General features: G+C 32.5%; 6 protein-coding genes across 11 annotated transcripts; 1 reads left to right on the top strand and 5 right to left on the bottom strand.

Moving 5' to 3' along the window:
• Positions 1 to 8136: 8136 nt before the first annotated feature.
• On the bottom strand, positions 8137 to 8948 carry LOC128158272 (uncharacterized). The gene is made up of 2 exons (XM_052821031.1): positions 8378 to 8948; positions 8137 to 8267 (listed from the first exon to the last, which is right to left on the bottom strand). The coding sequence occupies exons 1-2, from the start codon at positions 8830 to 8832 to the stop codon at positions 8243 to 8245; spliced, it is 480 nt and encodes a 159-aa protein (XP_052676991.1). The 5' UTR covers positions 8833 to 8948; the 3' UTR covers positions 8137 to 8242.
• A 13539-nt stretch (positions 8949 to 22487) lies between these two features.
• LOC128161475 (heat shock 70 kDa protein 12A-like) lies at positions 22488 to 43580 on the bottom strand. 5 transcript variants are annotated; one of them, XM_052824753.1, is made up of 7 exons: positions 43129 to 43572; positions 38286 to 38345; positions 37615 to 37652; positions 34830 to 35159; positions 34514 to 34732; positions 34207 to 34354; positions 22488 to 25090 (listed from the first exon to the last, which is right to left on the bottom strand). In XM_052824753.1, the coding sequence occupies exons 4-7, from the start codon at positions 35151 to 35153 to the stop codon at positions 24030 to 24032; spliced, it is 1752 nt and encodes a 583-aa protein (XP_052680713.1). In that variant the 5' UTR covers positions 35154 to 35159; positions 37615 to 37652; positions 38286 to 38345; positions 43129 to 43572; the 3' UTR covers positions 22488 to 24029. The 5 variants fall into 5 exon arrangements, with proteins under 5 accessions (XP_052680713.1, XP_052680711.1, XP_052680714.1 ...); XM_052824751.1 differs by lacking the exon at positions 37615 to 37652; XM_052824756.1 differs by lacking the exon at positions 37615 to 37652 and having other exon boundaries at positions 24939 to 25090; positions 34202 to 34354; positions 43129 to 43573.
• Positions 43581 to 45564: 1984 nt separating this feature from the next.
• LOC128159986 (heat shock 70 kDa protein 12A-like) lies at positions 45565 to 55216 on the bottom strand. 2 transcript variants are annotated; one of them, XM_052823224.1, is made up of 5 exons: positions 54968 to 55216; positions 52324 to 52645; positions 51979 to 52197; positions 50834 to 50993; positions 45565 to 46697 (listed from the first exon to the last, which is right to left on the bottom strand). In XM_052823224.1, the coding sequence occupies exons 2-5, from the start codon at positions 52636 to 52638 to the stop codon at positions 45637 to 45639; spliced, it is 1755 nt and encodes a 584-aa protein (XP_052679184.1). In that variant the 5' UTR covers positions 52639 to 52645; positions 54968 to 55216; the 3' UTR covers positions 45565 to 45636. The 2 variants fall into 2 exon arrangements, with proteins under 2 accessions (XP_052679184.1, XP_052679185.1); XM_052823225.1 differs by having other exon boundaries at positions 52036 to 52197.
• A 5376-nt stretch (positions 55217 to 60592) lies between these two features.
• On the top strand, positions 60593 to 63595 carry LOC128158719 (uncharacterized). Its single transcript, XM_052821667.1, has 4 exons — positions 60593 to 60755; positions 61338 to 61401; positions 62235 to 62380; positions 62724 to 63595. Exons 1-4 carry the CDS (start codon positions 60695 to 60697, stop codon positions 62966 to 62968), a joined length of 516 nt encoding a protein of 171 aa, XP_052677627.1. The 5' UTR covers positions 60593 to 60694; the 3' UTR covers positions 62969 to 63595.
• Positions 63596 to 64552: 957 nt separating this feature from the next.
• On the bottom strand, positions 64553 to 93348 carry LOC128159175 (receptor-type tyrosine-protein phosphatase alpha-like). Its single transcript, XM_052822235.1, has 29 exons — positions 93259 to 93348; positions 86302 to 86520; positions 84346 to 84597; positions 78005 to 78139; positions 77298 to 77435; positions 76944 to 77081; positions 74787 to 74924; positions 73953 to 74093; positions 73594 to 73731; positions 73176 to 73319; positions 72940 to 73076; positions 72760 to 72857; positions 72560 to 72606; positions 72226 to 72446; positions 71948 to 72035; positions 71746 to 71819; positions 71514 to 71550; positions 71291 to 71388; positions 70684 to 70812; positions 67745 to 67893; positions 67382 to 67517; positions 67062 to 67208; positions 66672 to 66765; positions 66447 to 66520; positions 66162 to 66290; positions 65909 to 66028; positions 65662 to 65804; positions 64762 to 64897; positions 64553 to 64639 (listed from the first exon to the last, which is right to left on the bottom strand). Exons 1-29 carry the CDS (start codon positions 93338 to 93340, stop codon positions 64562 to 64564), a joined length of 3660 nt encoding a protein of 1219 aa, XP_052678195.1. The 5' UTR covers positions 93341 to 93348; the 3' UTR covers positions 64553 to 64561.
• An 11847-nt stretch (positions 93349 to 105195) lies between these two features.
• On the bottom strand, positions 105196 to 108745 carry LOC128159174 (multiple epidermal growth factor-like domains protein 10). The gene is made up of 8 exons (XM_052822234.1): positions 108740 to 108745; positions 108457 to 108514; positions 108024 to 108164; positions 107619 to 107756; positions 106592 to 106723; positions 106385 to 106435; positions 106119 to 106137; positions 105196 to 105702 (listed from the first exon to the last, which is right to left on the bottom strand). The coding sequence occupies exons 1-8, from the start codon at positions 108743 to 108745 to the stop codon at positions 105624 to 105626; spliced, it is 624 nt and encodes a 207-aa protein (XP_052678194.1). The 3' UTR covers positions 105196 to 105623.
• Positions 108746 to 112121: the final 3376 nt, after the last annotated feature.

Below are 112121 nucleotides of genomic sequence, written 5' to 3'. Positions count from 1 at the left end.
TTGTTTGTATCGGAATAATAAAACGGTTAAAGTTTACCATAATTTGCTTCGGGAAATAGATTTGCTCTCGGGGAACTGGAATCTTGCTGACTTCCTCAATGGTATACTTTAATTGTTTATTAGTTCATGAAATCAAAATACTCATATTAAAGATATCCTGGCATATTTGATATGTATTAAAACGTTTCTATAAATTATCATTATTACGAACTAAACAGATACATTAAGTCATCATTATCTTTAAATAAATAAATAGCCTTATTAGCGTATTGATATCTAAGATTAACTGTTGTACACACAGGCACCTGACTTTATATATTTTTATCATAAAAATAAATACCCTCTGTTTAATTATATACAAGGTACACTTCGCCACCATATTAGATTTATGTAAATACTGTCACCTCAGCAAGAGGTTCGCTAAAAAGCTAAAAATCAGTAAAACTATTTTGCTAGGTCAGAACGCCGACGCCAGAGGTGAAACATAAGCGCGACCATTTCGTCTCGGTGAGCTAAAAGGCCAATTACTTCTGCAATGTAACTCCTAATCATACGTCCCCAATTGGTTAAAGAAAACCGCTATTTTTTTAATGAAACGACAAAAGGTAAAATGGTCAAAATGCTATATATTAAGAAAGATTTGATAATTTTTTTATTTTTTTGTTTTTGAAATAATTCTTTATGCATTGACACATAAACTTTTGGTTTTGGTGTTACAATGCTATAAACTACTCCTCATTCTTTTCTGAAGTGAGATACACACACACCTTAAAGGGAAAGGTCAGGTATAACACATCTCTAGTGAAATAGATAAACAAAAGTTTGTTTAAAACATCCACCATATACTTTATCTCATGATCTCATCTTAAGCCAAAACTTACCACTTCGATAAACTGACCCACTTATTGTATAACAAAATTCTGCAAAAATGGCGCATAAAAATATATTTGGGATAGTACCTTATGCATTTAAACCTGAATATACTGAAGAAGTTGAAAATCTCCCTGCCGATAATAACTTATTCCAACATTAGAGGAATGGTGTTCCTGTAGACAGTTTGAGGTCATGCCAACTGCCGAGGAATGCATGTGTTGTAAACACTGCAATTATACAATAGAAAATATGGGAGAGATTGGTTGTATAACTGACCATGACCAATTTGATCCTCTAATTCTTAATCAAGATGTTCTTTCCATTATTATTATTATTCAATTTTATGATGTTTAAGAAACAACAGGGATGTGTAACTTCCCTAGACACTGACCACACATGTGAACTGTTAAAAGCTGTGAATGGGGTATGCTGACATCACAGAACAGTTGGAAGTTATCGGGATGCTGCGATAAAACCCGATGATAAGCCACAACATATTTAACTCTAAACAGTGGAGAGCATGAAAATGGCAGCTCACATGACTTTGAAAAACTTTGATATTCAATCAGTGATTGCTTTTGAATTATGATCATATGCATGTTAAGAAAAATTTAGTGGTTGACATTATTGTTATGGTAAATATAAATATTTCAACTCTTCTTTACTTTTGCCTGACCTTTCCCTTTAAATAAACTCGTCTGAAATAAAGTAAAAGTACCCGTTTCCCTGAACACATGGTTTATAAAGTCTTGAAGTACTGGAATGCTGGAAATCTGAATACAGTGATCCACATTTATTCTTAATTAAGAGAGATTCTTAAAAGAGATCTTTAAAATACCTAAATCAACCGATGAAATCATGGATCATTCTTAAAACCTGGTCAAAAAAAGTGATCAGTCATATTTGATATTGCATACCATTAAATGCTATTTTGTCCATAGCTATAAAGTATTTGTAGATTTAGTTCACAGAGAACATACATAATTATTTAGATAAGTAAATCTTCTATGTATTTGCTCGCACCGTGTGCATTCTGTTCCGATGCGTTTTAACCCGGGTATATATTATGAAAACCCGAGGTAATTTTACTATGTAGTTTTCATAAAATCGGAATTTCCGTTTAGAAGGGAGGGGTTCCGGATCTGATATGTCATAAATACTTTCATTGGTTTAAACATGACACGTGACTGTCGGATATATCTGTAAGTCCGACTGGTGCGAATTAATAGTCGGAAATCGATCGACGCATCACCTGCTTATCTCGACATCTCAATATATTTTATCAATATAAAAACCGTGTTCTTAAAATTTTTAGAGTGAATTAGTTGCTCTTTGCAATTATTTTTAAATAAGACAAGTTGCCATATGAATTGACGTTACATTTTTGTGTCTGAATCAGAGTAATCGAAAATTGCTCAAACAGATGTGGAGGAAAGGAATAAATTATTTTGAATTAAAAAAAACAACAAAACATGAATCAACAAGGCTGCAGCGAAGATTTTCAAAGACTGTTTGAAAGATGAAAATCATATTTGGAATAGATCGACTGTGTTGGATTTGACGAGATATATGCTACTTTTATGTATGGATTTATGAAGATCATCGCCTCTTGTGATATAAATGTCCCACTAATTGTCCTCGAGAAAACATAACACTTTTTTGATTTGTTACTGACTGACTACAGAAGTAGATCGGGTTGATCAGTCTCATAGACGGCGAGGCGAAGCCAAGCTATATTTGTAGTCAGTCAGAAATAAACCTAATAAGTAATATGGTCACATTATATGTAATTACACGTACGACAAATATTTTTAAAATTTTATGATTCCTATTCATAAGTAAACACCTACATATGGCATTATTGTTTTTAAATAACGAAAGATATGTATTCTAAACAGTCAACGAAAAAGGTGAACGCGTGTCAATTTGTTTGAAATGCCAAATCTAATGCACTGAAACAATATAACTTTAAGATTTGATTGCTTGCATTTTTCAAAATTTATGATTTTAGTTTGTATTATTCATTCTATCGATAAAAAAGAACAGAATGAAATGCACTAATTGCAGGCATTGGTAACACCTTAGTTATTTTTGATGTAGTTTCTCACCCCCCCCCCCCCCCCAAAAAAAATAAAATAATAAAATAAAATCAAAATTGACATTTACATCTAAATAATGTCAAGGGGTAGCTGATATATTTTATATTCTGGGCTACATTTGGGAATGAAGAACTCCAAGGCCTTTTGTGGAAACGACGCTTTAGATATTTATTGTCGTATTTGTGAATCAAATAAATCTTTCCACATGAACATCTAGGTGATCTATAATCATATACAATTATAATATTACTAAAATACGCTCTTTCTCTACATTCACTCATTAAATTTATCTTTAGTTAAATAATATTTAAATTACATATATTTGATTAAAATGACTCACCAAGTATAACAGGAAAATGAACTAATATATAGTCGGGTTGAAAAACTATGAAGTTTAAAATTTCAACCGTCTGTCTTGGATGGCGTCGTGATTCTCAATTAAAGTTCGTGCTCAAAGTTAGATTAAGCAAACGGACATGCGCACTCACTCACTCAAACCCGAAAAACCAGTCTAACACACCCATTCATTCACTGATCCACCCGCCAAACGTAACCACGTGACCTCTCGTACTACTATCATACTATGAATGAATGAAGCGGTGTGAACGTAAACAAATGAACAATGGGAAATGAAAACAACATGAACGCAAATATGGTTACTTATTAATTAAAATAATTAATCCTGTGACATTCTCCCCTGTCTGGAGAAAAAATGTCTCCTGACATTTTGCTTCAGATCAATGTGGACACCAATATTGAAAACAATATAGCGACTGAAAATAATAAACATAAAACTATACATTTTCTGTGACATTCTCCCTATGTCAGACATACCAAACTTCAACTGGCTGGGACCCCATTACCCATTCTCCGTATCTGTCAGGTTTATTTCTCTCTCTAATAGACCTGCGTGGAATGAAAACATTAGTATCTGGCAACACATCATCATCTATATTTGGTAAAGACAAATTAGAATTATGTGATAAACCAGATCTGGATAAATCAACAGAATGGATAGGAAATCCATGATCTGATTCTACAGTCGAAGAATCGAACTGTGTTGTTATCGAGTTTCCACGACCAACGTCGATATTATCTGCGCCTGATATATCGAAATTATGATTGCCCGTTGCACTGAAAGATTCACTGGAATCATTCCCATGGTAAATACGTGAAGTATTAGGCGTACCCTTGGGTATATTTTCCTTACCTGACCTTTTCTTTACCATATAGGTAAACTCTGAATCATCATCATCATCCTCACTTGAATCAGATGATGTCGACTCTGATTCTGCTAACACCTTTTGACGTCTGTCTCTCCTCTTATGTTGTCTGTCTGATTCTTTGGGAAATTCTGTATCTACAGTATCTGAAATGGACATGAAAGGTAAAATTAAATTTCTATGTAAAGTTCTTATTGCACCTTTTCTGGACTCTTTCTGCACCTTATATACCGGAATGTCTGGATTGGGCATGTCCACAATAACATATGGATCTCTTTCCCATTTGTCTGATAATTTGCTCCTACCGGTTTTGTGCAAAAGCCTTATCAAAACTCTGTCCCCAATTTCTAATTTTGAATTTCTCACTCTAAAATCATAATGTCTTTTTGATCTTTCAGAATTCCTTTCTGTATTTGATCTTGCTACTTTGTAAGCATAGTCTAGTCTCTTTTTCAGTTTATCAACATAATTCTCTTTGTTCTTTGACTTCTCCTTAACTGTATCTATTCCGAGATAAGCATCAATGGCAAGCTTAGGGTGCCAACCAAACATAAGGTAATGAGGGGAATACCCTGTGGTATATTGCTTGGTAGCATTATATGCTTGAACAAGAGGTGGCACATAGGACTTCCAGTCCTCTTTTTGGTGATACTCCAAAGTTCCCAACATCTTTATTAGTGTTTGGTTGAATCGCTCCACTACGCCATTTCCCATGGGATGGTAGGGTGTCGTTCTACTCTTACTTACCCCAGCGACGTTACATAGCTCTTTGATCAGTCGACTCTCAAAATTCCGTCCCTGATCTGAGTGAATTCTCTCGGGAAAACCATAGTAGCAAATAAACTTTTCGTACAATGCTCTCGCTGTTGTTAATGCTTTCTGGTTCCGAGTAGGGATAGCTATTGCATACTTAGTAAAATGATCTGTAATTACTAGTATGTCTTCAATGTTACCTTTGGACTTTTCAAGTGATAGGAAATCAATACAAATCAACTCCATTGGTCTGGATGTTACAATGTTGACAAGTTCTGATTTAGGATGTTCTCTGGTCTTGCTCCTTATACAACGACCACATTGCCCTACCTTGTCCTTGATATCTGCATCCATACCTACCCAGTAGAATCTTTGTTTCACAAGCCAACTGGTTTTCTCACGACCTTGATGACCTACATCATCATGTAATCCTTTTAAAACTAAAGTTTTCATACTCTCAGGTAGTACTATTTGTTGTATCTCGATTCCATCAATCACAGTATTTCTGACTAGTATACCCTTCCTCAATTCAAAATTTTTCTTTTCTCTCCAAAACTTTTGAATCTCTATACTTTCTTGCTGTAAACTATCAAAATCTATCTTGTAATCTGATTCAAGTAAAATCTTGAGCCTACCAATAACTGGATCATCATCTTGCTCTTGTTGCCAGTTGACTGTGGACAACTCTTGTGATTCTAGTTCAGGTAACTCTTCACCTAATTGTCCAGTATCTGTAATGACCAAACTCTCAGCAAGTGGCAGAATTTCCCGGTCAATCTGAGCTGCTTGACATACTGCTTTAACAGCCTCTGGAAATATCTGTAGATTGTATGGACGCCTGGACAATCCATCTGCGTCTTGATTTGATTTTCCAGATCTGTAATATATCTTAAAATTGTAATTGCTCAAAGCAGCAAGCCAGCGGTGACCTGTGGCATCGAGTTTTGCAGAAGTTGTGACATAAGTCAACGGATTATTGTCCGTTCTAACTTCAAAAGAATTGTTGTACAGATAGTCTTTAAACTTATCAACCACTGCCCACTTTAAACACAAAAACTCTAGTTTATGTGCTGGGTACAACTTTGCACTAGGTTTCAAACTACGACTGCCATATGCAATTACATGCTCTAAACCATTCTGGTTCTGATAGAGAACAGCACCTAAACCTTCAGTGGAGGCATCAATATTCAAGATGAATGGTTTAGAAAAATCTGCATAGCTGAGAATAGGTGGATTGGTCAACTTACTGATAAGTGTCTCAAATGCACTTTGTTGCTTCTTATCCCATACCCAGGGTATCTTCCTACTGTTTCTCTGGTTCTTTCCTTTTGCTGTGGAGTGTCCTGCCAACAACTCTGTCAGAGGGTGAACAACTCTTGCGTAGTCTTTAATAAAACGCCTGTAATAACCAGTGAAACCTAAAAAAGAACGTAATTCTTTAATATTCCTTGGTACTGGCCATGACTTGAGTGCTTCAATTTTATCGGGGTCGGTTTTTACACCTTCTTCAGACACAATATGACCTAAGTATTTCACTTCACTCATAAAGAATTCACACTTGGATGGTTTAAGTTTTAAATTATGTTTTTCCAGTTTTTCAAACACACCTTCCAATCTCTTCAAATGATCATCAAAAGACTGAGAAAAGACCAAAATGTCATCTAAAAATATAAGACAATCTCTGAGATGTAAATCACCCATACAAGTCTCCATTAACCGCTGAAACGTGGCAGGGGCATTGGTTAAGCCAAATGCCATACGGTTGCACTCATAAAACCCTAAAGGGCCTAAGGAAAAAGCCGTCTTATGCTTATCCTCTTCCTTTATCTCAACCTGCCAATAACCAGATCGTAAATCTAATTTTGTGAAATACTTACTGCCAATCAAAGTGTCAATTGTTTCTTCAACCCTTGGTAAAGTGTAAGCATCTTTGATAGTTTTGTTGTTAAGTTTCCTAAGATCAATACAGAATCTCAAAGACCCGTCAGATTTCTTAACTAGCACTACATTTGAACAGTAAGAACTCTGTGATTTTCTTATAGCACCAGCTTCCAACATTTCTTTTAGATGTTGCCTTACCTCTTCATACATTCCTGGTGGAATTCTTCTGTAGGGCTCCTTAACAGGAATATTGTCTGTAAGCTTGATTTCATGCTTTACTAAGTCTGTTCTTCCTATATCAGTAAAGGATGTTGAGAAGATATGTTTCCACCTATTCAGTACCTCTGATGTTCTTACCAATTCATTCTCTGTCAGATTCTGTCTGTTTATCTTAGAACCAATAGTTTCAACAAAAATATCCGAGTTCTCACCTTTTGTCACTGAGGACACCTCCTCTGTTTCAGGTTCCCATGAATCTATGACCTTTACAGGACTAACAGAGCATATAACAGATTTCGGGAGAATCTTAATTGACTGTGCTGATAGATTACACACTCTCACGGGGATTATGGACACTTTCCCTACACTAGACTTAAGACGAATGACTCTAGGACAAATGACCAAACTCCCTGATTGTGAAGTATCTGACTGTTCAGTCAATGCTGTTTCTAAGTCATAAGATTTTCTGACCAAACCATGTAGAGTCTTAACCTCATTAGGACCAATGCTTATGGGAAAATGATTTGTTGACCTTACCTTCAAATCTTTCTTGCACATGCTCTTGAAAGCTAAGTTCCAAACTTCAGGAATGTTTGAACTACAGTCTAATTCACTTACCATTTCCTTGCAACTCCTTATAACATTGGTACCAATAATAACTGGTATTTCTGAGTCATTGTCACTGTTAGATAACTTTCTTACCAACACTGGAACAAAGAAAGGATTTTCTGTCAGACAGGGAATTCTAACTTCAGCTTCTATGTATCCTAAAAATGGAAGTACATTACCTCCAGCACCATAAACATTGAGCTGAAAGTCTTGTAAATCTCTAATCACAGGCTTATGTTCTAGTGATTCATAAAAATTTTCAGATATGCAAGTCACCATTGACCCTGTATCAATCAATGCATTTGTCTTTTGACCACATATATACAATACACAATCATTAGAATGCCCAACCATTCTTTCGAGTAAGTTTTCTGAGTTAGGACTACAAACATCACCCTCTCCTGTCCGTCCTACAACATGAGAGGTTACTCTTTTGGTTGAAACTTTTGAGATCTTTGACTCTGATCATATTGTGTCATCTGACCACTGCCTGAATTACATTGGCCTCTGAAATTGCCTTGACCTCTGTAATTGTTTTCCTGGAATCCTCTACCTTGGCTTCTCCTGAACCCTCTATATCTACCTCTAAAAGGTCTGTGTAACCCTCTTTCTACATTAGAAGGAACAGTATTCTCTTTGCTTTCTTGCAATTCAAAGTTATTTAACTTCCTTGTTAACTCTTGGTAATTGTACTGCTGAGAATTAATATTCTGTTCTAACCTGTCAATCTTGGACACTAATTCCTTCAATTCTTTCTTCCAGTCTTCATTTTCTGCTGTGTCAGCATTCGCCGCTGCCGCGCGCACTTTCGTTTTCTGTTGACCTTGGTCTTCCTGTTGAACCTTCCTGATTTCCTTCAGAAGAATTTGAAAATCTTTAATAGAATCATACAAATGTCTAGTAGAATTTTTCAAAGTTTGACTAGAAAGACCTGTCCAAAACTTATTTCTAAGCATCGCATCTTTTGCAACTTGATCAATAAAACCAAACTGAATAGCCTTAGAAATGGTTTCCTCTAATCTTGATGCATAAACAACAATAGATTCTGATTCTTTTTGATAATCGCTATAAAAAGCTTGCATTAAATTCTCATTTGTGGAAACACTTCCAAAGAACCCATCCAACTTATTAATGATATCTGTCAAACAAACATCTTCACCTAATGGTACCAACATAGATCTAGCTAATCCCTTAAGTGAATTTCTCACTGCTTGAAGAAGTGTATATTCAGGATATTGACCACTCTTTTTCAAACACTTCAATTCAAAACTCCACACCTCATAAGGTACCTCACCTTTCTGGGGCTCATTCGTTCCACTAAATAAAGGTAATTTAGGGGGGTTGATTGGGTTTACGCAGGTACTCGTAGAAGTATTTAAATTAGGACTGGGAGTACTCAGGATTGGTCTTGAGTGTTCAACCTTTGGTGTTGTACCCGACAATGTGTTTAACAGAGTTTGCACTCTAGGTCCTATGTGTTTAATTGGAGAACCTAAAGCAAGTTTTTGTTTAGGGGGTTCTACTTTCTTCGGAGTACTGGACACTTGAAGTAACTTATTATACTCCTCTACTGTTAACACCATGTAACCAGGATGTTTATTGACCATGTCAATCTACTTAGAGATATCTGTCTCTTTCTTTTCTAACTCTTTCTTATCTAACACCTTCTTTTCTAACTCTTTCTTTCCTTCTTCCTCACCACCTGAGGCCATGATTGGGTTGTTAAAATACAGAGTAAAAATAATTGATATATACACCAATGCAATACTCACCATGTGCTGAAGATAACTGATGGATAATCTTTTGAAATAAGATTACGGTAGCTCGAGTTGAAAACACCGCACGACAATACACAACACAGTTCGACTTTTTCTGTACCAGATGAAATAATAAATCATACACTGATTAACACTGGATACTTTGAAACCTTGTAAGAAAATAAACAAAATAAATAAATGTCAATATTTTCTAAGATATGAGATAAATTTCACTGAAATACAAACATATGAAATTATAACCACTTCAACAGTCTCTCTGGTATCACAAGAAATAATCTGTAATAAGTCTGAAAAAAATGAATTATTATTTCTGCTGAATTATATCCATCTAATCGTATGTCATGAGCATTACGCAGCGCATGGTAAATGATGATATGAATTCATAAAATGACGAAAAATGGAATGATAGAAAAACAATGATTTGCTTTCTTACTCCCGCTCGAATTTCCTCGCTGTCAATCTGCTATGCCAAAGGTTAGTATAAACAACTGAACAACATGCAGTGTAGCGGTTAGCAAGGACAAATGATGTCTTAAGGTCTTGAGATTTTACAAATAAACTTTGGAATGTTACGCGGGTTTAACACACTTACCAGTGTATCACTTTCACACCATGCAACTCTACATGTATACAACAAACATATAAAACAATACAAATGAAATTGAACACATCAATTATGAGTCACAAATGAACACACTGGAGGTATCTGTTTAAGTATTCCTCGGATCCTAGAAATGTCAAGTTAATTTCATGCACTCTATAACGAATCGCGATAACGTTGGAGCTCACTGGAACTTCGTAAACATTACCATGGGCGCAGCCATTTTGATTGTGACGTCATCGAATCGGAAGTCGCTAAATAAGGAATTTCCACGGTGGCGTGACGAGTTTCCGAATATATATTGGATCCGCTCCTGTCGAAAATTCTCCTCGCTAGGTGAATACTTTTCACAGGTCGCTATGAGAATTCTTTTCACAGGTCGCTAGCTAATTCTTCTCACAAATCACTAAGTGAATATTTTACATAGGCTTCAAATAAACCCTCACACACAGGATAATACGATGTGCACAAATATATAAATAATTTATGGAAAATTTTGGCGGTATAGGAAATCACAACAGGCATACATTCATCACCGGAAATTTTTCCTAAACGGCGCTCTGGAGTCCCAACGTGGGCGCCATTGTCAAGGGGTAGCTGATATATTTTATATTCTGGGCTACATTTGGGAATGAAGAACTCCAAGGCCTTTTGTGGAAACGACGCTTTAGATATTTATTGTCGTATTTGTGAATCAAATAAATCTTTCCACATGAACATCTAGGTGATCTATAATCATATACAATTATAATATTACTAAAATACGCTCTTTCTCTACATTCACTCATTAAATTTATCTTTAGTTAAATAATATTTAAATTACATATATTTGATTAAAATGACTCACCAAGTATAACAGGAAAATGAACTAATATATAGTCGGGTTGAAAAACTATGAAGTTTAAAATTTCAACCGTCTGTCTTGGATGGCGTCGTGATTCTCAATTAAAGTTCGTGCTCAAAGTTAGATTAAGCAAACGGACATGCGCACTCACTCACTCAAACCCGAAAAACCAGTCTAACACACCCATTCATTCACTGATCCACCCGCCAAACGTAACCACGTGACCTCTCGTACTACTATCATACTATGAATGAATGAAGCGGTGTGAACGTAAACAAATGAACAATGGGAAATGAAAACAACATGAACGCAAATATGGTTACTTATTAATTAAAATAATTAATCCTGTGCCAATAATACACGCATTTTGTATTTTTGTTACGCTCTAAAGATGTATACATCCACTGCAAAGTTGTTTGTATGACTACACAACATATATTCCGACAAATCAAGGTCGCTGTATGCTTTATCACATTTTAACATAAATTATTCATTAACATGTTATCTTTTGTATAAGTGTAATACTTAGTATTTCAAAAGCTATTGCGGATTTGGACTCCGTTGCTTATCTTTACTAAAAATACCCCCTCTTCTTTCAAATAAACATACCTGTATTCGAGTGTCAGAAACAGTTTTATCGATGAAGTTGTAAAACTTTCATAATTTTAAAACTTTTTCAAATCATGATATCGGACCTTCATTGCAATCTCTATTTATATACATTGTAGGTTGATCTTTTCATCAAAATTCGTTTTATAGCTAAAATTGCACTTGATATTTTCATTTCATTATCCAGAATAAAAGATTCATTTCTTTTCTGGCGATCCAGTTTTTACACAATAATATACACGAAGAATATACAAAGGGCGAGCAAAATCACTTTGATTAGCAAAACACGTTATTATCACTCATATAATAATTCATACTGTCTATGGTAATTCATCAAAATTATTTAAACCATTGAAAACCTTTACATGAGAGAAAATATGACATTTATTTGTACGTAAGGACATGTACTGACCATGCATATTTAAAACACTATGATATTGATTGGGGACACGTTTTAAGACCTACGATTTAAATGGTTAATTTAGACATTGAATCTGGAATCTGGTATCTCGAATGTCAAATCTCGAATGAGCCTTCTGGGCTTTCTTACTGACTTAAAACAATACGTCACAATATTCACAGTACCTAATTGACAGTTTACACACTATTTACCGCATTGGAACTTTATAATTTTAGAATAAATTAATATCAAACCTCCAGATCGACCACAATGTATTTTGACACAGGAGAGAATGTTTGAAACACATCGCCTTTTTTCCGTCTACACTTCTTTCTAAACAAATGTGTTTAACATACATGGCCGCCGCTTCAGGCTCCAACACTATTGTAAGCATTTCAGTGTCTATTCAAGCCTGCGTGACAAATGATAGACACTCTGAATATACAAGTATTGAACAACGTAATCTGAAATGTGAATATTCTGAACAAATGTATAAAGATATCGATTAAAATTAGCTTCATAAATAACCTAAGATTGCTTATTATTTTAACGTTAACTGATGCGAAAAACTTTTTGAGGGACCAATAATTTTTGTGTTCGTGCACTCAACAAGCAAGTACTCAGTACAAATACGTCGGAAACACAACTTTTAAAGCGACCTTTCCATATAATCCAATCATTTATATACTCTGGCTGTAATTTTGTTTGTCAGAAAAATATGTATAAAATATTGTACTTTAAAATCTACCCTTGTATACTAAAACAACAAAAGGGTTTAATAATCGAAAAAATAAAAAGTGAATAAGATTCGAAAGAATTTATTCCCTCTACATTTTAATCAAATAAATTCTACTGAACTAAATTGTCAATTTAAATAGTATTTGAGGGAAGATTTTTCAGTACTCCTATTTTAAAACCCCCTTTTGTGGACCAACCCGTCGGCAGGAATCATGATTTACTTACAGTTATAGGTGGATAGGGCGTGTAAAATGCCTATATAAGTTTCTAATTTTATCAAAATGTAAAGAAGACAAATGATAGTGTACCTCCAATATTTTCATAACATTTCCATTATTGATATATATTTCTGCTACACACACTTTTCAGGAGCACAAAGAAGCAGTTTTGCTAAATACAGAAGAATATGATAAAACTTGTGAATCAGTGCAATTGTTGTTTGTCCATATGTAAAGAATCTTAATCGCTTAATCAATGTGATCGGGTTTCGACAGAACCATTTTAAAATAATATTTTTTTTTAGATTTTTGTTACAACTGGTTAGGAAATCAATTAAAAGCGTTGATCGGTGGCATTTAAGCCACAGTTATCAATCCGAATGCATCATGCATAACAAATATATTATTCACTGGCATTTTTTTCTTGTTTATTTACAGTGGGTTTGTAGGTAAGCATAAAAAAAAATAAAAAATAAAAAAATGAAATAATTGTGTTTTGTTTATGGCGGGCGCATCTCTTAGAACCAGTTTGCGCGGGAAAAAGAACGAACTAAACCTACAGTTCATCAAACAAAATTGTTTGTCTACGTCCCATAATGCTCTCTAATGTTTTCACCCGTGGTGCTATGCCAAAAATGGCCGACTTTTAACTCGTAATTTACGGTGTCTTAAGGTTTTAAGTACCGCATTTCAATTGGCGAGACTCAAAAGATTTGTACATGCTTCCATACCTTCGTTTTGAGTCGAGATACGTAAACAAAGACAAACAAAATCATGGATTACGTCACAGTGCTCTCGTGCTATGTTTCCCACAGTATTTAGAGGTGGATCAAACATCTGTAATGCGTGTACTAGCTATATCAGTATAGACTGCGACACCTGCCTTATTGACATATGATTTGTTTTTATTTTGTTTTAATAGAGATATTATTTAAATATTTACTAGCAAGAGCCATACTTTACTGTCTCATCGAACCATTTTTAAGATAACTGTGCATGCATGTACAGTAGGCAGATAAGTATATGAGTAGGGAGGAAATAAACAATAGGACATTTTGAACAAAATAAAAAGGAATAAATAGAAAAAATAAACAGTTAAAAAATCTATGTAGATATTGCAAAAAGTCAAACCATTAAATTTAAAAGTGGAAAATTACACACCTACAAACAGGGACCGGGCTCTCTCTCTCTCTCTCTCTCTCTCTCTCTCTCTCTCTCTCTCTCTCTCTCTCTCTCTCTCTCTCTCTCACTCTCTCTCTCTCTCTTTGGAGAGGGGTAGGGGTTGCACTGTATGTATCATAACCATTAAAATTAGTACCTTTCGCATTGTAGAGCAATACTCTCTCAAAATTCTTTAAAGTTCGTTGATACCAAAATAACACTAAGTTGACAATGATACAAGGTATGCTGAATTCTTGCTGCGCTCGCCAGAACGGTAGCACCGTAAAACAAATTAAAACATATTGTGTCGTACTTCTTGGATCATTTTGTTATTAAGTCGTTGATGGCATAATCACTAGGCAACTTTCATTTTAGTAAATCTGAATTATTCGCTGTTTACACACTGCAGTTCAGGACAAAATGAACATGTCTGCAAAGCCTTAGTAAACAAGAAACTTTTTTTACTTTCAGAGTGTGAAACATTAACTGAAACACGACATTGACTAACTACTAACTAGTAATAGTAAGCATGTGTACAACTTATTAAGATCAAATGCATAATTGTGACATAATTCAATTAAATTTCAATTGTTGTATTACGTAATATTATTTTATATAATTTTACACAATGTGTTACAATGTTATGTAACAATTAAAGTCACGCTGGTAGCAAAAAGAAACATATGCCATGTTTTGTTTTGTCTGTATGCGTTGTATTATGTATCGAAAGATGGAGGTGATGGTCATACGTCCAGTAAACTACATAAGTTATAGCCCCTTCATACGGAAATCAATTATGGATATAAAGTAATTTTAATTTTACTTAAAATGCTTTATATATTTTGATTTTACAATTTTTTGCTCTACGAGGTATCGCACTTTTTAATGTGTATTATCAAGAAGAAGAGAGTGCTCTATTTGGTCACATAAAGTTGGTGTCATCATTTGACCAATGAAATTAAACGCGGGAATTCTAGCGACTCTCTTTGTTTAGAACGATGCGCTAATTCACTTTCTTTCAGGACGACACACGTGTAACACTTTTTAACGCTGCTTCTGTTCCTTCGGACCTTTTCTTTAAAAATCCACCACCTCCCCTCCACCTTTCCAGTGTAATTTATTTTTTTATATTATTTTCTTTATTTTTTTCTTCCTTTCTTTTTTCATGCATGTATTTTATTGTAGATGTACAAAGCGTTTACAGACCACAAGGCATTTGTTTGACGATATTGCGTAACCAATTTTCGATTTGAGTTTCTCAATACAGCCAATTAATAAAATTCATATTTGTATATCATTATTAATTACTATTCGGAAATTAATTATAGTTGCATTATATTCAGATCAAATGCATAATTGTGACATAATTCAATTAAATTTCAATTGTAGTATTACGTAATATTATTTTATATAATTTTACGCAATGTGTTACAGTGTTATGTAACAGTTAAAGTCACGCTGGTGGCAAAGAGCAACATATACCATGTCTTGTTTTGTGTATATACATTGTATTATGTATTGAAAGATGGAGGTGATGGTCATACGTCAAGTAAACTACATAAGTTATAGCCCCTTCATACGAAAATCAATCATGGATAAATAGGCTACAATATGGGATATTATCATGTATTAAAGTACCCATAATTCTTTAATTGTTGACGCAACAACATTTGAAACGACATTGGGTCAAATATTTATATATTTGACTTCATAAAGCTTTTTCAAATAAAGTTAGCTGCTATGATAAGTGTTATGGTCAATGTTACTTCCCCTTCGAAAAGGAAGGTATATAGACGAATTTCTATAGATCGCTACTATGTTTGTATGTGGGTATCGAGATTTGATATAAAGTTATTAAAATTTCATCTAATATTTATCAACACGTTTGTAATAAAATTCTATTTTTAAAGAAAAGGATTTCTCTACTTCTATTTTTATATGGGTATGATTAAAATAAAGTTGATAGCGCAATTACATGATATAATTTGACTTATCGTTGGCTTATAATAAAAGGTGTTATAATTAAAAAATTTATCCAAAATGAAAGTTGATTTCAAAATTATGTATTTTTCAGAAATATGCATTTTCTTTTGTTTCTTTTTTGTTTATTTGCATAGAAATGTAGAGTTATGAATATATTTTAAAATTTGGCAAGGATTAATAATTATTGGTTAAATGAAAGAGTGGTATAGACATTTTTAACTAGAAAAGCGGCAACATACTCTATGTGTTTATTTTTTTGTTATTCTTTTAATGATATTTCATACTTTAAAGAGTTTGCAAGATTGTTTAACAAAGCCTATAACATGTATATTTGTATTGACTTTGGAAGAAAGCGCAAATTTTAATTTTCTAATATAAAAGATAATAATTGAACGTTGCTAACCGACAAATACATACTGCAATGCATGCATCATTTTATTTCGTCTGTGACGTTTTTTAAATGTCCTTAGGTGCAGTCATTCTTTGGTCGAAATGTGACTTTACAGTAACAGACACGATAGTGTCTCGAAATCAGAGAAATAATCGAAAGTGCTGGCAGATACATGATTCATTATATTTTTGCTTTCGAGGGTGCAATTTATTTTGAAGTGTAAAAACAAACGATTTCAGCCTGACGGATACATCATATATTGACATATGACCAAACATTTGGTAACCCGCTTAGTAATTGCTAAATTCAATTAAGCAATTTTCAAATATGTGAAATATGGCTAACTCAACACGATAGAATTGCATGTAGTTGCCAAAAGAACCATAAGAAAAAATAGGTTCTCCATTGCATAATTTTATGAGGTAATGCTATAGCTGTGCAAAGTCTGGTGCCGAAGGGAAAAAGTTTTACAGGTCGGTATATTGCCAAGATATTATATTAAAGAGTTAAAGAAATATTGTTAAAAATGACACCCATTGTCAGGATTTAGACATGCTTGTTTGCTTCATGATAGTGCTCCATCAGAAAACATATGCATCTGGGCTTGTGAACTACTTTTTTAGAGTAGGAGATTGTTATTTGTTATTTGAGTCGAATTCATTCGAGGTACTGTTCATAAAACATTCCATATTGAACAAAACTGATATATCTAATTTGATATGATATGATCGTGTTTCAACCTCATGTCTTTGCATTGTCATCAATATTAGACTTAACTTTATATGCGTAGGAAAGCCTAGCTTTGTCATTATTTTATTTTCTATTCTAATAGCTAATGATGAAAGGCACCATACTTTGTGTATGTATTAAAAAGGTGTTGAGATTTTCATAAAAATGTGAAGCGAACTATATTAAACAGATTATTCATTTATGTTAATATTTTCCTTTCTAAAAAGATATTGGATAGATTGTTAATCGATTATTAATATTTCATTGTGAAAACAACCGAATAAAGGACGTTAAGCGGTTCAAGATAGTGTTAAGGAAAATGCAATAAAAATACATGTTTGATAACAAGGGATATTAAAGTAAGAAGGTGTTTTTGACAATTCTCTAAAACACCATAGTGTATTTGAAATTTTTCTCAATTAAAGAAAATACTTCATAAACGCATCTTAGCTAGCCAAGGGTTTTCGGTCCACTTTGCTCCCCATAAACCTTTGGCGGATTTAATTACGAAAACTCAGTGACAAGCTCCGTTTTATGATTGGCTGCAGCTGCGACTAGCTGATCCAATCGCAGTGCTGGTCGGTATAAATTTTAAAAGAAAACACAAGTGTGATCTTTGGTAAAACATTCGGTGCTTTTAACAAGTTGAGACACAAGTTCTCGAGTACAGTGCCACCCAAATGATGGTCTAACCAGATCGCTTTCAAAACCTGTATGTTTAACTAGGAATGAACATAGTTCTACTAACTTGTCAAGGCTCGCGCGATATCATGGGAAGTAAACATGGCGAATGTAGAGGTTGCCTATCCCGTTAGTATATACGTTCCGACTTATGGTTATTGCTTTTAAGAGTTCAATGAGCTGTATTTTATTAAATTTCTTTTGTCTGCAATATTCACGACAACGATAGCTGGTTTTATGGCATGAAAGATTTCATATAAATTGGCGACTTTTTCACTCCCGGTACAGGTCCTTACAAAACACTATGAATAAAACATCGCATGCTTTCCCTAGGTTATAACTTAATTCGTATTTAACAGCATCATTCATTATGTTTCGATATTAGGTAGTCAACATGTTTTCAAGTTGTATTAATGCTGAAGTGTGTATATACTCGTTGGTTATTCGATTAAAAAATGTAAATATGCAAGGGGCGCAACTGAAGTTGCTCGCTAGATAACGCCACCACATCACCGAGTTTTCGTAATGAAATCCGCCAAGGGTTTATAGGGAGCAAAGTGGACTGACAACCCTTGGCTAGCGAAGAGGTTAAAAACCGGAAGACAATCACAAGTGACAAACACAAAACCTGAATGTCAGGAACGACATCAAGAATGGCCGACATATATGAAGGGGTGTTAAGGATGCATATGTAACGTACTTTATAATATAATTAATGTAATTACACGATATAATTATATATTTTTTATTGGTTGCATTGCATATTACTAATACCAAATCAATTTGTGGTAAGTGGTTACTTTAAGATAATAAAAAAAATTAATGACACGGATGAGAGTAATTTAGAAAATTTTTCCATGAAAGCTATCATTTTTTGAAAAGTGTACTGCTTTTTTCAATTTTTATTTCCGTGACCAAGTAGTCCCCATTAAAAATATTTTGCATTTAGAACATAAAATATATTGTTTAACATATAAAATTATTAAATTTATAACCATGTTATCATATGACAATTGTATTCCACAAAGAATAAAATCATTAAAGCCATCTCTTTTAGAAGTCTAAGTCTATATATATATATATATATATATATATATATATATATATATATATATATATATATATATATATATATATATATATATATATATATATATATATATATATATATATCTATATATATATATATATATATAACACACGACACGAACAATAAAGTAAAAAATTGTCAAATTTTCGGGGGACAACCCGTCCCTTCTTCAGGAAAACAAAATAAAAACTACATAAGAAAGAAGAAAAACATCTACAAAACTAGCACTGTGCTACAAACTTCATAATATATAAAAACTAAATAATGTATAAACACCGGATCAAAACGTGGCAGCTACATCTTTGTATTTAAGATTTCGAGCCCGAGAAAGAAAAATCCCGTCCGACGCAGCGTCGTGTCGTTGGTTATTTTTAGTGCTTTTTTATATCTCATCTTATAACCGTTTATCTTTTGATCCGACACTTTAGATAACGAGTCTTTTTGGTTTGCTAGTGCTTCTTATATATATATATATATATATATATATATATATATATATATATATATATATATATATATATATATATATATATATATATATATATATATATATATATGTGTATATATATAGAAAGCCGATTCAAAACTCTACCGGTTTCATTATAATCTTCAGGAGTTTTGAACAATCACCATAGACACATAAGTACATACATTTCAAATGATCATTGTGACGTCATATAACATCAAGTATATGTTGCGCTTTTCAGAGTTCATTATGACGTCATAGTATAAGCGTTTTGTAATAATACGGGAAAACATATAATATATTCAAATATTCTATAATTGTACAAGAAAAACATAAAATATATTCAAACATTCATTATCATAATGCATTCAGTTTTGGTTTATATAATGAAATGAAATGTTTTTCTTTTGTTTCACGTGTTTTTCGGTTGTTGTTTTATAAAATATATAGATATGACACACTGTAAAGTTCGGAAAAATGTTTTTGGCACAGTTTCTTAGATGTCCGCTAACAGCCGTGCACTGGTATTTTGTTTCACGAATTTGTAGTCGCGGGACGGTCATTCGATGTCTGAGGGTATCCCCGGTTTGACCAATATAGGAGGGAAGCCATTGAAAATTTAAAGAAGGACAAAAAAATTATACTATTCATCACTGTATAGTGTTTATGTTATCTTTAAAAGATAAACGATAGGATATGATTCACCCACGATTGGATGGGATTAACGCAAGGTGGAGCAGTATACACGCACAATACGATAGGATGATACATGATTGGAAAGGAAAAACAATGTTCATGACAGAAGAATGATCAAATTAAGCTTGTAATTGCGTTAAACGATTTTCAAGATCAATCTGATAATGGCAAATTTGAGAAAGAACTCGTACAAGTTAAGATTTACGACGGTCAATAAAAAAACGAAGACTTTTGCAATAGCTATATTATTAAACGTCATATTATTACTAAATTCAGTAGACGTTATCTATCAATTGTTTCAAACAATTTGAAATAAAAAAAAATGAATATTCCTTTATTTCGAAGAATTGTTTAGAATCTAATCCTGCAAAAATAAGGTCATGTCACACTGTCAAACTTTAGGTTGTTTCAACAATAAACCATATTATGTTGAAAGTAATGAGTACATAATTTGGCTTAAAGCTAACTAATATTGAAATCTTAACTCAAAAATTGTCATAATATTCTATGTACAATATAATATAATATAGATTTTTTAAACAGATATCAGTAACCAAAGACATAAAGTCCTAATTAAAATGTACTAAAATATTGACGTCACCGGACCTCATGGCGCAACAAAGAGTATTAACAGTATGGATTGTATGGTATTGTCTACGGACTTTTCCGTATTTTCCCCGATTACGACAAAGAGCACACGGCGAGTGTGACCGGTCAGCAGAGGATGCTTTGTCCTCCTTTGCACCTGATTCTACCTCTATATTTAAGAGGTCTGTGGTGCTCTGCTTTGAACTGTATTTCGTTTTATGGATTTTCGAGATGGTTGACAGTTTGTTTTTGTCATTTTTCATTTTCAATCTAGCTCGGGAAAAAGCGTATAAAAACAGAAAATGCGAAAAAAAGTGAAAAATTATTTTCACAATTATGTTTAAATTTAACACATTTTACGGGGTTGTGGTAAATATTTTTTGGACATTAAACAATACGAAAGAGAGTGGAATGTCTATAAATATTTGATCAAAAAATAAACAACGTCATGAGACGTTCAGGAATTTCCTTACTGTAAACAGACATGCGGTAAAAAATAAGAAAACTTATAGGAACTAATATATGATTTTCGAACAAATGTGAACAAATTACTGGGGAATCATTTAAAATCGTGGGGACCAATTTTCGACCTTTTTTGCTCATTCTTGGGGATGTAATTTCGTGGATGCGTCGGTTACTGTTTCAGCAACAAAGATAACTCTGACTAAAATTGTTTTCGTTGAGGATTGAAATTCGTGGGGAAGGGATACCCACGAATACCACGAAAATTGAGCCACTACGAATTCTAATGAATCCACAGTAGATATCAAGTGAAATAATTAGGGTCTTCCGTCTTCAGCGGAAGACCCTTCTATTATTCTATTGTTTCTTTTTCACTTTTCTTCTTATTATTCTTTTTTTTTCTTACCGATTTTGTGCAGAAGATTTCTCGGAGATGGCTGGGTCGATTTCGCTCAAATTTTCAATATAAACGTGTTTTTATCTAAAGCTGACACATTTTTTTTCATTTTTGAAAAAACACTTCCGGTCAGAAGTTATCGTCCGTTTACGATTTTAAAAAGTCAATTTTGTCTGTCGGGTTTCTCAAAAACGAGTAAAGATAAAAGGCTGAAATTTTCAGAGATGATAGATCTACCGTTTTTCTAATGTACCTCGGTATAGAGAATGTCCGCCGTCACTTCCGGTCGTCACCGGAAGGAAATTTCAAAAATTGAGTTTTTCGACTTTTTTATTTTTGAATATTTTTCTTTGAAATTTTTAAACCTTGTAGTGACCCTTTTACTGATTAAGAATATGTAATTAGTTTTAAAATCGATCAATGCATTCTCGAGAAATTAAGCGTCAAAGTTCTGAAGCGGAGTCCGAGTAGCTCAGTCGTTATAGTCGTGGACATGGCCCAGGCGACCCGGGTTCAAGCCTCGAGTGCCGCAAAATTTTTTTCTCTTTTTTTCGCTTAGATCTACGATTTTATCTTTGAATTGATAAGTTTAAACTTATCTTTTCAAAAATTGGACGGAAGACCCACTCGTTGCTCGCAACGAGATCGAATCTAGTTATATTTCTGATTTTAATTGTATAGGTAAAAGCACAAAAGACTCAGGGTGATATAAAGATTGGATATTTCTAATCTGTGCGTGCGTCATCTTGACGTTATGTTTTAAATGATACCGTACGCCGTGGTGACAAAACATGTTGATATTAAAATTGGGTAACAGAAATTCCTTTTATGGAAAGAAACTTCGTGTATCAATAAAACAAGTATTGTTGCATAATTTAGTCTGTTAGCAATGACTTCACAGACAAATATGTGATAGCTAGACAACCACATTGTCTTCGTATTTTTTATTGACCCTCGTATGTGGAATATTTAGTTTTTAACAAATTCTTTGATGTTAAAGCTGAACACCGCTCGTAAATAGGCACTGTCCGCCATATTTCTCTTTCAGCACCGCTCTTCCTACACCCCTATATAAGCCATAGACCTCTTAACAGTTCAAAGTATATCGCTGTAGAGGTCTCACCTGTGTGGACGTACATTTTGCCTCACCATGTTACTCGGTCGCGATGAAATTGTCAAGTTTTACGCACTTCTTTCAAACCAGGAGAGTACTAACATCAAATGAACTGGTCATTGCATTATTTACAGACATAACGTGCACATAAATAACAATTAAATGCTTAAAAATCCAAAGACAACGAAAGGAACACTACACGCCGGCCACGAGTTTCAGATGTGCAATCGGGTGTAACGAAATCGAAGGGTTTATATACCAGGTACCTGTGTGACGGTTCCTATTTACGAGCGGTGTTCAGCTTTAATGATATATACAACATTTCAAATCCCTTTACAGTCTTTGTAAATAATCATAGGAAATAAAACCATGTACAAAAAATATTGTTTCAACATTTACGTACAAAATCACCAACAAGGAGAACTGTTAATGTTAATTATCTTGAGGCATTTTTCAACAGGAAAACGTTATATATATAACAAAGCTTTTAGTTATCATACTATTATACAGATTTTGAAACAACAAATCGTAGACAAAAATCACAGATTGTAAAGCATAAGTAGACAAAAATCCAATCTATATAAATATACGAGACAACCCCCCCCCCCCCAAATTGATTTACAAAAGGATGACGTCATAACTTTAAGTGTTATGTTCCTCTAAATTTGTAAACAGCACTGAAAACATATTTAAAATATAAGAAATATAAGAACACTATAAGTATTTTAATTAGTTTTTTTTGTTGAAAATAAGAAAACAGATGTTAATTTTATCAAATATATGTTAAAAGGAATGTAGTTTTACATCTGTTTCTCGCCCAGGATTTCCTCTGTCGTTGTTTACGATATAAAAAATCCGATTCGAGCAACACTACCACGTATACTTTGAATTTCATACTTAACACTTATCAGTAGTTGATCAGTACACAACTTAAAAAGTGCCACTAAAATCTTGTGTTTTGTGTTGCTTTGATGCAATATATCTCTTTTTCTGTGCAAACTGCATAAAAGTTGAGAACCGGAAGTTTACATATTTGATCGAAGAGAATAAAAAGTTCTATCAATGGTTTTTATACTTTCTTTTAGTAGGTGGTCTTGTTATAATCAAAATTAATATTGGTATTCTTAAAATATATGCCCTAGATTAGTTTTTTGTCTAATTTTCAGATAGATAATGTGCAAACGACTGATACAAAATATCCACACATGAGTCATAAGTACATGCACTAAACAATGTAGTAAACAATATCAAGAAAAATATGCAAGTCTTATTGTCTTGATGTCTTTCACTCAACAAATCTGATTAACATAAGTATATATTGTTACCTTGTCTTGATATCTTTCACTCAACAAATCTGATTAACATAAGTATATATTGTTACCTTTGTGTTAGTAACATGAATACGCATAAGCCTTTAGCTTTTAAATCAATCTCCAAGATAGCAAAGAAAAAATTTATTACTTCTTGGTTGCTGTGCTAAGAACATGATTTGCGTTTCTCCAAAACACACATCGATGTAAATGATGTGTTTGGGAAGAAACTCATGACCAGGCGACAAAATATGCCCGATGTAGAAACAATCTTCCTCATCTACATATTTTGGATTTTTCAATGTACTAGCGTACAATTTGAAGTTCCCTTCCTCTTTACAGTCTTTTATATGAAAATGCCTATCAATTTTTCTGTATTCTCCGACCGATACAATTTCATCGATCTCTACTAGTTTACTAAAAAGCCCCCAACATCGAAATTCTCCATTTTCTTCATATTTATGTTTTTCATCGTGTTCAGAAGGCTTGAACTTTTTGTTTACGCAAATGCCGTAGGTATACTTGCTTCGTCTATGTTTTATAAGGTTGGGACTGTGACCGAAAATGACTGCGCCAAACAAAATTGACCATGCTGCTTCTTTAGGGATGATTACGCGCATGTGAGAAAACCTGGATTTAATTCTCTCAATAAGCATTGGAGACTCTGCATAGCCACCAACAAGAATAATAGTAGTAATGTCATTTACACCATTTAGCTGAATAAGTTCTGAAAGATAATCAGCAATTTTTGTTATCGATTCAGCAAAGAAATCTTCGGCATCCTTTGATTTCAATCGGACTTTGTCTCCAGTAAATGAAACGGTCATATGTTTTTCATATTTTGTAAAGACTGTTTTTACTGATTTCAACTCTCTACCGCAATGTACTAAAGAGTAGGTTTCCCCAAATTGAGAGGGAATCCTGACATTAAATTTGCAGTCGGAATTGGGTTTGATTGTTCTTTTGGCCATTTCAAACTCCCTAGAAGCTTCAAAAAATACACTTGGTATGTTTTCATCAATGTACCTTGCAGTATCTTCACCAATGAGGCGTTTGATAAAATCCATATATTCTTCGTCCACCTTTGTGCCTCCCCAGTTCCCTCCAGTTGCTTTAATAAGTTCTCTGACGTGACCGTCCCCCAGCACCTCGTGCGCAGTTATATCAACTGTACCCCCTGTCAAGTGTGAGTTACTTTTTAATTTATTCTTTTACAGCAAACTCAAACACTTTCAATAATTTCGGTGGTATGTTACATGTAGATAAAAAAGTTTAACGCATTGTATCAACCTCTAATGATAAAACGCCGCTTAATGATAGACATATCATTACGCGTTGCAATTGCAACCCCTAATGCTTTAAATTCCTGCATTAAAAGTTGACAATATCAACCACTGATGATAAATCGCCGCCTAATGATACAATTTTATCATTAACCGTCGCGAATGCAAAGCAGACCTAACGCTTAATGAAACAAGTAAAAAGCTACGAGGTCGTCCTCTTATGATACAAACATTTTTATCATTAAGCGTTGATATTGCACTCTTAATGATATAATAACAAACCAAAATGTGAAACTCACACCATTTAAAATAAATCTAGGAAAGAAAGATGGATGGCAGGAAAATTATACATACAGAAAGAAGATTTTATGATAACATATTATCCAATGCAATGTCGTATCATACGGAACAATATCATAATGTAACATATTACACAGCCCAATATTAAATCATGATACAATATTATATAATTAGTATGAAACAATATCATATTATAAGATATAAAAATAAGATTTTGGGATACATAACTTACGTATTATACAATAATGCATCATGTAATGCACTACTGTATCATATTTTATATTAGTATACAATATCGTATCATATTAAACAATATTGTATCATATATTATAATAAATTTTTATATTCTACAATATAGTACATGTATCACATGATTCAATGCAATATCATATCATATTCTACAATATTGTTCTATATGATGTAATGCATTAATAGTGTTATTTTTCTTTTTTAGAGTCACTAGATCAAATTCAGTTAGAAAGGAACAGGATGATGAAATCATTTATTACTTATTTACTCAATAAATATTTGTTATTTTTCAAAGTTAAAGACACTAGAATGTCCGTCGTAAAATACACTAATTTCATGGCCACTTTTACCTTGTTTTACTGAAACTGTTATTTTTTGACAAAACAAGTTTTTTCCTGTTTAAAAACTGAACATACTGACTTTAAAGTCATATTTGATAAAATTTCAATAAATAGCAATATACTTAAAATCGGTTAGAACATTGGCTTTGATTTATGATGAGCCCAAAAAACTCATTAAAGTACATACTTCAAAATTAATTACCGATTTAGACTCTTAAATTCATAAAAATGCAACACCAAAAAACTTTATTTTTTACTGCGAGGGTGTGCACTATCAACTTTACCTCTTTCTTACCATTTCATAGGGTATACTGTGATAAGCAGTGCACCTATCTTCTTTTTAGAATTTTAAAAATATTTCTCTGTTACGAGCAAATAAAATAAATCCCGTTTCCTGCAGTCTCTCTAAAACAGTATTTGTGACAATGACTACTAAAGAGCCGTAAAGTACTGTGGAATCTAACAAATCATGTTTGATGTAATAGATAAAATACACCAAAGCGTCATAGAATCAATTCGATATCATTTATGTAATTATAACAGAGTTAGCAAATCAAAGCAGCAAAACAGTGATCAGTGTTCCGCATATCCTTAAATTTGGTAGAATAAACACCATGGATAGGAATATATAAACTGCTTATATTTAATACCAATTTCTTTCCAAAAGTGAAATAACTGCAAAACTTATACAAAAGGAGATCAATAATTCAAATTCAATTAAACTTTGTTTAAAACATCCTTATTCATAAATGAATATAGCAAATATCAATTTTTAAAAAATCCCCTATGTAGGTATTTAAAGTTAAACACATGTTCTGTGTTGAAATAGAATGATATACACAATTCTTTTATTTAGCAGTGTATTTTTGTATTCTTGCCAGTGCTTTATGAACTTGGTCCATGCGTATATTGTTTTTTTTCTTAATCATTATTAAAGGGTTTGATGCACTTTCAGAATGAATCAATGCAGGATAAAGATATAGTCTGCTAAATTTAATCTTCAAAATTTTATTTAGAAGATGCGTGGTTTTTTAAAAATATTTTTGGCCAACTGATAAACAAATTTTTCCAGCACAAAACTGATTTTTCAAAGACATTTTTTATTAGAAACCAAAACTTTTTAAACAGCTTTAACCATTTTTTAAACACCACAAGATCACGAAATTAGAGGCCTAGGGGTCACATCGTTCACCTGAGCAACACTTTACAAATATGTAAAATATTGATCCTCCGTTGTGGCCCCATCCTACCCCTGGGTGGTCAAGATTTGAACAAACTAGAATTAAAACTATATGAGATGTTTACACGTAAGTTTCAACCGGTTCTTGGTAAGAAGATTTTTAACGATTTTCACAATATACTACTATGTAACATTTTGACCACCTCCCCCACATCTGTGGCCCCAACCCACCACCATGGTCATGATATGACCATATATTTATACAAATATGCATATATAGTTTCATTATTTCCTATTTATCTCCCTTGAAATAGGGTGTAATCCTTCTTTCGTACACACTTGAATTTCCTTGGCCCAAGGGTGATCTGTGCCAAGTTGGTTGAAACTAACCTAGTTATTCTCTAGGAGAATACGTTAGTTTGAACAGTTTACAACGACGACAACAGCGACGAAGACTACAACAAAAAGAAGACAATTTTTTATCGAAAAAAAACTCACTTGAGCTTTCGGCTCAGGTGATATAAAATTGTATAACCTTAGATATGTGTTTCCTTTGTTTCTATATATTATCTAAGCTTTTTGTATAATCTATCACTATTTTTTATTAGGGCAAATTCCAGTCATAAAGTATGGTAGAGTATGAATGGAAAATAACGTGCAAATATGTTATTTTTCATGGTCAATTACTTAGGGATAAATGAGTACAAAACAAAGAAGATGGTTGAATAAGGCGTGTAAACTGTCTATATGAGGATAGATAAGAATCTTAAAAAAAACAAATCTCATAATTTCTTTCTAAATAATTGAAAACAATGTATATTTACCATAACTTCAATTTATAACCCATAGATTTGTTAAATATTTGGAATAGGTTGATTTAAACTGACGTGTGCGTGTCAAAACCTCCAAATAGTGTCATTTGTAGAACTTCAGCGCCTTTTCTTTTATATAGTGGGTCTGAGCTCCATCTTTTTGTCATAGTCTATAAAAGGTTTAAAGGATATCAAACCGATTTTAATCAACGAAAACGTGGAGAGATGACCAACTATACTTTAAAGATGCCATTCTGTATCGCAACAATTACACGTTTTAGAAAAATAATACGTAAGTCCGTAAATTTGTGGTTGAAGTCGCATATAGCATTTAACAATGGGTGTATGTTGTGACTGAAATGGCTCAGTGGTTAGAGCACCAGACATTAGGTACCATTACAGGCCTAAGGTTTGCGCTTGTGGGTTCGATACCACCAAAACTTTAGAAATTGTTTTTCTTATCGTTTTTTAAAATACTCAAAACTGAATATAGTTAGAAATTGTGCTTTTGTAAACTTGTATTATAACATTATAAAGTATATTTAGTTGGAAAAAATTAAATTTGAAATTCTATTTTACGACTAAACCAAATGGGCATTTGCGCTATTTTGTTCCCCATCTTCTTTCGTCATGGTATTATTTAATCATTTTTTTTTCCCAGATACAATCGTGCAATATGAAATAACATAAACAAAACACACATCGTATGAATTCAAGAAAGGTCTTCCTTGAAGACTTTGCTTCTGAAGTTTTTCTTACAATATCTATTTACCGTATGTAAAGAGCATATGCTGAAGCCAATGCAGGTGTAAAGAAGAATAATGACCCCCGTAAAATAATGACCTTTGGTTATTTTTCGACGTAGCATAATGCCCCCCCCCCCCCTTGCTGTAGAATAATCTGAAGAAAATAAACCCAGGGGTTATTTCTCTTCATGTTAAACATGAAGAGAAATGACCCCCGCTGTAAACAAGAATAGAAATGAGTTACACCGTATCCTAGATATCTGACTTTGAATTACTTGAATTTTCACACTGCTCAGCTTATTGTGAAGTTATAAACACCTTACTTGTAAAAAAATCGCTGTATATAGTTTGTCCTATCTGTAGCAGACACACACAAACATACTTTCATTTCCACAAATTGATTGTTAACAGTTACGTCCCTTCTCTCGTCGACATATTGCGGGAAATGACGCTGCATTTTTGTATAAATCGGCTGAATTATACTTTACACTTAACATTAATAATTCTAAACAACATGTCATATACCTTTATTATTTCAAAAAAATATGCACAGCTTGAATATCTTTTATAAATTATTTTATCGCGATTTTTCAAATGCATCGGCAAATTTGCAAATCTAAATGTGTCCATTTAGGTCATCTGAAATTTGTCATTTTTTTTTAACTTTTCACAACGATATTGTGGTAAATGGTTAGCCGTATCTCCCTTTTATCTAGAGTGTACATCAAACGAATTACAGGGTAGTGCAGGAGATTTATAGGACTATTATTTTCAGGTCTCAAATTTGGGTTTTACAGATACAACAAGGTGGTTTCGAACGGTTTATATCTCTTTGGTTTTGATCACAAGACGCATTTATATTTCTTATCCAGGCGATCATTACTGCCTCCGAAGTTATCAATGCTCCTACAAATTATTGATGCATTTATCATCTTGATGTTAATTAAAGTATGCCGATGATAAAGTATAATTATTTCCTGAATGAGTACTCTCAGTACTTTGATGATTTTCCTTATTGGATGTTAGCTTCTACTGGCTTAATGGCAGCTGTTAGCGGCTGCTAACTTCAGGATGGTTATAATGCCTAACAATGGAATTAACTTTTTATAATTTTGGTTTCAGTCTGCTTGAAAAACCGGTACATTGAACCAATGTAGATTAAAACATGGCATGCGCTTTGTTTACAGGTAAAGAACTGTTAGCTCTGTAATTCGCTTATAACTCTACGAGTGACACTCATTTCTACTGTAAATTTGAAAATCAAAGCAAATTTGTTATAGAGTAGCATAGAGAGCTATTTCGTACATTTTCCCAGCAATTTTAATTTAAGAGGTTTTAAACATACATATTAAGTTTAAAGATACCACTGATGCTATGATTTAACGAGCATAAAATAATTCCATCTCTAATCATTCTCTTAGAAATCAAAATTGCTATTTTGAAAACCAGGGTGCAATAAATGAAATAAAAACCTTCTTTAATCTATCCCTACGTAAAGATGTTTTGCAATTAAATTACTGTTTTAAAGAATTACTGTGCAAATATTTTTCAATATTAATATTTCAATCAGACTAACGCATTTTAATTACATTTATGCATCATTGTAATTGTTTTAAAAGAATGTTATGTTCAATATCTCTTTACTAAAGATTTTAGTTTAAGTCAAAAGAGGACGCATATACACGTGGATGTAGTCATTTACAGTACAATCATAATGCATTATTATTTGGTTTGGGGAGGAGTTCAATAAATGTGATTTTCATTGAGTTTTATAGATGTTTATAACGTTTCCTTATATTTTATTATAACCACCATAGACATTAAAGACATTCACAACAAGTCGGACGTCCAATGCATATCAGTGTTCTACATTTAGATATATTATTATATCATTAAGAGTGCAATTTCAACGGTTAATGATATAATGTTTGTATCATTAGGGGTTGACCTTGTAGCTTTTTGCTTGTTTCATTAAGCGTTAGGTCTGCTTTGCATTTGCAACGCTTAATGATAAAATTGTATCATTAGGCGGCGATTTATCATTAGTGGTTGATATTGTCAACTGTTAATGCAAGAATTTATAGCTTTGGGGGTTGCAATTGCAACGCTTAATGATATATATATATATATATATATAATTAACTGCCGTCATGAGAAAAGGGCCCTTATCTTTTGACGTCACAATGCTCAGAAAACGACGTCAAAGTTGCGGCATTGTAAACGCAGTTTTTTATTTTCTGTTTCTATTTTTTTCTGCGTCTGTGTTATGTTTTCTGAATAATTAGAGTTTGGTCTGGTTTTTATACCGCAATTAATATTTTTTTTTAGTCAAATAACACATGTTGATTTAAAAAAATAAACATTTGATAAATGAAATATACACATGTAACGTCAATATCTACACATTTCGAACGCGTAATATTGCATACTAATTGATGCTGAGACGTCATAAAATTGCTGCTTTTGCATCCGCTATGAAACTAAAACACCACATTTTACATTCTAGTTTGTGATAAAAATATGCTCTAATTGGAAATCACTTTTTTATAAATCATTGTTAGAAACTATAAAGACAGTCTCGCATACTCGTATAATTGAATGCGAGACCGGTCGTGGATTTCCGATGATGACTTATAAAGTAATCTGAGTAAAATTATGTTTCCATGAACAATACATGTATGATTTAATAAAGTAAAAAAAAACCACACTGCACACTCGTTGTTGATAAGAGGGGTTGAAGGCTGAGACATACAGAATCGATGCAGAGCAGTATTGTTCAATAATCGGGAGACGATTCTACAATTTTTTAAATTAGTCGGAAGGAACACGAGAGAAGCGGCTATGTCTCAATCATAGTGGTACTGCCAACATACAAAATAAATTCTTGCATATTCTATTACAATTTAGGAATTTGCGATCAAATTTTGAAATTATTTAACGAATTAAAAAGCTATAACTAACGGATAAGAAGAGTTTGAAAGCGTAAAAATCTACTCTTATATATCGCATTTGATTGCATGGAAAAATCTTATTCTTAGTGACATTTTCTTGTAAGCACTTTAATGAAACAACATAAAAGTATATATACCTGTACGAATGAAAAATTTGTATATTGTTTGAGCGCAACATATTTTGTCTTCTGCAATTTAACAACCCAAACCCACATGTTGTGTGTACTTTTTGAGCTAACTTACATTAAAAAAAATATGTCATAACATGCCTGAAAACTCAACACATTTTCATGGATTTATAGCATTTTATATGATTATATTCATCTCAAATCAGTTACGTACATGATTCAAAATTCCTTAAATTAAACAGGTTTGTAAACGCAATCATTATACTACTATACGTTTGATATCAAGTCGATAAAATCGCCGTTTTATAAATCAATTCATGTTGATCGATAAATATAACGACATTTACAATTAATAACCTGCATGGCCGTACAATTCACCTTCATTGATGATGGTTTCTCATCTTTTCTTTTTTATACAAGAAACAAATTTCGATGATACTGCAGTTAATGTTTATGTGTTTGTTACAATGTATAGCAATAAAAAAATCCGAGAATCGCGATATTTCTAAAAATTCGGAATACCGTATGCAACTTTATGCATTCTATAAACGTCTATCATTTAATTTGTCATTTTGCTTAAAATTGATAATCACTTGGCCGATATTTGTATTCGATGAGAGAGAGAGAGAGAGAGAGAGAGAGAGAGAGAGAGAGAGAGAGATTTATTCATCATCGTGTAACATCAATAATAAGAAAATTAAATTTATAGTGAACATGTAAAATTGTTACTTCTCACTGAGTAGCTACGTCTACCGGCACTGTACTACCAATAAATGCAAAAGATGCAGAAGTCTTATTGAAATTTATTTGCAACCTTGCATTTTGAAAGAAAAGTAGATAATGCTTATATATATTTAATTATTTAACCGATACGATTATGGTTTATAAAAGTCGCATCACAAAAATACAACGGTACGCGTGAACTTACAAAGCAATTGAATAGAAGTGTAGATTCAGCACGTGGGATGGCTTTTGTATTTTGTTGGTCTGTCGTATTTGATACACTTAATTAGGGGTACGAGTATATATATACATAAACAAAAAGTAGCGATCAATACCGAAAAAATTAACGTAACCTGCGTTCTGTAATTTCGCTATCTTTATAGCCCGCATGTATCACCGAAGAAAGCTTCTTTTTGTTTATATTCACATCTTTCATTTAATAAATAAATAAATAAATTGAATTGACCGTAAAAAGTAATTAAAAGTCACTATATTATTGTTAATGTACACCAGTACGTTAGATAAAAGCTGTAGCCAATGCGTCTTATATGGTATATGGTTTGGCATCATCGTGATTATATAGTTCGTGCAATCCGTGATTTTTCTTAGGTTGCTGAAGATTTTGACCGATCGGTAAACTGCATGGTTAGAACTGGACCGAGTAGATTTCAGTCCTGTCTGTTTATATACAGCTGTGAATTACAATCAAATTTGTAAGAAATAGAGGGAATCATACTTAGTGGATGTAAATTTGAATCTATAAATATAAGATGCCATTTTTGTTAAAATCTTTTTTCTCAAATCAACTGTCCACATTCTTGTAGTTGAGACAGTCGAAGTCGATTTTTTTCCATCGGTAATTTTATAAGAATTAAGTGTTAATAACATATAAAAGAGAAGAGAAATCATGACAATAATTCAACACCATAACATCCGAGTTTCAAAAACAGCTATAATTGATTTTAAACTTGCATCAGAATTATGAAGATACTTAAAAAGTTATGTCAATAAATATGCGACAACATTTCCGTGCAAAAGGTTAAAAAGGTTTGGGATAAGTTTGATATTTGTTTTCCTTATATATCCTTTATCGATCTATCTTATGTTCGGAGAGGAGGGAGGGGGGGGGGTTATTGCATGTGGGGTCATCAGAAGTGTGCAAAACATTAACTATATCTGGATATTTAAAATATTTTGACCTCTTTTGTTAAAATTGTGACAAATCTAGAATTGTAGAAAATTTTACTCTACTTCAAACAATTAAAGACGTTGAAAGGAAGTATAGAAGAAAAAAATTATTGCAAAAAAAAAATGACGTTCATGACGTCGTGACGTTTTCGACGAGCTACGTCAAAGTCGTGTTAACATCTTTTACTAAAATTGTCATAAAATGCTTAAAATACACAAGATCTTGGATATCTTAGTATATTTGTATTCAGAAAGAGTTGACTAATCAGAATTGACAAAAAAGTGAGTTTGTGAAATTTTGACCTTAAGGGCCCTTTTCTCATGACGACAGTCAATATTTTTATCATTTAGCGGCGCTTTATCATTAGAGGTTGATACAACGCATACCATACCCCCAACATCCACAACAATGTATTTTGAGCCGGGAGCAAATGTCTCGAAGTCGTCAGAAATTCTTTTCCCTACAGGAAGATGTTTAACATACAGAGCCGCAGCTTCAGGTTCTAAAGCTATCGTCAACATACCAGAGTCTATTCCAGCCTGTAATAAACAACTAATTCATATCAGATATCAATATGGCGGAGTGTTTAGTTAACAAACATGTTTTTAATTTTATTGAACACTTGTTGTCCCGATTTGTTAAGTAATAAAGCAGAGTTTTCTTTAAAGTAATTAAAAATACATAATATAAGGGAACACCTCTATTGCAGATTTCCTCATAAATGCTTTTGCGGGATCAGACCAGATTGCTGGCACTGTGACAACCCATCTTATATCAGTCATTTTAATATCGGCTTGTTGTTTCCTCACTTCATCAAACAGTGAATTCACTAAAAATCTGAGTGATTCGGAAAACACTTTTCGAGCAGACATAGTCTTTCCAGTTTCATCTTCAACTATTATTTCTTGGACTTCTGACTTTAAACAGGAAACGGGCGTAAATCATACGCGAAAAAAAAATTCATATTGGATAATACAAGAAACAGAACGATTCAAATGAAATATACATGTTTACCTGTATTTCGTAAAGAGACATTTTAAATCTTCTGAAAAAATACCAATTTTCATGTTCATTGTCAAGTATCAGGTCCAAATATTTAGCCTCTGCCTCAAAACCAAATTTGTCGAATATTTTTTCTTCAGTGAACAAAATGCATGTGGAGGTTTTGTTATACGGCATTGTGCTGATAGGATCCACCCAGTGCTTTATGCTAATGTTCCCTAGGTTTCTTGGGTCTTTAAAAAAATCATGCTTTGTGGAAAAAGCGTATCCTGAGAATGTTGTTCCAAAGTCGATTGCCCCCACTATGAGATAATCCTTTGGTTGTGCGTTATCCATCTGAATCTTCAAAATACAACTAATTTATATATTTATAATGCAATGATTTTAAATAGCAAAGAATCATTGAGATTTTGAAAGCTTAATATTTCATTTTGTAGAACAACAATATTTACTCTGAGAATGATGCTTTGTAAAGCAAATAGTTTTCGTAAAATTGAGTGTACAATGCTGCAGATGCATTATGATGAAAAATTTTTAAAAATGTTTGTCATTGCGCATTGCTTTCATTCTTTTCTATTGTAAATGCTACCATGGCTACAACTAGTTAATATTAGGTAGCATAGGGTAAGCCAATTGAAGTCTGACGAGTTCGTGCTGACAATGATGGTTAAGCTTCGATCAATACTGAAATAATCTTCACAAGTACCAAAATCATGTGACGAAAGCAAGAGGGCATTTAAAGAAACACTAAAGTTCGTTTTGTGCAAATATTATGAAATGAGAATTTTCCCATATTTTATTATAAAGTTTGCAAATATTTCTGCCATGTAATATCTAAGATTAATAACCGTCCATACAGAAAATATTGATAGCTTAGCCTTTTGCATGTGCATTTATTGTAAAAACGAGGGTGAATAGATCACGAGTTTTGACAATTTGGCTAATTTTTCTGTTGATGTTCACTGCATGAAATACTCGTGAATAGTGAAAGTTTAAGTTACACTGAGAGCACAAATTTTGAGCTGACCAATATACTTCTAAAAATGGTAGTAGCCAATGTATCATTTAAAGGCAAATAGGCTGATAACAATTTTATATAACAAGAGGCAATTGTCCTTAACGGTCACCTGAGTAGCATATAACCCATCCACAAACTTGTCGAGGAGTCTCATATATGCATTTAATTAGTTTTCATTCTGGAGTAGAAAAATTATAAATCTGTAATAACAACCACCTCCCTGCCTGAAATCTTTCAAACAGAACTATGAAACCTATAATTTTGGTAAAAAACTAAAAGATTTGGTCTACAAAATCATGAATTCAGTTTTCCTCTCAGGTGTGTGGGAGTAGAAAAGAAAATTTTTAAACATTATATGCATTAACACCTATACATCCATTTTGGCCCTGCCCTAGAGTCAAAACCCATACTCCAGGGGACATGAAATTTAAAATTTTAGTAGAGGACTTCCTGGTAAACATAATTATGAAGTCAGTTTTTCATACAGATGTGTGAGAATAGAGAAGAAGATTTTTAAACATTATATGCATTAACACTATATTCCCCCCCCCCTCCAAAGTCCTGAACCCCTGACCCAGGGGCGATGAATTTCACAATTTTGGTAGAGGAGTTAGTGGACATCATAACCATGTATTCAGTTTTTTGCCCACATGTGTGGGAGTAAAGAAGAAGATTTTTAAAGATTTAATACATTTTTACTATATGGCCATATTGGCCCCACCCTAGAGCCCGAACCCCTGACACAGGAGTCATGAATTTCACAATTTTGGTAGAGGGCTTCAGGGACATTATAACCATGCATTTAGTTTTTAATAAAGATACATGGGGGTAGAGAAGAAGATTTTCTAAGAGTTGATACATTTTTACTATATGGCCATATTGGCCCCACCCTAGAACCTGAACTCCTGACACAGGGTCAAGAATTTCACAATTTTGGCAGAAGGTCTCGTGGACATCATAATCATGCATTTAGTTTTTAACAAATATATATGGGAGTAGAGAAGTAGATTTTCTGAGATTTAGTACATTTTAACTATATATGGCCATATTGGCCCAACCCTAGAACCTGAACCCCTGACCAAGGGGTCATGAATTTCACAATGTTGGTAGAGGGCTTCAGGGACATTATTATCATGCATTTAGTTTTTAACAAATATATATGGGAGTAGAGAAGAATATTTTCTAAGATGTGATATATTTTAACTATATATGGCCATGTTGGCCCAACCCTAGAGCCTGAACCCCTGACCCAGGGGTCATGAATTTCACAATTTTGGTAGAGGGCTTCATGGACATCATAACTATGCAACCTGTTTTTTCCTCGCATGTGTGGGAGGAGAGAAAAAGATTTTTGAAAATTTGCCTTTTTTTGCATATTTGGCACCGCCCATGGCTTCCCAGGGGTGGTAGAGCCATGAATTTTACAATTTCGATTCTTCTTACCATAGAGATGCTTAACATCAAAAATGGTAACGATTGGCTTAGTAGTTTTCAAGAAGAGGTTAAAAATGTAAAATTGTTAACGCACGACGACGGACGAAGGCCATTTGCAATAGGTCACCTGAGTGACTCAGGTGACCAAATAATTTTATAAAAATGACAATTTACATTATTATGTTTACTCTTGGCGAATAATTGAAGAAAAAGTATCAAAGATAGACGCAGATATAAACAATCAAATGCTTTGTTTGTTGTTTTGTATGTGTTTCATTGCAGATAAAAATTTGTAATGGATATCAATATCATATCGATGAGATAACTAAGTTACACAAGACTTACAAGATTTATCTCGACATTTGAAGTCCATTCATATTGGCCTTTAAAACAATATAATTCACCAAATTCATTCAAGAGAAGAAAAAAAATAAAAAAAATAAATGTGTTTTGCAACAATTTAAAGTTTGACTTCGTATTAAACGGCGACGTAATTGGTGCAACAGCAGAGGTAAAGACTCATGTTTCCGCGTATTTAACACCCATGCATATTGTTCGTTTTAAGTTCGATTATAGTAAACGCGTACTTACCACCAACGTAAATAACCAATTTTACAACATATTACCGTAAAGGGGTTTAACGACTCAATTACGGGAAATTTTTTTGACGTCGTACATCGCGCCGCTTGACTGAAATTGGTATAACGAATTATTTTTTTGTTCTCAAGAATTATATGAATAAGGTATTTTGAATTGCTTTTATATTGTTTGCAAAAAAGGCCGTTGAACAGAACATGGAAGTGAATTTGTAGTTGACAGAGTTTAAGTTATGAGTTCTGTCTTCGAATTCGTAACTTCCGAATAACCCCAGTCTTTCAAAGATAATGGTGAAAAACAAATGAAAGTTGATGCGTAAGTTCTAGTATTGATAAACATGATTTTTTTAAATTCTTTATTTTGAAGAGAAGCATGAAAGAATAAATTGCAACACAGTTCGTGAATTATTTGGTACTCACATGTTCTGCCATACTCGTTGTCCCTTCTTATAATGATTAAAACTGCAGTATTCCTTTGTCCTAAAAATGGAGTTAAATTACACGTAAGACTTTGCTGAAAGAAGATTCTTTTCTATTTAAAGGCCAAATATACTTTTATATGATAAATGATCTTTAAAAATCAATGATGTAACCAGGCACAAACAAAGTGCATGCAATGGAAACTAATGGTCGTTCAGCAATCTTGAGGCACTCAAGGAGTCTTTAATAAAGCCAAGTGAGAACTCATAGATTTAGATAATTTCAATTCTAATTTTAATGTTAGTCCTAAAAATAAAGATTTTTAATATCTGAGTCTAAGAAAGAGCACTAATCAAATGGAAGGCATTTGATTATTCATTTATCTGTCTATGAAATGGTTGGTTTGAACGTATTTAACAGCATAATTATATACAAAGGATCGAACAACTTATCGAATTATTTCCATAAAAATAGATTACATGTTTTGTTATAAAGATGCAAAGTTTTATGAAATCCGTTGATATTTTCATTGTACACCTCAGCAGTGCTGCGTATATCTGTGAAGTTAAGGTCAAGATATCTAGTAAAAGATTTCAGAGCGTCTGATTGGTGCTAGATCTATTCAAAGGTTAATCAAAAGATATTTTTTCCCGTACTTACTGGTCATGTAAATATTTATTATTACATTTTATTTCTTTATTTAAATAATCTCATAATCTCAATATCAATTAAAAATCCTTTAAAGATAATTCGGATTTTCTACAATACGTCAAAAGAATATTCTATGCCGTTTTTGAGGTAAATGTAGGCATTCCGGATATATTTCATTTGTCATAATTAAAAAAAAATGAGATAATGGCTGATTTTTTTCACATTTCATTGAAAATAACATTTTAATATATGGTTTATCTTAGTTGGTGTTTTTAACGCTTAGCTTGGATACACCGTATAAAACCAAGCTATTGTTACGAAGCACTGTTAAATATATTCACATTTAAAATGTTAGAGCTATGCAGATTCCTTTCCTTTACTAAACGTTGACATTTAGACTGTTATTGATGTCGAAAGAATACCTACGCTGAAGATGTTTGTACTGGAATGCTTTCGCATTTTCAACCAAATAAAAAGTACTTTGGCAACCCATGTGATGTTTCTTACTTCAATATCAGTCGGTTGACGTTGCATTGTCAAGGAGAGACTGTTAAAGGTATCTGAGTTTATCATTTAAAATAATTAGACATAACGAGACCGAGTACAAATCGAGTACGCACGCTTTTGCGTTTAATTTGTATTGTGACGTCAACTTTTTGCTTGGTTAACGCCATGGCGTAATAGTTTCAATTGCGGATATTCAGCGAAATTTGTTAAGAATAGCTCGTTTGAAGCGTAAAATTGATATTATATTGTGGAATAAATATTAATGTCTCGAAGTATAAGCTAAATGTGGGATCGGGTCGAAAACGTGAAGAAGGTTTAGCAAGCCTAGCCCTCTGTCACATTTTCCTAACTCGCCTAAATATAGCTTAATTCATATATTTCAAGACAGTAACTATGTATTTTATATTAACGACCCTTAATATGAGATGTTATACTTTTTATAACTTAGATATGTTTGAATGTTTTAATAATACTATAAAGATCACCATTTCCGCCTTTGTCAAATAAAAAATAGCCATTATCTGACAAATCTGGGAAATTTGGCATACAAAAAACAACTTTGATAAGACCCCTGGAACAAACAAGGAGTTAAAGGTTTTTTTTTATTTGACCATTTCATACCTTTTGACAATGACTTCAATGTGTAGAACAGAAAAAAGAAATCTCTAGGTCAGAAGTTTAAAAAAAAATGGAAAAAATGTGCAAAATTGATACATTTCAAGCAATATCCCAAAGGGTCCTATGTTAAAAATGAACAAACTTTGAAATAACCCTTAAACAAATGGTGTGGTAAATGTCTTATTTTTCATTCTTAAAATAATAGTTATATCAGTAGAAATTCATGAAAAAATGTTATTAAAAATCTAAGGTAAAACAAATTTGACCCGGTCTTGTTAAGTAGAACAGTAGAGGCAAAAAAAAAAAACGCGGAGAAATTATGGCAAGCAATTATTTTTAAAAAGTACCTTATAAGTGTGTATTTAGCATTCTGGCATTCCATTTGCCATTAATTTTTCTTTAGAATGACCGCCTTTATGATTGCACTAACAAACTCTACAAAAAGTACATTCTCAATATGCTCACCATAAGTAACCTTCCTTATTTCTCTTAGTAATTGACACTCCGACATCGGCAACCACAGGAGAACCAGAAAAAAAGGTATGAAATATAATGCTATTTATCTAAAATGTTATTGTAGCTTTGAAGGATTACCTGCTTTGCTTTTGTGATTTAAAACGACAATAAGATAATATACTTTACATTAATGTTTGCTTTGAATCATTTTAACTAGAAACGAATGCTTAGTTGCATTTTATATAGATGTAATGGATTCAATTAAATGAAATTGTGACTTAATTTAGTGTTGAAAATAAAATTTATCTAATGAGACGTCTTAGATTAAACAGCTAAAAATGACGCAATTATTATGATTGTGATACACGTTATTGTGAAAAGGTATCTCCCAAAATTGAAAAATTATGAAATTTTTAAGAAGTAAAGCAAAAAATGACATCAAAAACCATCATAACCCGAACAAATGGTATGCTAGAGTTAAAGTCCATTTTTAATTTTGAGTTAGGTTATTAAAAGCATTGAGTTAAAGGACACAAAATCTGTACACCTGACTTATGTGATTATACTGATTCATTGTGACTCATTGTTAAAATCGGGCGACAGCATTTGGTCTATCCTTAACCAGATTCCTAGGGTTATGGGGTCAGAGCCTTATACAGATATTTAATATTTTCCATTTGATGAAGAACTTTTCTCCCTTTGTAATGCATTTTATTTAAATAATTAGACGCAGGCTCAATGAGGCTCTATGAGCCTCATCTATTGCTACCGGTCAGATTGCATGTGACATCGATAATGAGCTTGGTGGATTCGACGGACACCACCAAGCGGCAAAATTTGCAAGATTAGTTTAGAATTCATTTCTTAATGTTATTTTTGAAATTAATATGTATTTGCAGTTACAAAATAAGCAATTAATAGACATATGTGGCAATAAATAAACATACGTCAAATTCCCAGTAAATATGAAAATGCATGAGTTTAGGGTTCCTCAGATCCAACTAGTGTTGACCGAAATATTGAATAATTATGAGATTCAATGGATAAACATATAGTTCTTTATCTCTATTGTATATTACATGCGCATTATGAATTTTCTGAAGACGCATCTTTCTATGAATAGCTACCACCCCCTCCCCCGACATCGATACTATTAACATGATTAATCAACAAGTTGAACCACTGCTATATGAAGCTTGAATATTATCCAAAGTAGTACTGTCAGCCGTGATTGTAGTATGGTATATTTTATTTCAGTTTTACTTTGCTTAATTTTTACGATAACTTTTGTTATTATTGACTATGACCAGTAAAGCGTTTGGCATGAATACTAAACCTTATATAACGATAATGAAACAAAGAAATTAAACATCCAAATTTCACCCTTTAACGCAAAAAACCCCACAGTTAGTGGGTGCAAAGGTAGAGTACCCAGGCCACGTGTGGTGAGGCTTGATTAATACTGCTGATAAGGGTATTGCGCTTGAAGACATGTTAAAGCATTTAAAGAAACATTAAGGCTAATTCTCCTCATCTTGGTTATTTCCCTTTTTAAAAGAACATAAGTCATGCATGTACTTTATCAGCTCGCAATTGCGTGATAAAGATTTTTTTTCGGTATTCGAAATCTAGATCTCAAATTTTGTTTACACCACATGAAAAACTTGTAGAAACTCGTAACCCCTTGCAAAACGTTACGCTGTTTGATGTTTACAATCGATGCGTTAAGCTGTCGGTCAAAAGGCTAAGCTAGCAAAATGTATTGCTTGGACCGTCTGAACTCATTAATTTAATGGTAAATTGAGAATTTCAAATTTTACAAAGCAATATTTTAAAATTTATATAAGTTATGGGAAAACTAATTTTTATGACATTTGCGCACAGTTAGCTTTAACGTCTAAAAATGATTAAATATATATGTAATAAATATTTCATCTCCACAACTTTGGGAAACGCTTAGAAATATATCTGATCACTCTCTACAATCGAATAATACATTCTGCAAAAGAAAACGGACGACAACTTTGCGAGATTAAGAACATCAATCTATTACTTAACATACGGGGTTTTCCAGCACGAACGAATTTTTTTATAAAAAAAAATAGCTGTTCAAGAGTTTTTATTGATAATTTATCATAAATTTTAGTATAAATTGTGAATCATTATATTATAATCGTTACTAACAAATTTTCGAAAAAGAGGAGAAACAGAAAATTAAATATTTACTTCTATGGGCAGGAGAAAAGAGCCGATATGTTTAGTCGCTATAGCTGATGGTATTCTTGGAAATGGCAAATCAAAGAACAAACGTGCAGTTCTTCACAGAACCCTGTTAGACAAGCCATATTGCCAAATAAAATACCATCATTCAACTGAAGACCTCCTTGTTGCTTGCAATGAGATCGCACTTAGTTTAAAATGATTTTCTGTGTGGCTATTTTTAATTCTTAAATCAAATGCTATCATTCCATGACATTCCCGAACAAGAAACAATTAGGCCTAAGTGATTTATTCAAAGACACTACTCCATTTGTTACGTAAAAGCTTTCTTAATCACTATTTTGACCATGCAGATTGGTATTTAAATTGTAATTTGTAAATTGTAACTTACCTTTTTTGTAACCAGGAATTAAAATCCAAAACGAAAGTTGGTATTTCTTTATTATACCTCTACTTAAATTTCACTATTTAAGAGTAATTCGATATATTTCGCTGATTCCCCGAGAATCGCTGTAAACAGACTGATTCCCTGTAAAAAGATGTGTCGGTTCAATGAACAGACACACTCCTATTCGGAACACATATCAGTTTCTTTTCATCGGAGGAAAAATTCCAAAATATTCCGTTGCAACGTCTAATTTCAACGTCTCTTGGCTATACGTATTTTAAATCTTTTTGGTAAAGCATAACTTGTCTACGTCACAGTTCATCGCGCGTGCAATTTGATTACATTTATTTTGACGTTATAACTAGATGGATATACACGAAGAATTATATTAATTTAAACGTTTTCTGATTGATTGTTTGTATCGGTATAATAAAACAGTTAAAGTATACCATAATTCGCCTCGTGAAGTAGACTTCCTCCCGGGGAACTGGAATCTTGCTGACTCCCTCAATGGTATACTTTAATTGATTATTAGTTTATGAAATCAAAATACTCACATTACATATATCCGGGCACATTTGATATATATCAAAAACGTTTCAATAAATTGTCATTATTACGAACTAAATAGACATATTAAGTCATTATTATTTTCAAATAAATTTAATAGCTTTATAAGCGTATTGATATTTAAGATTAACTGTTGTACACACAGGCACCTGACTTTATATATTTTAATGACTTTATATATTTATAATTATATTTATATATTTATATCATAAAAATTGATACCCTCTATCTAATAATAGACAAGGTACACTTCTCCACCATATAAGATTTATGTAAATACTTGCACCTCAGCAAGAGGTTGGGAAATATCAGTAAAAATATTTTGGTAGGTCATGACGTCGACGCCGCATGTAAAGCATAATAATAATAATCCCCGCTTACGACAAAGAGCACACATTGGGTGTGACCGGTCAGCAGAGGATGCTCACTCCTCCATGGCTCCTGATCCTACCTCTATCTATTAGGAGGTCCGTGGTGCTCTGCCTTTAATTTGTATTTCGTTTTATGGATTTTTGAAATGGTTGACAGTTTGTTATAATTGTCATTTTTTCATCATCATCAGCGCGACCATACTCCGTCTCGGTGAGCTAAAAAGCCAATTACTTCTGCATTGTAGCTCCGAATCATACGTCCCCATGGTTAAAGAAAATCGCTTTTTTTTAATGAAATGAGAAAAGGTCAGTAAGAAGGTCAAAATAATATATATAAAGAAAGATTTGTTAATTTTTTAATTCTTTTTGGTTTCTGAAATTATTCTTTATGCATTGACATATAAATTTTTGGTTTTGATGTAACAATGCTCTCATTCTTTTCTGAAGTGAGATACACACACACCTTTAATAAACTCGTCTGAAATAAGAAAAAAAAGGGTCCCGGAATACAGGGTTTCTAAAGTCTTGTGGTACTGGAATACTGGAAATACTGGAAATCTGAATACAGTGATGCACATTTATTAGATAATTAGATTAGATTAAAAAAATATAAAAAACAAGTGAATTGAAAAGTAAGAGATAAAGCATGCGATGGCTCGTTACTTAGGCAATTTATCATAAACGTGATACAAAGGGACCAAAGAGGCGATCTCATAATAATTTACACGTCGACATGAAATACCAGTAGTATACATGAACAACTTTCCCAAATGCCACTGTAAATAAATAGTCATTGTGGTACTAATGTGGTATATCTGTCGCTGGAAACACAACGGTTTTAGGAATTGGTAGCCGCCTTAAGTATTCTACATTCTGATGGTCAATAATCTAAAACGCTTCATGGGTAATTGATTGAAGAGGATTTTATACAGTATATAATGAATCCTTGAATAGCGCTAGCCAGCCTCGCCGTTACAGTACATGTAAATCATGGACTCAAGCAGACGAAACTATGAGAGGACACTATAAAGGTTTGATTTTGTGAATTAATGTGTTGGTAATTTCTCTATGTTATACGTTTAATTTATTTTTAAAATATCTATTAAGTTGAATTTTGTTTGCTTACAATAGAATAGTAATATCGTAACATTTGGTTGACATATTTGGTTGTATTTATTTTGTTATCAAAGAAATCAATTAGGATCGCCTCTGTATGTCTTAACAAAAATGAAAAATACATTTAACAAAATATCATGTTAGAAATTAAAAGATAATTTAAAAAAATACACATTGGAAAATGTTTATAACAGTCATTCAAGTTGCAGAAAAAGTACGTATATTATGCCATTACGTTTGATGCCGGTGCAATGCCTCGTCTATAACGGTTTTAAGAAGGTACATTATTTTTGACCTACTTTAAATTGAAAGAAGAATGTATCCCTGAAAAAGTTTAATGTTTTACTTTACTTATTCATAAAGACATGTGCATGATGATATGAGTTTATGATCTGAAGAAAATGTTGGATGCAGGATAAAATCTTGTACATACAAATTATATGGCAAGCTTTTACTAGTTTTGTCCAAGATAGTATTTGGCCGTCTTTTGACTTTTTGGTTGGTGTGCATTGAATTCAATTTCTGTTTCTCCAAAACACATCTTGATAACTATATCTTCATTTAGAAGAAAGCTATGGCCAGGTTTCAGAATATATCCAATAAAGAAACAATTTTCATCATCAACATATTGAGGATTCATCTCTGTACTGGAATACAGTTTCACATCTCCTTTCGTCCCAAACGCATGTAAAGTATAAACACCTTCACCTTGATATTCTTCAACAGTAACCGTTTGATCAACTTCCACGAGTTTACTAAATATTTTACCACATCGAATTTCCCCGTCTTTTTCATACTTACGGTTTTCATCGTGCTTGGCTGGATTAAATTTTTCAAAAACATCAATACCGTAAGAGTATTTGCTCCGTCTCTGTCTAATGAGACTCGGGTCGTGACCAAAGATGACCGCACCTCGAAGAACGGACCATGCTGCCCCTTGTGGAATAATGGTGCGCATGTGTGGAAATGATGACTTAATCCCTTCCATAAGGATTAAAGACTCGGCATACCCACCGACAAGAATAATGGTTGAAATACCACTCCCATCTTTTTGTTTAAATACTTTTTTAAGATGCTTAGTAATTTTTTTAACGGATTTGGCAAAGAACTTCTCTGCATCGCTTGATGCCAATCTCAATTTGTCCCCGATAAATGATATTTTGAATTGTTTTTTACGCTTTGTTGTTACATATTCGACAGACTTCAAATTTTTACCCGAATGCGTCCTCGTGTAGGTTTCCCCTATATCTGAGGGAATACGTACATTGAATGTTATATCAGACTTCGGTTTGATTGTTCTTTTAGCTGACTCAAACTCTCTACAAGCTTCGAAGAATACGTTTGGTGCGTTTTGGTTGAGATCATCTGTGGCTGTTCTACCAATCAGACATTTGATTAAATCAATGTATTCTCCGTCTACCCTAGTGCCTCCCCAATCACCCCCTGTAGCTTTGATGAGTTCTTTGACATTGCCATCTTCCATGACTTGATGTGCCGTGATATCAATTGTACCACCTTTAAGAAAATGAATATATACACATTTTTCAGTAATTTATGATACAAAGTTTGTTTAAGTAAACCGGTAATATTAACAATATTGCCAAAACTATACCCTTTATCTCGATACTTTTTCTACAAAAACAATTTTGTTCGAATTAAGGAAATAAATGAGAATGTTCCTCTCCTATGGTTTATGGTCTTTACACACAGACATTTAGATATTCTTTTCACGTGGTTTAAGCATTCTGTACGTATGTGAAATTAATCTTTCTTTCTCTCACCTTTTTTGGTCACAATTCAAGTCACAATTAAAACTTAAATGTGATTCAAACTTATTTCATGTGTTTGACATCGCTATTTAAAATTATATTTCAGAAGACAAAAATGTGATGTTAAGAGATTTAATTTAGATTTTTAATGCATATTACTCAATTTGCTATGAATAAATTAAAATCGGTTAATGTTACAGCTCTGCCTTAAATCCCTGCGAATTCAAGGCTTGTAAGTACATTTAAACAGACATTCTAGCTTCGCCTTCATGTAAACTATTAAAGTTCTTTTTTTTTAAATAATACTTTAATGCACTAAATGATGTCTAAAAGAATGCAATCACTATAGGAACCTAAAATAAGGATTCGCATCACTTACTATAATCAATGTAAAACGGAAGCTCAGTTTTTGGCAATAACAAAGTTTGAATTTTTTTTTAAACCAGATTTTTTAATGACTTATATTTTGCGGATCATTATAGATTTATAAATTCGTAATGTTTGAAGAAAAAATTAGACATATTTTCTCGAAGGCCGAGAAGGTTCATTCTGGATTCGAGATTCGTAAAGAGGGATTCACAATAGGAGATTCCAAATTTGAGATTTAATATCTTAATCAACCGATGAAATCATGGATCATTCTAAAAACCTGGTCTAAATAAATGATCAATCGCATTTGATACTGCATGTCATTAAATGTTATTTTGTCCATAGCAAAAAATATTTGTATGATTTAGTTTACAGAGAACAGACACAATTATTTAGATAAGTAAATCTTCTATGTATTAGCTCGCACCGTGTGTATTCCCTTCCGATACGTTTTAACCCGAGTATATTTTATTCCCTATAAACCCGAGGTAATTTACTATGTAGTTTTCATTAGACCGGAATTTCCATTTAAAAGGGAGGGGTCCGGAACTGATATGTCAAAATTTCATTGGTTTAAACATAACACGTGACTGTCGGATATTTCTCTAAGTCCGTCTGGTGCAAATTAATAGTCGGCAATATGATCGACGCATCATCTGCTTATCTCGACATTTCATGATATTTAATCAATAATATTTACACTTGCAAATGTTTCCCTTATATAATTCTGTTTGCACAATATGCTGTTATTCCTGTATAACATCATCCTGGGTCAAGAGGTCAAAGTAGCGCATGAATAATCTAGGTCACTTCCTTTTCTATGTGCAAAAGCTAACCGACTTGTGCTGAAACACACCTATTTAGATATCGTAATGAAAACATAATTTAGGCATAAAAAAAATAAACGTATCTGTATTTTGTTATACGAAGTTTTATTCATTCATTTTCTTAAAAAATACAACACTTATGGCGTATAAATGACTCATGTTATAGCTAACACATCAGGCCTGTAAACAAAATGTTTATGGATCGACAACGTAACGAGGCGTTCTTGAAAAATACAATCGCGATTTGTCAAGGAGTTTATTCAGTTAAAATTCATTTCTGACTCTATTACAAGACTCGGTCAAAATTGCAAACGCAATATCACAGACCTTTCGTGTTTAGTCCATTCACGGATCACGGTCAAATTTAACTCCTTGTGCTTCTCAGTCCGTTTTTGTTCCGTAAAAAAAATTTCGAGGTTAAAATGGCTTTCCTCTATAATGTCGGAGGAAATCATTATGCTCTTGAATCTGATTTCCCCTGAAAATGCCTAAGTAGAATCTAATTTAACTTTCAATCGTTTTTTAAAAATTTCTAACCGCTCTGCGACCTCAACAGAGGTGGTACTACTCCGCCAAGCTTCAATCGGGTTTTTTTTTCAATTCTATAAGTGGATTTTCTTTTCTGTTTTCCTTTTTAATAATAAAAAAGTGTTGTCTTGTCAAAAGTAGTGTCATAATTATTGATCACGATAATCAAATTCTTGCAACTTTGTTGCACTATTTTTTGTTACGTCATCGTAATCGAAGTGGATTTCTTGGTCATTACAAAAGAAAAAGTATGGAGCTTTGTTATTGTCATGATTTGCATAAAAGGTTTATTTTTGACTGGCTTCGCCTCGCCGTCTGGCGCCTTCGGGCTTTATGAGATTTGATCACGTGACCAACCCGTATTTATTATAGCATTGAATGATTTATTTTTGACGTCGTCGTGTCAATAACTGCCGTCAGGTGAGCAGACAAATTGAATAACGCGCGTTAGCGCGTTATGATAATTTGTCTGCTCACCTGACGGCAGTTATTGACACGACGACGTCAAAAATAAATTATTTAATGCTTATGTGGGAGAAAGGAATAAATCGTTTTAAATTAAAAACAACAAAACATAAATGAACAAGGCTGCAGCGAAGATTTTCAAAGACTTTTTGAAAGATGAAAATCATATTTGGAATAGATCGACTGTGTTAGATTTGACGAGATGTATCCTACTTGTATGTATGGATTTATGAAGATCATCGCCTCTTGTAAAATAAATGTCCCACCTATAGTCCTCGGTAAAAACAAAACATGTATTTGATTTTTTACTGACTGACTACAGAAATATATCGGGTTGATCAGTCTCATAGACGGCGAGGCGAAGCCGAGCTAAATCTGTAGTCAGTCAAAAATAAACCTTTTAAGTAATAGTGTCACAATATTTGCAATTACACATACAACAAATGTTTTATTTTAATTTTTATGATCATTCCTATTCATAAGTAAACACCTACATATGTAATTATTTTTTTAATAACGAAAGATATTTATTTTAAACGATCAACGTAAAGGGTGAACGTTTGTCAATTTGTTTAAAGTGCCAAATCTAATGCATTGAAATGATAACTTTAAGATTTGATTGCTGGCATTTTTTTAAATTTATGATTTTAGTTTTGTATGATTCATTTTATCGACAGTAAAGAACAGAATGAAATGCACTATTTACAGGCATTGCTATCACACCTTAGTTATTTTTTATGTAGCCCCCCCCCCCCCCTCCAATTAAAAAATCAAAATGGACATTTACATTTGAATTATACACGCAGTTTGTATTTTTTTGTTACGCTCTAAAGATGTATACATCTACAGCAAAGTTCTTTGTACTTATACTGCTACACAACACATAGTCCGACAAATCAAGGTCGCTGTATGTTTTATCACATTTTAACATAAATAATTCATTTACATGTTATCTTTTGTTTACGTGTAATGCTTATCATTTCAAAAGCTATAGTGGATTTCGGCTCCGATGCTTATCTTTACTAAAAATACCCCCTCTTCTTACAGATAAACATACCTGTATGTTTCCTTTTGAGAGTCAGAAACATATTTGTCGATGAAGTTGTAAAACTTTCATTATTTTAGAACTTTTTTCGAATCATGATATCGGACCTTCATTGTAATCTCTATTTATATAGGTTGATCTTTTCATTAAAATTCGTATCATAGCTAAAATCAATATTTTCCTTTTATTATCCAGATTGAAAATTTTTTTTTACATTTTTTTTCTGGCGATCCGATTTTTACACAATAATATGCAAGGAGAATATACAAAGGGCGAGCAAATTCATTTAGATTCGCAAAACACAAAGTAATATCACTCAACTAATTATTTATACTGTCTATAGTAATTAATCAAAATTATTTAAACCATTTAAAAACCTTTACACAAGAGAAAATATGACATTTATTTGTACGTAAGGACATGTACAGATCATGTGCATTTAAAACATTATGATATTGATTGGGTACATGTTTTAAGATCTACGATTTAATTGGTTAATTTAGACATTGAATCTCGAATGAGCCTTCTTGGCTTTCGTACTGACTTAAATATATACGTCACAATATTCACAGTACCTAAAGCAATTGACAGTTAACACCCTATTTACCAGATTTCAACTTCCAATTTTAGAATAAATTTATTACAAACCTCCAGCATCGACCACAATGTATTTTGACCCAGGAGAGAATGTTTGAAACACATCGCCTGTTTTTCCATCCACACTTCTTTCTAAAGGAATGTGTTTAACATACATGGCCGCCGCTTCAGGCTCCAATGCTATTGTTAGCATCTCAGTGTCTATTCCTGCCTGTGTGACAAATGATTGACACTCTTAATATACAAGTATTGAACAATGTAATTTGAAATATGAATTTACTTGAAAAATGTTTACACAGATATCGATAAAAAAAAATTAGCGTTATCATTGTAGCGTTAACTGATGCAAAAAATTTCTGATGGGACCAATAATTTTTGTGTTCGTTTAAAACACGCAAGTACACAAGTACTCATTAAAACTACATAGGATACTTTTAAATGCTTAAACACAACTTTTAAAAACGACCTTTGCACATAACCCTGTCATTTATCTACTCTGGCAGTAATTTTGTTTGTCAGAAAATATGCATGAAATATTGTACTGTAAAATCTTCCCGTGTATACTAAAACAACAAAAGGGTTTAATATTCGACAAATTAAAAAACAAAAGTGGATACAATTTAATTTATTATTTTTTACATTCAAAAAAACAATTCTGTACTGAATTGTCAAATTAAATAGTATTTGAGGGGAGATTTTTCAGAATTCTTATTTAAAATCCCCCTTTTATAGACCAATCCATCAGCAGGAATCATGGTTTAATTAAAGAGAATGGGTGTATATGGTGTGAAAAATGCCTTTATAATGACGAATTGAAGGACGGTTTCACACATAATTAAGGTTTTCCGGTTAAATGGTTTTCCAGAAAAAGATTTGTAAGGATTTTCTCTGCTTAATATTTTAAAGATTCGACCCTCTATTGTGTCCTGATTCTACCCATAAAGATCATGATTTGAAGAAAGAAAACGAACGTAAAACGTAAAACTATACTGGTTGAGGTTACAGCTTCTCTGGCCAATGGGTTTTAGAGACGATTTTATTAAAAATTTATCTCCTTGTATTCTTATGTTAAAATTCGACCCACAAATATGCATTTTCTGCAATATCACCACCTTTAATGCCCACGCATGAATCACTAAAGACAGCATTTTGTTGTTGAATAATATCGTATAGTTTATTTAACAGATTACATGTACCCCGACAGCGGCTTTTCGCATGAAGGCTTTGGCCGGGTCTGACCATATAGCTGGTACCGTGAGTATCCATTTGATGTCTTGCAGGTGGATTTCAGATTGTTGCTTTCTTGCATCGTTAAGGAGAGAATCTATCAGGTATTTGAGAGACTCTGTGAATACAATCAAAGCAGCCATTGGTTTTCCTGTTTCATCTTCAAGATATACTTCTTCATCGGTCGACTAATAGGAATTTAAATAAATATAAATAAAATATCCCCTATTGCATATTTCTTTTAAAAACCAAACGGGGTCACTCTGTCAATAAAAATACAAATGGTAAATTTAAAAAGAGCTTTCAGAGTTTACCTGAACATCATAAAGAGACATTTTGAATCTTCGGAAAAAGTACCAGTCCATATGGTCTTTGTCAAGTATAAGATCCAAGTATTTGGCCTCAGCCTCAAAACCAAATTTGCTGAATTTCTTTTTTTTAGTAAACAAAATACATGTTGATGTTTTGTTATTCATCATTGAGCTTGTAGGATCCACCCACTGTTTTAAAAACGTATTTGTTGGGTCTCTCTGGAAATCATATCTAGTAGAAAAAGCGTATCCAGAATATGTTGTTCCGAAGTCGATCGCTGCAACCAGCAAGTACTTGTCTTGTTTGCTTGAAGCCATTTTGTATCTGTAAGGTACATTCATCTGGTTATTATTAAGTGTCCTCATAACATGTTGGTTCTAGCATTTTGCTCCTGTAATGCCATTTGGTGTGTGCGGGTTTTTTTTTTATATCTTATTGAAATCAATATAAAGATTGTTATTTTTCATTTGAATTTATCGAGAAACAACGCTTGATTAAAAGGAAAATGGTCCATTTCTGCTACTGAAAAAAATTTTATAAGACTTTAACCGCTCGATCAAGTTAGATAAACAAAATTTGTAAAAGAGACGGTTCAAGTATTGCAAAAAGCAGAGAATGATACCCTTTCTATCCATCTTTCTCTAAAAAAAAAAAAATTAATTTATATTTACATTTTCCAGTGTCTTTGCTTGTGATAACACTACGTATCGATTTTGTACTATATAACCCATAATACAAATGAGGTCAAATTGAGGCGCCAGTGGAGTTTGCTTATTTATATTTAAATGTTCAATCGTGCTATGGCTTAAAATTATATAAATATAAGTAATAAGGAATCGTTCTTAAAATATTATGAGGTAATAATTTCGGTCGGGGGTGATCAAATCTATCATAAAGCCCTTCGGACTTTATTGGATTTGATCACCCCTCGACCGAAATTATCACCTCATAATACTCAAAGAATGATTTCTTATTCATTATTTAGACTAAGATTAAAGAGTAAAGAGAGTTGCCTTTCTCCTGCGTGGTTGAATGATTGATGGCTTTCACCTCCTAGGCCCGCTACTCTATGTTTTGTTCGTATGTGCAGTATGTTCTAATTTTCGACTGCTTTTCGTGACATAGGAATATAATTGTTAAAATTAAAATTTGATAATGAAACCTTTCACGGCCGATGTGACTAATACTGACTACACCACTGTAAATAGTATTTCAGGGGGGAAAGATTGAAAGTCAATACATTAATTTCTGGTTTTAAAATTTTTTGATGTATTTTTAATTTATGTTATCAATAGAAAAGGTCCCTTCAATGTTATGACTAAAACCACCACCACTTGCGAATCATATGCACATGCGTATTTAAAACAAAGGCGCTGTTGTGCTGTCCGAACCATATTCCTAGTATATATGTGTTCTAATAAAATTATTTTATTCTAAAATCAGTGATGGACAGCACAGTCCTTTGTAGACCTTAACAATGGTCAATATGTAGATCCGCTTATTTACTAAACTCACATAAAGCGAAAGCTGTGTGTAAGGTACAGTGCGTATGAAATCACGAACAGCTGAAAGCCCCCACCACCACCCCCAACTTACCGGCATTTTTTCACATAACAATTCCAGTTCGTTATTTTATCTAGTAGTATAGATACTACGGAAAACATTTTATATTTATTTAAGAATGAATAAATCTTGTTGCGTTTTTTCCTTTTATCTTATCTCTTTAGTTTTAACATTTCACGTTATAAAAATAGTTTCATTTTTTTCGCAGATTTAAAAGGTTATTAAAATGGTGATGACTAATCGCCGGAATTGCGACGGCGTATACAAACTGACCTTTATAAAAAGGTATTTTTATATAAAATATGTTTAACATAGAAAATTTTTTCCAAAATGGGCTTAGGTCAGAATCACTTTGTGGCATAAATGGTTGCATAAATTTTATTTGTTAAAGTTTTTTTTTCATCCTGAGATATTTACAGTCATTACGTAGTGATGAGTGCAGGGCTTACGATATGATAGAAGAGTGTCTGTTCAATGAATATTTAAATCTGCTTTATTTTCCAGAGCACGGTTTTAAAATCTTTAAAAAAAAACAATAATAACAACTTCGAATTGGTATATATGACCGGTTTGAAAGAAGTGGCCAGATTGCATATCCGATGACGTCTTAGTCTTAGACATTGCAAATATTCCGGTTAGAAATAAGAATAATGGTAGATGAGCAAGTAAACATTGGATTAAAATAAACAGTTTTCACTTTTAAAGTATCAAGAAACTGCATTAAGTTCAAACTGCATAGTCTTGTTGCAATTGAGAAATGTGTTAATGTTTTCAGATAATCTTTTAGCATTCGACGGAAGACCTCGTCGTTGTTTGCGACTACGTAAAACTTAATTCTATGAGATTATTTAAGATTATTAAAGACCAATTTAAGAACGTTCTTGGCTAAAGTTATCGTACACATCAGTTGAACTGATGTCGAACAAATATTAAATGTCATTTTCCTATGACATAATGGCATGCCCTAAGAATTCATTTCTTTCATTTTTACATGTAGTACATGTTTTTACGGTAAATTACATTAAACTATGCAAAACACATTTTTTGAAAATATATAAAATCAGTTATATACGATACACTTACCTGTCTTCTTGGTCTGATTATCCTAGTTTGTTACTAGGAAGTTATATTCAAACCGAAAGTTGGCGGACCATATTATTAGCATGCTAAAAGTACGGGTCGTGGCTCTGCGTCCTGATCAATGCGCAGTAGAAACGAAGAGTGATCTCCGTTGCAGCGCGGTTAAGTTTCTTGCAGCGCCACTTGCAATTGAGATATATTGGCGCGCTTATGTAACACACATAATCGCAGTATTGACGCAGTGATATGGCAAGTGCGTTTACAAGGATATCTTTTTGAGTTTTTTTCGGATGTCAGTGCGTCACGTAAATGTCTTCCACAGTCTGTGAACGCGAGTCAGCACACCATGGGCACGATAAAGGGCACTCGGTTTGTTTGTTGTTGTTTTTCATTTTTTTTGTGAAAAATTATATATTTGTGTGGTTTTTTCCCTGTAGAACAACAAACAAGGATGCAAGCGGAATTTCTGAAGGCAACTGTTGCGTATTTTCAACCTTTACGTCAAATCGTGAATAAATGGTTACCGTAGTAAGTGTTACGAAGCATTTCAAATTTGAATAATCCCCCTGCAAAACTTGCATTTGAAATTGTTGACATCTTCATTAAAATGCTAGTTTGAAATTATGAGCTTTGATAGTTAAAAAAGGGTCGGTCAAAAGCATTTTTATTTATAAGTGACAGACTCTAGTAAATTGAACACATTACCTAACAAGAAATCATATTGACGCAAGCGTCAAATTGGCCGCAAAAATATAATTGTTGTATGAATCATTGGTTGTTTACATAAAAACACACCACAAAGAAGAAAATAAGAGTTGGTTGTTCTAATTTTTATGGTAAATTTTAATATACTTTCAGCAACTTGTTTTGAATTTTAACATTTTACTATTATCTTAAAGAATCGATTTCGTTACTGTAAGCATTTCTAACGGAAATTGTATGATCATTGCCATAGTAGAAAGTAATGGAGAACACATTGATTTGTACATTACTCTAATACAAAGTGCAACTCAACATTTTTCTCTTGGAGATTATGTATTTCAAACCATTTTGGGTTATTTTGGTTGCATTGTATTGAATGAAAACTTAATGTATTAGCATGATTTCAAGGGACCTCATAATAAAATAAAAATTTATTAGTTCAAATTTTCCAGTCAATTCAAATTTTCATTTCTGTCATATTCTTGCGTAAATAATTGATATAATGTCATTTCATGAAATTTTCTACCACATTTTACATGGAAATATAATAAATACACACACAAACTCTTTTTATTTGACACGGCACATAGAAATTCAAAAATATCATTCATATAAAATTTAATGACATTCAGGTCTTTAATATTTTAGGTCTTTAGTATGTCCCGCATACCGATCCTGATGCATTGTTTTGAAAAGAATGAAGAACTCCGATATTTTCCGAATAGATTATAGTCTCGATAAAAACGCGCCAAATACGACAATTTACTAAGTTTGACCTACTTTTCATTTACGAGTAAAAGAAAAAATATGTGATATTTTCTAAAAGGCATAAAACATATTTCTACATGCAAATTGACTTTTAATTCATAAAAATAAGCATAGTATTAATTCTAATAAAAAAGAACTATCCCGCAGAAACGCAGTAACAATATTTAAATGTGTATCAAATAACGGACCGCCTTCCGGCGGCCCGTAATCAAAGGGATTTTGTTGTTGTATTACAGATTAAAATCTTTTCGTCTTTTCTGTATATGTATTCTTGTGTTTTGACCGTTTTTAAACTATTGAATCCTGGACTGCCAGTCAATTGACCACAATCTCTGGAACCGCTGGTCAATGGATTACGATATATTAGACCGGCAAAATATTTCGGGAAAAAAAAGATGAGGGAATGTTGTAATGATTTACCATCGTTCTTTGGCCTCCTCAGGTGTTAAATAGTTGTATGTTATGTGATACATTTTCAATTTTTAAAACCCGTTGTCCACATCATTGCTGCAGCATTTGACTGAAGTGATTTGCTTGGTAAGGAATGGTGTGTAGAATATTTGTTGCAGAGATCCCGAAAAATATTATTACTACGAAAACTTATGTTTATACAGCTTATCCTTTTCATTGGGAATAAAATGACAGAGTAACGAATAAGAACTTCAAGAAGAACTACAAGAGAAGTACAAAAGTATGTCGAATAATGCTATTTTCTTTTTAGGCGGGGTCACGTGACCGGGTCTATTGGTTTACTGTCAGCCGAATTCTCAAACCGGAAGGCACGCGTAGAACACATGAATTTAGTCTACGCGTAAGAAAATAGTGCAGAAAGTTTTCATGCATTTCAGTAAATATGTATCATAAAAAACACGCATTAAATCTTTTTAAGTCCTCTGTGTATAAACAAAGTTCTATTTAGAAAATAAACAATAGTTTTATTGATCAAAATATTCTTGCTAGGGTTCAAATGTGGAATAAGTTACGTAACTGAATGCACAACGCCGTTGACGATTCAGTTGGTGTACGAGCTCATTAATCAATAGAAGAGGTTGGTGGTGGAATCGAAATTAAAGTTCCCAAATGCAATGTGCCATTTTTGAAAAAAATGTGAATTTTATTTTGACAATCTTTCACCTGAATACTACCAAACTTCGATTCATGCGCAAGCCGAAGTTAAAATCGGGACGGGTTAAACACAGATGTTTTTCAAATTAAATAGGTGTTTCACTGGCTTTCAGTCTACTTGCGGTATGATTGCTGTTCGTCATTAAAGGAATTTTGTACGAAGAAAATAAAAACAAGTCTGAATTTGCCTTCTCGTTCGTTGGCTCTTTAGTTGATTAAACTGAATTTAAATTTTAAACAATGCATTGTAAGCATAATCTAAAATAGATTATACATTTTGGAAGACTTATACATCATATAATATATACAATATTATCGATTGAAGAACCAAGTTAAATGTTAATGTTCATGTTTTCCGGCTTAGTTGGAATCAGGCTTGGAGTGAATTACATTGTAAAAAAAATGCATTACATTACCAATACTTCATGAATTAGGGCATTAAATTACCATTACCATTACTTAATTTTCTTGAAGTAATACATTACATTACCATTACATGAGTAAAGTAATGCATTACAATTACTTTGTGAAAAGTAGATTAGTTTTAAAAAAGTAATTTAAAAACTAAATAAAGAGTTTTTGTAAATATTTCATAAATAACACATGCTTAAAATATTAACAGGTTCATGTTCACTATCAGGTTCAAATTTGATGACTTATACAAGATTGCTGTTGCACTTGTAGTTCTCAAAGTAAGGTTGGTCCCGTAACATTTACACGCTAATGGCGGGGTTGACAATCTCTGTTATTTATGTCTCTGATTTTCGGAGTCTGATTTTTAATGAAAGTTCCTTAATGTGTGTAGGTGATGCACGAGTTTACACAAAAAAGTAGTAAGTGGCAAACGGATTTATTTTTACCTATCAATTTTGCATGAATCGCAAATGAAGAAAATCGTGTCGGATAAGTCGGTCTAAAAAATCAAAATGGCGACTGTGACAAATCTTTTTATTGTCAAAGTTCTTGGAATCTTATTGTAAAAAAAATATTTCTAACGTCAGGTGCCTGTGTTTATCGGTATACAAATGTTCACTTTGTATGTTAATTCAGCATTTTAGAGTTTTCGGGGTTTTCATAAAACTTTTATTACGGATACCGTCCGACTTGTGGATTTTTCCTTGGATCACAAAATTGAATAAATCTAATGATTAAAATCAAAGTACTGAAGTACTGACGGGAGTTGATTTTATCGATTATTATATATTCTAAAATCAACTTATCTTGCGATTAGTTTCTAGTCTGTATTTAAATTACGCACTTTTTATAATATGAATTTTAATTAGACTTTTCAGACAAGAATTTAGAGAAATCTCATATGAATCATGTTGTGTAATATTTAAAGATAGATTTCAAACTATGTATTAGTAATCGAAACAATTCTAAAAATTGTATGAATCCAAGCACTATTGATATTGAACTCCAGTCTCGTTCAACCAGTCGCTCAGCTGTCTCCGTTAATCTCCGACAAGCAAGAGAGCCTCTCTGTTTGTCGGAGTTTTACGGAGACAGCCGAGCGACTGGTTGAACGAGACTATATTAAACTCTGGCGTAGGAATACATGAGACTACATAAATATCTAAATTGTTCGTATTATATAAAATCTGACTATTTTCAAAGTATTTATAGATAAGTTTCCTTGAAAAACAATGCTTCAGCATACATTACGTCGAATGTTTCTATTATATTCAAAAACTAAGACTTGTCGGCGATGATGATTTGTGCTCAGGTCCAAACACTGTTTCACTTTCAGTTTGCCAGAGTGACTGCATAGGAGAGTTGATTAAAATCAACTTTCACCGGAGGGGACTATAGCTTTCCTTTGCGTCTGTCTGTCTGTCTGTCTGTCTGTCTGTCTGTCTGTCCATCTGTCTGTCCGTCTGTCAGTCCGTCCGTCCGTCCGTCTGTCCCACTTCAGTTTTCCACACTTTTTTTCTTTATGCGTTTGAGGAATGATATGAAATTTGCTGAACAGCTTCAAAATGCCAAACTACAGATCAAGTTTACACTTTTGTAGCGTCTGGTTGACATATTTTCGAGAAAATTAATTTTTTGTATTCCAATTTTTACATGTTCGGGTTCGTTATCGGGCTCGGTGTGTATCAAATAAACGAGGCAAGTATGTTGTCACTAATAATATCGTGCATTTCTTGGACCGTTCCTTTTATTGTTCCTAACAAACAAATAAGTTCTGTTAAATAGTGTCAAGTATTGTGTTGTAAATTTAATCGACAGGGTTTTATGTATTATTACAATCGGGTTCGTAATCGGGTCGGTCTGTTGAGACGGTAAGAAATGATATTCTGCATAACAGTGCATTGTTGTCACTATTTTCTACAAACCGGTAGGGGACGTGTATTGCTTATGCAATACTCTTCTCAGAATGCTTGTTTTACATGATATACTCCGTTGTGTCAATTTTCTACAATTATGAAGGCCGGGATTGAGTAAAATTTAGACAAAGTATCGGAAAATTGTAAAAAAGCCGAATTAACATAGATTGTAACAACCAATTCAAACTCATAAATTTTGGAAGCATATTCGAGGAAATCCAGGACAATTACAAATTCAAACTTTCAAGACCCCGTCTTTCAGTACTCTCAGTAATTTGATTTTAAATCCCATTCATGAACATTAGGTATATATTCTACATATAAAGACATCACTGTTTTCTTGTACTGAAGGATGAAAAGTTAATAATCATTTTGAATTGTTTCTAATTTTATCAAAATGTAAGCAAGACAATCAGTGTACCTTCAGTATATTTATTACTTTACAATAATTGATATCCATTTCTGTTACATGCACTTTTCAGGAGCGCAAAGAAGCAGTATTGCTAAATACCAAAGAAGATGAATATGATTAAACTTGTGAATCAGTGCAGTTGTTGTTTTTCCATATGTAAAGAATCCAAATCGCTTAATCAATGTAACTGTGTTTGGACAAAATTATTTCGAAATAGTATTTCTTTAGTTTTTTGTAACCACTGGTTAGGAAATCAATTAAAAGCATTGATCGGTGGCATTTAAACCACCGTTATCGATCCCGATGCATCATGCATAACAAATCTCAAAAACACCCAGGGACGTTTAAACTGGCTGTAAATGAAGTGTATCTGTTAACTTGAACTTGTTCAAAATGGATTCTGTATATTATTCACTGGCATATTTTTCTTGTTTGTTTTTAGTGAGGTTAGTAGGTAAGTATCAACATAAAAATGATATAATGGTGTTTTGTTTATCAAACATATCGTGTCGTACTTCTACGATCAATTCGTTATTAAGTCGTTGTTGGAACACTCACTAGGCAACTTTCATTTTAGAAAATCTGATTTATTCGCTGTTTTCACATTGCAGTTCAGGACAATATTAACATGTCTGCAAAGCCTTAGTAAACAAAAAACTTCTTATACTTTAGGAGTTTGAAATTCCTATCCCTATTTTGTTGTTTTTCTGTCTTCATATGACTGTTATCTACCTTTCAATTAAAGAAAACATTTACTGAAACACGACAATGACTAACTACCAGCTAGTAATAGTAAACATGTGTACATATTATTACTTGATATATATTCATATTTATTTACGAAAAATAGATCTAACTACTGCAATAGTGTAATGTTTACGTATACGTAAAACTTTTTTATACTATCAAATTTTCAAGAATCATCTGCTTACCTGATTTAACTTAATTTCAAGAAATACCGGTATATGATTAGCTATTTTTGTAAACTAGTTATTGAGGCCACCAATCAACATATCTCTTTTCTGTAACTTTACAGACTTTGTTGGCGCAGATCATGATTGTAATACGGAGGAGGAGAAGTATGACATCTACTGTCGAGAGTAAGTACCTATATATCATCTCAGGTGCATCGTATACGGTTTATCATTTACACATTACTTATCTTATTTCCCAAGACACTAATTCATGTTGTGAACTTGACGGATATATATCGGATTACGCTTATAACGAAGTAAAATCACCCGTTCCTGTGACTTTGTTACAAGGGTGTTTTACTTTTTCATCACACTCACTACTGTTAAAGTTTAAATGTATTAATGCTTTGTCAAATAATAATGTTACACATCCCACAAAATTTCTTTCCTGTTTAACATGTTTGATATTCAATTGTTTCATTTTTTGTGGTAACAGATGATTTTCTTAATTCAATTTATTATGTAATATTCTAATGCCTAAATATAGGTCAACATTTTACTTGTGTGTGTTAAAAAGATACATGTACACCACGCATTGAAGAATACACACCATAAGAGTACATATTTTTAATCACGCTTAACCAAGAAATAAACCTAAAAGTAAGTGGTATTGCTTGGCAATAATCCCCAACCTATATATGCTAACAGAACCGTGTTGTTTAGAACATCTCTCCTAGTTTTGGGTTTATTACATAACATAAGCGCGGGTCCAGATAATTTTTCCAGGGAGGACGGGAGGGGGGTGGGTGGGTTATTTTCTATGCAGGGAATTTATCATCATATGAATAATGATATAAAAATATGTGATTATTCCTACACTCCTACACATACATAATAGTTTGCTTATACTCTAATCAGGAAAAGTTGCCCAATAGTTTACCCTTTAGTTAAAAAAGAAATTGTATTCATCAGTACTGCGGATTAATGCCTTCATGTAAGTTGTCATTTTGTTAATCTAGAGACATTGATGTAATCATGGGATCTATTGTTGGCGGTACAGTTGCCATATTACTGATTGCTGCGATCTCCACAATTATCTGCGTCAAGTGTTGCTGCAAAAACACAAGACATGGCGCCATAATCACCCCTAGTGGTGGAAACACAAGTAAGCACCTTAAATCACTTGCTGCTGTTCTGTTAATATCTACTGTTAAATTGTAACAAAATATTATCTTATCATAAGATATTGACAGGTTTTATAGTAGGTAAGGTGAATAATAAAACACATTTGCACTATTATTTTGGGAATTAAAACAATCTTTGTATAATAAATCAAAATTAAGCACCGCATCTACTTTATTTTTTTCCTTCGGAAAACTGTGAAAAAGATGTTGATACTCGAGGTTTGACTTTAACATGCAACAGCCTCGAGAAAATTACCATTTGGATTTTACAATATATGTAACCTTTATATACATGTATTAAAAATATATAATTTTCTATTGCAGACCAAATAACACATACACAATCCACCAATCTCCAGGCTCGTGGATTCAGCAGTACTCACACCTATTACTCGACCCCATCCGCCCCTCCCATGATTTGGTCATTTTCCCAAAGTAACGAACCCCAATCCACGGGATACTCCGAACCTAGCTCCTACTCCGGAACAGGGACTCGATTTGGAGACGTCCCTCCGCCTCCTACGTACGACGAATCTGTGTCAAACAATCCACTTCCGCCTAAATATTGACATAATCTCAAAACTTCATAATTTGGAGATGCTTTCGACCTATACAAGTTAATGAAATTTTGTTTGAAACAGCAAGAGACCTAACCCATTTTTCCATAACATTCCTCGCCTGTACGCATTGTGCATGTGCATAGCAGAGCAACCTAAAACATCATATTTTAAGACATACTTTAATCCGTGTAAATGCTTTATAGTAATTGTAGAACTAAGGATGCACATTACTCAGCAATTGTTAAAAAACAAAAAACAAACTCAACTGCAAAACCAGGGCACGCACTTTAAAATTTTATCAGAATATAAATTTGAAGTTGATACTTCAAACTAACTCCTAGCAGAAAACATAGTAGATTTTCATTGTATAGTCATCTGCCAACTGCATGTTTTTCACTTAAATATTTCATGTGCAATTAAGTTACGTTTCAAAGGTAATATATCTATTCCATTATTGGATTGTCTTCATATCCGTCCTTCAGCTAAGGTTAATGCCAAACACATCGGCAATGTGATCTTTACGTTTAGAATACATTAAAATATGTGGTCTTGCTGACTAAAAATTTTACAGCTCAGGTTAAATACCATAAGTTATTGTTTTCTTCTCATATTATATTAAAACAAGTATTTTCTCTGCGTTTGTTTTTAATATGAAATATTCATAAACACATAAAGATTATTCATGCATTTGTAAGAAATGAATATATATTAATTTCAAAATGTACAGTAAATAGAAACGAAGACATTGTTATTATTGCTAACATTTTGTTGTTGATCTCTATCTTTTCAAGGCTATTAGTATAAATTATGCATATACAATAAAAAAACATATTTTCTGTATTTTATAAAGATCGATCATCACAGAATCAAATTAGTAAGACACACAATATCATGACATGTAAGTATTAAAATTAATGTATGTGTATTACACGAAGAAGAGATTGTTAATTGCAATTTGGCTGGCTAAAGAATGCTGTATTTTCTTCACGTTTTACTTAATCATACAAAATGAAAAATTAATCGAGGTTCCGTTTATATATGGTATTATTTCGTGTCTTATTTGAAGACAAGTCGTCTAATTTTCTACATATTTTATTGCAAATACTAACTAATGGAATTATAAGGGTCAAATTCAACAATTTCTTATTGTAAACATTTATCAAATTGAAAAGAACAGATTCATTTCAATATCATCATGGGTCTAGTGTATAAGGTGCATATCATTACACTATTCACAAAAAGAAATATGAATTAGGTAACCTTTAAAGTATTTTCATTAACAAATTGATGCATAGAAGAACGTGCCCTAATATTCAAATAGAAAATTAAACTATACATAAACATTGAAATATTTTGTTTTCAAAAGTACACGTAACAATATTTTTGTGGATATTTCTGCCATTTTTCCATGATCCATTAAAATTTTATTCCATCTTGAAACATTAACACTATTGTCTTTTTGGATCCATCATTTTACATGTTGCTATACAGATTTTCATTTATCACTAATATTGTCTTTTTGGATCCATCATTTTACATTTTGCTATACGGATTTTGGATCCATCGTCTTACATGTTGCATACAGATTTTGGATCCATCATTCTACATGTTGCTATACAGATTTTCATTTTCGCTCTGGATTTGGTCTTTTATGGCTTTGTAAATCAAGCTGTATTCATCCTAAATAACAAAATAAACAAAGAATACATAATATGACTTTGGAAGTCATGATTAATATTTCTAAATTTAACAACAATAGTGCTTTTGGCATAATTCTTCATCTAATTGAAAAAAAAATGAACCTGAGAGGAGCAGAATTCTGGTCTGCGGATCTGCAGTTGTCTAACTGTTGAGAAGACATCAATATCACCATCCATGCGTAGCTGCTGCATACAGTTATGGATAGCACAGAACATTCCGCAAAGCTCAGCACCGTCTCTAAAAATAAAATTAAGGAAGATGGGTAGTCAAATTATCCCCCAGATGTACCTCAGATGTAACTTATAGAAATAATTTATTTTTCAATTAACTTAAATCTAGTGGTGAAAAAAATATAAAAAAAAGATATTAGCTTTGAAATTTGAATATAACCTATATTTTCATACAGACTATATACTTTATTTTAAAGATTGATGGTAGTTTGTAAATGGTCACATCCAACAATCTTTCTACATAATTTAAAATAATTTGTTTTGCTTCGGGAACATAATTATACAGCTAATACACATTAAAATGTTTTGTGATATAGAAAGCTTTCTATAGTCAAAATGAGTGAAATAATATTAATATTTGTAATTGTTTCCTCATCAAAAGTGCATAACAAATCGCAAATAATATAGCATTTACCCAAATGCAAATCAAAAGAAGCATAGACACGTTTAAAAACAGGCAGAATAATGAACAACGATTTATTAATTGTTAGAATTCTTGACCAATGAAGAAACGCTCCATAGCATAGGAAAGAATACATGTACATGAAAAATGTTTAGATGTGTACTTTATTTTACACCTATAAGATTATATACTCATAAAGAATTCATAACCATACTACATTTTTCACTTATACAAAAATATGACTGTATGACATCCATCAAGTCAAAAAGCAAGATACATGAATGAAATTTATGTTTAAATGATATATCTTGTAATGTTTACCGTAAATGCAAAGAAACGTGTGATAAAAATTATAAATAGAACCTTACTTGCTCACAATAGTAATGGTATTTTCCGGAGAAACGCCAAACGTATAGTTCACCAATGCTCTAACAGACGATGTGTCTTGTTTCCCGCTCTCCAGTTTTAGCGACTTATTTGGTTCGGCCACAACGATTGTCTTAGTGTCCTGCTGTAAGACGTTTTGAGTATTAAAATTATAAATGTAAAGCATAAGTGTGACATAGCTTCACCTTGATGTAGAATGAATGTGTATAAGTTTTCAGATGAACGTACCTCATTTTGATCAACAAGAAAGGTCCTCAATTTTAAGTCTGTGTTGCTAACAGACTGGAAACGGAATGTAAAGGGTGAAATAAACTCAGGTTTTGGAGTGCTTGGTAGCCATGTATCTACCTAAAATATAATTCAAGTTTAATAAATGATTTAAGATAGATGGTAGATAGACAAGTAAATCAATGATTGAGAAAAGAAAACACATGAATATTTTTTGTCAGTTTAACACACATGAATTGTATAATTGTTAAACCTTTTCAATTTCATCCGAAGGATCCAAAAGAATGACATAATTTGATTCATGGTCATTTAACAGCCGTAGGAAGTCAACGGCATTCTCTGGGTATTGTGTCACAATAAAGGCATTTTCCTTTGTGTAGGACTATAATGAACAATATAAAAATAAACGTTTCTTTCCACATGCATATGTTCTTCCATTAATTATATGAAATACATTTGGATAAAAAAAAAATTCTGACAAGTTTATTTAATAAATTTTGACAATTATGTGCATGATTTTTAGTCAAAAAAATCGTACAGAAAAATAAATGGCGTTGATGAAACAGCTTCTGTGATTTGGGAGTGGTGTTAGGTTCAGATTGAACTTATCAACTGTAAATAAAAAGTATATGAAAATTAAAACACCAAAAGGCCACCAAACCGATAAGAACAAGAACAACAATAAAAAGAATCATCACCTAAACAAAAATTGTTCTCTTATAGGAAAAATGAAAAACAAAAAAGAAATTGCAAAATTTCTTACGTGGAAGAATTTTATCGGAACATGTTGGAGGCTTGTTTTGTTTTGCCAACTTATAATCTTCTTGTTGATAAACAGGAAGGATTGCCAAAAGTTGCTGAAAATAAAATATAACAAATGAATAATAAAAATAAAGCACTTAACGGTAGTAAGCTGAGATACTGTAGAAGCACATATTTTCGTTGGGTCAAAATTTCGTTGTTTTTTTTAAACCAAATAAAATTCGTTGGCATTTAATTTCGTCAAATCATAATATCTTTGTATTCATTATTACTTTGTTAAAAATTCGTCATGGATTTAATTTCGTTGATTTCTACTGTCAATGAAAATAACGAAATTAAATCCTCAACGAATATTTCTGCTCTACAGAATTGATTGATTTATTTAAATTACCTGGAATTCTTTTCTGATTACGGTCCAGTTTGCAGGTTCTTCCTTGCTCATATTTTCTACTTTCTTCACGAAATCAGAAATTTTTAAAGACTGTATTGGTGCTCTGAAAACGTCGTGGAGAGCTTGGAATATTGTCTTGTATTGTTCCTGCAAGAAAACTTTTCTTATATTCTGATTGCGTAAAATATTTATTGATTTAATACAAACGTAATTTGGAGATTGTGAGTATCGTACAATTATTACTATTTTTATTTTATTCAAACTTCCGATCTCTTTTTCTATTTTTTATTAATATAGTAAGACATTTCTGTTTTTCTTACGTGAGTTTGGACCATATTCATTCTGTCTGTCCGCATGGACTTAACGTATTCTGTGACGTTTATCTTTCCTGTCATCTTTCCAGCCTTAGATAGAGCATCTAATGCTATGTAAGTTCCCGTTCTGCCTATTCCGGCACTTTAACGAAATTCACGAAACATTACTAAATTCAAATGTTTGAAATTCTTAAAGGTAAAACATGAAGGAAAACTAACTGCAAAGACTTTAAGAAATGTTTTAAAAATTCAGTTGCAATTACATGTACTTATTTAAATAGAAATGTATTAGGGAATACTAGACGACCAATATGAAACATTTATTTAGTGCGACACTATTTTTGGAGACAAAATCCTATATACATGTACCTGCAATGAACGATCGTTGGGGACGTATCCTCTGGTGATCTTGAGGCTATCACGTGATGGTGAAATATCACAAGGAAAAGTGGTTCGGGTGTTCCATGGTCAGGCCAGCTGGTGTAGTGATACTGGGTCAAAGTTCGCGAGGTGTTAGCCTAGAAAAATGAATTCACCATTACAAGTGTAAATATATTCATGAACTACGTCTGTAGCATTAATTGCAAACATTTTAAAATCATATATTAAAATACGTGTTTTAACGTTCATAGTGAATTTTAGTGAAAAAAAATATGGTGAAATGCATAGCGATTTATAAACAAGAGGCCCATGAGGCCACACCGCTTACCTGAGCAACAAGGGGCGTTCAAAAGATATTGTGCCGTATCGTCCCTCGGTAGAATAACAAAAAATAAATAATGTAAAGTATTATAATTTTACACTAATTTTTGCATACACGTAATCTTTGACATTGTACCTTCATGAAAAACTATTTTTTACCAGAATAAGAAAATCCTACGCAAGATATAAAACTAAACATTTGGTTGGAGTACACTGTTAAGTTGTTAACTTCCAATTCCCTATATTTTCGTTCTGCCCCCCCCCCCCCCCCCACACTTTGTAAAGCGATCAAAATATATGAAAGCATATAGGTACATTTTTTTTCATCAACTACTTACTAGTTATTGTATTTTAAAAAAAAAATATAATAGTTATTGTTTTTTATTTTAAAAGTCCTACATGTATAGATGTGAAGAAGAAAATTGTACCTCAATGTGCTTAATTCCTCAAATTAAAAACATTCAAAAATTTTATTTGTCTTCTCCATTATAATTAAATGCCTGTTATTTACTTCGCGTACAAACCAGGATAATTTCCCGCTGTGATATTTTCTTAGGAATAGCGATAATTACTTTATCCCCGCAACAGAAATCTGTCAGAACTATGAAAACTGTTTTGAAAAACTATCAAAATTGATGTAGATTTCACAATATTTATTGTATAAAGAGGGGGCCCCAGAGAGTAGGTATATACAAAATATCATTTTTTTTGTCTGTACAAGTATTTAACATACTCTAATTCATATAGAATTTCTAATGTTTAACCAAAATTTCAGCGTCAATCGTAGACTTATAAGCAAGATACAGAGCTCACAGTTCGCAAGGTTTGAGTCATATTTTGTTCACATGAGTTTATTATATTCAACATAAGATTTTCAACTTGGTATTTCCTATTCAGCATTTAAAATGGAAAAAAAGAATGGCCTAAGATTTTCAATTCTTTTATTCACTCAAGACAAGTTCACTGGTATTTGAGGTTCAAAATCAGTTTATACAAATGTACACAAACACAGTCAAGGATCACATGTACAGTAGGAGAAATAATGACGAAAAAAGGTTAAGTTTACAATACAATAAGTTGTTAAAATTGGTTTCTGGAAGAACAGACTTTGAAAATTTTCTTAATAAATATTGACATTTTTTTTTTACATTTTTAATCTTTTGTTTTTAAGATCTGTGTACAAACATAGAATTGTGAGCAAATCTCTGTATCTTGCTTATAATTTGAAGCTTAACACTCAAATATGGTAAGTAAATAGAAATTGTAAACAATTAAACACAAGAAACATGCACTATAACAAACATAATTTATTTTTTCGAAATGAATCATATATATACATGTATATACCTACATATTTCCGAGAGCGATATCAAACTCTATTGAAACTGAATAAACTCGAGAAAATGCCGAGCATCTCAACAAAACCTATTGCATTAATCTACCATTACGCAAAAGATAATGACGAATTACCGATATAATGAATTGTATTTCATTACTTTTTTGATACATCAGATTTTGTTTAATTTGCGCAGGTTTGATTTATCGAAGTCTCTGTTTGATTTGAAACGTAAAAATCACGAAATACAGACGATAGTTCCCAGGTTACAAAGCAAAAATAATGAAAACGAAACGAAAATCAGAACAAGCTAACACCAACGTCATGTGTGAAAACTGTCAACGCATTGAAATATTTAGCCTCAATTTTCTTCACTAAATCGGCACCAATATATTTTGCAAGTTTCAAAAATTTCCCTTCATTCGCGAACTGTTGCACAACAAGCAAATTCATCATAGTCAGATCGACCCTTTTTCGTATAATGTCATGGCTGCTTTAAACAAAGAACCTCGTTTTAGAAGTATGGAATACGAGTCTTGGTAAAATAGGTATGCAAACCCGGGCCGTGGCAAAATAAAAGCCGGGGCAGATCGGCAATCGTCAATTCCAAATACGCATTATTTTGCAGCAATATTTACAGCAAATACAAATATACTGGTCCATCAAATATCCTGAAATTTTAATGAGATTGGCAGATTAATAACTGCCAATCTTTTGTTTTGCCCAGGCCAAGTCTTGTCTACCCATTTTACCGGATGCCGAACCCGAAACTATTAAACTGATTGAAATACGCCTTTCCTTTATTATTATTTTCGTAATAACTCCGATTTGAAACAGAATTAGACCTTAATTTTTGCAATTTATATTTTCTTTCCCATAAGGATAATTAATGCTTAACTGCGTTGAATTGGAATCAGTAGTTCTTGAGAAGAAGATTTTTAAAAATGCACCCCCCCTTTTTCTACAGTTTCAAGGTTTTCGCCGCTTTGAAAACAGATCAGACTTTAATTTCTGCAATTTATATTTGCCCTCCCATAAGGATGCTTTGTGCCAAATTTGATTGAAATTGGATAAGCGGTTTAAAAGAAGAAGTTCAAAATGTAAAAAGTTTACAGACGGACGGACGGACAAACGGACGACTGACAAAAGGTGATCATAAAAGCTCACTTGAGCTTTCAGCTCAGGTGAGCTAAAAAGACAATTCGGCGGTTTACTATAGTATAAAATTTAAGAATAAAGATAAAAATTGATTTTTTACTATTAAGCCTACCTTCTTGTGAAAGACTTTGAACCTCCTTACTTCATAAAATGCATAATGAGTTTCTTTTTCCAGTTTTATTCTTAAGTTTCCACACTCTTTCTCAACACCTCTGTCTGGCCAATATTTGGCACATTTTACCTATTTGAGTATTAGAATTATCAAGGATTATCATCATCAAAATTGAATTTATTCATATTCAATAAATGTTCACAAATGCGTAAAATTATTGACTTATATTTTTTAACCTTCAAGATTTACGGTTAAAGAAACATTTTACTGAAAACATATGCAAAACTATCGTATACGATGAGATTAATTTTTAATAATAAAAAAATTAAAACCCAGAGTGGTCAGTTTATAAACAATAAAACGCATAAAGTAAATATTTTTAGATAAAAACAGTATTTATAATTTACTTGGTAATTTAAAACCGTTTTCGCAGATATTTACTAAATTCGGATGAAGAAGAAATGAAAAAATGTGTTCCTTCCACTAGGTTTATTAACATGACAATTTGTACTTACTTTTGTTCTTTCCGCTAGGTTTGTTAACATGGCAATGTGTAATTACCTTTGTCCCTTCCATTAGGTTTGTTAACATGACAATTTGTAATTACCTTTGTCCCTTCCACTAGGTTTGTTAACATGACAATTTGCGTTGTGTTCGTCTGCCATATCATTCCCCAGAAATCGTTTACAGAATTCTGTTTCGGCCCTGTGAGATAAATCGTGAAATTTACATGTAACTCTAAGGTTCGTTTGTTTTTGAAAAAAAGTATTTTAAAGAAATGTAACGTGGGGTATGATTTGTAAAAGATTTTACACTTCAACTTGTCCTACCTTGTGAAGCAATGTATTCTTGTTCCCTCTTAGGGCCCTTTAACAACAACAAATATAACACCATACATTTTAATCTTTGTTATAGTTTAAAAATCATGCAGTAACCGTCTTTAAAAATTGCGACGTTAAGATAAACACAAAGACTGACAAATAATCAGAAACACTTTAATTCCATTAAAATATTCTTTAGAAAAATGAAAAGTAAAATAAATAATGACATATCATAACTCACATCAATGTAATTAGCGTTTATATAGTCCGATGGAATAGCATCATCCACTTTCAAAACAACTCTAGAATGGTCATCTTCTCATGAAATAAATAGTAGCTTTTTTTTTAACAAACGGCATTATGATGGGATCAAAATATATAAGCATGGTAATATAAAAAATCACTGATATTTAAAAAGAAATCAATAAGAAAAGTAGTATTACAGGGAAATGTTGTTTTGAATCTATTCTTTGTTACATTTTCCAGTCGTTTTCCAACAGAACATGGGTACTTCTCGCCGTATGGAAGTAGCTGAAAATAAGATCCTTTATCATATTTAATATTGGATTTAATTATTTTTATCACACCAAAATACTATATTGCAATTCTGAAAGTTCGTGTCATACTCTATCCAAAGTCCTCAAATTGCAGGATTGAACATCAATGTTAAAAGTACGCCAATTTTTTTAAGATTTCATTGCAAATATTATTAATGACTTACAGAATATTCCTTGATAAATCCCGCGTTCTTATCTTTTGATTTTTCGTCAATAGCCTGTTTTATTTGATCTATGGAGATATCTGGCGTATGCTCCTCATTTTCATAAACATCTCCGAAATCTTTCACACTGCTATTTAACTGATTGTCAAACCTATGAAGTGTTGATTTTGTGTCTTCTTCGGGCAAAGAAGTAAATCCCTGATTTGCAGAAGGCTTGATGTCTTTCAAAAATATGAACAATTTGTATGCATGATACGTTAACCATACAGGTACATAACACAATTATTTAAAATACTAGACAAGTATTTATTCAAAACATTATTTTCATACGTACAGACCAGAGGTCGATCTGAGTTTGACGCTTTGTCTCCTGATCTCCATCTGCAGTTCAGAATTTACATTAATAAATAGCAAAATAATTTTTAATGTTTGAGTTTTTGCACATATATATGATTGATATCTATTAAACAAATCATGCTTTATAAATATCATAATACCTACACAAAATTGTTTTATCAAAGAAAAATAAGAAACCTTCTATATATAAGACCGATGATCAAAATTATCCCTCCGCAAAATATTGTTCCAAGAACACCAACAACAATTGCTACGATATTGGTTGGATTTTTTTTCTGCAAAAAAAAATTATATTTATAATACTAGATAATGATTAAAACCATTTTAATATTTTTTTTAATAAGTATATAGCCATGCCTCTTCTTTGCACGTTTCTCCTTTATAACTGGGTGAGCATCCGGATAAACAGGTACCATTTGTGTGATGGCACGGTTGTTGTTGGCAATTACCACATTTGTTTGTGCAGTCTTTCCCATACGTTCCGTTATCACATTCTTTAATTGAAGTGGAAAATTAAAAAAAAAATTAAGCGAAAATGTAATTATAAAGAGTCAATAGATTTAACAAGTAAACTGTTTGAGAAACATTTGTACTTCTATTGCAATGTTTGCCAAGCCATCCGTCGATACATCCACCATCGCAATTTCCCGATGTTACGTCACATTTCATTAAGTTGTCCTTACAGTTAGCGCTACATGTATTGTTACAATCATTCCCAAATTTACCTGTTGGACACTCTACAATCAAATAAGGTCAATTTCATATTTTTGTTTTAAATAACCAATATTTTATAATTACCTATTTATCAGAATAACAAAGAGATACATGATGACAATGAGTGTTTTTGAATAATATCTTATCTAATTGGATCAAGTATAGTGTACTTCAAAATGAATGCTACAATAACCACTAAATATTTTATTAACATGAAAATTTTTAAAATGCTGAAAGATTATATGTGATTTAAAAGCAGTATATTGAATCAAAGATAAACATGACTTTCTGTGTTACCATCAACACATTTACTGCCTAGGTATCCCGGGCCACATCCCTCGAAACATGTCCCGTTCACATAGTGACAGTGAGTCTGATTAATGCAGGAACCACATCTATGCTGACAATCTTTTCCGTAAGTTCCTAGGTTGCATTCTAAATACATACAATAAAGATTTACTACATGCAACTTTTAGTAAGTTTTGAAAAAAATATTATATCTATTGTCCAGCATTGTATAATCATATTTGACTTGTCTGAGATCTGATTTAAAATAACAGATTTTCTGTTTTTTAACTCATATTTTTTCCGAGTACAAGTAAACTTAATTTTAAAAACAAATCTTTAGTAATTCTTAAAACTCCTTGCCACCATACTTTGATCACAATGAAATCCCTTCCAGCCGGGCTGGCATCCTTCTATACACTCTCCTGTTGTTCTGTTACAGCTTTGAGGATTGTTACAATTTATGCTACAGGTTTCTTTACAATTGATGCCATATGTACCAGAGGAACATTCTACAACATAAAAGCATTTCTTAGTTTGCAATCTTCCTGTAGAACTGGTAAGAGTCAGTACATCTTGCTGCAGATCACAATTGCTGGACATTGCTGGAGAATTGCTACAGATTTCGTTACAATTGATACCATATGTACCAGAGGAACATTCTACATATTCTATATATATATATATATATATATATATATATATATATATATATATATATATATATATATATATATATACTGTGGAATTATTAGAATTCGTGGTGGCTCAATTTTCCTGGTATTCGTGGGTTGCCGTCACCCACGAATTTACATACTCGACAAAAACTAATGATAATAGATTTAGTTTTCCTACTGAGATTAAAAACTGACGCATCCACGAAAATACATCTTCACGAATAAGCAAAATACTGACAATCCACAAAAATTGGTCCCCACCAAATTAAATGATTCCACAGTACATATATATATATATATATATATATATATATATATATATATATATATATATATATATATATATATATATATATATATAAACTAACATTCTAACACTACATAAGATTAGCACAAGTAAAAATAGTTTTAAGTACATGTAGTTTCAATATCCGCCTATGGGAACCATTATTAACAGACTATAGATTTAAATTGCCATTTCAAAATGATCTTATTCATTCAAAAAAAAAAATCTAATTCTAAACAAACCTTCGTCACATTTTTGTCCTTTATATCCCGGACTACACCCCTGTAGGCAGCTCCCGTTGATGTGGTGACACAGTGTGTTGTTGATACAGGCTCCACATGTTTGACTACATTCTGGTCCGTACTTCCCACCATCACATTCTAGAACGAAAAACAATTATTACATATACCTAACCAAAAAGTGGTTAATTTCATGACCATTTATATGGAAATTTATCATAAACAAGATACTGTGCCGTCTATTAATAATATGAATGCCGTGGCGATAAAAGAGCCTTGATCCTTTAACGTCACAATGCTTAGAAAACGAGGTCAAAATGACGGCATTGTAAACGTAGTTTTATTGTGTGTTTCTGGTTTTCGGTTTTTTATTTGTTATCTATTTAGCGTTTGTTGTGTTAGATAATAGTTGGAGTTTCACTTACTCAAAAAAAACACGAACTAAACGTTTCAAAAATGATTTAAAAAGTAAACATTTAAGAAATCAAATTAAAATTTGATCACAAATTCCCCATCTCCGAACGTAATAATGCGCTTAAGCTGATACTAACATTTCATAAGAATACTGCCATTGCATCCGATGTAAATCGTAAACACATAGTATTTTTTTTAATTCCATATCCTGCAGTAAAATTTGTTTTATTGGAAAATCACAAAAAATATATAAATACATCGTCGGAAACCTCCGAACCGTCTCGAATACGTTTAGATTTTGGAGAATGGCCGCGTTTCCGACCAATATTTATAAAGTGTTCTGAGGATGTTGTAGCGCTTCCATTTGCATCAGCATTATGTTAATTTAATTTGTAATATGTGTATCAACTTTAGTACCACTGCCAATTTACGACAAAAATTATTCGTTGGCTTATAGGTCTATTACTTAAGTATTTGCTATCAACAATAAACATTATTCTAATTTATTTTCAGTCTTTAATATAATTTGAGTGCTTACACTGTAACATAGAAGAGTTAAAAAAATTGTTAACATTGTAAAAATGTAGTTACTATAATACTTTTATTTATTTTAAAATAATGTTCTTTAGTCGATATATATGGGAGTTTGTGCACTGAAATATCAATCATTAAACAAAAAACAAAGTGAACAGTTGTTGACTTAGTTTTCATTAATACAATAGAAAATAAATCCCTGAACAGAAAAACTCAAAACTTTTTAAAAAATTCAGAATGGTAAACAATTTCTATTATCGAAATAATTGTCAAGAAATAAAAATATATGCAAAATTTCTTATCGATATATCAAGGATAAGACTTCACTTCGTTTAACTTAACTTTATATAATAAATAAAATGTTGTTGCCGAGCACGCTTACTCGCCAATTTCCGTTTCTTTACTGTTCAATAGATAAAAAAAATCTAACTCATTTAATCGTTGCTTTGTGGTGTCTTTGTCGTGATAACAAATGAAAACAGCATACAGTTCCAATGTGCGGACATCTAAGAGACTAGCATGCTTTGAAAGAAAATTCCTTATGGTAATATCAAATGGAAACTTCTTGTGTTAAAAAATGTTCATACTTACAAACGTAAGCTTTCTGTGGTTTGAAAAAAGTATTTTTATTTATCAGATTTTTCCAAAGCGTAACGGTTAGTGCCATAAGCTCTGTATTAACCTTATCATACTAAAATATACTACAAAACTTATAAATCTTCTAAACTAAAAAAATGTTCATGACAAAAGACTGGTTTTAAGCATGCAGAACATTTTGAAATAACAATAGCGAAATCATAGCTAAACATTATGAACGAAATATTTTACTGTTACGTTCTTGAAGAGAATTCATTTTAGAAATCAATTATAAAATATAAGTATATAAGTATAGCCTTTTGATATCGGTCATTTTATTGTTTTAATGATTAGAGCATATTAATATAGGTCATTATATTATCTTATTAGTTCTAAAACCTAATGTATTGACCTCATCAGAAGGCCATTACTGTATATAAGACAACAACAATTGATATAGTACACAGAGCCTTCGATTTAAACATTGCATTAAAAGATAATACTTATCTAAATTTCTCAGTCATTGTAAATTCACCTAGAATTTCGTTTGACCCAAGGAATTCATGAAGCAAAAATATAGTATTACTTTATTATCAAAATAGAAATTATTTAAATGAGACCAGAATATCAGCACACCTTTTTCACACTTTACCCCCTTGTATCCCGGACCACACCCCTGTAGACAGCTCCCGTTGATGTGGTGACACTGTGTGTTGTTGATACAGGCTCCACAGGTTAGACTACATCCTGGTCCGTACTTACCACCATCACATTCTTGAGAATAAAACAAGCACGTTTAAAAATCATTGAATACTACACGTATACACTTGCAAGGAAAACACATCAAAGGTTTTCACCGCCCCCCCCCCCCCCCAAAACTGATATTATTATTTTTTTTTAAATTTCATATTTTATAACGTCCACTTAAATTTTCTTCATTTCGATACAAGTATGTTATAAATCACATAAGTGACCAAGTTGAAGACAAACCTTTGTCACACTGTTGACCCTTGTATCCTGGACCGCATCCCTGTGGACAACTCCCGTTGATGTGATGACACTGTGTGTTGTTGATACAGGCTCCACAGGTCAGACTACATCCTGGTCCGTACTTCCCACCATCACACTCTTATACAATTATTAAAAATAGAAGACAACTTCTGATAACAACTATATTGCTGTAATGTAAAGGCTTTGAATATTAACCAAGGTAAACTGTTATTGACATTTTTTATTCTTTTACCGAGTAACAACGACACATTAAACGGTATAAAAATAAAGCAATAATAAAATTGTTGCACTGTATAAACTTTAATTTTTTGTCTCTTCAGGGTTCGATTATAAAACACAACGAGTTGATATGAAATATCTATAAAAATTGTTTAAAATATTTTTAAAACTCAAAACCATATTTATTACAAATGTATTATTCTTAGTATTGTTTCTTGCGGGGTTGCTATAATTTTGAGACAACTTAGAAATGTATATTCAACAGATGATGAGATGCAAACGTCAAAACACAGAAAACACTCGATTAGATACATTAAAAGCTATGAACAAATTCCATATAAATATATTAATACACATAAACGTCATTAACAACAAATAAAAAAGTCGTGTAATTAGACAATATAACATTAAAATAATGATAGAGAGATTCTGCTTATTATATTTAAATGAATCTATATTTTGCAAACCATTTTTACAACGAGGCCCTTTGAATCCAGTGTCACAGAAGAAACAAGTTCCAGAGATAATGTCACATATATCATTAAGACAGTTGACAGGACATGTCCCCGAACAGTTTTCACCATAGGTATTCCTTAAACATCCTGAAAATGTAAAGTAACATAAGTACAATATGCAAGCTTCGTATTTGAAAATAAATTTAAATCATGGAGCGAAGATGGCACCCTATATTCTGCTTTTTTATTTAATTCAAAAAAGTACTCTGAAATTAATGCAGAAGCAAAATATCTTATCTTAAATAATCCACAATTTACTTAGCGAATGCTGTTTATAATGCTACTATAATTCCAATAAAGTCAAACAGCACTCAATTTCAGCACAAACATGCACATCAGAAGCTAGTAAAGTTCCAAATGTTTTCTGATATGTGAATTGTTTTTTTTTTCTTACTAAACGTTCATTATATGTATCCATTGCAAATGCAATTGTTTCACTGCTATGTCTATCGTGAAATGTGGTGATAGCATTAGTGTTAAAAAAGATACAAAACAGGAGCAGAGCTAACATGGACCTGTTTGTGCAATGGGGGAATGAGCATCCTCTGCTGACACGTTAGACCTACCGTCTGCTCTTTGTCGTTTTTTGGAAAACGAAAAAAATAACGAAAACAAAACAACACGAAAAGGTAGATTATTATTAACGACCCGACAATAAGCAAGAAAAACTTCAGTCGGGAGTCGACCTAGCAGATGATTGAATTTGCTGACAAGGTCGCTGTATCAGCCTTACACCTTACGAAATGATGATTTTAATAGAGACTGTTGATAATCTTGTTTTATCGACTTTTTTGTCAGTAGCTTGTCTCGTGTATGAAATTATTCATACGTAGAGAATGTCCATACGTATCGGATCAACTGACAGACAATCTATTTTGTATCCATGAAAATTTGTGATGTATGCAGAAGCAATTGCTTTCGTAATATGTTTGTATAATACTATTTAAATTTTAAAAAAAATAATCATATGTACAAAAATTTATACGTTTTGCACCTGTTGATAAATAGTAACGAAGGTGGAGATTAATAAGTAGTTAATGCTGATTTATATGAATTTTGATTAGTTGAATGTACATAATAAATTCCTGTCCTCTCTTTCATTATTTATTTAAAGCTTATTTCAAAAAACCGTCGATTTTTCCACTTGGTGACAGTCTTAATTTCGTCAACAGCTCGCTAAATGAAGAAGTCCGTCGTTTTGTCGGGATCATGCGTTTACTTACAAATGTTGTTTGTATATAGATTTTCTAAACACCATAGGTAAAGATTCTTTACATTTTTTAATTTTATTGATACATTTACTTCCTTACTCTCTGTCTCTCTTCTATCATTCAAGTAACGAGCGGTAAATGTCTTAACTCCGCATACTACGATCTGATTGAATAAGGGTCAATCAACATTATTTATCAGCGAAGATGTTACAGCATACATGTACCCTACACATAAGTATGTATTTTACTGACCTGTATCCTGTTCAAAGGTAAACACAGAAAGATGTCGATACTTAATAATGCATTTTAATTAGCACAATTGCCTGCAACTATAATTAACAATATAATCTATTCATCGTGCTATTAAAAGATATAACAGAGAATTTTTTTTTGAAAATCTGGTTCCACCGTAGCCAAAATCTTAAAAATACTCAACTCATTACCCGACTCAAATCTTTTTTTTCAAAATCCATAAAATTTAGATCAATTAATACTTAGACTAAAGTTGGTGACGGCGGCGGGGCCTGATGACGCCGTATCTCGTTTAGCCAGCTAAGTCTCTCTCTCTCTCTCTCTCTCTCTCTCTCTCTCTCTCTCTCTCTCTCTCTCTCTCTCTCTCTCTGAGCGTGTGTTCGAGCAACGTTTTTTTTAAAAAGTCATTCCAAATAAACATATAAACATTACCAAATATTAGAATAAATAAGCAAACTAATTGTTTTGCGACCTGCAGTGTACTATCTCTTGCAACTGCACAGTTTTAACCGCATGCGTTTTTGTGGCGGTGGCATGATTTTGATGCCGGCGAAATTACCGAGTCTAACGAGCAGCTGATGTTAACATTAGCTGTCAACAAATGGGAAAATCGGCGGTATTTTAAAACGAGCTGTAGATGGGAAATGGATCAAATGTAGCATGAAACCGGTTGTAAAATACAATTTGTATTTAAAATAGTTACTTATTTTCAAGTTAATGAGGGGCCAGATTATCCCCCTATTTGAAAATATAAAGGATTAAAACACAGAATATTAGGCCTCAGTCCCTCTCATCAGTTGAAGATGAAATCACCAAGCTCCCTTGAGAAATTTCTGGATCAATACGCGCATAATCAGGGATTAGGAAAGGAAGAAGTATCCGAATAAAAATATTCATGTGAGAACTCCCTGAATAGGACCCATTGTCCATCGAATCGCTGTATTCTAGAAAAATCAAAGAACCATAGAGAATGTGCCTCTCCGTATGACGCTTGAATTTTACACAAGCACATTAGATGCCATGCAAAATTCATACATGTACTTAATCAAGTTGTTCCAGTTATCGGGCGCATTTTTTTAATATAAAAAGGCGTACACCGTGTACCCTTTTGTAATTCAAATTCAGTGGTGTATCGTTTTTTCCACACAAAGTCAGGGGCATGTTTTTTGGGTGTAGCATCCACTGGTGGGGTGAATATTATGATAAGAAACTCGACTTATGATTTACAGTGATTTGTTTCAAGACACTTTACATCCAAAGTCAGTTAAAGTGCCCCAAAACCAGTTTTCGTTGTCACAAGCGATTTTTGAAAACAAAATTCTCCATCTTTAATTGTTAAGGGGATTAAATTTAATATCTAGGTATGACTGACTTATGAATTAAGATATTACGATGTATTAATCCCATTTACTGTACTAAAATAAAGAATTTATAAGCCAAATTTGATCAAAACCAAATGTCACAAACGAGAGTGGTCGTATTTAGGTACAAAAAAATAATCTAAAAGCACCAATATAGGAAGCAAAGTGATGAATATTATAATGATCAGGGGATAGACTTTACATTTTTTGTCCATAAATTTCTCCCTGTTGGCCGAAGAAAAAAATACAATCCAAAATTTGAGTGTCCCATTTAATGCTGTGAATTACGTTACGATTTTCTTGCATCAATAATGAAATTGTAATAGGCGTTTACCGTGAGGTTAAATGGATAAAACTGATCACAAAGTTACAAAGATATGAAAAAAATTATGACTCACTAACAAAAGATACCATTTTTGAAAAAATAATAACAAATTTCGAAAAATTTCCATATTTACATTAAATTGTGAATTACGTTACGCAATCTTGCAAACAGTTCCTGAATGCTACAAACTTCAACTATCCAGACTGATGTACACACCGATGCCTATCATTGTTACTACATACACAATGCTTCTAACTGCCACAGTTTTATTTCGTATTCTGATTAAAAGTCAAGACTGTGAACTACGTTACAGTGAATTACGTTATGACCTATTTACTTTATATTGTAAAATAATCCTAAAGGGGGGCAAAATCACCATGAATCTTTATTCATTGACACCGCTTAACATACACGCACTTGTAGAAAGAAAGTTTACATGCGGTAACCATTTTGACTACTACAGTTGTGTACGCAATCGTCAGAAGTGTGATTATGCTTATTTGTGACTGAAGAAAACTTTTTGGTTTTTAATGATGTTATTGGAATTTTATATTGAGAATGAAGAATAAAGGTTAAACTTTGATATCATAAATATGAAACATTGATTCGTTTGGTGTTTAAATGAGGTATAAGTCTATATTAGAGTGTAACGTAATTTACAACAGTGTAACGTAATTCACGAACAAACATAACTACTGTTTTAATTTAATATAATGACTAGAATGAAATATGCAAAGCTTTAAAAGAAATCCTGGGAACAAAAAAGACCAAAGGTTAGAGAAAACTATCGCAAAAAAGAGGTTATTATGCTGTTATTTCACGGGGTGGGGGAGGGGGGTGGGTGTGAGTTGTAATAGCCGTGCAGATCATGTTTCTGGGACGCAAGTTTCAAAAACGTCAATTTGGTACCATGTGGCTTGCAAAGAGTGGGTAACTTGTTGTATGAGCTCTGTTCCTTGGCAAGGCAGTGAGGGTAACACCCCTACCAACAGTTTTACAGAAAGCAAGCACTGGAACATATAATTATATTGTTGGTGATTAGGTGAACGCAAGTATCAAGTAGATGCGTGCATGTTGCCACCGTGTACGATGGTTTATAGTACACTGTATGTTGAAATAATTATCGAATAAGACCAGGGATATCATATCACATTTATGATAGGTGGGGAAAAGTCCTTTAAATGCCCGAACAGACAGACAAAACTTGGATTCCTAGTACAGAGAAATAGTGATATTCTTTGCTCTTTGAACGACCCAGTATAGCAGGAAGAGACTAGAAATATGCTTAAATTTTCTGAAATATATGAAGAAAAGTTCAAAGTTTGTGTGATTAACTATTAAAATCCCTTCAATAAGTTAACTTTATTTACTTTTTATTTTTATTTCCATATTGACTCTTACAACTTCGTTTGTGAATTACGTTACGTTGCTTGTTTTATTCTACAGACTTATTTTGAAATATAATTCATTGCCCATTCCCATCAAATTTATATGGACACAAGAAAATATTGCTTTATTATCTGTAAGTAAGTAGTTATTATGTTCTTTAAGAACATGCAGCTTTTGAATTTCCCTGATATTTAACAAGATATGTGAAATGTGCCATAATCTGATTTGAAACAATCATAACACTTTGGAGATATATTTTATCATTTGCATAGGTATTGCAATATATTTTTTTTTATTTCCCATAGTTTCATTTGTAAAAATACTGCTGTTTAATCATAAAAAAACGTATTGATTTGCACTTCAAAGAATTAATGTGAATTACGTTACAAAGAAGACCAAAAAAAAAATGTCTAAAAAAAATATTTCCTCTGAGTTTCAACATAACAAAAACTTAAAAATCTCTTCGTAAAAGGTATACAAATGAAAGCAGATGCATAATTCTCTGTTGAATTTAGTATGTAAGTTTTAAAAAAGAATAAATAAAATAAGTTTCTTATAAGACAACATTTTTTTACTTTTTACCTTACAGATACTATGTGGTAAATGGACTATTTTAGAATTGATAGTCAATTTTCCATTGAACTATGGTTTTTAATTGGATAGTTACTCTATCTGCATCAAGTATTATTACTCAAAACACTATTTTGAATGCTACAATAAAAATTTATTTTACATTTTGTATAGTATTCCATGAAGTTACGTAATTCACTTCTAAATTTACACTTGATTTGTTAAATATGTCTGAAAAATATAATATCTGATTTTCCAGAGCTCATATATGTGTTTTCTGGTCATTTAGATATTGCTCTATCCAAATTTATACATTTCTTGCGATATCTGTTCTGAGCCGTTTTTTGAAAATTTTTGGGGCACTTTAACTGACTTTGGATGTTTAGGGTTGGCTTTTTTATAGAAACCATTATATTTGAAATTTGTTTATTTAATTTAATTCCAAAGTGTTTAGCGAAATTCCCCGGTTTGTTGCTGAACATTGTATTTGCCATTGAATTTAAGAAGCATGGTCACGATTTTGGTCAAAAATTATTTTTTTCTTCTAATTTTAATGTTAACAATGCTTCAGTAAGGCATTTGACATAGGCAATCCAGATTTCAGGTGTTGTTTGTTGAGCTATAAGCGAGTTACAGAGCTTATAATTATTTGTTATGTAAACAATTCTTTTGTTTACATTTTAATTGTTTAAGTGAAAATACCAGTCTTGAACCTAAAATGAATGTTTAAACGTTAAGTAGTGTTTGTTTTTGCTGAAAATGAATGTAAAAGATAGAAAAAAATTTAAAAAGAATTTTACTGGTATATTGAATCTATGTAAACAAAATTAGGGCACAAGCCTTGTTTGTATGACAAAGAATTGAAAGCCTTGTGTCTTGCTTATTACTCTGCGACTGACTCTAAAATTTCATTTGATCATTAGAAATGTATTCCTATAGCATTGTAAATAATAAAAACAGAAAATAGAATTTAATGTGTAAATTGTTTAACTATTTATTATACTTTTTTTCATCAAGGAATTGTTTATTTATTTTGCTTTTTATCAAAGTGCGTTATTGTCAACACCAACGTACTTATATATTTTTCATAATTCGTCAAATATTGGTCCAAATATAATCGCATAATTTTCAAAGCACGTTGTAACAGTGCGTATAGGGAATAGTTTATGAAAATAGAATGCTTACCGTAAACCTCAAACTCGCATAGTTCAACGAAAGCTTCAGGGTCATAATAAGATGGTTGTCCTTGTTTGCGCTCGTTGTAAAATATGACATATATCCCGTGCATATTACAATTTATTGTTGGTATATCAGGAATGGTTGAAGGGGTATAGAACTCGTTGTCATAGAAACAAATAGATCCATCTTCTTTATCTGTTGTATTGGACACATACACAGAAAACCCCAGTAGTCGGCGCAGATGACCATTGTTCTCATCTACAAATACAGAAATAAAAGAAAAAGTATTACAGTGAAATTCAATAGCAATATCTTAAAAAGGAAAATATAATGGTAGTTATTTTTTTTTGTTTTTTCTTATTCAACTGATTACATGTGCGATTTGCGGATGTCTTAATAAAGTTTCCGCTTAGTGGAAAATAAATGCAACTCTGAAAAATAATTTATAATTTATCAGTTTTTTAACTTGACTGAAAAATCCTTGTCACGAGCTAATTTACGAAGATTCCTCGTTTTCTCGCTCGCTTATTTTAACCCCTCTCTTAGGTACAAAATATGAGATTGGAGGTTCAATGAAGAAAAAAAAGAACAAATGGATGCAAACAATATTTATTTTAAAAGAGGAATGGAAGAACCTTCTAAATTCACATCATATTTTTTTTACTTATTACATCTATTTACTTCAGGCGATTTGTAATGAAAACATACATGCTTCTATCGATTGAATATAATACACATCGATAAAATGGGGTACAAATCCATTTCCTTTATTGAAAATTATATGCCAGCCCTATACTCAACGAAACTTATTTGAACGTACGATATTAAATTTCCTTTGTAGAGTTATTCAAGCAGTTACATGGCTTTTGCAATGAAAAATCCCAGTAGAGGATTTCCTTTTTCTTTTTTTTTTGGCGGGAGGGGGGGGGTGTTGAAACCTTAGGCGATAGAGGTGGGATTTCAGAACAGGAAATCTGGATTTTTTTCCGTTTAATTCCATGAGTGTACACATTAGTGTAGTTGGGCACAAAGGTATTTATCATTATGAAAACATTACTAGTATGCAGACGGTGATATATTTTTTTAGAAGTATTAACTTGGTAAATAGAAAAATCATATCAATGATTATATTAGGAGTCTATATCTACTTGTAATTCAAAACATAAACATAACAATATAATGTATACCTATAATCAAGTGGAAAACATCTACAAATCTAACTTTATGCAATAAACACTTATATGAATTTGTCTAACTTGATACATATGTTTTTATTCAGATAAATACCAAACACTGAGTACACTGAAATCGTTTTTTTTACACGATACATTTTAACCTTATTGAAACATTGTTTAATTTTTGTTCCCTTCAAAATTTTATTACTGACAATGCCTTCATCTGATTAACAGATGCATACAAATATGAAGTTTAAAGGTGGATTCATTGTTTTGAATTATAAAATAATGTAAAAATGATTTCTTAGACCTTTCATAAATGCACTATTAGCATATAATATTCCCCTCCTACCAAAAACAGTTTGACAGTTAGACTACAAATGGTAAAAATAAACAATTCCAATGTAAAAACAATTGAAGCATTGCACTAACATCATAACAAAATATAAACATAGGCTTTTAAAGTCAAGATCTAGTTAATGAAAGGTGCTTTTAGGTTTATGAAATTCAAGATATAAATTCTGTCAACGATTCTTCATAGTGAAAGCTTTGTTTCACAGGGTGTGCCGGAGCTTAAATTGTTGGTAGACACAATGAAAAATCATGTTTTAAACAACATGATGGTTCCAGCACTAAAAAGAAACTCTGGAATCGTTTACTAGATCTTGACCTTAATGTGTTTTATCGGTTATCGTCGCCAATAACATGCAATAATGGCAGACGAGTCACCCTTAGGCAAAATCAGGTTTAATTCAAGATGTTTAAGTGTAGGCTTGTGTTTACTTACCCCATGGTAAATTGTCTGTCCTGGGATATATTTTAATGTGATGAATGCTACTCAGATTCCCAAGGTCCACCCTCCACAGAGCTGTTTGTCCGCCCTTAGATAGGGCACACTGACGCCCGGCGTATGTCGGGTTCTTCCCACCGTCTACTGCTTTAGCCGAGCCGGTGCTTGGATTAAACTGACTTGACATGTATGTGGCTTTATTTAAAGCAATATTGGCTGAAATGATGATACGGACAATAAAAACATAGAAATTGAAATAAATATAAATGTAATAAAAAAAACCAAGAGGTTCAACAACGATATACATGTAGCTCTCATGAGCAACAATGGCCAATTGACAGAATTCCAGCATTATACGTATTGATTTCAAAAAAATTCTTCTTAAAGAAAATGTTTCCTTTTAGGCTTTTGAATACGATGTAATACTTCTAAATTAAAAACAATACGATAAATAACATGTATGTGTTCATGCTTTAAAATGTTTGATAAATAAGAGGTCTATTCATGAGAAATAATGGACGAGGACAGGTAGAATTGTCATCTTTGTTTATAACTTTTTCAACAGGTTTACCCGATACTGGCCGTTTTCAAAACGAAGGAGGTTTTAAATCAGATTTAAGTATTGAACGGTCTATTCTGCGGGAGAACTACTTATCTCGAAACCACATGTCTTGATCAGCTCTTACTCTTACAGAATGGACGGGCTATAATCCTTTACAATACAATTTACTTCATATTAAAATGCTCCTCTACCCAGGGGTTTTCGAGCGTTTCCCACGAATCATTAAGAAGCATACAAAACAAATCTGACCTATTAACTTAATATTTACTTTCGTAATAGCGAACGCAGCTCGCCGGCGCGAAGCGCCGATGCGAAGCAAGCTCTTCCGGCATGGCGTGTGTGAATAGAAAATTCGTACTAGTTACACATTCATTCAACGGATTTTTTGGGCGTCAGTAAATCGGACAAGTAATGCATTGTTTTAATCGTCCCAGTAATTCGCTGTAATCATGGTGTAGTGTATTTCGGGGTAAATTTAAGTATTAATTGGGATCGGGTTTGGGATCTGGGATATCGTTGCAGTGTTGTTCCGTTCGCCAGGCCGAGGCCAGTTGCACGTTGTCTGTCTTGTTTTCTTGTGGTTTGTCAGCTTTTATCTTCTTTATTCTTAGATGTTAATATACGTTTTCATCTAAGTGATTTGTGTTGTTGTTTCGTTCAATAGTAAAATCACTGTAATGGCTATTTTTACCAGGCCACACTCTCACGAGAATCAACGAGACAATATAAAAACAATAACGATGTATACGACATACAGTTACTGTTACATTTAAAATTCACCTCAGTACGCTCTCAATCAAAAATAATCGAGTGACGTCACAATGGATTACACATTAATCCGATAGATTTTTTCGGCGTCAGTAAGTTTTGACCCACAATTCATTGTACCAATGGTTTCCAACCTCACGTTCTCGCGATAATCAAAGTAAAACTTTTGAGAAGCATATATTAAGATGTGTGATTTTAAAAACGTCACGCTTTAATAAAACAGTGTAGTTCGTGTACTTTTATTTCTTAGGCGAGTTTTTAAGAGTCAGACGACACTTAACCGTGAACTTTGACGTCTGAATAAGGAGAAATTACACTAAATCTTGCAAAGCTAAAGAATGAGGACATATCTCCAGATACAGAAAACAGTTGTAACTTGCACTCATTTGGCTAACACACATTAACTCACATTTTTTTATTCATTTTAATTACGGTAATTTCCTGGAACGTACACGTAGCATCGTCTTTTTTTTTAATGGGTGGGTGGGTGGATGGCAGCCTCATCCAAAAAAAATTTACAAGGCTTAGCAAAAAGAAAAGAATCATGGAAATTCTAATCCTTCAGCTCTTCAGCAGTTCAATGGTTTCTTTATTTTCACTTCCATTTATTACATGTTCCGAATCCCAAAAGTGGGGGGGGGGGCAATTCCATGTTCTTTTAATATGATAAGCAAATATTTTTAAGGTATGTTTAATTTTATTTTGCATTCCAATTCATTTAGCAAAACGTTGTTAATTTTTTTTTTTTATTTATCATAATTCATTGTTTGATCACATGCTGTGCTCGCCCCAACGGTCGTACCGTAAAACATATTCGTGAAGGGGTCTATAATTAACGTAACTCTCTTCGGCTATTTCCGAAAACAAAACGTGTACGTTTTACGTCTGAAAAAAAGCGTCATAATGTAGACTGAGCACGCGACGTTTAGTTAAACTTAGGCTAATGATTTGAGTAGACAACCAGGCGGATCCTACTGTGTGCGTTTCAAATAAATTTAATTTGTGCTACAAATAACAAACTGCACAGTGTTAAATCTGCGCTTGGTCCAACGATCATACCGTTTACATATTATTCCAGTGCTCATTAAGTAACACATTTTAAAATAAAGTACAAATTTTGTTAGGTCTTGAGCAACCAGACGGTTGCTTTAATGAGGTCCTAGAAAAAGCGGTTGGTTGATATAAACTTTGATAAGAATTAGCTTAACGAGGCCAATCAAAGATCGAGTACGCCCGCTTTTGCGCAGCGTTTCATTTGTATTGTGACGTCGTCTTTTTTCTTGGTTGACGCCATGGCGTGATAGTTTCAATTGCAGATGTTCAGCGAAATTGGTTGAAAATGGATCGGTTTGTAAGCCTTCCGTCTTACGGATCCAATTGAGGGTCAGCTCAAACTTAGTGATGACAAGTCCAGTATTTCTTTCTCAAGAGGTTTTATTAAGCGTGATCGTATAGTTACAACAATTAAAAGCAGCCCAAATCAAGAGTCTCAGAATCTATCTCTATAAGCGGAATCTCTCTATCTATATGCGGGATCTATCTAAATCTGTTCAACATCATTTTACATGGGTATATATAACATTTTACTTATGATGGACAGTTCTGACTAGTTCGGCCCATCTACGACGATCATGAGTAAACATTTAGTGTTCAAAATTAAGATTAATATTTTATTTCTAAATAAAGTAACAAAACTGTCAAAACTGCCAATCAAAGAGTCTGGATGCAGGATGCGAGTCTCCGAGTCCTGGGTCTCGGAGTCCCCCACCTAGTATGAGGCATCACTTACTCATAATACGTTCATTCATACATGGCATAAAAGGTTACAAAGGTTAATATATAGAATACACAATACATGACTCAATATAGAGTACCAGAGCTATCGTTGCAGACACAGAATCGCCGAATTTGACACTTGTTTTTAAACTCTCAATTTGGATATTATTATGCTCGTATTATTCACCTGGTTTAATAACATCATTTAGGAATACTACGTAGTGCTACAAGATTCACAGATTTTCTTTTGTTAATTATCATTAACACCATTCAGTGCGCAGTATCTAGGTACACATAAATATCATAGTGACCATTATGTAATACTAGCAATTCAAGGTCATAGCATGGCTATCTGTTTACAGGTTGATGCGTAAAAATGATATTATATTGTAGAATAAACAAAAATGTCTCAAAGTATAAGCTATATTTGGGCCCTGGTCTAAATATAGCTTAATTCATATATTTCAAGACAGTAACCATATATTTTATAATATGTTTTACGGTGCGACCGTTGGGGCGAGCGCAGCAGGTGATCAAAATGAATTATGATAAATCAATAGAAATAAAAGTAGTGACGTAAAGTAAATGAATTTGAATGCAAAATGAAATAAATACACCTATTTTTCCAGTACATTTTCATTATTCATAATTCATAAGATTTTTTATTTATTTATATACCAATCTGATTAAAATCAGATCTTTGTAACGCTCCGAAATTCTGATAGTCGCTAACCAAAGTGTAGCGACATCAGAATTTGTCGGAACGGATCAAAGATCTGATTTTAATCAGATTGTTTATATACTGGTCGCACGCCAATATAGAATTTATCTCAGATAAAATGTTGTTGAATAATAAAGATTTTAACATAATGTACATTGCAGTTTATTTCCTCTTTTCTTGCACCAGACATTTTTATTAAACTTACAAATAATTTAGGTGCGTTCAGAGTTGTACCGTTGGTGAAATTGAGATTTACCGCTGGCAGCATTTGGTTGCCATCGGTTAACTATGGTAGCCAATGATCACCAAGTGCTGCCATTTGTGGCAATTTGTATAGGTAGTACCATGAACGATTTTTTGTCAAATTCAAACAAATGGTAGCTTTTGGTTACACTTGGTTACCAATTGTAACCATCTGAACACATAAAACAGTTGAAAACAAAACAAAATACCTTTCCTCTGTGAAGTGTGACCGTTTCCCTTTAAAACAGCTTCATTGAGTGATTTATTATGCTTAAAAAAGTCATTATAATACACAACTTTTATGACGATTTTGTTAAATTCCCAATTATATAAAGAAGTCTACAAAATGACTACCAATCCATTATTAATACAAAGAAAGTAAAGATTAATTGCAAAATTGATAATAAATATTTCACACCAGCAAAAATGTATATAAATAGAATCAATTTTAACAGGAGCTTATACTTTGGGTAGGTTGTCCCAAACAGCAATGTGACAGGCCTATTAATAATTTTTTTGTTGGCCATCGATCTTTGAATTCTATAAAGCAATTTCTACGCGATCTGTGCATATTTCACTCGATATCAACATCCTTTTAACTTGATTTGATGCAAGAAATAGTAACGTCTTACCGAAAGTCCAGGCTCGAATATCAAAATGCCGGTTCTCTATAGAAACGGGTTTTCAAAGTCCTCAGTTGTCTTAGATTGTCTTCAAAATATTCATTCAATAAGATATGCATATATCTTATTCTAAAGTCTTTATTTACATCAGTATCTATAGGCATCTTATATCCCGCCATGTTGAATTTAGCATAATGGCGTCACCTACCAAACTTGCCCAAGCTCTAGGCTGCTGGTAGATTTGGTGACCTTATTTGAAATTGAAAGTACACCAATGGTCAACATTGGTAACCAATTGCTATCACTGGGAACCATATGTAGACATTGGTGACCGAACTTGCCGTTGGTAACAATCTGGTGAACTCTGAACACACCTAGTAATTGACTCATCACAGATTCCCCCCTCCCCTGTTTGAAAAAAAAATCAAATTTACGTATAAAAAAAATTTGTTGATCACATAAGGAAAATGGATCCCCCGGGAGCATGTATTATCGTAAATAGTAGTGAAAATAAAGACACTTTTGAGCAGCTAAAGAGCTAAAGGCATACCACGCACTCCCCATTCCCCACCCCGATTAGAATTTTCCTGATTTTGAGAATTTTATTTTTCTTTTTGCTTATGAAGATTTTTTGAATGATGTTGCCACGCCCCATTTAAAAAACGTTCCTGGAAATTACCGTAAATATAGTAATTAAAATAATTGTGAGCATTCATCCAAATGAGAGCAAGTTACAGCTGTTTCCTATCTCTGAAGAAATGTCCCGATTCGTTAGCTCTGCAAGATTTTGAGAATATTTTGGAATTTATATTTCAGCAGATTTACAATAACTACTTAGAGTAGTTTCCCCTTATTGTGACGTCAAAGTTCACGTCAGTCAAGTGTAGTCTGTCTCTTTGAAAACACACTAGAAAAAACTACGCGAAAAATACTGTTTGGTTTACTTAAAAAACATGATGTTCTGGAAATTACACAATTTATCTGTTTCTCAAAAGTTTTACTTTGATTTTCGCGAGATGGTATCCAGTCTAGTGAGATCGGCCGACATTGAGGAATTGCATTGTGGGTCGAAATTTACTGACTCCGAAAAATTCTGTCGGATCAATGTGTAAGAAATCTATTGTGACGTCACTCGAAAGGACGATAACTCTGGAAATTGGCGTTGTTTCAATGCATGTACGTAGTCTTTTATCTTGTTCTCGTGAGAGTGTGAAATGGGAAACCATGATTACAGGTAACTACTGGGACGATTAAAACAAGGCATTACTGGTCCGATTTACTGACGCCAAAAAAATCCGTTGAATGAATGTGCAAATAGTCCGAATTTTCTATTCACACACGCCTTGCCGGTAGAGCTCGCTTCGCGCCGGCGAGCTGCGCTCGCTATTAATAACCCATGTGATGTTATGTATTTATATATTCATTTATTACTGAAATATGTCTTTATGTTTTAACAATACTATGAAGGTCACCATTTCCGCATTTGTCAAATAAAAAATAGACATTATCTGACATGTCTAGGAAATTGTGCACACTAAAAACAACTTTGATAAGACCCCTAGAACAAACCAGGAGGTAAAAGGGTTTTTCTTATTTGACCATTTGATGCTTTTTAGCAATACCTTAATATGTAGAACAGAAAAAGAAATCCATAGGGTAGAATTTAAAAAAAAAATATAAAAATGTGCAAAATTGATACATTTCAAGCAAAATCCCTAAGGGTCCTATGTTAAAAATTAACAAACCTTGAGATGACCCCTTAAACAAACAGTGTGGTAAATGTCTTATTTCTTAAATCAAAATAATAATTATATCAGTAGAAATTCATGTAAAAAATTTCATTCAAAAATCTAGGCCAGAACAAATTAGATCCAGCCTCGTTAAAGCAATGACGGAGTGTCATTCCTGTCCAAGACCCTCTGTTTAGTCATGGTGTGATGTAGATTTGCTTGACTTTGTGGATCACTTGATATTCCTAGCACAATATCGTTTTTCCAACGCTGCTTTTATTGACACACACATATATATACACACACGCTGTCCGTACATTAAATCAATAAATAAATGTAATTATCAGCGCATAATTTGTGCCTATTTATTTACTTGACATCTGTTTGTCTTTAATTTTTTTTACCATTTAAACGATGACACTTATTAATAATAAATTTAATTATGTCATTTGGCTAGTTTCACACGCCTTTTACTTTTTCAAAAGCATGTTTTCGTGATCATTGTTCGTAAAAATAACAAAATATACTCACGTAAGCTGATTGAAGATTGAATAAGATCTATGAATGTCCAAAAAAGACTCATTTGTACAATCAAAGCACCCATTAGGTTCATGTTGCTCTGAATCTTATTGTACAAGGAAGTGGCATTCTAGACATATCTCAAAAAATGCCGATTGTAAATATAAAACTTAAATATATTACTGCAATAAAATATGTAAACATCTAACCTTATTTGAGTACCAGCAATAAACTGTTATTGTGTAAATGACCTGCATTGGTCCAACGAAGTACTTCTTATTTATATATATGGTTTGAAACGTTTTGACATTGCGCACAAATTTCAAAATAAAAGTTTTCATTGTCATGTTCTAGTCGAAAATTGAGGAAAAACGTTTATTTTAAACAAAAAAAAATAAATAAAATTAAGATATCCGTTTATGTCATTAAAATGCAATTTGATCAATATACAGTAGAAAGGGACTTCAATAAGTCCGACAGTGTTCAACCATAAAATATCAACTGTTGATAATGAAATATCACAAAATGTTGCTTTTAATGAGTCATGCACCATAAAAATAAAACTTATCTTTCACAGGGGAATCTAAATAGGACAAGAGAGCAAGGTCAGAATAGGTGTTATCTTGGTGAACGTCATCGTTTATACCCGGTCTCCATACATTTACGTAGAAAACATGAGAAACATGTGCATAATTAATTGTTTTTAAAACAGAGAATTTTCAAACTACAGGTCAGAAAACAGGGTTTATGTGACGTATCTCTCTCTCTCTCTCTCTCTCTCTGAAATTACGATAGTGTATTTTAAAGGACTGGTTAAATTTCCTCAGGTGTTTAATCTGATGAGATTCGTTTCTACCATCTAGTGAACTGAAATCCGCTTGAAATGCTTCTAAAATGTGACTGAATGTCGATATTTTTTTTATCAACAATCATATTCCGATAACATTACGTATTACGATGATACTTCAAAAAGTATTAGCGACAAATATTGTTTTTTGAATAAAATTGTTTGTTGTACAGAAAATTAAAAAGATATTGCATGATTGTTTTTATTATGCATGATTGTTTCATAATTGAAATAATATGTTTTACAGTGCGACCGTTGGGGCGAACACAGCATGTGATTAATTAATGAATTATGACAGGGATTTATATATGTCCCTGATTATGATGAATCAATAAAAATAAAAGTAGAAACATAACGTTAATGAATTTTAAATAAAAAAAACATACCTATTTTTCCCAGTAAATTTCAATATTCATACATTATAAGATTTTTTTTTTATCTTTTCATAAATAGAATTTATCTCAGATATAATGTTGTTGAATAATAAAGATTGCAGTTTATATCCTTTTTTCTTGCAGCAGATATTTCTCTTAAACTTTCATCCCCCCGTTTTAAAAAAAAAAAAATTAAATTTACATATAAAAAAAATTGCTAATCATATAAGGAAAATGGATTGCGCCCCCCGGATCATTTTATAAATAATAGTAAAAATAAAAATACCATTGAGCAGCTAAAGAGCAAAAGTCATACTACGCACTCCCCATTCCTTACTCGATTAAAATTTTCCTGTTTTGATAATTTTTTTCTTTTTGCTTGTGAATAATTTTTGAATGATGCTGCCACGCCTTCTTTTAAAAAACGTTCCTGGAAATTTTTGTAAATATAGTGAATAAAATAAATGTGAGCATTCATCCAAATGAGAGCTATGAGAGCACCTAAAAATGACCCCATTCGTTAGCTCTGCGAGATTTTGAGAATATTTTATTATTTATATTTCAACAGATTTACAATAATTACTTAGAGTAATTTCCCCTTTTTGTATCGACAAAGTTCACGTCGGTCAAGTGTAGTCTGTTTCCTTGAAGACACCCTGAAAAAAAAACCAATGCGAAATATACTGTTTTGTTTACTTAAAAAGCATGATGTTCTTTATTTACACAATTTATTTGTTTCTCAAATGTTTTACTTTGATTCTCGCGAGAAGGTATCCAGTCTAGTGAGACCGAACGCCATTGAAGAATTGCAATGTGGGTCGAAATTTACTGACGCTGAAAAATTCTGTCGGATCAATGTTTAAGAAATCTCTTGTGACGTCACTCGAAAGAACGATAACTCCGTTAGCCTCATGCAATGGAATTACGTTGTGTCAGCAGTATATTTACAAGCTTATCTTTTAAAAAGATTGGTGAGCTAGCGCCGTAGCCATCCTAAAACACAGAAGCAGATTCATAAAACATTGGTTTAAATTCCTGAATCGATTAATTAACATAAGAAGGCACAGTGGTGTACTGGAGTTGTGCTGGGATGGGGTCTCAATTTAGAATTGTGAATCTAGAGTGGTTTCAAATCGGCAATGGCATAGCTCATTGACTGTGCCTTAATCATTATATTTCTACTGTAATTTCAATTTCGAGGTGAACATTTTCAATATTGGTACTGTTGTGTAGCAATCGTATCTTCTCGGGCCTTTCCGGCATTTCCGGCAAGCACGGAAAACATATCCGAGGTTGTTTTCCGAGCTTGAAGGAATTTAAGATAAAGCTATAGCTAGCTATTTATTATATTTAGAATAACTTATCATCATAAAACCTAAGGTACTGTTCTTTTTTTTACATTTTCAATAAAACACAAAACTTCATGTGAAGATGATAAACGAAACTCGAATAGTACAGTTTATCTACAGTAGTACAGTATTCCCAGAATCCCCTACTATGGAGTCAAGCATGCGTATTTCAGTGAAAATGACTAACGTAGTTGGTAGCGCTCGAGAGCGCTAGCAATAATGCATGTACATAGTCTTTTACCTTGTTCTCGTGTGAGTGTGAAACGGGAAACCATATTTACAAGGAACTCCTGGTCCGATAAAAACATTGCATTACTGGTACGAGTAACTGACGCCAAAAATCCTTTAAATCAATCTAGTCCGATAGAGCTCGCTTTGCTCGCCGGGGAGCTGCGTCGCTATAAAAACTTTGTCCCCTAGAAAAATCTGGCGATGTCCTCGGGAATTGCGCTTTTTCGGGGTAAGGGGGGGGGGTTAAATCTTGATATTTTCGTTAATCAAGCAATAAAAGTATGAAATCAAATAAGTTCTTATACTTTTTTAACCTTTGGAACTTTTTGAGGCAGAGACGTCGGAAATGATTGAATGTTCATGTTAATGTCTCTACCTTTAGCTTATCTGAACCAAAAGAGCTATTCTGATCACCTGTTGTCTGCCGTACATTTGTCTGTCTGTTCTTCTGTTTTAAATTGTACACATTTTTACTTCCTCTCCAGAACCACTTGGCCAGATTTATTCAAACGTAGTATACAATATTATTTTGGGAAGAGTTCTTTTTTAAATTGTTCAAATAAAGGGCAAAACTTTTTTGCCCGATATACTAGCGGAAAAAAAGAAACTGTGCATTATTTAATATATGAAAAAACATTTAAAAATTACAATAAACACATTTTATTTTTTGTAATACTGTTAACACATGTATTCGTGACAACATCTCATAACACATTAATGTAAACGTCGAATAACGTCAATTTCAGCACACTCGAAAGTCACTGTTATTTGAAATTGAATTAACAAAATTAATAACGCGTGTGACCACCATTTGTGTTCACGCACGCTTAACAGCGACGCCTCATTGATGCCACTAAAGTGTTCAGAAATGCTTGAGGGATGTTGTTCCAGATGTTGGTTAAAGCCTGGCCTAAATCAGCCAATGTCACTAGCTGATTTGGTAAACGGCGTAAACGTCCATTTCATCCCAGACGTGCTCGATCGGCAACAAATCGGGGGAAACAGCTGGCCAAGGCAAAACATCGACATTCTGTTGAACAAACAAGTCCCTGACTACACGTGCAACGTGTGGCCTTGCGTTGTCTTTCTGCAGAGTGATGTGATTTTGATGTCTCTGTATGAAGGGTATCATGCTGAATAATTTCATCTCGATAGCGTATGCCGGTGATATTTCCATTGACAATTTATAGAGGGGTCCTTCCACGTGCTGATATTCCACCCCACACCATAACGCTACCTCCACCAAATTGTCGATGTTGCACAACACAAGCGTCCTGGTAACGCTCCCCAACGCGACGATACACCCTACAACTATCACTCTATGCAAATGAAATCTGGATTCATCAGTGAACAGAATATTGGCCCAGTCCTGTATTCTGAATCGCAGATGTCGTGTGCACCACGCTAGTCTGGCGATACGATGACGTTGAAACAGTACTGGGCGCACCGCTGGACGTCTTGGTCTGATGTTTTGCTCGCGCAAACGATTACGCATACGATTACGCACAGTTCTTGGACTAATTGGTCGAAGCCCTGGAATGCTACGGACAGTCAAACTTGCTGTCTGGAAACGATTTCTCAGATGCACAAGTCTAATGTAGTTGTACTGTTGACGTGACGTCACACGAGGTCGTCCAGAGCGCGGTCGATCCTGAGTGTTGCCAGATTGTTGAAAACGTCTCCTTAATGACTGGGTGGTGTTCTGATGAACCCCAAAGTGTCTTGCTACAGTATTGTGTGCCATTCCAGCTTGCAGCATCCAAACAGGACGATTACGTTGGTTTTCGTTGAGTCGTAGCATGACACAGGGGTGGATTTTGTTGAAACTAAAGTTGAAACTAAACTAAAGTTTAAACAAATCCTTTAAAGGTCTTATTCCAAACAGTATTGGTCCGTAAAACTGGTGCGTACAAATTCTTCAATAACAGCAGGTGTTCACTTACCATGAAAAAGTCCGTGCACCCGGACGGTTACCATTGGAAACGGAAGACCTTAATTACCGGGACACTCAAGAATGTTCTAGAAAGAATTATTGACGACTCTAAAATAGTCCAGAATATTCTCATACACAAACTTACAATATACATGTATAACAACATTCTTCCGATATCGCATCCAAGTCATGTCTAGACAGATACGATGTATTTTCACAATTACAGGTAACTCTCGATAACTCGAAGTTCATGGAATCGAGGAAAACTTTCAGGTAACAAGGGTTTGATTTTTAAGAGTTCGGAATGTTCCAGTGTTGACCAACGGGTTTTAAAATTAGTTTAACCGGATGTTTATCTTAAGCCATTTATTTAGTGCTAACCTTATGCACGTTATTAAACAACGTTTTCTTTTTCAGAAAAATATAAAGACCTAGGATGTTAACTAAATAGAAACAAATACTAGTATTGATTAAATTATTTTTTTTATGTAATCATCATATTATGACCAGATTGCTTAGTACTACTTGACTGCGAGACGACATGAACTAAATTAGATAACTAAGTATCACCTACTGTTCCCACTGCACGGGTCGTTCATAAGCTGTAAGAACTTGTTCAGCAATAATCACAATGATGCTGATAAACATAATGTCTACTATTTTATAATTATCAAATTTTGACTTTGGCTTAAGATTATCGTTTCGTCTCAATTTTTTCCATTCGCACTGCGTTTCCAATTAACAATTTTTACCTTACATGACAAATGTCGCCTGAATAAACAACACAGGTCCAGCATCTAACGCGTGGAGCCATTTGAATAACCAAGCAGGTGTTAATTTGGTAACGCTTGCCTATACACTATCGGAAGTAAACATACACCAACAATAGTTTAAGAATAACGAAACTGTAGTTTGACTATGAGGGATCAAGGGTTTCAAGAGACCAAGAATTCGAGAAATCAAGAGTAAATTTGCTTAGTTATATAGGGAACAAAATCGGGACCCTAGCCTCACTTTGAGCAATCAAGAGCTTGAAACAAATGAGCTGCACTCTGAGATTAATCTGCACATAAAGCTGCTGAGTAGAGACTGTTTCGTGATGTCCCTAAATTTAATTTAATATTCATCTTAAAACAGGTTAATTTCTAGTCCAAATGTGCAAGGAAGTGAGCATACTATTACACATCACATAGTTTACTAACGTAGTTAATTCGAAACATATATGGCAGTACCTAAAAAATACCAAGTACACCTAAGATTTGTTTTTTGTTATTTATCAACATGCGAGTTTGAAGTAGCCATAATAAATAAAATTCAGCAACTAATTAAATGTAGTTACAGTTGGACTCTTTTTAAGTTTTCAGAATCTGTTTGTTTTCATTCTTGATTTGTTATTATTATTTTGAATTTGTAAACATGATTCATTAATCAAACTATTTCTAAAATATTAATTGTTGCATTGTTGCTAACATTAACATTATCTTAAACTAAAAATAAGTCATAATTACTTCCACCTAGAGACTGCAATTCGCTGTTTACTCCAGCTTGATCGCTGGGAGGGCTCAACGTGTTTTTATCATTTAAGCTCTAATAGTTTCGATAATAAATGAATTTTACTTGAAAACCTTTTTCACACATAGGTAATGTACAGTCCATTGATTGTTTCAATGTTTGTCTCACCAAGAATTAGTCTAGGAATTCTTAGGCATTACTATCCAACAATCTATAAATTATAGACCTTTAAGATATTCCCTACACATTCCCAAGTCTTCTCAAAATATTCACTGTGTTGTCTACAATCAGTTTTTATTATCTTTCATTAAAATCCTAACAGAAAAAACCCCACTTCATACTGATTTCGTACTCCATCCCGTTTTTCTGATAATATTTTGTTGTCGAAAATCAAAGTGAATGTCATATCATCTTGTTAAATCGGACAAAAGACCTTATGTCTCTAGTAATATATTATTATTATGTTCATAGTTTTTCTTTCAAGATCACCTGAGTCAATCAGTTGACCTTTTATAATTGGTCGTTTTTGGTTGTCGCGTGACGTCCGTCGTACGATTTGCGTCGTTTGTCCAATTGGCCAATTGTTACAATATTTGGATTGAAGCATCTCTATGGTAAGAGGTAATCTAAATTGTGAAAGTCATGGCTCTACCATTCAAGGCCGTAAGGTGGGTTTGCAAAATATGCATAAAAAAGCCAAGTTTTTAAAAATAATGTTTCTTTATCCTCACACCTCTGGGGACAAATGATGCATCGTTAGGATGTCCTTGAGGCCGTTTACCAAAATTGCCAAATTTATGACCCTGAGTCGGGGTAAGACCCTCTGGTGGGGCCAATATCGCCATATAGTTAAAATGTAATGTAATCTTCTTCTCTAATCTTTATTTATTTGAGGATTCTAAATTCATCGTCAAAAATGAACAATAAATCCTTTACATAAATTGTGAAATTCATGGCTATACACGTATTTTTTTTTTATTGCGGTGTATCTTACCTAATGAATTTGAATTCATTTTGAAAACTGTATGATAAATTGTCACTTGGCAATACTGTTTAATTATATGTTCTATTTAGGAAATCTGCTTTGATATCCTGTACATTGTATTCTTCTAAAAAAAAAAATGTATGTATTTTGTGTGCATTATACATCTATACTACTATATTAAAATAAAAGACTCGAAATTTTGGCCTTTAATACCGTGAAATAGGAAGAGTTTTGTCTTTTGTTATGTACATTTTAAACATCATTGGTACTTGAAGATTACCAATTAGTTTTTATTTTTTCTCAATCAAACTTTGCTAATTAACAATCAACGAAAATTCCTTTTAAATATCCGGAAATCATCTGGATTTTTTGGATTTTACAATCTTGTGCATGCGCAATACATTCACGTTAAATCACGGGAGGCTCTTTAATTTATGTTTCCACAATATCACATTTGCATGGATAAACTCAGAAACGATATTACAAATGCATGTAAATTTTCATTGAAAAATTTGCGATATATTCTGTTTGTCAAAGGAAATACGGGAGATAACTCTAACTCAGTGCATTTACTATGAAAAATCCCAAGATTTTCGAATGTCAACATGGTGTGTAAATTCGAAGCGAGTAAAAAACGTTGGTGAAAAGGTTTTAAATTCTTCAATAATATCTATATGAATTAAATTTTTAGAGGAAAGATATTTACAGCCTCAAAATGGCTTGTTATGAATAATTTATCTTTTATTTTCATTGCAGCTTCATTAATTTTGTCCAAAATCGTTTCGGGGCGATTGTTTGCTACATTACGGGTATATGGGAGGCATTTTAAGTGTGAAGATGACATGTCCCGAAACACAGTTAGATTATTCTAACTAAGCAGAGTGTAGTGAAATTAATAGCATAATTGTAGGCGTATAGCTTGGTTATGTAAATGTCAGCAATACGGTGTGTTGATGTATCTATTTCGTAAGTGTCTGATATCATATAATATTATGCAATGTCAACCTTTGCACGCACGGGTCAAAGTGTAGTAAAACTGAATATAATAAGAAATTGACCATTAAAGACCTGCAGGTCTCTTATTAACAAAACATTTGACCCTTGGAGTTAAGGTTCAGATAATGCAATCTTCCTCAAACTCTTGACCCCAGCCCCCCTTTTATGAATAAATAATTTACAAACATTAAACATTAAAAGCAGAGTAACGGTCAAACAAGTCTTTGATAGATTAGGGTTTTAAAATGAAAAAAGCAAACATGATATTCTGAAATGTCAATCTGAGACATATGGGACTCAGGTGAGCATCAAGACCTAGTGGCTTCTTGTTTGACTTAACCTCGAAAACTTTTAAAAATACAGCAGATAAGTCGCATATACTTTCCTGTAAACACATGTATTCATTGCCAAACAAGAGACCCATGGGGCCACATCGCTCACCTGAGCAACAATGGGCGTTCAAAAGATATTGTGCCGTATGGTCCCTCGGTAGAATAACAAAATATAAATATTGTAAAGTATTCGAATTTTACATTTATTTTTGCATACACGTAATCTTTGACATTGTACCTTCATGAAATACTATTTTTTTACAAGAATAAGAAAATCCTACGCAATATATAAAACTAACCATTTGATAGGAGTACACTGTTAAGTTGTTAACTTCCAATTCCCTATATGTTCGTTCTCCACCCCCCCCCTTTGTAAAGCGATCAAAATATATGAAAGCATATAGGTACATTTTTGTAATCAACTACTTACTTGTTATTGTATTTTTAAAAAAAAAAAGTAATAGTTATTGTATTTTATTTAAAAAATCCTACATGTATAGATGTGAAGAAGAAAACTGTACCTCAATGTGCTCAATTCCTTTAATTAAAAACATTCAAAAATTGTATTAATTTTGTCTTCGCCATTATAATGAAATGGCTGTTATTTACTTCGCGTACAAACCAGGATAATTTTCCGCTGTGATATTTTTTTTAGGAATAGGGATAATTACTTTATCCCCGCAACAGAATTGTGTCAGAACTATGGAAACTGTTTTAAAGATGTCAGTTTTATTTACCCGTGTCTGAAAAACTATCAAAATTGATGTAAATTTCACATTATTTATTGTATAAAGAGGGGGCCCCAGAGAGTAGGTATATACATAATATCATTTTTATTTTGTTTCTACAAGTATTTAACATACTCTAATTCATATAGAATTTCTAATGTTCAACCAAACTTTCAGCGTCAATCGTAGAATTATAAGCAAGATACAGAGCTCACAGTTCGCCTAGGTTCGAGTCATATTTTGTTCACATGAGTTTATTACATTCAGCTTAAGATTTTTAACTTGGTATTTCCTATTCAGTATTTCTAAAAATGGAAAAAAAGAATGGCCTAAGATATTCAATTCTTTTATTCACTCAAGACCAGTTCACTGGTATTTGAGGTTCAAAATCAGTTTATACAAATGTACACAAACATAGTCAAGGATCACATGTACAGTAGGAGTAATAATGACGAAAAAAGGTTAAGTTTACAATACAATAAGTTGTTAAAGTTGGTTTCTGGAAGAACAGACTTTGAAAATTTTCTAAATAAATATTGACAATTGTTTTTACTTTTTTTTCTTTAGTTTTTAAGATCTGTGTACAAACATAGAATTGTGAGCAAATCTCTGTATCTTGCTTATAATTCGAAGCTTAACACTCAAATATGGTTAGTAAATAGAAATTGTAAACAATTAAACACAAGAAACATGCACTATAACAAATAAAGAACACAATTTATTTTTTCGAAATGAATCATATATATATATATATATATATATATATATATACATGTATATACCTGCATATTTCTGACAGCGATATCAAACTCTATTTAAACTGAATAAACTCGAGAAAATGCCGAGCATCTCAACAAAACCTATTGCATTTATCTACCATTACGCAAAAGATAATGCCGAATTACCGATAGAATGAATTGTATTTCAGTACTTTTTTGATACATCAGATTTTGCTTAATTTGCGCAGGTAAACAGTTAACTGTTTCATTTACCGAAGTCTCTGTTTGATTTGATACGTAAAAATCACGAAATACAGACGAAAGCTCCCAGGTAACAAAGCATGAATAATGAAAACGAAACGAAAATCAAAACAAGCTAACACCAACGTCATGTGTGAAAACTGTCAACGCATTGAAATATTTAGCCTCAATTTACTTCACAAAATCGGCACCAATATATTTTGCATGTTTAAAAAATTCCATTCATTCGCGAACTGTTGCACAACAAGCAAATTCATCATAGTCAGATCGACCCTTAATCGTAAAATGTCATGGCTGCTTTAAACAAAGAACCTCGTTTAAGAAGTATGGAATACGAGTCTTGGTAAAATGGGTATGCAAACCCGGGCCGTGGCAAAATAAAAGCAGGGGCAGATCGGCAATCGTCAATTCTAAATACGCATTATTTTGCAGCAATATTTACAGCAAATACAAATATACTGGTCCATCAAATATCCTAAAATTTTAATGAGATTGGCAGATTAATAACTGCCAATCTTTTGTTTTGCCCAGGCCAAGTCTTGTCTACCCATTTAACCGTATGCCGAACCCGAAGCTATTAAACTGATTGAAACACGCCTTTCCTTTATTATTATTTTCGTAATAACTCGGATTTGAAACAGATTTAGACCTTAATTTTTGCAATTTATATTTTCCTTCCCATAAGGATAATTTATGCAAAACTACGTTGAATTGGAATCAGTCTTGAGAAGAAGATTTTTAAAAATGCACCCCCCCCCCTTTTTTCTACAATTTCAAGGTTTTCTCCGCTTTGAATATAGATCGGACTTTTGCAATTTATATTTGCCCTCCCATAAGGATGCTTTGTGTCAAATTTGGTTGAAATTGGATAAGCGGTTTTAGAGAAGAAGTTCAAAATGTAAAAAGTTTACAGACGGACGAAGAGACGGACGAACGGACGGACGGACAGACGGACGACGGACAAAAGGTGATCAGAAAAGCTCACTTGAGCTTTCAGCTCAGGTGAGCTAAAAAACTAAGGTGGTTGTGCTGAAGGTTTCTTAAAATAGACGAATACTTGATGGATTTAAACATAATGTTTGTTTTACTGATTTGAGACTAAATAAGATTTTATGAATATTTATATAAAATCTAACGCATGATTGGTAGTTTTTGTAGTGAAATTAATCCCACTATTTAAATATGATGGAAAAATCAGTTTGAAGAATAAAGAAAATATCGCAGTCAAACTTAGCTTTATGGAGTGCATGCTTACAGATCGTCCGTACCTATCTAAAGTATGTGTTAAACATGTGTCAATATGTTTTTGTTAAATATATATACAATCAATAAATATGGCAATTTCAAATCCTTGATTAAAAGAAACAGTTTGATTCCATGTTTGAAAGTCTTTAGTTAACTAGCAGCTTATAAATAAAAAACATTTTAGAAATAAGCAGCAATTTGAAAGTTCACCAAGAGATGAACTTCACGTGATCAAGATTCGATCACGTATTAACCAAGTTCAAAACCCGTTGTATGTTTTATCAATGTTGTTCATTACTTATATTAACATTTGAAAAGGCAAAGCGTTCAGAATTGCTAAAATTACCATGTGTGTTATGTTTACAATAATACAACCGACAAGCGATAAGCGCGTGCTATGATTATTGTGAAATCATTAAAAAGTTCACACAGAATCGCACGTTTTCGCTATTCTATTGGTTCAAACAATATAACATATTTGCATTTGCAAATTTATAGAAATGACAACTTTAAAACGTATATAAATATACAGCACAAAAAAATCACCTTATTAAATATGTGTTAAATGTTACTATATATGTATCTAAAAATCAAACATTTACAGAAAAAATTAAGGAAAATCTGATACATTTTTTCAATGAATTAGATTAACTGTTAATGTAGTGTAAAACATTATATTTCTTAGCATACCTTTGTGTTAACTTTACACTATTATTTTGTAAGATAATACTTTTCTCAATCTCCATTAATTTCTTCAGATTAATCGATGTTATTCGTTTTAAAGACCCTGAATAAACTTCATAAGTATAATAAAACAATACATTCATTTAAACTAATTTACACATTTTTACAGTATTTATTCATTTCAACTGGCTTTAGAATAGTGATGCAGATCATCATAAGCATTGTGATTGTTCACTGCTCCAAGTTCAGTATATGTCGACCTGTGCAAAAAAGGAAAAACAACATTTACATTTATTTAATTTCAAATAATATTCTAAAAACAAGAAAACCACAAAACAAAACTTAATCAAAGAGCAATCTTAAGTTGACTTTTTTCTTAGTCGATATTTTCAAACAACGTTTTATTTTCTTAATACGCATAGTACGTCTAAAGGTTGAACATTTCTAAGTATATTTTTTTAAACTAGATGGCATTATACTTATTTTTTGTAATATCAATAAACAACAATTGTAGAAATCAACAGATAATAAACTATATATTACGTAATAATAAACCATACAGATAAACACCAATCAAGTGATATGCATTACATATGCGCTAATTTATTAATAAAAGATTTACGCCATATTTAATTAATGATATACAAAAAAACATAAAAATATGAAAGCAACTTACTCAGCGAGATTTGGCTTTGCTGAAAAAAACCCCAATACTTTGACTAAAATATACGTTGAATAAAGTTACATTATTTTATCTGATGCCTGTTATATCTGCGATGTATGGAAAAGTATGACAAAAGTCAGGTATTTCAGGTAAGTCAGGTATTTATTCTGTGTATTCAAGTGATTTTTTAAAAGGGAGATATCATTTTATGTATGACTATTCCTAACATGAAAACCATACACATATTAGTTTCATTCAGTTTTATTAAAATATCTAACCTGAGTCGCTGTTACCAGTCGTATGCCGAGACTGTCTGCCCCTGGTCTTCACTATGAAATCAAAAACAGTAATTTAAAGAGTTTTTGTGTTTTTAATTTCAAACTTGTGGGATTTCTTTGCTTTTACTTGATTAATATAGTTCTTATATAAAATTCATAATTATAGTTTCATGCTTTTACGTAAAAGCATATTAAAATTATACGTACGTTGATTTCTTTTCCAAATGGTAATATTTAGGATTGTTCCAAGTAATAATACAAATATGGATATTGCAATGGAAATAGCCAAAATCTGAATGGTGTTGCTTTTGCCACACAGTGATTCCATTTTCAAATTTTCTATAAATGATATCGAATACATCGGTTTTTATGATCATGCATAATATCGACTTCACTAGTAATAAAACATTTTACATAATCTAAGTCACTCAGGTGACCTACTGCAATTGGTCGTGCTCCGTCCATCGTGCATCTTGAGTTTCAGATTTTATATTTTAACTTAAAAACTAAAAGGCCAGTTGTTTCCATTTTAAGTGTAAATCATCTCAATGCTAAAAAGAATTTAAACTGTAAAATTGATAACTTTACTAATGCAGGGGCGCAATAGGTGGGGCCAAATATGAAAAACAAAAATTATCATATATCTTCTTCTCTACTCCCAAGTGGGAAAAGAACTAAATGCATGATTCCATACCCCAAGGACATGGGTTCAAACTCTTGGGCCAGGGCAAAATAGCAATGTTGTGAAAATGAATTTAATCTTTAAAGATCTCCTTTTATACTTATATATGCATATTTTGAAAAAAACTAAATGCAAGGTTATGAATTACATAAAGCCCTCTATCTAAATTGTGAATGTGTCTATAAGGTGGGACCAATATGACCATATAGTAAAAGTGTATAATTTTTGGCCGAACAAATCGTAATTCGTCCGCACAAAATAACTTATTTGCCCGTACAAATAGTAAATTCGTCCGAACAAATCCTAATTTGTTCAAACAAATCCTAATTCGCCGGAGCAAGTAACATATTTCCTACCAAAACCTTATTTGTCTAAACAAATAACTTATTCTTCAGAACAAATAACTTATTCGTTTATTCAAATCGTTTTTCGTCCAAACAAATAACTTATTCGACCTAACAAATTAGATTCATCTTTTTTTCATCTGGCCGTTCCATGCCGTAGTAGAAACTTGGTCGGTATAATTTAAAAAAAAATGACTTTCTGTGTTACCATCAACACATTTATCGCCCAGATATCCCGTGTCACACCCCTTGAGGCATGTCCCGTTCACATAGAAACAGTGTGTTTGATTAATGCAAGAACCACATCTATGCTGACAATCTTTTCCGTAAGTTCCCTGGTTGCATTCTAAATACATTTTTAAAAGAAAAATATTAGATTTACAAAATGCATTTTTTTTTATTTTCCAAAAAAACCCCAAAAAACAAAAACAAAAAAACAAAAAAAACAACTTTTCATATCTGTTCCAAACTCCTGCATTGTATGAAACTATTTAATTTGTCTAAAATTTGATGTATTATAACAGAAATAAGTGTACTTAAATTTCTCTTTATTCCTCATAATTGGAAACTAAAAACAAATCTTTAGTATTTTAAAAATTCTTTGCCATAATACTTTGATCACAATGAAATCCCTTCCAGCCGGGCTGGCATCCTCCAATACACTCTCCTGTCGTTCTGTCACAGCTTTGAGGGATGTTACAATTCACGCTACAGGTTTCTTTACAGTTTATGTCATATGTACCAGAGGGACATTCTACAATATGAAATATTTCTGTTATTAGCACTCTTCCTGTAGTATTGTTAAGAGTACGTATAGGGTTATGCAAAAAGGTCGGCGCATCGTTACTCAGTCAATTCGGTGCTCTGTTCCGGATTTCGGTTCAAAATTGACCCAATATGTATAAACAAAAATAAGTGGCCGCAAGTGACGCTCAGGAGTGTGGAAACATTCTAATTCTTATTAGTTGATGGAGAAAAGGAAAAATCAACAACTGTTGGTGCCTTGTTTTGAAAGACCAACCTATGGGTCGAACTTAGAGAAATACTTGCTCTTTGATCGGAAACTTTGCCGAAATTTCCTCCGAAAGAAAAGTTGAAGTCGCCCTTTATTTGGGTTTACAATCGTGTAAATTAAACCCAAAGCCAATTAATTAATAATTATCAACTTCCACTGGATGAAAAATCAAGTTTCAGCAAAACTGAAACTATATGGAAACCTTGCTGAAACTTGAAGTTGAAGTTTCATGTATAGTTTCCGCAATGCGGAAACCATTATATCGATTCAGCAAGTATCCGTTAGGTTTCAGTCAGCAGAAACTTTAGTCTAACAGCCATTCTCCAGAAATGGTTCCAAATATGGGATTGCTTTCAGTGAAAAATGAACTTTTGATATTCGTGTTTTTATTGTAATAATATTGAAGTACAACTATTCGCCGATATAATTATGAAATTTGACTCACCAAAATTTCTTCGTTCACGAAATATTTGATTTTGAAGACCATATTAAAAACCCTGTTACGGAAGTCAGAAGTGAATTAATGCAACTAATCCTCGGCCTGTACAATAACAGTAAACATCACTAGCCACTTTGTTTGATATCATATTGAATACGAATGACATATTTGACAGAATCATGAAGAATTTAAATTTAAGGGGAACATATTTTCAAAAATATCTTAATTTTAAGAAAATCTTTATTTTCAATAATAAAAAAGAAAATAATGCATCATCTTTCATTCAAATTCAAATGTAAACTAGGAACAATTTCATATGTTCAATGATTTTAATTAAAATATTGAAACAACAGAACATTAATATAGAGATGTTGAGAAATTGTACATCACAAATTGATGTCAGAAGGATTTTTAAAGATAATGACCCAAAGTTACGGAAGTTAGCAAATGACCTTTTTCATGGAGAATTATTTTTTCCAATACATTTTACAACCAAATATTAGAGAATAAAAATCAAATACAGGTTATTCATTGTAGAAAATACATTTTTAACTTAATAATCTTGCTTTTTATAAAATTTCTTTCCTTTAATTAGTATGTAATCAACATTACATAGATTTAAAAATGTTGACATGAAATATCTGTCTAAAATAGTGAAATACCTAATTGTATTAAAATTGCATGCTCTGATTGATGTCCCAAACACAATTATGAAATATACCGGTAAAAAGTCAAACATATAAATCAGTTGTCATTTTTATATTTGATAAAAAGCTTGGATGGTTCGTTACGGATGTCAGAGATTATCATTTCACAAATATCTACTCCTATGATGTTTTAAATAGTCATGAAATTTAATGGTTATATCTTCCTAAACCTCCTTTATTATGTGGAGGAAGTGGGGTCTTATCCCCTTTAAATATGGGTTGACTGAATCCACATCTCACCTTTTTCGGATTTTCACTTATGTTTCTCCATGTTTGCCTGCTTTGCATTAATGTATATACGCATATAATGCATTAATGCATATATATACATATGTAAATGCATTGTTACTAATAAGTCAACTAAATAAGGTCTGTTTTTCGCAAGTATATATAAACTCTTACTAGTTTTAGTTTCGGGTATTAGTTCTTTAAAATACTGACATCTGTAACTAATCATGTTTAAAAAAAAAATCATGAACAGAGTATTTATCAAATATTCTGATCCGGGAATAATACCATTTCGATATAAACATGCATGCATATTAATACAACGTTGAAAAGCCAAATATATTTTGGTCACCTGATATTTTTTTTTATCAAATCACATGTTGTAGAAAACAATAAGCTTGATGCACTATATTTCAATAGAGTAAACTTTAAATAGCATATTATGCTAATATTACATAAAAAATGACCACTTTGTTGATTTTAAAACATAAGAATAGATTATCCGTCGTGGAAAATATACATAAGAAGCACTGGAATGAACAGATGCCAAATCTGTTTTTCCCCCTGATATCCGTAACGCTGCAGCAAATATTTAGAAAATATTGTCAAATGATAAATTGTCTTAGGTGAATTGGTTTTAATCTGCAACTGATATATCTCTTGCAAATAAAAATAAACTAAAACAGATAAATCCACACATAATGATTCATATTTTTTCGATAGTTTAGTACACTCTCATCATATTTTTCTTAAAATGCACTTTGTGTCAAAATATTAATTGCTTCAGTTAAGAATATCAAAGTTCCTTTACTTTCTAAACTCATGTTCTGTTTCGCTGAACAATCCAAATTATTATCGATGGAAAATCGAGCCATATATCACTGATTGAAAATACTGTTACGGATGTCATACGTTACGCCGGTCAGGGGTTTTAGTAAATTTTCCTCTCACTGTACCATGCTATTACATTATTTTTCTACAGATGATGATAGATAGCTTTGGAACACTGTGTACTCCAAAGGCATCATGAATAAGTTTTTCAAATGCCATGAATTTAGTTGAAAATGGCGTTACGGAAGTCAGGCCTTGAAATGCGTCAAACTCAATTTTCAATTTTATAATCGATGATGAAAAAATCACATAGATTTTCGACTGTAAATTGTATATATTTTTCTTGTAATATGCCTATGACATTCAATTACTATAATATCAATAGATATTGTTTTGAATATCATCGCTTACTTTTAAGTCAAACACGTGTTACGGAAATCAGGACTGTTTCAGCGACAATATATAAATCGGGGGGAAAAAAGAAAGAAAAGATTTTTATCAACAGGTGTTTACTGACAAAACACGCTATGTGATGCTGAAATAAAAAATGAGTTTAAATTGTCTCTTTCATCACCGTAATGCTATTTAGTATTGTAGTAAAATTGAAATATTCACGTGCGACATGCTGAAAAATACACAAACCGATTTTTTATTGAAATAATTTGACATCATTTGACACTTCAAATGCATATTGTTTGGTATCAAAATTTGTAATTTTTACTGTAGATATCTCCTGAGAAAAGTATCAGCCAAATACATTAAACGGCAAATAATAATTTTGTGATGAATGCTGGCGACAACATTATATCATAATTGGAACCATTTCTGGAGAATGGCTGCTAAGATTTCTGATGGTTTCCGCAATGCGGAAACTAAATTTGAATCGTGTAAAAAGTTGTGTGAATTATTATGGAAATATCAATCAGTTTCAGAACATTTCCGCTAGGTTTCAGTATGCTGAAACTTTAAGTTAAGATTCCTGATGGTTTCCGCAATGCGGAAACTAAATTTGAATCATGTAAAAAGTTGTGTAAATTATTATGGAAATATCAATCAGTTTCAGAACATTTCCGCTAGGTTTCAGTATGCTGAAACTTTAAGTTAAGATTCCTGATGGTTTCCGCAATGCGGAAACTATTACTAAAATTGATTTGAGTTTAATAGTGATATCATTTATTTTCAACAGGTTTAAGTTTAATTCTAGCGTAATGATAATGAATCCGTACATACTAAAATGTATAGTAAGGTTTCAGCGTGACTGAAACTATATGTATACATGTAACTATCTTCAAATGTGGCAAATAAGGCGATTAAGAACCTTACTAAGTAATTAATTGAATTTGAAAAGAAGAACTGATGTCTGATCTTGTTTAATGCATATGATGAAATCATTAATCTTAGGTACTCGGGCACGTGTATACATGTGTATACATTCTTTGTCCAGGTGACCTCCTCTGTGATTTTCCTGTATATTCTGTGTGGATTGCAGGG

This window comes from Crassostrea angulata, chromosome 8 (genome assembly GCF_025612915.1).
Source record: "Crassostrea angulata isolate pt1a10 chromosome 8, ASM2561291v2, whole genome shotgun sequence".
Taxonomy (NCBI): Eukaryota; Metazoa; Mollusca; class Bivalvia; order Ostreida; family Ostreidae; genus Magallana; species Magallana angulata.
Note: the sequence above shows the minus strand (reverse complement) of the source record. Positions and strands in the feature narration are given on the sequence as shown.

What these genes read in the sequence shown, in the direction of transcription:
- LOC128158272 (XM_052821031.1), bottom strand. Translation starts at nt 8,832, where the DNA reads ATGTTGGTACCATTAGGTGAAGATGTTTGTTTGACAGATATCATTAAT. An exon ending in TTAGTGTCCAAGATTGACAG is followed by an intron (nt 8,268 to 8,377) that starts GTTAGAACAGAA and finishes CTTCTAATGTAG; the next exon opens with AAAGAGGGTTACACAGACCT.
- LOC128161475 (XM_052824751.1), bottom strand. An exon ending in TGAGGAAATCTGCAATAGAG is followed by an intron (nt 34,355 to 34,513) that starts GTGTTCCCTTAT and finishes TGTTTATTACAG; the next exon opens with GCTGGAATAGACTCTGGTAT. An exon ending in CATTGTTGTGGATGTTGGGG is followed by an intron (nt 25,091 to 34,206) that starts GTATGGTATGCG and finishes CACACTTGACAG; the next exon opens with GGGGTACAGTTGATATAACT.
- LOC128159986 (XM_052823224.1), bottom strand. Translation starts at nt 52,638, where the DNA reads ATGGCTTCAAGCAAACAAGACAAGTACTTGCTGGTTGCAGCGATCGAC. An exon ending in TGTCTCTTTATGATGTTCAG is followed by an intron (nt 52,198 to 52,323) that starts GTAAACTCTGAA and finishes AATTCCTATTAG; the next exon opens with TCGACCGATGAAGAAGTATA. An exon ending in CATTGTGGTCGATGCTGGAG is followed by an intron (nt 46,698 to 50,833) that starts GTTTGTAATAAA and finishes ATTTTCTTAAAG; the next exon opens with GTGGTACAATTGATATCACG.
- LOC128158719 (XM_052821667.1), top strand. Translation starts at nt 60,695, where the DNA reads ATGGATTCTGTATATTATTCACTGGCATATTTTTCTTGTTTGTTTTTA. An exon ending in GTTTTTAGTGAGGTTAGTAG is followed by an intron (nt 60,756 to 61,337) that starts GTAAGTATCAAC and finishes GTAACTTTACAG; the next exon opens with ACTTTGTTGGCGCAGATCAT. An exon ending in TATGACATCTACTGTCGAGA is followed by an intron (nt 61,402 to 62,234) that starts GTAAGTACCTAT and finishes TTGTTAATCTAG; the next exon opens with AGACATTGATGTAATCATGG.
- LOC128159175 (XM_052822235.1), bottom strand. Translation starts at nt 93,340, where the DNA reads ATGAACCTAATGGGTGCTTTGATTGTACAAATGAGTCTTTTTTGGACA. An exon ending in GACAGACAATTTACCATGGG is followed by an intron (nt 84,598 to 86,301) that starts GTAAGTAAACAC and finishes CTGTATTTGTAG; the next exon opens with ATGAGAACAATGGTCATCTG. An exon ending in CAGAATTCTGCTCCTCTCAG is followed by an intron (nt 64,640 to 64,761) that starts GTTCATTTTTTT and finishes TTTGTTATTTAG; the next exon opens with GATGAATACAGCTTGATTTA.
- LOC128159174 (XM_052822234.1), bottom strand. An exon ending in GGGATTTCATTGTGATCAAA is followed by an intron (nt 107,757 to 108,023) that starts GTATTATGGCAA and finishes AAATGTATTTAG; the next exon opens with AATGCAACCAGGGAACTTAC. An exon ending in CATTTGGAAAAGAAATCAAC is followed by an intron (nt 106,436 to 106,591) that starts GTACGTATAATT and finishes TTGATTTCATAG; the next exon opens with TGAAGACCAGGGGCAGACAG.